General features: G+C 42.2%; 4 protein-coding genes across 5 annotated transcripts; 1 reads left to right on the forward strand and 3 right to left on the reverse strand.

Moving 5' to 3' along the window:
- The first annotated feature begins 11,429 nt into the window (after positions 1-11,429).
- On the forward strand, positions 11,430-23,047 carry LOC311485663 (troponin T, fast skeletal muscle isoforms-like). 2 transcript variants are annotated; one of them, XM_084541225.1, is made up of 12 exons: positions 11,430-11,781; positions 15,711-15,728; positions 15,959-15,979; positions 18,837-18,855; positions 18,953-18,998; positions 20,010-20,126; positions 20,263-20,340; positions 21,064-21,177; positions 21,276-21,385; positions 21,606-21,696; positions 22,393-22,433; positions 22,815-23,047. In XM_084541225.1, exons 1-12 carry the CDS (start codon positions 11,574-11,576, stop codon positions 22,849-22,851), a joined length of 900 nt encoding a protein of 299 aa, XP_084397351.1. In that variant the 5' UTR covers positions 11,430-11,573; the 3' UTR covers positions 22,852-23,047. The 2 variants fall into 2 exon arrangements, with proteins under 2 accessions (XP_084397351.1, XP_084397350.1); XM_084541224.1 differs by lacking the exon at positions 15,711-15,728.
- A 1,167-nt stretch (positions 23,048-24,214) lies between these two features.
- LOC311509622 (myoblast determination protein 1 homolog) lies at positions 24,215-26,368 on the reverse strand (the record flags this gene model as incomplete). The annotated part of the gene is made up of 3 exons (XM_084574859.1): positions 25,658-26,368; positions 25,077-25,149; positions 24,215-24,411 (listed from the first exon to the last, which is right to left on the reverse strand). The coding sequence occupies exons 1-3, from the start codon at positions 26,186-26,188 to the stop codon at positions 24,215-24,217; spliced, it is 801 nt and encodes a 266-aa protein (XP_084430985.1). The 5' UTR covers positions 26,189-26,368.
- A 14,789-nt stretch (positions 26,369-41,157) lies between these two features.
- Positions 41,158-101,066, reverse strand: otog (otogelin; the record flags this gene model as incomplete). Its single annotated transcript, XM_084541873.1, has 58 exons — positions 41,158-42,361; positions 42,496-42,575; positions 45,099-45,144; positions 45,999-46,118; positions 46,785-46,889; positions 47,461-47,639; positions 47,840-47,915; positions 48,436-48,476; positions 48,552-48,650; positions 49,020-49,121; positions 49,199-49,303; positions 50,096-50,200; positions 50,291-50,500; positions 51,183-51,371; positions 51,599-51,737; positions 51,819-52,039; positions 52,600-52,786; positions 52,879-52,968; positions 53,045-53,196; positions 53,293-53,470; positions 54,061-56,777; positions 57,332-57,411; positions 57,600-57,717; positions 58,172-58,450; positions 62,436-62,603; positions 63,035-63,061; positions 63,801-63,957; positions 64,134-64,250; positions 64,446-64,565; positions 64,962-65,108; positions 65,193-65,327; positions 66,271-66,409; positions 67,011-67,118; positions 76,928-77,093; positions 77,222-77,265; positions 79,070-79,144; positions 80,111-80,276; positions 81,652-81,864; positions 82,249-82,373; positions 84,287-84,464; positions 85,685-85,817; positions 87,859-88,004; positions 89,497-89,543; positions 89,892-90,000; positions 90,122-90,247; positions 91,456-91,565; positions 92,519-92,625; positions 92,709-92,839; positions 92,934-93,142; positions 93,230-93,351; positions 94,905-95,062; positions 95,366-95,467; positions 96,390-96,522; positions 97,118-97,734; positions 97,791-97,983; positions 100,017-100,074; positions 100,697-100,754; positions 100,991-101,066. The coding sequence occupies 58 exons, from the start codon at positions 101,064-101,066 to the stop codon at positions 42,161-42,163; spliced, it is 10,539 nt and encodes a 3,512-aa protein (XP_084397999.1). The 3' UTR covers positions 41,158-42,160.
- A 5,121-nt stretch (positions 101,067-106,187) lies between these two features.
- Positions 106,188-112,567, reverse strand: aph1b (APH1B gamma secretase subunit). The gene is made up of 6 exons (XM_084541696.1): positions 112,298-112,567; positions 110,768-110,938; positions 110,095-110,168; positions 108,914-109,036; positions 108,572-108,699; positions 106,188-107,802 (listed from the first exon to the last, which is right to left on the reverse strand). Exons 1-6 carry the CDS (start codon positions 112,408-112,410, stop codon positions 107,635-107,637), a joined length of 777 nt encoding a protein of 258 aa, XP_084397822.1. The 5' UTR covers positions 112,411-112,567; the 3' UTR covers positions 106,188-107,634.
- Positions 112,568-113,099: the final 532 nt, after the last annotated feature.

A 113,099-nucleotide genomic window follows, 5' to 3' on the forward strand; every position in this document is an offset into this window, starting at 1 on the left:
AGTATTTTTATGAGATATTAAGCTTAGATTAGACTAGACCAGAGTATACTGTGGTTTATTTGGGCTGGTGTGCACAAAGCAATCACATTCTACTCCAGAACAAATTACCCGAACCAACCTGAGGGATAAGTGCTACCGCTTTCAGAACAACGACCTCGTTGTGAAAGTAAACTAAGTGGTTCTGTGTCCTGCAGTATGTGCACGGTTAAAGAAGTATGCACAGAATTTACAGTGTTGACAAGATGTTTACAGGATATTTACACAGTATGTACATTGTACTGGTAGTAGAGAGTAGTGTACACAGATCACATTTAGTGTTTTTATTTCATCGATTAATCTTGAAGTTATTACAAATAATAAACGGTTTACTAAGAGCTTGTGTTAAAAAAGTGGAACTAACCCTTTCTGCCACTGTGTGTGTGTGTGTGTGTGTGTGAGTGTGTGTGTGTGTGTGTGTGGTTGTCATTGTAATGTGACTACAGATATACTGTGGCTCCTGTCAACATGTGTTTCCGTGCATGGCTCGCTCTGCCTCATAAAACTTTATTTCCTCCTGCAGGATTTATTTTTGTGGAGACAGTTTGAGGAAGCGAGTCAGGGACTGGATGAGGATCTGAAACGCTGGTGGGCAGTCTGCTGAGGAGAGTCACCTGGTGCAACACCAGCTCAGTGCCTTATAGCTGGAGGATGTGGAGGATGTGGTTGCACTGTTTAGCTCTCAGGAGTTGTAGGAAGGCAGTAAACTCACTTGTGGAAAACCTGGGAGAGGAAATAGCACGGAAAAGGTTCTGAATATAGACTGTGGAATATGAAGTATTAACGTACGTATTGTGTTATTTTGCATGCAGTGAATTCCACCACCTAAAACTGACTTACACTAAAAGACCTTGTGATTTCATGACTACACGTATAGTAAATACTGTGCACAAAAAAGGTGTTGGATCAGATTTAATCTGGAAGTGCTTAAATATGACCACCAGGGGCGGTATTATGTAGCATTTTTAAACAGTCTTGATGTAATGAAACACTATTTATATGATGTGTGGAGTGGAGCTTCCAGATTAAATCTGACCCAACTCCTTTTCTGTGCACAGAGCTTAGTCTTGCTATGAAATCACAAGGTCTTTTAGTGTAAAGTCAGTTTTAGGTGGTGGATCTCACCTTTAATTCACTGCATGCAAAATAACATGCAGTGAATTAAAGGAGTTTATCCCAGCTGTCATCGGGGCGAGAGGCGGGGTACACCCTGGACAGGTCTCCAGTCTATCACAGGGCTAACACAGAGAGACAGGCAACCATTCACACTCACACCTACGGCCAATTCAGAATTACCAATGAACCTGACCAGCATGTCTTTGGACGGTGGGAGGAAGCCAGAGTACCCAGACACAGGGAGAACATGTTGACTCCACACAGAAAGGAACCAGTCTACCACCAGAATATGTTTTATATTTTATATATTAAAGAAAGAAAGAAAGAAAGAAAGAAGTTGGGTCAAACTTGGTCTCTGGATCCCTAAAGATTCTTAGTTTTAGTCAGATGTCTCTAATGCTTCAACTCAGTGTTGCCCTTTTCAGTATTAAGCTGCATTCAATTCTAAAAAAAAATCATATTATACTGCGATACTTTGTTAAAGTGTGATATTTGGGGCTCTGTATTAACACTGCACTGCCTCCTCATTTGCTTTTAATAGACACATTAGTTTTACTCCCTACGACCACTAGAGGGCGTCATCCCTTGAAAGTAAACATTAGTTCTTTTTGGCCATTTGCTGAAATGACTGATGTGCTTGTTTTTGTTTTTGGGGGTGGGCGGGGGGTGAAGACGTGAGGACAGCCACATGCATCATCGAGGCAAACAGCTGCTTGACACGTGTTTGTGTTTTCAACAGTGACTTGAAGAAACTAGGGAAGGAGGCAGGGAAGACCGACTGTTGCCTACAATTGAAAATATACACTGATCAGGCATATCATTATGACCACCTTCCTAATACTGTGTAGGTCTCCCTTGTGGTGACTCATCAGAGAATGGACATGTTCCTTCTGAGGGTGTCCTGTGGTGTCTGGCAACACAATGTTGTCCTCTGTGGATCATCCCACAGATACTTGTTCAGTTTGGGATAGTGAATTTGGAGGTTGTTCAAATTCACTACAACAATTTTTAGTTGTTCATCAAGGAGTGTCGTTGCATTGGCTTGCATGTAGTAAATGGAAAACGGATAATTATAAGAATGTGTTTTAGATTTTAGGTTTATTTTGCTTTGATGAAAGCTTGGCACACTCTTCTGTTTTTCCATAAACAAGAGTCAAAAGTGAATTTGCTGAATTCCTTTCCTTTTTAATGTGTTTGACAGCATCAGTTGTGCAGAGTTAAGCTTGGTCCACTGTTCTGTAATCGACTTCTTAAGGCAAAAACTACTCAACTATGTCAATAAGACGTTAATGTCAGTAGTGAAGGGGTTTCCAGAAGTGTTTAACACTTGTTGGCTGGTTTGCTTTCACTCTGTCATCCAACTCATCCCAAACCATCTCAATTGCGTTTAGGTTTGGTGATTGTTGAGGCCAGGTGATCTGCTGCTGCAGAATACTGTGGTAGCCATGCTGGTTAAGAGCGCCTTGAATTTTGAATAAATCGCCAGCAAAGCAACCCCACACCATCACACCTCCTCCTCCATTGGTTCACGGTTGGAACCACACATGTTGAAACCATCCGATCAACTTTTCTGCATCTCTTCTCTCTTCTTCTTCTTCTTTTTTTCCTTGTTGTTCTTCTTCTTCTTCTTGTTCTTCTTCTTCTTCAATGATTTCTTCTTCAGTGGCTTCTTCTTCTTCAGTGGCTTCTTCTTCTTCTTCATTGATTTCGTCTTCTTCAATGATTTCTTCTTCAGTGGCTTCTTCTTCTTCAGTGGCTTCTTCTTCTTCTTCTTCATTGATTTCGTCTTCTTCAATGATTTCTTCTTCTTCAGTGGCTTCTTCTTCTTCTTCTTCAGTGGCTTCTTCTTCTTCTTCTTCAGTGGCTTGTTCTCAACAGTTCCATCACGAAGGCCTGATTTACTCAGTCTCCAGCTAATATTGAGATGTTCTGGCCATCTGAGGTTTCTGAGGCTAGTGACTTCAATAAATGTTTCCTCTGCAGCAGAAGTAAGTCTTGGTCTTCATTTCCTCAATGGAGACACTTTCATCAGAGCGTTTGTCGGTTTTCATAACTGCACTTGAGGAAACATTCAAAATTGTAAATTTACAGATTGACTGATGTTCATGTCTTAAGTGATGATGGCATACTGTTTCTCTTTACTAAGTAGAGTGGTTTTTGAGATAATTTAGATTAGAACAGCAGGAAGTGATGGTGTCAAACAAATTAAGAATGAAAAAAAAATTCACTCTGGACTAGACGCACCTGTTAACTAAAGACCATTCCAGGTGACTACCTGATGATGATGCTGATTAGGAAGAAGAGCAAAGCTGTCATCAAAGCAAAAGAAATCTAAAATAGAAAGCATGTTCTGGTTTATTTAATATTTTTTTCGTTTACTACATAATTCCAAATGTGTTTCTTCATAGTTTCGATGTCTACATAAAGAAAAATCAGATAGATTTGAGTAGGTGTGTCCAAACTTTTGACTGCTTACCTTATAAATACCAAGGCTTGTCATCTACAAAGCCACAACCTGCAAGATCTTGTTAACGTGTTATTGTAAAGTATATTGCTCCGTAAATCAGATAGAAATTGTCCGACTAGTCGTGGGTGTTCTGTTTGTAGCTCACTTCTATTATTACTCCATTATGCTGACTGACCGGTTGATGAAGTGGTTGGCACACACACATAAACACTCACACTCACACTCGCACACATACACACAGTTTCCCTCCATTGTCTGGATGCCAAGCTGATGTGTAACCCCCCCTCTCAGCCTTCTATCACTGTAAATTTAGCAACAGAAGCTACTCAGCTGCTCCTTTCCAAAACCTGAGCCCTCCTCTTCCATCCACAGCATTTCACCCATCTCCTTCTCCAGGGTCACGGCCCACCCTCCCCACCTTTTCCACACATAAACATATATGCTACACACACACGGGGACACACACACACCTCGCTCTCATCCCGTAGCCAATAAGGACTTGATGAGCTCAAGTATCACTAGAACACAGGGACTTATTCTGTGAGAGGAGGCTGCAGATTCTTACAGACTCCATCTTCATCGTCTGAGGAGCTTCTCTTCCTCTCTGAGGTGAGTCAGCCACAGACAGACAACACTTTGACAATAAACCTCATAACTTGTGATTCTTATTTTGAGACATTTTATTTCTAGAATAAGTTTTTTGTAGCATTCGCTTCAGGGTATTTAAGCTCATCGTCCATCGTCCAGCTCTGAAGGCTGTAACCTCAGGAGGGACGTTTGAACCCAGGCATGTTCTGCTGCGTGTCAGACATGTGTAGTTTACGTTTGAGATGGTTTCACAGCCCGAGTCCCATTTCCTCTGCCCCGGTTTGTGAAAAAGGAGAAACTTAATGTAAACCCAGAATCTGAGACAACTGGGGATCATTGTTTGACGTGATGCAGTAAATCTGGAGGGATGAATGTGTCTTTATTAAAAGTCAAACACCTATATTCTACTAACTAAAATACGATAATAACCAGATAGATAGATAGATAGACTTTATTGATCCCATGATGGAAATTGTTGCGTTAAAGCATGAATATATACAAATCAATGAAGTTAAAAGTAAAAATCAGTCTTAAATATAATATAAAAATATAATAAACAAGATAAGATATGTACCATTATACAGTCAGACTTAATATATGATTCCAAAACTTGAGAAAGCTGTGAGTTGCAACTATAAATATATACATTTAAATTTAAAATTTCATTTTGTTTGTGACTTTCTCTGTCTGTACACACCATGATTAACTTAGTGGCTCTGGATGCAATCCGCTGCAGCTTGATCACAGATGCGAACGTTTATCTGCAGCGTTATAGCCTGAAATAAAATATCAGAAATCACTCATTTGTTTTATTTTCAATTTTACTTTTTATGTTTATTAATTAGTTTCGCTCAAAAATGAGTGAATCATCCTCAGCTCCTTCGTGCATATTCTGATTTTGATGTTTTTTCCGTCCCTATCATTTTCACATGCTTGCTCACAGATTTAGCATCCCAACTCAGGTTTTTTTTTTTTTGTGTGAGCATACAGTCAGGCCTGTCCCTCAACTCTTTTGTCTCTTAAAATTTTCATTGCTGCTTTATAATACAGCCTCCTCTTCCAACTGCGTGCCAGTATGTTGAACTTTAAACTGATACACTCACATAGCCGCTGTCGGCCTACGAGGTTCTGAGATGGTGGGATAGATTCCCTTCCTCCAGCTCCCTCTCTTTCTCTCGGACTGATGCCTTTATATTTATCTCATATTAACATTTCTAAATCTAAATCTGCTCTCGATCGGATCAGGATGTGATTTCCCTCCACGGCCTCACCTGTTTTCATAACTCTTTCAGTCTCGGCTCCGAGTTTTAGTTTCAGAAAGACTCAGGAAAACCTCTTAGCATTCAGTGCTGTCATATCCAAGAAATGAAGAAATGACCATCCACTAAATATACAGAGCGATGAAATGTCGGTATGCAGCAAGCGAGCACTGGACACACAGAGGTGAGGCCGCTGTCAGCTGTAAGTCGATCAAAGAGCTCTTTCGTTGTGAGGCCGGCGGGGATTGGCGGTCCGGCTGCAGAGGATCCTCCCTCCGGACCAAGCCGAGGGATTAAAGCGGCTATTTGGACACCGTTCCTCAGCTGATGGGTAGAAATATGATCCAGAACTAATCCTCCCAGTCCTCTGCAGCTGTGCCCACCACCAAGTGCGAAGGACTCATCCAAAGACACTTTATATATATATATATCTAATATGATATAGTCAGGTACAGAATAGACAGAGAGATAAAGCAGAGCTCCCTTATAAGGCTTAATACGAATGATGACGGGATTTTGGCTCCAAGTTAAGGCCTGGAGGAACATCTTTACACCCATACGAGTGTTTGAAGGTTTTTTCCCAAGTTTAGGATTCTTTGTAATCTCTGAATCCTCATTTCAGCTCAAATCAAGCTGCATTCAGTAGTATTTAAAAATCCTCTGAGGTAAACCCGGCTCGCGTGACACAAGCGTCAATGATGCGCAATGTCGGACCGGGATTTTCACATGTCAAAACAAACCTGAAAAGACGATAACACCTCGAGACCAGCTGGGACAATTGTTCTGGACGAGGTGTGAGAATGTTTCAGTGGGTACCGACACACACTGTGACTCTGTGACCTTATGAGAGGATGAAGTCAAATCCCGGAGGAGTATTACCTCATTTAAGGACATGCTTTACAGATTTCTGCCAAATAGCAGCTCCAGTTATTTACAACCAGCATGTCATTCATAGTCGCTGAACTCTACATCTAGTAGACTGAGAATATACATCAACATGCACTCTTAAGCTTGCTCTAAGCAGAACAAACAACAGGATTTTTAGTGTTTCTTACCGGAGACGGCTCCCGACAGATCTCTCAGGGATGATGGCTAAGATGACCCTTATGGTAAATGGTAAATTAACGAGCCAGTTAACCACCAGTAGGGCTAGACGGCAACGCTACTGGCAAAAAAGCTGAAAGGCACTGGCCAGCCTGATGGTTAACCACCAACCACAACAAGAGGTCAACTCCTTCATTTACCTGGGAAGTGAGGTAGCGAGTGATGGCAAATCAGAGGGGGATGTGAAGAGGAGAATAGGCAAGACAAGAGCTGCATTTGGTATGATGGGAAGGGGGGCATTTGGACATCACGTAACAGCACACTCAAGACCAAAATACTTGAGTATATAAAAACCATACTCCTCTACGGATCTGAGACATGGGAATCAACAAAGAGCCTCCTGAACAAGCTACAAGTCTTCACCAACCACCGCCTCAGACGCGTTCTTAACATCAGCTAGACCTGACAAAATAAAGAACGAAGCAACTTGCGATAGAAGTGGACGTAAAGAAACGAAAACAGGGATGGATTGGGCACACATTGCGAAGAATTCCATCACACGCCAAGCCCTGCAGTGGAACCCACAGGGTAAACGCAGTGGAGCGAGACCTGGAGAAGCTGAGACAGAACATGACGAGGTGGAGAAATATGCTCCTTCAAGGAGTAACGGGAGTAAAGAAAAGAAGAAACAAATAAGCTGAAAGTAACTTTCAATGGAAGCCAAAGATATGGTGACATATAGTGATAATGTGAGCTGGCTTCAGCTTTCAAACGATCATATATGTTCATTTCTCCAAACGTTTGTGTAGTTGCCGAACGTCACATCTCTTCCACGCACAAAATCAACCTAAAAGTGGAAGGAGACCATAAATTCTCGATTTTATTCTCAGGTTTCCACCTTCAACTTTAACACTTTAAAGCATTTGTTCCTTCATGTGTGGATTTCTTCACCAAAGAGGAATGAGTGAATTATAAACTACAGAAGTGGCAGTCTGCTAAGTGTTCAATTACAGCAGGAGACGTCTCCAAGGGGCCACCTACCTACCTTAACATTACTGAAGAGTGAACTTTTTGTTTTAATAAGAAACAAACACTTTAACATCTTTAACATTTACTTTCTGTGTGCCACTATAGCAAATACTATAATAACTTTAATAATGTGGCTAATGCTTTTTTTAATCCGCAGATTATTTTTAAATTCACAGCAACATTAGTATTTTAATTGATCTTACTTAGTCATTGAGGCCTGTGGCTGGTGGGTCATCTGTCATAATTAGCGTTTTTATTCTGGGAGTTAATTCCTGACACTGAAATGTAATTCCTTCCCCCCCGTTGGCAGTGTGTCGTGCAGTCGATGGAACGAACAAACCTCCTGTTTTTAAACCAAAATGGTGCTTGACCCTTTAAAGGAAACTCATTGGACTACTTGGAAATTCAAAAATTCAACCCCAGAATGTTATTGTAGGCCATAAGAAGACTTTAAACATGTATTTTATACCTTTAGAATACAAGTGATGATTCAGGCACTTGTCAACAGACACATTATCACATTAGACAACATAAGGACACTTCTTCTTCATCGTACCTAATAAAGCAGTTATGCTCAGCGTTCATGTAGAGGTGGACCTTGCAGACCACATTTGACCTGAGAACGTTGCCTTGATCTTCTCTGATTAGTTTCTTAACAATAATATCTGAGTTTGTGCCAAATATGAAGCAACAACCACGGGGTAGTTAAGCTTAGAAACAAGGAAATCATCTAGTCTGGCTCCATTACAGCTCACTAATAAAGTCTTTATATTCTTTAATTATTGACTATTTTTGCCGGGAGTCTTGTCACATGGATGTTAGCAAGGAAACCAAAAGAGAGAACTTTTTTGCTTTTGTTACTATGCTATGCTAGCCTCTTCCTGTCTTAATGCTAAACTGGTGGGGTTTTTTTTCCCAAAATGTCTATTACCATCCATGTATTCATCAAAGAGACAACCCTCCCCTGTCTCTATAAAACCCTGGAGCGGGAGACATTTGGTATTTCTGCAGCTGCACAGATGTCTCTGTGGGGATCAGACCTTTAATCTTTTCATATCAGCACAGTCTCCCCGTTGCTATTTCAAATCACCAGGCCCTTTGTCTCTCCCCTCAGGTGTGAATTCTGCTGTCAACATGTCTGACACCGAGGAAGTGTAAGTGAATCCCACAATGCCAATAGCGGCTCACACTGCCGCCCGATGTCATTCAATCAGACTTGACTTTATTAGAAAAGCCAGCAGGGATTTCCCGGTTGATTGATTTCTGAATCTCTCTCTCACATTTCAGGGATCAGGTCGAGGGTAAGTGACAAGCACACAGTGTGATTAGTTTCCTGTATATGTTTTTAACTTGAAAGTAAACCCATGTGCTGTTTTTTCTCCTTTATTATAACATATGTCTCAAATGCACTGTTAGCCTACAGTATAAAGACATGTTTTACCATTTTGTATGCATTTAAATTTGCAGTGCCACCCCAGAGTTATTGCGCCCTGCAGAATTTTTCCACATTTCTGCATAAAAATTACTCAAAGCATCAACAGATCTTCACAAAAGACTTGAAAGTTGATAAAGATGAGATATATTATACTTGTGTATTTGTTTTTTAAAGATCTGGTGATACCCCCTTGTGCAGCAATAACAGCAACTAAATGTTTCCAGAAAGCTCCTTTGTCCGTGCCATCGTATACTTCCATAAACACTGAACGACACCTGAGTCTCATTACACTGATAAGAAACACTTCTGAACACGTGGACTCTAATTTGACCTTTAAATTAACTTGCAATTCTAAGCGTGCACTTGCTTTTGCAACTCACAGATATGTAATATTGTAATTCATTTTCCTGAATCAGCAAATACACAAGTATATACAGTCACGTTTCTAAAGATCACACCCCTCTTGGATATAGACTGTTCACCACACTGCCTTCTGGGACAGAGTCATCAAATCTAGAACGAATAGATTAAAAAACAGCTTCTACGCTATAGTTGCTATAGTTTCTATTTTATTCCTCTGAAAAGGACTGTTTGATTTTTGATTGATTTTTGTTCTCTTTATCTACTTTAAGGACTTGTGTGAAAATCTGCTGAGGCTTTGAATAATTTTTATGCAGAAATGTAGAAACTTCTCAAGGGCACAAAAAATTTTAAGAGGCACTTTTACTTATGAAACTGTTTTTTGTTTAGTTTTTTTTTACAAATAACCACTTATAAATGTATATGTGGTTCATATTTAACTTTAATTATGAAATGATGGTGATGTTATATTTTGTTTCTGCTGTCCCACTATATTTGTTTTTTTCCATAACTGAAGACGAGGAAGGTAAAGACGACTGAACCGACTCGACATTGTCGACATGTCTACAGTGCACTAATTGCAGCTGCCTGGTTTCACCCTTAATTGAAAGTGTTTGGTGCCGACAACTGCTGTATAAACGGACCGTATACTAACATGTGCACAGGCTAAATTAGGACACCACCCAGCTTTTAAAAAATCTAAAAAAGGACCTGTAGTGGATTTAGATTAACATTTAATAGATGTTGAATAGCCTTGTAGTTTTAATACCATTAGCAGTTTTTTATTTATCATGAAAAGTGTGTTTGTAGGGATGCAGCATTATTTTATTTTTTGTACGGTACAGTTTAAACTTGCTGTCAGCTGACCATATTCACTTCCAGTTGCTGCAGTGTAACTAACATCCAGTTGTCAACCAAATGCTTCCAAATTAATGGTGACTTTTCTCCGACAGAGTGATGTTTCGAATCACATGGTTAAGAAAAAAATGTGATTGAGTCTCAATTTACATTTATTTTCTTGGCATGTGACATGTTTAGGTCATCTGTTAATGTCAGTGCCACTGTTGTTGACCTGATTCACACATGGGCCATGTTTTAAACAGCAGATGTGGAAAACTACCTGAACGATTATCAGAAAATTACAGTTACTAATGCAAAAAAAAGGGAAGATGTATTTTACTGAAGATCGATCTGCAAACGCAGAGGAAAAAGTGAATTATCACTATCATTATATTATCTACAAAGATGTTAGCTATAAGCCTGTGGTTCAGTAGTACTGTTCATCCCAAAAGCACTTCTTACATATCAAATATCATATAGATGAGTGTAAAATATACAGGAAGCTAAATCAGAGCTCCCCTGTTAAAATGAAATTAAGATTTCAGTTGCGCTTTAAGACCTGTCTTTGAGCTAGCTATCTAGCTAGCTTACATTCTGCTACCAGTTTTATACAACTAGCTTAAATGCCCTATAGTTAGCAACTTAGCCACTGCTCCATTAGCTCAAACAAGTTAGCAGTTTAGCCATTGTTACACTAGCTTAAATACCTCACTACTAGCAACTCAAACACTATGGTAGTTAGCAACTTAGCCACTGCTCCATTAGCTCAAACACTATGCTAGTGAGCACTTTAGCTACTGCTACACTAGTTTAAACACTGTACTAGCTAGCAGTTTAGTGGCTGTTCCACTAGCTTAAACGCTCTGCTGGTTAGCAGTTTAGCCATCGTCCCACTAGCTTAAATAGTGCACTACTAGTAGCAACTTAACCTATTTTCCACTAGCTTATATTCTGCTAGATAGCAGTTTTATACCACTAGCTTAATTTAAATGCCCTCTAGTTAGCAACTTAGCCACTGCTCCATTAGCTCAAACACTATGCTAGTTAGCAGTTTAGCCACTGCTACACTAAACACTGCACTAGCAACTTAACCTATTGCTAGGTTAAGTTGCTAACCAAGCAACAGGTTCCATTAGCTTAAATGCTTTGCTAGTTAGCAAGTTTAGCATTGTTCCACCAGCTTCAACAATCTGTTAACTAGCAGTTAACATTATTTTTGTTTTTTGGTAGTCTTACATACCTGCGGTTCAATATGGCCTCTGTGTGAAAGGTCATCTGACATTTTTTCATCATCACCTGTTTCTTTCTTTCTGTTCTCTAGCAGTGCTGTCCCTCGTCACCCATCCATCCTCTCTGTAACTAAAGTAATGTCTCACTTTTGGTTTCTAATGGCTCTGTCATGTCTATGGTCTCCATTAACGGCCTTCTCCGACACCCTCCCTCTCCCCGGCGGTTTGGTGCATGCTGCGTGCCCCTAGCCCAGGAGGAGGTAGTAGAAGTAGAAGTAGCCCCTGAGGCGGAGGCCCAGGTAGAAGCAGAGCCAGAGGTAGAGCCTGAACCAGAACCAGAGCCAGAGGAGGTGCAGCAGGTGGTTCATGAGGAGGAAGGTACGTGGCATGGGCAGTCCCTTCATACCCTTCTCCCGCAGGACATCCAGCACTACTCTGCCCCGTAGGATAGTCAACACGCTGCAAAACATGTCCTGCCTGACAGGTCACAAAACTGAGTCTTAAATTAACATAATTTAATTTTTACATTTTCAAAAAGTCACTGCAATGTCAAAATGCCAACTAGCAAAATGCCAACTAGCATTTTTATTTATCTTAATAGTGGATTTGTCTGTAATGTGGTATCTCTGGCTGGTGAGCCATCCTGTCATAATTAGCTTATCTTTTCAGTATTAATTCCTAACTAATTTTATCAGCATTTTTTATACATTTCTATATGAATATAATATATATAAATTCACATTTGCAGAATAAATGTGGTGTTGTTTAATTAAAACTGTGAGGGAATTGAGCACAAACCCGAAATTTGTATTTTCCTGGTCACAGTGACAAAAATCTGCCAGAAGGTGGTGATAAATCTCCAGATTTTGTTTCCCTATTCCATGACAAGTCTCTAAAACATCACTCTCTCCTGGCAGATATATATATATTTTGCGCTGTTTCTATAAAGTATCAAGACTCTGCTGTCTTGTTGGGTTTGATATTTTTGCAGCTCACTAATCTAGCTCCATTATAGCTTCTCTTTAGCCCTTTCCACTGGAGTTACCTCCTCTTCATAACTGCCCAGTTTGACAAAAGTGGGTCTGCAGAGTGAATCAAGTTTCTGTGCACATTTAGAGCAGAGCGGCAGGTTTTGACTCTGAGCCCACATGTTATCCAGCCAAACTGGGCCACGACACACAAGCTAGCAGCTGCACATCTCCTCTAAATGTCATTTTAACATAAGCATACAGTACAGCTACATTTAATAGCCATAAGTTAAACAAGGAGACACCTGTGTTCACCCTGTTGTACAAAAATAAAATAAGTTTTCTCCCCTTTATTATGGGGCCAGGGGCCAAAAAAAAAAAGAAGAAAAAAAGGGGGCAATTTCTTTTAAAATGAGTAGAGCATTGCAGCAACTTTGCAGCAATAGTTGTCAAAATAATCTAACATTTTCAACAGAAATGCTGCAACACATTGACGGCAATGAAGTCCAGTCTTTGCTAAGCATTTACTCACAGGTCGTCAGATTGTAGACGATCATCGTCCTTTTATACTGCGCTCAAACCTGATGTAAAGCAGAGGCTGGTTTTAGAAACATTGACAGACCAGTTTACCTTAGAGTCCTGATGGGTTTTCAGACTTTTTAGGTGTTCTGAAATGTCCCAAACATTAGTCTCTGGTAGAAATGTGGCTTTTTCCAACACCTTTCCTCTAAGATTGTAGCCCCACTGCCTAAATATCTAAAAACAAAATTGTCAGTTTGTGGATACTTCCTTCGTCTCTGAGATTAAAAATGCACCAGTCTCCATTACAAAAATTGCAGTTTAGTCACGGGTCACTGTACCACTTTAACTTTGTTCCACTGATGAATCCTAATGGCCCCTGTTGTGTTTTGTATTAGAGTGCACTCCAACAAACATTCGGCCATTGCTTCATCAAACGTCCACAGTTACCACATCATTTACCACCGTCAGTGTTAGCTCAAACACAGTCCCAACAAAACATTTTGTCCTGTTACCGCTCAGTGTCAGATGTGTGTTCTGAATATGAGCAAGTGCATTTAAATGTTGAAAGGGAGAAGAAGAAAAAACTCTGAAGCCTTTTACATGAACCAGTTGCCCTCTCTCATCCGTGGCCTTCTGTCCATTTTAATATCCCATTTTGTTGTTAATGCTGATCTCCATTGTTTGCATTTTTTGGCAAACGCACGTGTTTCTCTTCAAGGCCTGGCGCAAAGGATGATGGGAAATGTCAGTCATGTAAAAGTCATTTCTTCACCTCCCTTCTGTCTATGTTTAGCACTTTTTTTTCTGTGTGTAGATGAAGAGTGAGTCGTTGTTGTTGCTCCAAAGCATTTACGTTGGGGTGTTGTGAACAATCATCCTCACGAATCTCCTCAGAAACGTTTTGTTTGGTTTAAGATCCATTTATGATTGAGTTTATTTACAGGTGGAGTCACTGCAGATGTCCCAGGTTTTGGTGTGCACCTTAAAGCATTCATGTCATTGTGTCAGTTTTGCTCTTTAACACTGGCCGGTTGACTAAGAATAGATCTACGTTAGGCAGATGCTGATCCAAAAAAGGCTGAAAGTGTGCAAAATAAACTTCAAACTTATCAAAAACAAGCCAGAACCAGTTCTTGATGTTGCTTATCAATCAATAAAACCCTCCCTAATACAAATCTCTAAACTTGGACGAGGTTAGAGATGATTCACCTCCCTACTGGAACATTTACTCATCTGCCCCGAGCTCCTCCCTGAGAGGTTTTATTTATAAGTTGACATAAAGGACCAAACATAACGTTGACTTTTGTTGGTATTACATTTGAAACCAATCAAAGACTGAACATCTAAAAGGCCTAAAACGTTTGCAGAGAACTAAAATAGAACACCATTTACTTCCACTACTCTGGATTTTAAGCATTTAAACTGTGCATTTATAAACACTGACATGTTTCTGGTAATGAGAGGGACTGTTTAATCCTGAAGTTTGGGCATAAACAGAATACCATCAAGGAAAGATTGCTTACCAGGGCAACCAGGCCAGAGCCCGAAATTAAACAACAGTTAGCAACGTTCATTGACTAATAGATTCTACAAAGTGACGCAAGAAACTACAGAGAGATCCAAAACCACAAAGTCTTGAAAATGGCCACACAACAATGTGAAGACCACAAGAGGGCGCAAAACAACTGAAGATGAATGCAAACTTGGCAAAAGAGGACAAGAAGAAGAAAAGGATGCAAAACAAATTGACTGTTAAGATATAAATCAACCAACAAGACACAAAACAACTCCATAAAGAAGCCAAAAAATCACGGCGATAATTACATAGACATCAAAAAAGGCAACACAAAATGTGAAATGAGACAACACAACCACAAGTGGGGACTATAAAAAGGCTTAAAGCAACTCAGTAGAGATGGTAAAAGATCATAGACCTCAAAGAATGCAATCACACAAAAATGACAAAAAAATATATGTGAGACGAACAAAAAACAAGACAAAATAACCACAAGTGAAACAAAGCAACTGAAGAGGGATATAAAGCTGCCAAAAAAGGGAAAACAGGATAAAAATACAGAAAGCAAACTGAAAAAGGTCCATATCAACCAAAAAGAGACAAAACAACAACAAACATGCGACTACAAGAACACTAAAATTAACTCAATAGAAACCCTAAAAGATCACAGAGATGTGTAAAGAATTACATATTAATGACCTTAAAGAATGCAAAACTAAGGTTGAGAAGCCAAATCACATATAAGAGACAAAAAACAATGTGAAACAAACAAAAAGAGACTCAATAACCACAAAGAGGGCTAGAAAAGCTAGGCAAATAGAACAAAAAGGCACAAAACTAATTGAACAATAAGATGCACATCAATGAAAAAGAGACAAAACAACCACAAAGATGCAGTCTGACTACAAAAAGACTCAAAATAACTGCACAGAGATGCCAAAGATCACAGAGATGTGCAAGGAATTACATATTTATATGTATATGTCACTGAAAAGAGACACAAAAATTGACTGATAAGAGACGAAATGACTAATTTCTCTATAAATACCTGGTCAACATGAGTCAGAAACATACAGTTAAACTAAAAAAAGAAAGAGCTGATACAGGATCAGTGCATGGCACGTCCTGGGACATCGTGCAGTGGCCGCCGCTGTTTGTCCAATCTGAAAACGAACAGCCCCCAATCACGTAAATGTGCTTCATAAGCTGTGCATCATCGTGTAGAGGACAGGAACAGGCTGCCCAGCCCGACCACTAATGATCTCTGTTCTGCTCTTGCTTTGGACGCTTGCTGCATGCAGAGGCCTATGAAGAGGAAGGTATGTTGATCTGAATTCTACTCTGCCTTTCACACATGAATAAAAAATTGTTTGAGTCGATGAACCTCCCTCCTGGAGAGTCTGTGCGTCAGGCGACGGAGGTGGCGAGGAGGAACAGGGTGGAGGATTCATAAATACTGAGTCATCATGGTTATGAGCCCCACTCCTCATCTCTGCTTCTTCTTCTTCTTCTTCTTCTTCTTTTTTTTTGCATGAATGTGTCCTGCCAGTGGACGAGGGAGATCAAGATGGTAGTTTGTATTTCCTGCTGGGTCGCTGTTGCTTTTGCCTGCTTTTTATTTTTTCTTCCTCCCCCTCGTCTTTGTCTGTTTCTTGTATTTTAGAGTGAGGGTTCCTAAAAAAACAAACAAACCAAAGAAATAATATAAATCTAATCACACTCTTCCCAATCCTAGTTCTGTATTCACCACGAAAACAATTAACATAAATTCTAAATTTAAAGTTGTGAAATGTGTGCTCTGACGTAAAAAACCTTAACTGTTAAGGATTTTTATGACTGATCCTGATTAGCACTTTAAATGTCTCTGATTACACTGGTTTGATTTACACACTAATTCATAAGAGATTAACATTGTGAGATCTTTTATAATATTACAGTGGCCTCTTTCCTGTGTACAAACCTTTGACTGAGAGTAAATGCACAGTGATACGGCGACAGCTTAGATTAAAGACTGAAAAGAGCATGGCGAGCGAGGTATTGAAGCTCAGTGTGGCGTCTCTGGGGTGACACCATCTTGGCAGTGCCTGACTCCGCCTAACTCCCAGCAATTTCTAAAATAGCCAAAGAGGTGGGGGCTGCCAGATGACACCTTGGCAGACAACAGGCAATGAGAAACAGCCATGCCCTTAAGGTAACCATACAGCGATCTACTTTCATCCACTTATCAAAGGATGGGGTCGCGGTGACAACACGCTTTCAATGGTATTCTGGACGTCCCTGTCCCTGGCAACATATTCTAGTTCCTAAAGGGGAATCACAAAGCGTCCTCCAGGCAGTCGACATATACACTGTGTAATCCCTGTAAGGAAATCTGGGTCTACCTCGGGCTGTCCTGTCAGCTGGGCATGCCCGGTAAAACCCAGAAAGGAAGGAAGGTGGATCCAGAGACAACTGGTCTTGACCAAGCTCCATCTGGATGTCCAAACTCCTCATCCTATCTCTTAAGCTTGGTCTGTACTCCCATAACTGGTCTACGTGGAGCCTTGAAAGCATTTATACGAGTCATCTGTGTTGAGTTTCGCTTTGTTGAGTGGAATTGAGCCACTCATGCTGGAGTAGAATATAATAAATGCCGTGAAGTGACTTTAATTGAAATCTCTGCAGCTCAGAGCCTAGAGAAGACATCTGAGGTGATGGTTTGTTGGAGGCTGAACAATTGAGAGCTTTCTATGAATGTCCAGCAGCCGAGACACGTGTATAAGGAAGTGCATTTCGGACCAATCCCAGACAGCTATGGTCTATATCGCGTATCTAACACGTAGTTAGATTTCTGGGGAAGTGCACGTCAGGTTATGATGAAGGGTCTGGAGCTACGCCAAAAGGACTATAAATTAAGCTAAAGGCTGAGTCCAGGCATCCTGCAGAGGAACCTCGTTTCAGCTGCTTGCATTCACAATGTCAATCATTTAGTCAGGGTGAGGGTTAGAACATAGTTTGAGTGGTAAATGGAAAGCCTTGTTTTAAGGTCAAGCTCCATCTCCCTCTTCGTGATGGTTCAATACACTGCACAGCGAACTGTTCATTAGCCACTGAGACCAAAATCTTTTGTTGTACCAGGCTGTAGATATTTTTATTTTGGCTGTAAAGTGCAGTGTTAACCAAACGAGTCAAATGCAAACGCAACTCTGGCTCCAAACTTGCAAGATGTTCCATAGACTTCCATAAGAATAAGAATAAGAATAAGAAAAACCTTTATTAGTCCCGCAATGGGGAAATTGCAGTTCACAACAGCTTACAGAAAGATGCAGAATAAAAAAATAGCAAGAGCAAAAAGGGTAGCTATAAAAGAAAAATAGTGGAACAGAATCAGGTAGAAATATTGCACAGATTGAGTTGTAGTATTGCACGGGTTGAGTTGTAAAATGTTTTTACACTTATGGTGTAATACTATTGCACATATTAAGATTGTACATTGTGGAGCCTAACAGCAGCAGGATGAAAGACCTTCTGTATCTTTCCTTCACACATCGAGGGTGAAGCAGTCTGTCACTAAAGCTGCTCCTCAGTCCTGTCATGTCACCGTGCAGGGGGTGGGACTCATTGTTCAGCATGGATGACAGTTTAGCCAGAACTCTCCTGTCACCCACCTCCCCCACTGAGTCCAGAGGGCAGCCCAGGACAGAGCTGGATTTCCTGATGATCTTATCCAGCTTCTTCCTGTCCCTCTCATGTTAAATGTTAAATTGTCCAACTTTACAGCCAAAATAAACATATCTACAGCCTGCTACAACAGAAGTTCGTCATTTTCATGGAAGTCTATGGGGATTGACTCACTTTTGGAGTTAGCCTCTAGTTGACATTTGGGGAAATGCAGATTGTTTTGCATGGGCTTCATATTTCAGCGTTTGATTCTTAATTTTCCAGCAGATCTAAATTATTTCAACTTGAGCTTTCTTCACATTGTGAGATAAATAGCTGCCTGTGAAGTAAGTTTACAGTTGGAAGAGCTCACGTGCACTTTAGTTTCGTACAGGCCGATGTTTGGTATTCTCTTATCTGATAGAAGCTGTAGTTTCCCAACACTAGTTCCAGTCTTCTAATTTCTCCTTCCTCTGCAATAAACGAAATCATCATGCAGCCTGCTCTGCTGTCAACCTGTATTCCTGTGTATTTATGATCCTTAAAGCTGAGGTTAACACACAGTAATTGGGTCACTGTTGATGGAAAGTATTGCTAAAGAATTTAAACTCACATTACAACGATGTATTGGAGGCGTGAAACAACCTGCAGCCCCTCAGTAGTAACTCAGCTTGTCCACATGGATCTATTCCCTGATTAACCAGCAGCTCTTTACACTCTCTCCACGTTTGAGCCTCTAATGTTCTCTCTTTTATACCTCACGTTGGTATGATGCTGAAAACGACCAGAGGAGAAGCCAAAATTTAAGTGAGTACATTTACTCTCAGTCATCTGCAACTACAACGTCATATTTTTTCACATTGTTGGCACTTATGTTCACTTCTTTTTTTTTTCCCTTCAATAGGCCGAGTGCTCCGAAGATCCCAGATGGCGAGAAAGTGGACTTTGATGTAAGCTGATATGTGGATGGATTAAAGAGATTAGATTAGATTCTGGTGCAATAGACAGAAAAATATATATTTGGAGACAAGCTTTTTGGGTTGTAGTATTTTTATATTTCCATTGTCTCTTTGAGGGACCAAGTATAGTTGTAGTTCATGCAATTTCACGTAACTCCCTCACCTATACACTGTTCTCCATTTTTCCTGCATCTGTACAATTTTTTAATGCAGCTGATCCATAGACTGTATAAAAAATGGACCTCATGACAGCTCCTTTTTAAAGTGAAGCCAAAGCAAGTAGAGCTCCCCCTAGTGGCTGGCTGCAGTATAGGTCATAAGCTCCACCTCCTCCATGTTAGTGGGCGGGACATGGGCCGAACTAAAACACTAAAATACACGCAATATAATTGTTTAAGTGAAATTGTTTTCAGGTACTATTTGACGCTATGAAAGCAGGATGCTAGAGGATGCAACTCTGGCTCCGAACTTTCAAGATGGCGCCTCCTGCATCCCCTAGCTTCCTAGATCCTAGCTTCAATTTGGCCAATGGGAGGAAGCGTAGACGCGTCATCCATCTATTCTATTCTATTCTATTCTATTCTATGAGCTGAACTTTGATCTCGAGTGCCTTCATTGGGAACTGTTTATACCGCTGGTATCTGCTGAGCCAATCGAATTATTTGGGCGGGGCTTTATGTGGTGATGGACAGAAGAGTAACAGTGGCCGTAGACGTCATCTGATGGACACTTCCTGGTGTTGTTTATTTAAATCTTCGTAGTGCAACCCATTTACGAAGTAAGTGTTAACCCTAACCCTAACCCATGTCTGAAACTAGCTTGTAGTTACAAAGCACTAAGGAAGGACTCAAAATTAATAACTGATTGAGGATCAGGTGGTGCATCCTGTTTATCTAACTCAATTTGAAATTATGAATCAGTTTGCAGTCAGTCTGGGTTTGGAATCAACAGCCTCTTTCAGATGCACTGCTATAGCTGCCTGTCTGTGTCCATCTCTTGCAGGACATCCAGAAGAAACGCCAAAACAAAGATCTGGTTGAGCTGCAGTCGCTGATCGACGCTCACTTTGAGTGCAGGAAGAAGGAGGAGGAGGAACTCATCGCTCTCAAAGAAAGAATTGTGAGATTAATGTCTGAATAACATTTCACAGTGTTTCTACGTGGACGTTTTTATGATGAAGATCAGAGCTGTAAGCTTAATGCCCTGTGCATGGGAGAGAGCAAATGAAGGACTGTGCTTTGATTTGTGTCTGCAGGAGAAGCGTCGTGCTGAGCGAGCCGAGCAGCAGAGGATTCGTGCTGAGAAGGATAAAGAGCGACAGGCCAGACGGGAGGTACGCAGCTCCTGACGGGTTTTTTTTACATGGTGTGAAAAGTTCTGGAGCTGTTTTAAATATTTCAAAATACAAGCTGAAAGGAGAGCAACTGGACTTGTGGAGTTTCTTGAAAAGACTGGCGGGGAGTTCAAGTTTAAGTAGGAACATCTGTGGGTGTCACCCAACTGAAACATACTGTCTGGAAATGACCATGAAATTGCCTCTAGTTGGAGGAATCTGTTTGGATCTTATTTTCTTTCCTTAATCAATGCTACCCATTAATGTCCAGAGACTCACATCTTCAAGAAACGCTACAAGTCCAGTTTTTTCAGCGTATTATTTGGATATGCCATGACCTTCACAAACATATCTCTATGACAAAAAGACTAATTGAATGGATTATTGTGCTTCTCCATCAGCAGTGGGAATTTTCAGAGTCATTCAGAGTCACAGCTTGTCAAATGCTGTAGACATATAACTGTTTGGGGGCCCCAGACCAGTAGGGGGCCCCCGAGGGCTGGAAAACTTTATTACAGCAGTGGGAATGTGCTAAATTTTCAATGACAGTATGGGATCTCCCTAAGGGCCTCCCACCTGACACAACTCTGCAAACTCAGTCCTGTTAGATGCTACCCGTGCGTTACTCTTTAAAGGAGTCCGTATGAAAGTATGAAGACTCCGTAAACTGTTTAAACTGGACAATAAACCTTTTAACCATTGACATCATCTCTCGTTTTACAGGCCGAGCGGCAGAGGAAGGAGGAGGCCGACGCCCACAGGAAGGCTGAGGATGAGGCCAAGAAGAAGATAGCGCTGACCAACATGGGATCTGGCTACAGCAGCCACCTGCAGAGGGTATTTTATTCCTCCTTCATTTTTCGCTCCTTTAAGACGCTGCAGGTTGTTATTCTTTTATCCAGCTGCAGGAGCTCTAACCAGTCTGACTCGTCTAGGTTGATCAGAGGAGAGGAAAGAAGCAGACCGAAAGGGAAAAGAAGAAGAAGGTTCTGGCAGAGAGGTGCAAACCTCTGAGCTTTGACAATCTGAGCGAGGACAACCTGAGGTGAGCTGCAGGAGGAAACATGAACACAGCTCGCAGTTTGTTGTTTTGGCTTTGGGTGAAGTCATCAAATCTCACACACTGTTTATATGAAGTATTAACTTTGCAAATATGATGAATCTCTGTCCAAAGGAGATGTAATTTGATTATTTTTCTGGAAAAAAAACTAACTCTGTAAGATTGTTGACTGAACTCTTCCTGGTTCCTGGTTTGTGTTCATCAGGGAAAAGGCCAACGAGCTGTGGGAGTGGCTGCACAGGCTGGAGGCGATTAAATACGACCACTGCGAGAAGCTCAAGAGACAGAGATACGAGGTCAGTGAGGAGATGTTGCATGATGTTATTCAGATTAAAACCTCTTCTTTACATTTTCCCTCTGTGTCATTGAGTTGGAACACTTTCATTCGTTCATTCATCTTCTGTAACCGCTTGTCCTCTGGAGGGTCGCGGGGGGGCTGGAGCCTATCCCAGCCGTCATAGGGCGAGAGGTGGGGTACACCCAGGACAGGTCTCCAGTCTATCACAGGGCTAACACAGAGAGACAGACAACCATTCACACTCACACCTACAGCCAATTTAGAATCACCAATGAACCTAACCAGCATGTCTTTGGATGGTGGGAGGAAGCTGGAGAACCTGGAGAGAACCCACGCAGACACAGGGAGAACATGCAAACTCAACACAGAAAGGAACCAGTTGGCCATGATGGATTAGAACCCAGAACCTTCTTGCTGTGAGGGCATCAGTGCTAACTCGTCTGCTGTAAAAGACACTGAGAGAGAAATAACTTCAAAGGATAAAAAATTAACAGCAATTAAGGCCCTTGTCGAGAACGCCTTAATGTCACATACTATGTTGGATGTAGGACAATCCAGTTATTTTATCTTGGTTGAAACGCTCCATAATGAAATCCAGATGTCACCAGGCAAGCAGCATGGTGCGGCTTTAAAGTGAGGCTCTGAACAGGTGAGACGTACCTGCCTGCTTTAATCACAGCTGTTTGTCTTTCAGGTTGTCTCTCTCAGAAACCGCATTGACGAGCTGCAGAAACAGTAAGTGACAAACACACGCCTTAAATCTCCATGGCTTTATGTTAAATACTCTTAGTTCAAACTAAAATCACACCACATGCTGTAAGGGCGTGACGGTACTATCATTAAAGGGGACATGCATTTGTTCACACGGTCACACTGTGGTGACTCGACTTTGTCAGTGATTTTGTTTTTAGTTTATACAGATACAGAAAGCTTTATTAATCCCCAAAGGGCAATTCAGCTTCTACTGTCCACCATCTAGACATACAACCATTCACACAACAATAGACTTACTTAAACCAACAGAGAAGGCTTTGCTGGCCCTGACCACCACTGGTGTGCACACAGTGACTTTCACAAAAGATCTGACTCTGTTTTTGTTGTTTTTGCGCCTTGCAGTAGCAAGAAGGGAGCCGCCTCACGCCGCAGGAAGTGAGCGGCCCCTCGGCGCCGGTGAGCCCCGGGCAGGAGCCCTCGGAGACACCTGCAGCGTCCCGTAGCAGCAACAACCAGACGACGTAGCGCCTGTGTCAGCCTGAGAGAAACTGTTTTAGCTCCAATAAAAAAACTAAAAAATACATCAGTGTGTTTGTGTAAAGAAGACGTGACGATTGAGACAATAAACTGCTAAAAGTGATCTGTATGTGCCCTTTAGTTTCTATAAATATTAGGTGACGTGCCAGCAGTTTGTGCTGCCGACCCGTCTTGTCCGTACTCGGCCCGGGACTGCTAGCCCAACAGCTCCGGCTGTTTCTGTGCTCACTGCAACATGCTTTGTATTTAGATGGGACCGTAGGGTTGAAGTGCTTCGGTGGTATGCAAACTTTTTTTGCACAATTTGCACATAACCCCACTTTTATCAAGGTTTCCATCAGGTAGTTTTGTTTTTAAAGTAAAATTTGCCTTCCATCAGTCCTAGCAACGTGCTTTCATCCGATTCCTCCATTTTGGTAGCCGTTAGCTGAGCTCTGACGTGTGCATCAGTGTAATCGATGTACCAGGAAATCATGCACTGACAAAAGTTTCACGTTGTTTGGAATGCAAACTGCGATTAAATGCGTTAATTTTTTTAAGGTGTTAATTTTTTTGGAATTAATTAATTATCCCACCCTTAATAAATATACATCTGTGGTCAGTTTGATTGATTAGTTTTAGTTTTGTGAACAACAGCAAAGGACAATGCAATAAAACACAAGAGGATCATCACTGTAATTAAACCTCAGCCCGTGATTTTATATTATTATTGTGTTATTGTTATGTAACTACGTAAACTAGCTGTCAGCTTCTTACTTCTGACAAAACTTTACTGGAAATGGATGTTGCTCAACTCCAGGGTGTGTAAATAAGACGTTGTTTTAAAGACAGTGATTTGTCAGAGCTGTGTCACCAAACATTCATGCGGTGTAGGTTTCGGTTTAAAGGGACAGCGAATAAATCAGTGGGAGAGGTCTACTGAAGAGAAGAAATCTTAATATAAATATATTTATTAAAATTCATAAGCTCATAAATAATGTAGAAACATTTTACGTACAATCTCAGCATCTCTTTGAATGTGTTGTTACACGAACGGTCGTCTCTTTATCACAGACATGGTCCTCAGTTACTATCAGCAGGAATTCATATAGAAAAGGTCCTTTCTTTTATAGCTCTGCTGGGATTCATCCAGCATCTTCAGTTCATCCATGATGCTGAAAACTGAAGAAAGTGGACTCAAACTTCAGGAGAAAAGTTACTTGAGCAACTAGAAACTGTCCTCCTTAAAACTGGAGGAAAAAAAATTGTCCTTGTCTCCGTCTGCTTCACAGCGGCTCATAGATGCTGTTGGGTTCAGCTGGTGAGGTGGAGGCAGTGGCGCTGTTGTTGTGAGGCGATCCGGGGCCCCGGGGGACCACGCTGTCTCCTGGGGGGGCCACGGCCGGGTCTGTGCTGATCCTCTCTACGATGCTGGACAAACAGTCCAAACTGGAAATAAGGGATTTCTTACTGCTGCTGTGATCTGTAGAGAAAAAAAAGAAAAATATTTTTATTGGTTAGACAAGTGAGACAAGAAGAAAACAACTTGAAAGCAATGAACTCATGCACACTCTGCAGAGACTCTAACTGCACCATGAGTTTATAGAAAATCTCAGACGGCTCAAATATTCTACAAAGGTTTTATTAAAACATGGTCATTTGGGTAAAACCAAAGTAACCAGTGTTTGCCAGACTGCGTTTTCACCTCTTGAAAGGTGATCTGGTGACAAAATACTCACTACAGGAGGCAATGTGCACACAATTCAACCTCTGGACATTTTATTTAGCCTGTACATCATCAAATTCAACCATTGTGCACATTATAGAATCCATAAAAATATTGATATTTCTTCCATATGGGTGTGTTGCATGCATGTAACTCCAAAAGGCATATTGCACTTTGTTGTGAAGATCTCAGTGCCATAAAATGTTTGTTATGTGTAATACAATCATTAGATGCAAAAGACCATGTATGACATTGGGTCAGATTCTGTCAGGCAAGTCACCATGTGGTGCATTGCTGGCGAATCGTGTGGATAGTTGTGTGTACTGTTAAACTGAGCTTAAAATGAGTTTAATGAATGTAAAAACCTAGTCACGTTTAAGAGGATAAACATGTTGTGTTCAAGGGAGGACTGGAACTCTCACCGTCTGCTGTTTGGCTGCAGTAAGACGCGTTGCTGTTTTCACTTTTGGTTGAACATGGAGAGATGAAATCCATCTGGAAATACAGATTAATCAAGTTATAAACCAATGAATCAAACATACAAGGAAAAAAAACATAAATCCTGAGTCTATTAACTCGTATAATATTATTTTTTTTATATCTTTTAATTATAGTAAATATAAGAATCATTTATCGTCCTGTAGAGTTTGTTCCTTGTGGTTGTTATTTTATATTTAAACATGTATTGTCTACACATGTTTAGTCATACAATCTAAAGCCAATCTGAGTTTTAGATGTTGAGCTGCTCGAATCTTCTCATAATTTTTGAAAACCAAGTGCACGCAGGTGAAACACTGAAATTTCAAATTTTGATATGTAAATCAACGAGCCATAAAAATGCATGTGTGCACTTTGAGCAATGAATTTCAAACAGTTTTCATATCTTTTTTTAAATAAATTAACATACTACATTGGATTGTAAGTTCAAAAGATTGCATTCATGAAAATATAATCACTGCAGCCCAGAACAACACATTCTTTACGTTTCCTAAACTGGACTCACCATGCCGTCAGAGCAGTTGGAGCCGGGGCTGGAGGCGTCCAAGTCCCCGCTGTAGTGTTCGAGCGGCGGGTAGAAGCTGTCGTCCTGGCCGCCCCTCAGCAGCTCCTGCAGGGACTCGATGTAGCTGATTGCGTTTCGCAGGATGTCCACTTTGGGCAGCCGCTGGTTCGGATTGGAGGCCGTGCAGCGCTTCAGCGTCTCGAAGGCGTCGTTGACTTTGCTGAGCCGTCGCCTCTCCCGCATGGTCGCCGCTTTCCTCCTGTCTGAATGAGTCGTCTTTCTCTTGCAGGCCTTGCAGGCCCACAGCAGGCAGTGGCCCGCCTGGTGGAGGCCCCCGGGGGCCCTCACATGCTGGTCCTCCTCCTCGTCTTGTGCGTTGGGGACGTGGTGGTGGAGATGGTCCTCTGACTTGAGCAGGCCGGCCTGAGTCAGCCGAGCGTCCAGGTCGTCGAAAAAGTTCAGGTCGCTGCTGCTGAAGTCATAAAGGTCATCAGCCGAAGAGAGAGGGAAGGAGAAGTCTGAGAGATCCATCAGCTCTGCATACACAAAAATAAGGTGAAGACGAGGAAACAGTCTCTTTAAAGTCCCTCTGATGACAGAGAGCTCAGTAGGAAAAGCTCAGTCTCAGGCGTCTACTAGAGCTGACTGAAGAGCTGACAGTGTGTTTAAAGGGCCAGTCTGTGTAACTTCAGCTGTCTTACCTCAGCTGGTCTTTTTAAAGGAGTCAGAGTGGAGGAGTGGCCAGGGTACGAGTGACCAATGGTTGGAGGGGTGTGTGTGTGTGTGTGTGTGTGTGCATGTGTGTATTATGAGGTCACTGAGGTGACACTGAGTGACAGAAAGGAAGCAATAAAAAAGCAATCAAGTCCATCTTTACAAATCATTCTCTTCTCAGTGCGCCGAGACTCATGTTAGAAATAAATTTCGTTCCTCGCAAAGTGATTTAACACACGTGTTAATGAACGAGCTTCATGTCACTTTGTAATGAGGCCGAGGAGAAACATGTTCGTCTGCACGGCGAGCTTCTGCAAATCAGAGGTTAAAATATCATCATTACGCCACAAAAGACACTTTTTCCAAGTTTTGCATTTGAACTCATTATCATAATTATCACCTGTCGGCCATAGCCTGCGCCAACACAGTCAAGATCCTCTGTCTCAAAACTCTCACCTGGTGCATTCACTGTCATCAGGAACATTGAAACCCACTCGCCAACTGCAGCAACAGAACTGAACATAAAAGCAATATGAGCACATGATCATCACTCAGACAGTTCCAATACTAATAGGATGGAAACGTTGAAAGAATCCGGAAAAAATAAGAAGCTAAAGCCAAAAAAATATACTTATTTTATTTCTGAAGGTTTGGTTTATTTTTATTTTAACATCTACATAAGCATGTCTGATTTTTTATGGATAATGTTGTGACTTTATGAGGTTTTAGTGTCTTTACCTGAGACCTTATATGTAATTAAATGATACATTTTTTATTTTTTTTATTTAAATAATAATAACAATAAAAAAATAGTATAATAATAGACATAAAAAATGAATTTTAGCAAAAGGATCTTAAAATAAAATAAAATAAAATAAAATAAAGTAGCAACACACACACACACACACAAAAAAAATAATAATAATTCAAACTGAGCTTATTCCAAATTCAAATTGAAAACTCAATGAAAAGCTGGAAACCCACGAAATGCTCTCTGAGAAAATTATGGTTTAGGGAGAGATTTAACACCAATAGTTGACGAAATAGTTGAACAACTATCTTTCATGCTCGGTGCATAAATAAAAGATTTTACTACAGTAAATCTGCAGAGAAGAAGGTGAAGTTTAATATATGACACAGAGAGGTTTACAGCTCGGTGCTTCAGCCCGGCGTCCTGCTGAGGAGGAGGTCGTAGTGTCGCACAGTCGTCAGGGCTCTGATCTGAGGAGTGTGTATGCATGTGTGTTTTTGTGTCTGGGTGTGTGTGTGTGTGTGTGTGAATGGGTTGTCACTGGACAACAGTTTAAGGCAATTTGTCCAAACAGGTGAACAGGTGGTCATCTGTTTTTGTCCTGTGATCAAATCTGAGCTGCTTTCCCATTGTGTGAATGTTACGTATATTACATGTGTTAACTTCATACGTATTAATAAGGACACGTAGATTAATGGTACCTTTGAGTCACTAGAGACAAATTCTGAAATGCATGAAGTCAACAAGGGAGATGTTTTGCAGTTATTTTAGTTTTATGTTCCGTCCAACAATTTTTATTCTAACCTTAGCTGCAGAAACAGAAGGAAAACATACGTTATGAGGTTCAATGTGCATTAGTGCGTCCAAAAATAAAACAATTGGTTCCAACAGAATGTGATATATTGGTGTTGAGTAGTAAAAGAAAACATGTGGAAGAGAATATGTGAAAATGAGTGATTGTCACGATGTCCCAGCATCTTTTGTATTTATCTGCGGTGCTAAAAGCATTCGTGTTGTGTTTCATTTTGTTGTCCTGTAAACGTGGGACCTTTGGTGGACTCACAGTTAAAGTCTTTCTGCTGCTGTGGGACAGAGGAGCTCACGTCGCAGACTCCTTGCAGGTTTATGGGAAATCAGAGCGTTAAATTTAGCAGCTTGTGAAATCCAAGACGAGTGGCCTTCTAGTTGACGCGAGCACCGGTGTCATTTTTGGAAGTCCCTCCCCACCACCACCACCACCACCGTCCCAACCCCCACTATCACAGCTCGTCAGTTCTCTGAAATACCGTATGTACAGAGGAACCTGAAGGTAACACGACATAAGGATAGATACATGTCTAGTTTGATTTCGTAAGACATGTTTTGATGTTTTTCTACTCATTTGTGGAGAATGTGTCACATTTTCAGTCCCTCTCCTCCCTAATTCCTCCAAATTGTCATCACGCTTGTGTGCGTGTGAAAAATCCTCCTCCTCGCTGCTTCCTCCCGTCTTGCTTCATCCATTGTGCTGCTTATTTTAGCGCTGGCTGTGTGGGAGGTATGCCAGTTAACTAAGTATCTTTAGATGCGAAAATGTTGTTTCCCAACTTCTAAATGATCATTAGTGCACAAGTCAAACTGAGAGTCACCATCCACGGCCTGATAGTGAAACAAGTGAAGCACCTTTAAGAGCAGAACTGAAGCTGCTGCCTCCATAAACACTCGGGCTTCACTTCAGAAAGCATCAACGTTCATCAGATATTTTCTAGAGGATTTCCAGTGAGTCCATGTCCATGTTTTATGGGCTGTATATGTAGTTTTAATATTAACCCTCTGAGGTTGGTTTTACCTTTTTATTTCATCTTAAAAACAGTTTACCTTGCCTTGTTTGGTGTCATTCTTTTCAGCACAACCTCACGTGTGTGACTTTACAGTTATTTTTTCATTTTGACATACTGTATTAACACAGTGGACCTAAAACCACACTAAAAACATAAAATCCGAGTAGGAAAAACTTTCAATTTTTTTTGTTTTCACTGTGAAGACCACAAACATGTTTAACGAACTGAAATTGCAAGTCTAAACTGTAAATTTCAAAAGCTTATGTAAAGATTTAGCCAATTTATTTACAACTGTTTACATTAATATGTAGGAAATGCATCAGGCATTTTTTGTACAATTATTTACAACTGTTTGCAAAACTATCAGGCACCACAATGTCTAAGGTGTCACAAATCTCTCAAATGTCACCCCATTGACTTTGTATAGCTTCACTCTTCACCCCCACAACTTTTCCCTCTTCCTTAGCAACCTTTTTTTTCTGATTGGTTGATGTGATGCATTTTTCCACCAATAGGAAAGAGGGTGTCATTTTTTTTATTTTTTATTTTTGCTTTCAAGCACTTGAAGCCAGCTAGCACTCTCCGCTTGTTAGCGTTTTCCTTTTCGCCGTTTCTTCCTGCACCAAACGCACACCAAACATGACAACAATATTCAGGAAAAAGCATGGCGTAAATTATTTTTAATCAGTCTAGTTTTACTTGGCCTGTCAACACAATTTAAAAACTGGTATATAGTTTGAAGTTAGCACTTTCTACACGAGTTGAAACGGAGACTCTGTGAGACTGTGTCTTGATGCTACTTCGTCTTAAACTGGTGTGATTCTCGTGTGATTTGGTTAAATTAAATGTGACGTTGTCTGTGTTAGCTATGTGCATTAATCAGGTTCCAAGTGTTGCTCTACACCCACGTGTTTCCTGAAAAGCCGAGTGTGGTGTCTCCGGGCATCGCCATCTTGCCTTTGACTGACTCCGTCTATCTCTCGGCTAATTCAAGAATAGCTGAAGACATGGGTGCGTGCTGCTCAGACGGCAAGCAATAAGAGAAGAGAGCCAGCTGTTGCTCAAAACAGCAATGTCTTAGCCTGGAAACCAAACGAACGTCCACATACGAACATTATTTGTAGCTGAAAGCTGGTCTGAAATACAGTCTACTCCGTAGTGTTGGGAGTAGATTGTTTTCTGGCAAAGATCTGCAGGGCCAATCTGTTATCATTTGTGCAAGCTTTATGTTGGTGATGGACAGAAGAAATAGTTCTGATTGTTTGTAGGACTATCTTCTTGCGTGCATGAGGTATTTTTTGTCTCTGTATTGGTTGACTCTGATATTCTGATATGAATTGAATATGCTCACGCCAGGCTAGTAACGCCTGCCCTCATTATACTGCCCACATTTTGTACTGAGCTAAAGCACATGTCTGTAAACACAAGGAAACAGAAGATATTCTGAATTAATGTGTTTGTTATTCTGGTTATACCTTCTTATAAGTGTAAGGATGCATAACACTGAGCCTTGATGTAATTTACCTCATTAATTTTTCATGAAATGTCATGAGTTGTCAAGAAATTAGCGATGGAGGCCAAATCTGTTTTTGTTCCAGTCAATAAACGCGTTAATTTCCATCTTTAAAGTTTTAAATTTGAATGGAGGTCTATGGGGATTGACTCACTTTTGGATCCGGTGGCTCTAGTGGTCATTAGAGGAACTGCTGTTTCTGGTACTTAATGATTTTTCAACCCCAGAGGTTCCACCCTCCTTCCCATATTTTGCTCCATCTCAGGCCTCATGCACACCTTCAAGTGAAGGTTTGCCTGAAAGGAAACAGGTAGGAGACTTTGGGATAAAGTCGGAAAATGCTGAACAGTTTATATCTCATACAGCCTGGGAGTAATCCAGGATCACCCGAGATTTAATTCAGCCTGGTTTAACAGCACCACAGACTCCATCCTCCAAAATGATCATCTAGTTGATCCAGTTACCACCTTTTTGAAGCTGTTTCATCATAAACTCAACATTGGAACAGTCTTGAAGCTAATATTTAGTGCGGTACTGTTATATTAGATTGTATTTGTATTTACTAGTGTACCTAATGAAGTGGCAAGTGAGCCCATATTCGTTTTCAAGCTTCTTCCATTCATCTGAACTTCTCATTTCAGTCCTGATTCTCTCTTAACGTCTGTAAAAGCAAAGCAAACAAACTGTAAATCTTCATCTCCGTCAGCTGTCGTCGGCATCGTCATCAAAGCTCCGACCAAACGAGGAAACCATGAAGCCTCGATCTGATGGGACACGTTGGGACAAGCAGAGAAGGACGGACTGGGCGACGGCCTGCTGGACCTGGATGGGGATACCAGATGGATCCATGGAGCTCAGAGGGACTCTCCAAACACCCACACCCACCACCGTACCCCCCTCCTAGGTTTTACGACTCCTGTTAACAGTAAAAGCAAACTGACGGTCGTCTGGCTTATGAGGTGTTTCACTCCTCTTGATTCTCGCTGGAGTTTTTCCTTCAACCGTTATTTTCAATGGGAGGAAGACTCGATGCTGCGAGCTAATTAAACTTTCCTTTAAACAAACTCTGCCGCAGCAAACAGCTTCTGAAAACATCTCAACAGCAGAATCACTGGAGCTTATATATACTTTATGACTCGGGTCCTGTTCTGACTTAGTATTAACATGCGTATCCAGCTTAAAGTGCAAGTTCTCACACAATAAAATGTTTCTCCTCGTGCGTCTCGAGCCGCCGCTTGAGATCCGATCACCAGTTTCGCACTCTGTCGGCAAAAAGACACCAACATCATCTAATGGATCTCTACCTACCGCTGTTTCAGAACCATGAACGCTGATGTTTGTCGTGTGTGCGTCATGACATGGGGACGTGATACAAATTTTGGATCACAATGAGCTGTTCAAATTATTATTAGGGTGGTTAGTAGATTAATATATTTAATCACGATTAATCACATGATTTTTATAGTTAATGTATAAATTGATCACACTCTGTGTCACGCTGTATTTTTTTTAGAAAATCTGTTCCAAGTGTACCTGAAAGGATATTTTTTAAGTTTTTATTACGTTCCCTGCTCTCAGCTGTGTGCTTGATGTAATGGAAACTCAGTTCACAGTAAACTGTTGAGAGAAGCATCTGGGAGAGTTTAGACGTTTAAAATATGTGTTTCTTTATCCTTTTTTGCTCGTTTGAGTCCACTTATTTTCTTTATCTACTTTTTTTTTCTTTTAAGCAGTATGCGCTGCCCTCTGCAGGTTAAAAATATTTACTATGACCGCACTTCAGACCCTGCTTGCTTTCCACTATGCTTTTCTGCTGCTTTGATCACTTCCTATACATATACTGCACTCTTCACTTTTTCAGTTTCTGTTTTACATTTCAGTTCATTGTTTATATTCTCATTAGCACATGTGTATTTACACTACTTGTTTTAGATTTTAGATATCTTTTAATATTCTGCTTTTAATGTTTTATATTATTGTACGGGAAAACAATTTTCTATGCTGTGCATGTGACAATAAACTCTTTAAAAATTTTAAGTTTTATGTTTCTGATTTTCCAAATTACTGGACAGGTCAAACGTGCATTAATTGTTTGTTTTTTGGAATTGGAATTGGAATTTGCAGCACTACTTATGATGTATTTATATATTTATATATCCGACATTAGATATTTCAGAAAACTTGGATTCTCACAGTTAACACACAGTAATCGCTGTCAATGTTGATAATTTTATCATTTGTAATAATAAATAATAGACTTAGACTTATTCTTGTTCAGTTATTTCCTTTTGCCAGATGAGAATTGACATGATCGGATCAATCAAATGAGTCCTCAGTGTGTACTTTTATGCTGGCCAATCCCTCGGGACACATGTTAATACCTGGTCTTTCTCAAGCTCTTCTTTTTCAATGTTCTGGTTGTCACTATTCTTTCTTATCTGTAAAAGTACTAAAACATTTTATGAACACATTGCACAGCTAATGCAAATCACAATGGACATTCGTCTTAATTTTGAGGGCAACCTTTGTGAGACAGAGGCCTTAGTCTTGATAAATTACAAACATGGTTCATGTGTAAATACACTGCAGACCCTGGTTTCCACATACACCTGTAGACACAGTCGAATGAAGGTTATCTTCCTTCTTGTAACATGCTAAATACTGTACATGCCTTAAAATTCTAGTTACAGTGTTTTAAATGCACAATTTAAATCGTGACACTTTCACAAGATGTTTAATTCTGTTCCCTTTAGGGGCAGGTAGAAATCACTTTTGGACGAACATGCAGTCTTTAAAATGTCTTTTCACCTGTGGAAAGGAGCACATGTGTGTAAATACAGAGAAGGCAAAGCAGTGACCATCTGAACCCTGGCCCAGGAGGTCAGAGCAGTGCTTCAATGTGCAGATGCTGTGTGTCTGGACTTAAACAGGTGTACAGCTCCTCTCTGAGTGACGCAGGCACTGGCCGACGGTGAGTTACCACTTCCTGTTTCGTGCCGAGGTGACCGACCTCTGGACACGCTGGGACGGCCGTGACTAACTGTTCAGATAGGCTGCGACTGTCCTGCTGGGCCGCACCGCTGATTGGATAACCATGCCCTCTCCTTTCAGTCCTTATGTGGTCAGTTCACCTGAAGATTTCATCACATCAGTCTCCAGCAGGGACAGATTAATACAATATCAGCATTTTTTTTTTTTAACATTTTCATTTCTATATTTCTGTGTTTTCTGTCTGTACGAACACATCAATTAAATGACAATAAGAAGGACTTTTGTTTCCACCCTTAACATCCAGTCATTTCCTCTATAGCAGCTTTAAAATGATCAGTATCAGTGTGTCCTGGCTCTTTATTAAACCCAAATTACACAAGACATATTTAGGATCTTTGGGCTCTGACCTCGACTATGAAATTATTTTTCGTTCTGTGAACAATTCCTGGATGTACAGTCTGTCTAAATTAATAATGGCCCAAGAACCGTTCATAAGCAGCTTTTAGATCAAACTGGAAAACATAATAAGAAGAGGAAATCTGAAAGCTTTATGCATTTTACTCTGCACTTAAAAGTACAGAAGTGCAGCAGAAGCAAGTGAACATGGATTGGATATCTCACAAAAGCCAAAGTTAGTTGTTCAAAGTAAGTGTCGCAAAGTCAGAAAATCTGTTTGACGAGACATGCACTGCAACACTAGGGAATACAGCAAGAAGCACAAATGACAACAGAAACGTTTCCAGGAGATTAAAGGTCCATTCTCTTTGAGCATGTCTGCTCCACGTGGGGTAAACATCAGATGAGGAGTTTCCAGGAGGGACAGAAACATGGAGGTAGAAAAACAAGATGAACTAAGATGGAATCAATGTGGACAGAGACGATGGAGACGTGGAGACGTCTTGGTTCATCTTCTACTGAATCATTTCAGGGTTGGAGATGAATGAGATGAACGAGGAATGTCAACTTCTTCTTCTGTCCCATTTTGAGCGGATTTGATGCTCCACAGCAGCAGAGACACTTTCTCATTAAAGTTCTACAGTCAAGTCAAAGTTTATTTCTAAAGCACATTTAAAAACAACCTCAGTTGAACCAAAGTGTTGTACAAGCAGAACAATATAAATAAATCAACAAAAGACTGTGTTAGAAAAATAAAATCCAAGATATCCTGCTCAACTTGGACTGAAGCAAAAAGAAATGGGTTTTCAACAATGATTTAAAATGCTCCAAACTCTGGGCAGCTTTGGTATAAAAGGGTCGGCTGTTCCAGAGTATGTCCCTGGATCTAGGGAGGTCTAGTAGCAGCTGGTCCGTTGATCTCAGAGCTCTGGGTGGAGTGTGACGATGGAGTAATTCAGACAGGTAAGATGGTGCCCGGCCGTTAAGACTCAAAAATGAATCCTAAAATAGACTGGAAGCCAGCATGTAATGTGATCTCCTCGTTATGTGTTTTGATGTAAACACTTCTATCTGCTGATCAGATCATTTTATTTATTGTCCGCGTAAACGGATCATTTGAAATCTTTGATCAGAACAATTGATCAGGTTAAAGACTTTCTGCAGCAGTTTTCATGCTGCATGGTGTTGGAACAAGTTTGATGTTCCGATGGCAGCATCAACTAACACCTCACAGGGATTGATGGATCTTCTGCAAACATCTTGGTGTTATCTCAGACACGTTGAGGTGTTGAAGACTTTCTGCAGCAAATTTTTATGAGCGCATCCCTTAAAAATATCTTTGTAAGAGTCAAGTAGTAATTTTAGGTCGTTTGTTTTCTCTTGCTGGCATATCCGTGTGTCACAGCTCGTAATCTCAGCCCTCATAAACATCGAATTACTCATAAATAACTCTCAAGTTATCCGAGCGGACTCTTCTTGTGAAAGCAGCCCCTCCTGCTGCAGCCTCTGCACTAACGCTGTAGCTGTTGTGTAACAGTGACCGCCAGCCGCTCCCATGTTCTCAGTATTAGCAGAACAGAGCAGACGGTCAGAGATCGTTGCTGCAGGCCGACGTGCTGCAGCAGCTGCCACCGCTCGCTCTGATCCGAGCTCTGATTACTCATGTGTAACTCCTCTCTGAATCTGTAAGAGAAAAAAAAATAAGTAAATAAAAAACAAAGAAAGGGAAGTGGCTTCTCGTAGTTCCTGAAATTTCTCACGGTTTTCCCCTCGGTTGTGAAACACAAACTCGTAACATGTTTGAATCACAGCTAAGAGGAAACAACGTGGAATTCTTTACTCTATAGTCAGGCTTCACATGCAGAGTGAGGAGCTTTTTATTTATTATTTAAAGTAGTAATTTAAGCACAAAATAAGCACTGGCAAGCACAGTTAACCCTGTGTACTGTTTAAAACACTACCCTTTCATTCTATGAAAAAAAAATGCCTAAAAATGCCTAAAAAAAAATAAAAAATAAAAAAATATGTAAAAATTCATATACGCCGCAGGATTCGGCGTTGAAACAAGCTCCAACACGAGCACCCATTACCCGCGCTCTCCATTGTAACTCGTCAGTCATTGTTTACCGGTACTATTTTTTTCTTTTAATATGTGTTTTAATTGATTTTTTTTTTTTTTTTTTTTTTTTTAATTTTTTAATTTTTTAGGATAGAAAATGCTTATTTTACTGCAGAAATAATTAAAATAATAAACATATTAAAATATATTTATACAAAAATTGGCTGCGATATAAAATTAGATATGTATGAATTAAAAACCCGCGTAGTAGCGAGTCTGCGAGAACCGTGAAGTGGCGAGTGACGACTATACATACGCCTGTTGTATAAAAAGCTTAGTTTTTGTATTTGATATATGGAGTTTATGAGAATATTAGTGGGTGGGTGTGTGTGTTTTAAATATATAAATATATAAAATATAAAGAGCTTTTAATTGAGTTTTGGATTACTTTATTATATATTATTATATATCTCTTCGTCCAGCACTATAAACTAGAGTGACTCTGAAGGTCTGAGTTCCAGTTCCAATGAGCCGCTCCACTCTTTATGAGTCTTGAGAACAGATCAGGTCTTTCTCTGTCTTCACTCCTCTCTGGGGTCAGAGGTTAAATCACTTCAACCTGCTCTCTCTATCTGCTCCTGCTGAGACAAAGCCGTCAGGTCACTTCCTGTAGAGGGGACAAATGTCCAGCCCAGCTCTCTCTCTCTCTCTCTCTCTCTCTCTCTGTCCCCAGACGTCACCTGATAAAACCGAGGTCTGGCCTTGTCATCATCAGCAGCACTGACGTCGGGATGTTCCTCCTCCTCCTCCTCCTCCTCCTCCTCCTCCTCCTCCTCCTCCTCCTCCTCCTCTTGTTGCTGGATGTAAATCAGAGTGTCGCTGCTCTCCTCTTCAAAGACGCAGCGACAAAAGGAGCTCTGATTGAAGTGGTGGCGGCGCTGACATGTTTTATGAGCTTCTGAGCTGAAGCAGGAAGGAAGAAACTGACCCAAAAACTCAGCTTAACAAAACAAGCAAACAATGTTTTAAATTAGTGATTTATTGCTATGATAAATATGAAAAAATGATCTGTGTTTCTAGACTAAAACCAAGTAGATTTATATGAATACAAGTGAAATACTGTATGAACAGAATAGTTTAGTCAATAGCAGTAGTTGAGACTTTACAGTCAATGCTGTCATTAATCTGACAACAGATCATTAAAGTATATTTGCTCATTGTCTGTTTTTAATACGTTGAAAAGGATCAGGTGATTGAAATAAGAAATTCAGAGACTTTGACAGAGTAGTTGTTGGACTGTGTTCATCTAAAACCTTCAGATTTGTTGTAGTTCTCATTTTAAGCATCAACTAAAAACTAAGAACCAGGAAGTAACTTGTTATAAAGGAGATAATTAAGATAATTTGGGAACACACAACAATTAAATTAAGTCCAACGCTCATAAACACAAAAATTGCCTAGTTGGTCGTTAATAAATTATATATAAAAATATATATAATTTTCCTCAATTAAAGCTATTTCTACTGCATTAGAGTTCAGATTTCAACAAAGAACTAGATAGATAGATAGATAGATAGATAGATAGATAGCCATTAAAGATTATTGTATTTTAAACTGAACAGATAACACAGCGCTCTATTCCAAATTTCCCAATCTGATCAAATAAAATCACCCAACTTTTATGATATATACATGTACATATCATTTGTGTTTTGTAATTAAAAGTTATTTATAAAAGCTTTTATATTACTGTTATTATACACCCTTGTCTTTAATCACTCCTATACCTGCAGAAGACAATGGACTGTGAACCTAGGGGGCGTCCCTCAGGTATAAATGTGTATGTCGTCCCATGCTCAGGGTCTTTCCTTTACCATCACTGCTCGGATGAGGACTGACCTTTTCTTGCAAGGAAATAAAACCAGCAGCAAACAACAGGTCTTTGTCCTGAACCTTTGTCCTGTTATAAGAGCTTCATATATATATTTGTTCATATGCTAATTCTGTACATTTTTGCTTATACTATTTTTATTTTATTTTACTAGATTTTACTTATATCATATTTAATTTTTCTTTTACTTGTGGTTCTTTTTTATGTGCAACTGAGCTACTGTGACCAAGCAATTTCCCTTGTGGATCAATAAATTTTATCTGAGTCTATTCCACTAATATTCAGATTAAAAACCATTAAAAATGTGATCATTCACGTGAAAAGTCTCTCAGTCCATTCAGTCTGGTCTCTTCTTTGCCATTTGTTAACATTCGTGTTGTTTTCTTAACCGTATAATATTCTGTTTTTCTGTTTTCGGTCTGTGGGCTGGTATCTGAGCAGCATCCTCACGTGTCAGGACGCTCAGAGCAGGACACGTGAAACCGTGAGCTCGACGCTACCGTAGCACTCCTCGGATTCATTTTCAGGGACTGAGGACGATCCACTGTATCACATAACTGTACTGTATGTGCTCAGCATTCAGAGGCAGCGCAGCCGGCAGCAGACCGGAGGAACAGCAGAGCTCCAGGGTTTCACAAATACGGACGCACTGCAAAATTTAAAATATAAAGCACGACAAATAAAATGAAAACGGATTATGTTCTAATGCAAAAAGAATAAAGAAAAACTGACTGGAAACTATCAGAGAATTACAGGCAATGAATGTCTCTGGATCAAAACGTTGCACTTGAACACACCACAAAGGCTACAACCAAAGACAAGCTGGCACATATGTTCCCTTCATAGACTGTTGAAAAATGTTTGACGTTTTAGTTTGGCGCAAGTCCCATCCACCAACATGGGGGGGGGGGGGGGGGGGGGGGGGGCTTATGAGCTATACGGCAGGAGCTGTCATGGCGTCCACTTGTTTTACAGTCTGATGATTTTGCAGCTGAGAGGAAACAATTCTTCCTTCATTCATCATCACCATCCAAAAGGGGAAACAGGAAGAGCTACTATTAGCTGGGAGGCTAGGAAGCTAGCTACAAACAGTCGTAAAGAGCCGGTCTCGTCTGAATCAGACGTGTAATTAAAGTACAGTACTGTGTTTTTAAGTTTTAAGGCATTCTAGACATTTGGATCCGTCACACAGTATCATCAGGGAGGCATCTGATCGTCATCTACACTTTATTCATTCTAGATGATCATTTCGTTTACATTAACTTAATTTACTTCCTGGTTCTCTAAGAAGAACAGCAAATCAGAGTGATCTCTCTGACGAAAAAAAGACGCCAACAAGGGTCCAACAAGGGTCTAACAGGGGTCCAGCAGATGCCAACGGCAAGAAGGCTAACCACAAAAAAATTATTTACTCAGCAAATTAGCAAATGTACTCTGAACATAAAATCTCACATTACAGAGATACAAATAAAAACCAGCGAACGCCTGTAAACTCCTCAGCCTCAGTGCTTAAACATGAGATTGAAGAATGAATGAAATGGAACTGGGGTGGTCCTCCAGTAATGATAACACAACACAACACTAATCCTGGACAATGAGTGAGTCTGGATGGACGTCAGTGGTATCTGAAGGCACTGAGTGTGAAGTTGAATGTGTGAAAATGTCGTTATTGTTGTCATAAAGTTTAACTGCAGATCAGACGAGTGTTTCCCTTTAATTAACATACTGACAGTTGAGCTGCTGTGTTGTGTTGCTGAGAATAAAAAGATGAACATGACTTCATCCAGAAATCCTCCAGAAACTGAACACACGAGCGTCCGCCAGCTTCCTCTGCTGCTGCAGATGCCAGCTCGACCCCGCTCAGCTGTTACATGCTCGGTGACGTCGGCGTCGGAGTGCTTTGAGCCTCATTCCAGCCGGCTGGGTGTCAGCCTTCGTTCCAGCAATGTCGTCACTGCGAGCTTCACAAAATCCAGCCTGATCAGATGATCACTATGTGCCCTTCTCTGGAGGTTTACGCGAGAGAGTTCACACGGGAGGTGTTCAGAAACTTGTTCAGCTTTTATCCCTTCTGCAGCTTTGCTCATGTAGATTTACTGTAAGTGTGGTAAAAAGGGGTCAGACTAGTGGTCCCCACTACATCCATAAGAGAGAAAGAGTTTCACCATGAGGGATTTGAAAAAGTATAGGACTGTAGTTTGAGAAATCAGGGAGCAGCCGTTACACTGTGGAAAGCAAGCAGCGTCTCAAGTGGTAGTAGTAAATAATTTTACCCTGCAGAGGGCAGTAATACGCCTTGTACAGTCAACACTACCAACATTCCTGAAGAAGAAGAAGAAGAAGCAACAAACAACAGAAATGGAAAAAGAACAAGTTCAGCTTCAGCGTCCAGATGGCTCTAGGAATCTAGGAAGAGCTACAAACCATCGTACAGAGCTAGCCTCTCCTATAATGCTTGTGAATTTGAATGTTCAGATGAGATCAATATGGAAAATGAGAAGAGGTTTCTTTGGTTAACCAATCAGAGTGATCTCTCTGAGCAACTCATTCCACCTCTGATTCAACATGTAGAATCGGCCACATGTGGTGACTAGTGTGGGACTCAGTGTAAGAACGAGGACCACAGACGCTCACCAATGACCCTGACCTGAAATTTGAGGGAACTGTGCAGAAAGTTTTAATAATCAGAGCAAACAGCGTTTCAGTTTTTCCAAAAGAAATATTTATTGAAAATGCAAATGTACATTTGTATGATACAAATCGTCTTGAACTCGACTATCCAGGAGGGTTTTGTTGGTAACACACAGAGAAACGAGCAACTATCGTACACCACCACGCTCTCCTGATCTTTTCTTTCAGACTTCCTGGTTGAGTTTCTTTGTTCTGGGCCCAACGCCTCTCGTTTTCTTTTTTTTTGTTTGTTTTTGTGTTTATGAGAACGGCTGTGCTCTATCAAACTCCATAAATAAATAAAGTGCTGCACGTACAGCCGGATTTAAATCAGTCAGTAAACCTCACTAGCGTTGATTATAGGAAGTATATTTCACATCGCTGAACATACACGTTATTGTCGTCTCTCTAACAGTGACTCATCTAAAAAAAAAAAAAATCTGATATTGCAAATTATTTTAAGAAGGTAGAAATTATTTACAAAAACAAGGCACAGCATGAGGAATTCTGGGTAAATTATGGATCTTAAAACAGGACGATGATGATGATGATGATGATGATGGTCTGAACTGAAGTGAGTAGACTCATTTTAAAGAACTGTTTTTAAATGTATTTTTGAGAAAACAACAGACCTCAGTGAATATTTCCTTTCCTCTGCAGGCCCCGGTGGGGGGAGGTGGGGGGTGGCAGTAACGCAGAGAGTTTAACCCCATCGGATCTGGATTTGGGATAAGAAATAAATCTGCTGGAGCTGCAGCTAAGTGCTACCAATAAACCCCTATTAACATGTTCTGTTTTGGTAAATATGAACCGAATGCAGAAGAGTTTCTCTAGCGTTTAGATCTTAAGCCTTTAGAGGAGCACGGTTTGCAGGAATATAGCAATGCAAGACATTTGTTTGATGCTTTTTCACATTTCACGATGAAGTGATGCAATTTTGGACTTTTTAACAAAAACTATTTGTGGTGGAAAGTTGGTCTGGAGTCTCTCTGTTGGGTGATGATATTGCCGGGCCAATCAAATCGTTCAGGGCGGGGCTTTATGTGGTGATGGACAGAAGAGTAACAGTAGTCATGTGAGCGCCATGGAGTTGAACTGGTTTACAACTAAAAGGCTCTGATTGGCTGGAAGATTATTCAGTTTATAGTCATTAGTTTTGTCCTTAGTGCTCTTTTTGTAGAAGAGGACTTTTGCATAAAAATAAAGGATAAAGATTGTATTGCTTTATCATTACTTAAACTGTTAAGGACGGATGTTTAATGGCCTCTATGAACATCATATATTCTTTCAGGGAACAACCACAGAAATCTGAAATATTGATAGATTAATTAAAGAATTAACTTTTCATAAATAACAAAAGATGTCTCTAGTCTGTTTGTTACCTCTATGTTTCTCTGGGAAAGTAAATATCAAAGGTCAAATGTCATCTTAATGGTCCTGCAGATTTGCGGCTCTGCCCGAGGGGAAAAAAAAAAAATCTGCTCGTCTGCTCTGCAGTACCACCTCCCTGCCAGCAGAGGCACCAGAACATCTCACTGAGAGATAATTCACTGCCAGCCTTAAACATTCTGCATCAGTCCTGTCAATCACAGCTCAGCATCCCTCCATTTATCCCTCTGCTATCATTCTAAATCATTCTGTGTCTGTCTCTGTGTGTGGGTGTGTGGTGTGTGGGTGTAGTTTGTGTGTGTGTGCTGGTTAGGACCACTGGCAGGAGCAGTCGGTGGGCTCCTGGATGGTGTAGCTGACCCAGGTTGCGTTGCCGCTGCAGTAGAGCTGCACCGAGCGCCGCTGCAGCCCCGTCTCCCTGCAGCACTTGCAGAAGCGAGCGTACGTGTTGATGTTGTAGTTGTAGATGCTGGCAGACGGACACTTCCCGTCACACGACACGATGTTCACCTGCAGGACAAAGGCGGTCAGTACGGAAGCTGACGGGGCAGTAAAACAAACCAAGGCTCCCTTCAGAGTCTGGGAAACAGAAGTTAAAGGTGGAGATGTCCACACAGATCCCAGGAAGAACCACTAACACTCACCGGCCTGTTGCTGCGGCAGTCGCTTTTCCTGATCGTCATCCTCACCGTCACCTTCTGACACGACTTTCCGTCTTCCTTACCTGTTAGCACGACAACAAACACAGAAAAACACTGGAGCAAAGGTAACACGAAACACCCTGGAACACAACGTCAGAACGTGTGGAGCAAACACCACAGAAGAAGGTGATGGCAGAAGGAAGTAAAGGACTGAGGCTGTCAATCACGTGGAAGCAGTTTTAGAGTTAAGAAAATGGAAGAGATAAACTCAGTGAAAAACTTGGAAAGGACAAATGAGACAGAGCAAAATAATTCTAAAAAGAGGAAAAGAAAAAAAAAGTGCCATCATGCATTTATCCTGCAACATGAAATACCTCCAAACAAAACTGATTCAACATTTGCAAAATAAAACCAGAAACACACACAGAGCGTGAACTTATAAGATGCTATGTGTGGCATTTCCTCATTTTAACAGAAGCACGTCATTGATTTCACTCATGAGCACTTTCTTCTTCTTTTGGTGCCGTGAGAGAATACCTCTGAAACTGACATCAGACGCTTTGACGACACAAGTAAATATGAAATGAAATATAAAATATGAGCCCTCCAGCAGCTTGTGTCATTGACCTTGCGTTTTAAAAATGCAGCTCTGCAAAGTTTTCTTCTTCTATTCACCTAACCTTTATTAAAACTCTAAACGGCGGCACGACATGTTGCACCAGCTGCTGGTTAGTGCCAGGTAGATGCCCTCACAAGTTGCGCGCTTCGCCCTTTTGACTATTGTTGAATTAGCTGGGAGTTAGGCGGAGTCAGGCAAGATGGAGGCGACCGGAGACGCCACACTGAGCTTCAAAACTGCTCTGTGACGTTTGTCTATCTTTTTGTAAAGTAAATGAACAGGTCCAGTTCAGGTTTAGACTCTGTGACTGCATTCGTGGGTCATAGTTGAGCTTTTTCCTTCTTCAATCCACGGGTTTATTCTGAATCTTTTTATTGTTTCTTTTACTTCATGCCCATAGCTCTACCCCGCAGGTATGGTGGGAGATGCAAAACACACGGCAGAAGCTACAACCCTGAGAGCGTCGTCTGATCTGAAAACTGGCTGGATTTTAAAAACCACAGAGGAGAGCTGCACACAAAAGCAAAGATGTGAATAAATATTAAAATACGGTGGAAATATAACAGATCTCTGGATCTCTGAATCGAATTAGGAAATCAGTAGCGACTCTTAGTCTAAGAGGCTAAAAAGGCTGGGACTAGGAGGCTGCAGAAACAGATAACAAGCGGCGTCATTCATGTTAGAACAAAGTAAAATCTATTAAAAAATTCAAGGTTCTCCATGCACGCCTAATTATTGATGCATAGCAGGATAAATCACCTGCACTGAATGAATTAGCTGCTGCTTTATTGATGCATTGTGTTAGTTTAAAGCTGCTGTCTGCACATTCTCTCTTTTCTCTCAATAAATCCTGACACCAGGTCCGAAACGCGCGACGACTTTCATTGTTTTCTCATATAAACGCCACACGTAGCATCTCCAGTTTGCCAAACAGCTCCCCCTGCAGGGCTGCAGCCGTAGCGCAGCGGCGTGCAGGTCGTCTACGGCGGCTACGTCCCCGACACCAGCCCACATCTGTTATCTACTGACGCATGCAGACGTCTAAGAGCCCGACTACTGGGCCACTACCAACAGTACATTGTTGGCAATCAACAATGCACTGCCCAGACAGTGCTAAATGGGGAAAGAGTTGTGTACATGTACGTGGTCCACAGGGAGGGGGACGGGTAAAATTTTCTGTCCACTCAAGTGTCGCATCATTTATTTATTTCTTTTTTTTTAAGCCAAGATAATACTTTTGTGTCCCTGCCTCCTCGCTAATTACAATGCTTCTCCATGCAACATCTGCAAAATGATGTTTCAGTTGCATGTGTTTTCCTGAAATGAGGCAGCAGCTGAGTGGACTTTTCTACACATGGTTTGTAGCCAGACTTTGGGGCTTCCTGTGTGTTTTATCTTTTTTTTTTATGGTTATTTGGAGGGAGTACATTGTTGAATATCAACAATGGCACTGACAAGCCTTGTTGTTGTTATTGCTGTTGTTGTGGTACCTCTTTCACAGTTTGTGTTAACTGTGGGAGTCAATGGGCTAACGGGGAAGGGGAACAGAGGGAATCCAGTACCTGGTGGGATTGGTACATGATGGTAAGCTGCAGCACATAAAACCACAAACCCGCTTGCACATCATCAGATGCTTTTCAGTGACTGTTACTTCATTTCATATCATTTTGACAAAAAGGTTTTCTGTCTCGGTTTCTTAACAGACAACACTGGAGATTCACTGAAAAGCACACTGACAGATTTCTCTAATCTCAATAAACAGCAGACAAATGTAAAAGGGAAAAAATAAAATAAAAACAGCAGCTGGGATCCAGACACGGGCCAATTCAGACAATTTTTCTTTTTTTGACTGAAACAAACAAACTGAAGGGCAAACATGTCGGAGGACATGTTGAGCGGCAGGTGAGGGGCGCTCTTCAGTGTCAGCTGCAGCCTACGGCTCTACGCTAACTACGGGACTGCTGCTACGATCAGAGCAGATACTCACATGTCTTGCAGCATCCGTCCATGTAACTTACGACTGTTCCACCGATCTGAGAGCAGACGAGAGTAGAAGGGTTACAACAGAAATGAAGAAAAGTTGGTTCAGTGTGTGGGCTTCATGGTGGGTAGTTAAATCTAGTTGCCAGATTGGAAAAGACAGCGTTTAGGTTTTCTGCTTCTGCTGCACGGAACAATGTCAAACTTTAAAGCTCCCTGAAGGTTTGTCTGTGTGCAAATGTTGCACCCGAGGCATTTCTGTGTCGTAAAAGAGATCTAAACCTGGTTAAATAAAGGACAAATTAAATTAAATTAAAAAAATATATAATTTATATTTAAGTCTCTTTGCATCTTTTCTGTCCTTTTCCAAAGTCAGCTCATGCCTCGTGCTGTTCTCTAAGAATAAACCTTTCAAACATGAATCGTACTTTTAATCTGTTTGTTTCAGCTTTGCAATGGCTCAAAAATAACGAGCTGAAACAAAAGGAAACTGGACGTGTAGAGTTTCATGAAGATGTTTCATCCAAGTCTTCGGTTTTAAAGGACTGGTGGAGGAGTCGGGGTTTAAATCGGAACATCTTTGGGTGTTGTCCATCAGAAACTCACATGTTTTTTTCTATACCATGACCTGGATGACTGAGAACCTTCACAGACTCCTTCGTAATGACTAGGAATCAACCATGAGGCCAAACTCTCAGGTTAAGAAACAAGGCTGTGCAGCATTGACAGAAAATCTCTTTTCCCTGTGAGAAGTCATTTCTATATAAAACACACAGATAAAGGTTAAATGTGTTCATATCTCTATCATATAATGGTACTACTGAGACACACAGTGAGAGAGAACGTCATTAGGAAACACAAACGCTCAAAGTGAAGCTCGGTTTGTGACACGGTTCTCATTTCTGACCTTCGTACACTCCGTCTCGTTGAAGGGGGGGCAGCTGAAGGAGTAGGAGATGAGCGTGGGTCCGGACAGAGTGTCTGCGCAGTCGAACTTCATGCAGTCAGACACCCAGGACCTCCCTGGCTGAAAACATCCACAACGTGAACTCTTACACTCAGGAGGACGAATAAAAACAGACAAGTTTATGGTTCAGTAAATGTAACTGATGCTTAATCCTAGCCACAAGAGATATATTTTACATTTCCACTCAGGTTCCCCACCTGAGATTATTTCTTAAATCCTATTCGTACAGGCTAGTTTTACCTGGGGACCTCTAGTAACTTGTGATAATTGCTGAGGTCATCAGTGATCTCGATCCTTTGCAAATTGGCCTCTTTTCACATAATTATAAAGGCTGTGTTATGAATCAGAGTTTGGACATTTGTTTGGGTGGTCCGCTGGTAAAGCAACTGTAGAGACTACCCTCTGTAAGGGCTCAGGTCGGTCCGTTTGTTCCAGGACGGAGTGTGAAATGATCTGAGGGATGAACACTCCTGGTTTAGGTGTGAAAGTCACCCTACAGTGCAAAAACTGAACTCTAACTAAGATGAAATATCTTAAATCAAGGCCAGATATGTTCGATTTTGTTTCCCAACATAATTCTTCCTACAAGTAAATCTTTGTGTTTTTTCATGTGAGCATTACAGAATTAGGATTATCTGATTGAAACAACAGCTTGTATGAGACACATTAATATCCCGTATAAATTCGTTTTATTTGTTATTCAGATACATTTACATCTTTTCCTACCTTATAGAGACCAACCGTCCCGTTCTCGTGCTCGTAGAGGCAGGAAATGTTCCTACAGACGCCGCAGCACGTCGACTGGTCTTTGGGAGGCACGTAGATCTGGTTCTGAAACACACACCAAACAGTCAACATTACTTCTGTTAATATTCATTCATTTTCTGAAACCACTTGTCCTGTGAAGGGTCGAGGGGGGGTGAGAGGCGGAAGTACACCCTGGACAGGTCTCCAGTCTATCCCAGGGCTAACACAGAGAGACAGACAACCATTCACACTCACACCTACGGTCAATTTAGAATCACATATGAACCTAACCAGCATGTCTTTGGACGGTGGGAGGAAGCTGGAGAACCTGGAGAGAACCCACGCAGACACAGGGAGAACATGCAAACTCCACACAGAAAGGAACCAGTCGGCCATGATGGATTAGAACCCAGAACCTTCTTAGGAATGTTTTGATTCTGATTCTAGACAGACTTAATGCCTCCAACTGCTCCTGGAGGCCATGGCTCCTCTTTTGTTCTCTGCAGATTTTACTGATAGAAACTCTTCTAAGGACACGTGTGTGTTTATAGCAGTGAGGGAACTATAAGAGATTCCCTCCTGTGATGCATGCCCAAAATATCATCACTGTTACGGTGTGTGTGTGTGTGTGTGGGGGGGGGGGGGGGGGTCTCACCGGCTGGCAGTGGGCGGAGCAGTTGATGCTGGAGGTGCGCAGCAGGTGGAAGCCGCTCGCCGGGTCGAGGCTGCGGCTGCACTGCCTGCTGTGACACAAGCCGTCGTCTCCGTGCTCCACCAGAGTCTGTCCCGGCCGCAGCACGCCCCGATCTCCAAACACACACACCGCCTCGCGCACTGAACACACACACACACAAGGTGAAAAGGTCAGAGGTCACGGGAGTAAAGCTTGCAGCTTGGATCTTTCTGATTAATTTAGTAGCTATAAACTGACAGCTAGGAGCTTTGAATTTTCAGAGCATCTTGTTACTCTTCTAATATAAGTATGCTAGAGTTTGTTGTCTTGTGCTAGCTTGAGGTTCCCCAGCAGAACCCACCACACTTGTATCTCTTGCAGGCGCACTGGTTCTGTGGGTCGGACAGAAAGGCCCGGTCCAGCTGGGCGGCCTCTCCCTGCAGAAAACACAGAGAACCAGAGTCACGTGAACACAGAAATAAGGAGGAGACATGAAGGCTACCACGGACACATACACCAATCAGCCAGAACATTATGACCACTGACAGCAGAAGTAAATAACATTGACCATCTTGTGACAGTTCAGTGTTCTGCTGGGAAACTTCTGGACCTGGCATTCATCGGTGTGGATATTACTTAGACATGTAGCACCCACCTAGACCAGACCAGGCACCCCCACCTCATAGCAATGGCACTCCCCTCACCCTCAGAAGGCCCATGTCCATTCTCTGATGAGTCACCACAAGGGAGACCTGCACAATATTAGGAAGGTGGTCATAATGTTATGCCTGATCAGTGTATGCACAGAGAGTCCCATGAGTTACACAGGGAACAAGGGACACAAATGCACACAGAACCCACAGACACTCAGCTACACTCTGTCTGTTCAGGTGGTGTAGTCAGGATGCAGTTTGTTTTTAACGAAACAGAGACTGATCATTAAACCTGAGGACGTACCAGGCCACATTTCGGGGAAGCGATCTTTTCACAGGAACACTCTGAAAACAGAAAAACACCGTTCATGTCACTGTGTGTGAGGATTTAAATGTGTTCCTGTGTTTTGTGAGTCGTACCGCATGTTTTGTTTGGACAGCAGCGGCTCGGAGTGGACACGGAAACCACCGACATCCCGACAGGACAGCTGAGCTGAGGACACCTGTAGGGCTCACACACTGCACACACACACACACAGTAACACACACAATTAATTATGCATTAATATCTCAAGTATCCAGCAAATTTAAATTTTCACAAACTGAAAATCTAGTTCTTTCTGTCTTTACTGGACTGATTACTGTATTTATTTGCTGCATATACAGTAGTTCTTATTCCTAGCATGTGTTTATGTGTGTTATAAATCTAATTAAGACTGTTTTAACATTAATAAAGTGGTAGAATTTGAGCCATACAATATCACTAAAAGCATTGATAGTAGAAATAATACGTGAATTTAAGAGAGCAAGAGGGATAACTGGTGTTAACAAGACAGAGGAGTTCATCTAACTCTAAACTAAGTGTGGCTGTCTGTGTGCTCCTCTGACCACACTGGTAGGCCGGGCAGCAGCGGTCCGTGGTGTTGCTGTCGACGGTCAGAATCTCGCCGTCCTGGCAGACGGGAGGCGTCTCCGGACAGGAGGAGCAAACTGCAGGAAACGACACACTCCCTGTTAACCACAACTTTACATTCACTTAAATGACTTAAATCAGTTTTCAAACTCACTGCAGATGTGGGCCAGGCAGCAGCTGCCGTCGGCTCTGGTGGCAATCAGAGTCTGGTCGTCTCTGCAGGTGGGAACGTCCGACTCGCAGAGCTCGGGGTCACACTCTGTGACACGGAAACAAGAAAAGATTTAAGACCAAGTATGAAGTTATAGCAATGTTCAGTTAGCTTAGCTTAGAGGGACAGATCCAGCCCTGTCTGTATAGAATATACAAAAAATACACCAATCAGTGTCATGAGATTGACTTTTGAACATTTTGTATAATCCTGTTTAGGTTTTTTGTGTGTGTTTCCTGTTGTGTTTTTTGAAAGTTTCTTCCTTCATGTTTTGCTTTACTTCCTGTCCATGTTTTCCCTCCTTTTAAACTTTTGACTTTTAAAGCTAAGCTTTTGAGCACTTTTGAAAACTTAGAGAAGGTTTTAGACACCGCATTAATCTGCGTAAAGTCTTGCAGGCTGATCAGTATTTTCTGCTTGCTTGTTTACCTTGCACAGAGTGTGTATTTGGCCTCCTATGTGTTAGAAAATGTTATGTATGTTCAAGTACTTTTGTAGAAATACAGGTTAATGTTACAAGCTGCACTCGTTTCACTATTATTGTAATTCGAGCGTTAGGTGAAATGTTTATAGTGTGAACTGTTCTGGTTTTGATGCATTTGATGTATTTTTTCCTGAAGTCTACAAAGAGACATAAATTGACTTTGTGTTTCAGTGATGTCCATGAAATTATTCCCAATGTCAAAATAAATACAACTTGTTGATCGATGCTTGCGTTATTTCCTGTAGAGTTTAGTTATCACTCTGCACAGTCATTTAAAAACCATGCATCTGCACCAAAGCCTGGATGTTATGGTATTAATACATGTGATGGTAATGCCCAATGAGTGCAAACCTCACCACAAACATAGTCCGGACAGCAGGAGTCCAGTCTGTAGTACGAAACTAGCTTCTCCCCATATCTACACTCAGGCGGCAGATGGTCACACAGACTCTGGTTACACACTGTGGAGTCAGAAATCACATCATTTCATTACCAGTTTATGGTTGGACATATTTTGGTTGGACATATTTCGGGAACCCTCGATGCCTCACCGCAGACTTTGTGCGGGCAGCAGCTGGTGTCGTCTGCGAGGCTGATGATCATCTCTCCGACTCGTCGGCACACGGGCGACGCCACGCTGGAGCAGTTGTACTCCACGGGGACGATGGTGTCGTTGTCGCAGCGGTACATGCAGCAGGCGTCCTTCGAGCCCTTCCAGACCTCACCGTGTGCACGGGGAACGCCGCCGCTGTCGGTGCAGGCTACAATAACACACGCAATTTATTATTTTACAACGACACAGAAATGCTGATATATCAAACTAGAACTCAGCACATGTGTTAATAAAAGCCACAAAAACAATTTACTTGAACAACGTTTCTAAAGTGAGGAGTCCAGAAGTCCAACTTGTGGAGAACACACCACAGAAACTAGGGCCACAGACGGTGCAACATAGGAGAACGGTTGACTTTATGTGTATGAGCCCATAAAGAACTTTCTTCAGAACTCAAAGACTTAGGAGTCCTGCAACAGATGATCTTAACATCATGGGGTGTGTCTGAAGAGATGTCCAAGATGTTTGGAAAAGCATACCTGCTACGTAGCCTGTACACCAAGGAGAACCCTAACCCTAAATTTGGAGTCAACTAACTTTATTTTTAAATGCACTGTGCCGAATCATTTGCACAGTATTGTACAAATCATTTCAGGCTGTCTAAGCAATCTAATGTCTTCATACTTAAATTCACAACGCTGATTTTGAGATCTGGCTGGAAAGACGCCATTTGGATTTCATTGTGTGAAAAAAATAACCTTTGCAAGCAACTAGATAGTGCTACAACCAATCTTCTCCCAAATGATTTGATTGGCCCGGCAGATCTTTGCTGGAGCACAATCAGTTCCCAACAGAGAGACTCCAGACCAACAGGTAAACTGAGCTCTTACCGCATTTGTCAGGTGGGATGCAGAGAGCAGAGTATGGCCGATGCAGGAGTGTTCCCTCGGGGCACACGCAGCCTTCGGTCAGGCCTGAACACTGGTCCGGGTCTGAATCAAAGTCGTGGTTGGGGCAGGACTGAGACGTGCAGGCCGGCAGACAGGCCTGATACCTCAGAGCGTCGGGACACGCAAAAGCTGCAGGAGGAGATAAAGACGTCACTGAATAGAATGAAACTTTCCTTCAAAAAGAAAACGGCTGGATTAATCGTGACTTGATGTATTTTAATCAGTGTTTGGTTTGTTCGTTCCCTTCTCTCGGGTAACTTCTGCTTTACACCAAGATGTTTATTCTGAAGTGTTTGCCTCCAAAAGCAGCTATCGGTGTCTGTGAGTGTCATATTAACGGCTGGCGAAAATCTTACGGCAGTAATCTGGACTCCTCCACTCAATGCAGATATTGAATTTGTGGCAAGAAGCCACATAAGCAGCCAGAGCCACACACTGGTTGTTGACGTACTCTGCATCTCGGACCCAAACCTCACAAAACGTGCTGGGTGGGACCTGAAAACCAAGACAAAAACTACTCATTATATATGTTTGACTACATGCATGCACAAGAAAACTGGAGATGGGTGAACTCACAAAGGCGTGGCAAGGCATGAACTCGTGTTTCTCCAGCATGGCCAGGCAGCTGGAGCAGTCGCTGGTGGAGCAGTTCAGCTCGCGGCGGCGGCTGTGGCTGACGTAGCTGGTGGTGTTGGGAACCTGCCAGCTGTCGATGAACACAACCGGGTCCTCACGCACGCCCACTATGGTGCCGTTCGCCAAGGTCAGGTCATTGGTTGGGTCTCCATCACAGAAGCCTGGGGGAGGGGTTCACAACAACAAGACTCATTGGGGACCACATCACAATGAGCCTTCCTCCCACCTTCAATCCTCATCAGTTTGCTCATAGAGCAAACAGATCTATATATGACGCCATCCTCCTTTGCCCTCCCTTCAGCTCTGAGCCAATTAGAACTACCAGGCAACTATGTTACAGTGCTTTTTGTCGAATACCAGACGCATATGAAACTGGACTTTCCCGCCAAGCATTTTCTTTCAAACTGCCCTAAAACTACTTCCCTGTTACTATTTTGTCCATCACCACATTAAGCCCCACCCAAACAATTTGACTGGCCCAACAGATCTTTGCAGGAGCATAATCAGTTCCCAAAGGAGAGACTCCAGACCAACTTTCTGCCAACAAACAAATTGTAGGCGGGGAAAGTCTTTCTAGATGCTCCACCCTTTATCATTGAAAAACAAAAGCAGATAATCACTTTGGAAAATGGTGATTAGTGACTCATCTCTATGCAGTCAACCAGTTAAACGTTCATTGTTATGAAGGAGAGAGAAGAATGCATTAAAGTCTAGCTCTTACCACAGAGGCCCATGGTGGGAAGCTTGTTGCTGGAGCTGTCGGTGTCGATCACCATCATGCCGGTGCTGTGGTACCACTGCAGTTTGAGGCCGGCGGGGCTCCGGATCAGGTACATGTTGCCTGTGTCGTAGATCTCAAAGCCATACTTTTTGAATCGAGGTCTAGCGTACCGAGAGTTCACATAGAGCTGAAAGGAAAGAGTCATGCCATCAGACCTCCTGTTCTCAAGCTTTGATCAGACTAAAGTATGAAGAAGCATCAGACGAGAGCTTGTCTTACCCTCCTCTGCAGCCTGTTGATGATGATGTGGTTGGAGTTGTGGGTGATGTTGAGTGCAACCAGACACAGGTTGGTGAAATTCCAGATGAGCTGCAGAAAGAAAAACTGACAAATCAGCGACTTTTGCACAAAACATTTTAAATGAATCTGATGATGAGAGACTCACTGGGGACTCAGAGTCAGCGGGACACTCCTGAACCAGGACACTGACGGTCTCATTAGGTAGCTGGGTCACTATGTACGAGGCTGCCTTGTAGATGGCAACGCTGTTCCCATCAAATGTAATCACATTCAGATCAGGAAACACAGAGCACCGACCTGGATCATAAAGAAAAGAAAACATACACCTAAAGACAATAATCTGACAAATAAATTCAAATTTAATGAATCAACATTGAATCACATTTTGCTCACATGGACAGTCCCACTGAGGGCAGCACTTGTCTCCGTTGACCAGTACAGCAAAACCAAGCAGACCACAGTTCGGCGGCTCGGCGGTGAAGGGGCAGCTTTGGGATTTGTTGAACATGATTAGCTGGTTGTTGACGCAGATGTACTTTGTGCATTCGTCGACAATCTCTGCGTAAGGAGGCTGGGTGATAAAAAAATAAAAACACAAGAGTCACAAAGATGTTTACAAGCAGATTATTTTGGTTATCACTATAATTGTTAACTGTGAAATGTACAAAAAGTCTATATCAAGTGAGTCGAATACCTCTTGACGGTGGGAATGCACATCAAGGTTTCAAAAACTTTAAAGTTTACAGTGGCTGCTGCGCATTTGCTTGTTTTTTTTTTATTTGGAATTTTGGGTTTGAAAAGTTTTCTCCAAAGCTGTTTTTGTCAGCATATGTATGTAAATCAGTCAGAAACAACTTCAGACAATGAGAAAACATAGACTACAAATAAAGTCAAGAATGGACTTGTGTCAACCCCTTCTCATCCCATTCCCTCAACCTTTTTCATCCCATCCTCTCCGACCCTTTTCATCCCATCCTCTCGACCCTTTTTATCCTGTCCCCTCCAACACTTTTCATCCCATACCCTCGACCCCTTTCATCCCATCCCCTCAACCCTTTTCCCTTCAACCCATCTCAGCTCTCCATCTATTTCTCTCACATCCTGTCTACCAATGAAATTCTTTCAATTAAGGCGTGGTCTTTGTAAGTGAAATTAACCCACAGTGCACATTCTTGCTGGTGATACAGCCATAGTTGTCGTTTCCTCTGCTGTGTGTCGGGTTGTTTCCACTGTTGTGTAAGGAGATGGTGGTCCTGGAGGCGTTGTTGTTGCACCTGGACTGGTGTGATCGACTCTGATGGTTGTTTGCGTTGTGGAGGCTGGTGGGGGCAAAGTCGTAGCGGGGGTAGGGATATAGGGCTTCTGGGTGGTGATCGTCACACCAGGTATAGGTGTCACTGGTTGGGATGGTGACACATCAGGCTCTTTGGTGGTCCTCCCAGATGTGGTTAACTCTGTGGTGGTTGGTGTGGGGACTGCTGTAGATGCAGTGACTGTTGTCAGGGTAGGAACGGGCACCGAGGCGGTTGTGGTGGTCGGCAGGGGACTTGCAGTAGTTGTGGCGGTATGTTCGGTTGTGGTCGCTGTATCAACAGTGTCGGCAGATGTTGAGATGGTTGTGGAAGTCACTCCTGCCACAGTTGTTGTACCAGGACTTGGGGTGACAGTCGGTGGACCGATAGTGGTTGATCTGGTGGTTACTTCTGGAGGCCTTGTGGTTACGGTAACCCTGGCAGTGACTGGCCTGATGGGTAACCTCTCCGTGGACGTTATTCTGGGAGTAACTCTTGTTGTCACAGGAACTCTGGGTGTCGTCCTGAGAGTGGTCGTCTGTGTGAAAGCAGTAGTTGTTGTTGAAGGTGTAGCTCTAGAAGTGGACACCAGCCGGGTGGTGACTTTGTCCAGGATAGTCGTTGGCCTTGGAGGTGCTGCAGATGTAGTCATGTTGGACGGAGACCAAGATGGAGGAGACAAGGTTGTAGCCGTCGTTGACACCTGCACTCGGGCCGTCGGCGGATGTGTTGTCTCTGCGATCGGCTGAATGACGACAGGTCTGAGTGTGGTGGTAACAGCAGAGGGTGGCGCTCTTGTAGGTGATGTGGTGAGAAGCGTTTCGGGAGTACCAGGCACAGGCGGAGGTGGGGGTGTAACCAGTTTTCTGGTTGTAGTGGCTACAATTTCTGCAGTTGAGATTTCAGAAGGCGTTGTGGTTTGGGTAGTGGTGGTTGTGGCTGCAGCTGACGTTGCAGAGGTAACCGTCGGCTTTGGTGTGACCGGGAGTCGAGGTGCTTCAGTAGTTGTAGTGGAAGTGGCCACATGGATGACAGATTCAGAAGTGACCCCTGGTGTTGTCTTCATTGTGGGTTTGTAGATTTGTGTGGAGGTAGTCTCCCAATGGGGTGGACGCCATGGCTCAGAGGTCCGCTCTGTAGATGTGGAGCTCTCTGTTGTTGGTAGTGTCGCAGTAGTGGTTTCTGTAAGAGACACCGACGGTACAGTTGTTTTTGTTGTGACTAAAGGACCCGTAAACTCTGCTGATGTCTCTGGGACCTCTGGAGGTCTTGAAGTTGCAGTTGTAGGTGTGGTTCTCTCTGTTACAGGGATGGCTGCAGACCAGGAGGTTCTCTCAGTAGAAGTTGTGGAAATAGGAGATGTTGTGGTGTCTAAAATCTCTGGAGGTGGAGGTGCTGCTGTTGTTGGTGGTGGTGGTGGTATTTTAGACGTTGCAGATGTGGTCACTTTCTTTGTTGTGGTTCCCCAGTCTGTAGCAGCTGAGGTGGAGGTAGGTGGCGTGGATGAGGTTGGTGTAGAAGGGACGTGGGTTGTAGTGGTTAACTCGGGAACAGTCGTTGTAGAAGTTTTCAAGTCAGTAGAGACTGTGTGTAAAATGCTTTCTGTGGAAACAGCTGGTGTCTCTGGGCGCATGTGAGGTGTTGTTTTACTGGTAGTAAAAGGTGATACTGGTGTGACTGATTCTGTAGTCTTTACCAAAGTGACTTTTGGCAGAGGTACGGTTATTGTTTCCACAGAAGGAGATTTTGGGAAGGGTGAAGCTGTTGTGGAGGCTGTGCTTGGTAAAGCAGGAGGCATGGGTGTTGTTGTAGTTGTTCTGTACACTGTTACTGCCTTTGTGCTGGTGCCTGTGTATGCAGTGGTAGCTGTACTGGAAATTGTAGTCCTGTCTGTAAGAGCAGAAGTCTCTGAAACCAGAGAAGGACTCGGACTGGAAGTTGTCACAACTGGAGTAACCGCTGCTGAATGTGTTGTAGCCTCTGTGGTTTCTTTGGTGGGAAGCACCACAGTCGGAGTTCTGATTGTGGTTGGCCCCTCGACAGTGGTTGTGGTCGGTGTTGTAGTGGTCGGTGTTGTAGTGGTGGTGAATGGTGCGCGCGGAGTGCCAGTGGAGGCGGTGAGCCAGAACAGAGTCGTGAGGGCATAGGGTGCGACGCTCGTTTTGGTCGTGCTGCGACCAAATTGGCTGATAGTGAAGCTCAGCGGGCCGGTTGTTGTTGTATCTTCTACAGTGGTGGGTGGAGCTTCTGTCACTTTGACAGTAGTCGGTGGCTCCACCACCTCTGGCCTCACAACAGAGGGCACAGTTGGAGGAGGCGAGGGTTCTGCTGTTGTCACTGGTCGAGTCGTCTCATCTGGGGCAGGTGGCGCCATGGATGGGGTGGTGTGTACGTCCACAGCAGGAACAGTGGTGGTGACTTTAGGTGTAGGAGGAGTGTGTGGCGCTGCAGAGGACATGGAGGTGGTGGAGATGGTGGTGTGGAGTGGAGTGGTGGAGGCGGCGGTGCTCGTGGTGGTTGCAGACGTGACAGCTGCAGAGGTTAGCTGAGTTGTTACGGGCACCACACCAGCTGGAACTTTAATACCTGAAGACAGCAAATGACAAATGTGTCTGAGAAGCACTGAGCTCAACAGAGAAACAGTTCCCGGGTTTGTATCGCCTTGACAAGGAAAGAAATCAGTCTGAACTAAATCAAACATGTGTGAAGTTCCTGAACTTGCAGTCTTTGTCAAGGAAGGTGCGTCTTATAATATCTTATATTTATTGTTAAATGTTAAATCTTGTTTTGCCACTGAAATACACTCACTCGTCAAAATATTAGGTACACCAGTGAGAGAAACAGCATCATAACGGTTGTAATTCAACTGGATGATAATTTTGTAGGAAGTAGCTTGTGGTGCCTTTAAACTGGATTGAATTAAAAAGTTTTTTGCTATTTTGGCCTAAAAGAGGGTTGTCAAAATAACAGGAACACGTGTCGACACAAACACATCACAATTCAATGGTGCTACAAACCAGAGATTCCAAAATGAAACGACAGTTGAATGAAAACACTTCTCTGTGTTAATTTAAACTAATGCTGAATACCAGAACCTTCACGAAGAGAAGATTTAGTGCAGGGCTGGAGGAGATACTCACAATCTTCAACGTAGACACATCGACGAGTGACTTCATCCAGGACCATGTGAGGGGGGCAGACAGGAAGGCAGCCCTCCACCCTGTACACGGGACAACACACAAACTGTTCATCTACGAGACCAAATCAGAAAGATCAACTTGTATTCTGTTTTTAGATGAATACAGATGAAGAGAGACTAATTAAACTAATAAATCCATCTCAACAATTAACAAATTAAATAATAATAATAATTTAAAAAAAAAAAGGTCTGTGTTTAAAAGGTCTCACTGTGGGATGGTGACGCAGGCTTCAGCCGTCGGGTCGCTGCAGGTCTTGAAGCAGGGGCTGACGCAGGCGTCGTACCTCCACTGACATCGAGGACCCGGCGGGGTGTCTGGGCCGGGGCCTGGACAAAAACATTGAACTGATTTACTTAAAAACACTGGACAGTCTGTCACAATTAAAGTTTGAGATTGTTCTCTCGGAGGAACAAATTTGCAGCTATTAGACTATTATTAGACTCCTAAATTTAAATTGCAATGGTTTTAAAGATAGAAAACGAAATTAACCAGACAGGATCATTGACTGAAATAGTTTAAGTGGTACAGTTTTACTCGACCCAACTGAAAATAACTATTCATACAGTATTTATGTGTAATAAAAACTTGTCCAATGTGGCTTAAATTAAGAGAAAAAATATATATATAAATGTGCAGAATATCACATAACCAATCCAGGCTGTTTAAAAACAGTTTTTGTATGCATAGAGACGTCTATTAGCTGGAATTCCCCTTTTGTTTTTTAAAAATGAGACTGCAGCCTCAGTATCGATTGTTTTTTATGTGTCGTGTGCTGCTGACCTGTAAGTCTGAACAGCGTGGCCTTGCGGAAACTGTCGGTGTGTCTGTATTTGAGCAGGTGGAGACGGGACAGCGTGGCGTGCAGGAAGAAGCCGGGCTTCAGCTGGGACTCCAGCGAGTCGTAGCCCGGGGTCCAGGTGTTCCTGTGGAGGACGAAGGTGGCTCCGTCCAAGAACGCTTCGCTCTCCTCCCACTTGGCCATCCTCACCTGGCCGCTGGGGCTCACGTACAGGAAGTGGTTCGGTCTGTGGGCCGCCTCGAAGGAAACCCGCGACGTGTCTGTTGCAGAAGAGAATTACAAGATTAGTCAAGGAGAAGCTGAAGAGGCCGGAAGGCACTGTCTATTAGAGCTTGTCCATCAATGCCATAGTTAATTTATTTGAACATTTAACACCAGCCTGTTTCTTAGCACCAACTACATTCAGGTAGAGCTGCATTAACTGTATTATTATTTTAATGGCCAATGAAATTAAAGCAAAAAATTTAGTTTTGTTTAGGCGCTAATGTTACTTAAGGATTAATGTGTTTAACTCTGCAGGCACTGACGACTAAAACACCTCAGGAAACTCTTTCAACACATCAGTCTGAGTAATTAATGGTGCAGAATGTGTCTGAATTACTCCTGAAAGCGGTCCAGGTTGCAGCGGTATCTCAGCGCTCATACAGTCAGATCAGCTTGTTCCAGTCTTGGCTTGCTGACCGGCCTGCAGCTCAAGTTCCTATATTAGCATTTAGCAACCTGATCTCTGGGCCCTTCTGCTGCTGAAAGTCAAGGGAAAGTCCATCTCCTCCATCAGTGTTTTCACTGGCGCGCTCAAATCATTCCAAACAGTGTCAAAAGCAAAGGAAACAGTGGAAAGGGAGAGCGCCGGCTGGCTGCCTTTCACTGGAAGGTTCTCTTTAAAACTCTCTGATTAGCAGGAGGTGAAGTGAATGAGTCCGTTGAATGAAGCAGTGGTAAGTGGGAAATTTGCAGCTTGGGAATTCTTCAGACTCTTCACTACAAGAAGGCATTGGTTAATGTTTCTTTATTAACAGTAATTTAAATTATTTATTTTTCCTAGCAAACTATATTAAGGACTTTTCTTGGCTACATGCTGCATTTTAGCATCTTTCAGCTCATGGTTTTTGGTTTTCTGACCCAGCCATGGTCCATCCATCCATCTTCATCCATCATCCATCCATTTTCATCCATCTACCTACCCATCCATCCATTCATTTTCATCCATCCATCCATTTATATCCATCCATATACATATCCATCTTCATCTATCCATTTACATATCATCCATCCATCAACCATGCAAACAACCATCCATCCATCCATCCATCCATCCATCCATCCATCCATGGATCAGTCTATCAACTAGTGTTGCTTTCGTCAACGAAAACTATGACTAAATATTGTCGTCAACGAACCTTTATCACGTGACTAAAACGAGACGAGACGTAACGTAAATGCTGGTCATGCGACGATGACTATAATTAAATGTATAATGCAATATTGTTGACGAATAAAAACGAGACTAAATGTGGTTTACAAAATAAAAACTATGCTAAAATGTCTCTCCATTTTCGTTGACCAAAACGAGACGACACGAAATGTTACAACGTCATTTTGTCTTGTTTAGTCGCGTTATTATTATTATTTTGTAGTTTTTCTGTTTCCTGTGTCCAGAGAGCCCGTTTCTCTCGCAGGCGACGTCACTTCCTCAAGCTCCACTCGCGGCATTATTTAGAAGATGTAGCTGCTCCAGTGAGTCTGCGACTCTGCGTGAGTACTGAGTAGCGAGAGAACTGTGAGTAGGCTACTGAGTAGCGTGACAGAGAAAGGGAACGATGGCCGGCCAGCCGGGGGTCTTTGGTAGAAGAAGAAGAGAAGACATTTGGAAAAACTTTAAATACACCGAAGTGGAAAATAAAACCGAATGTCTTGTGGTGAAAGATAGGGAGAAGTGCGGCAAATAGTAAATAAATAGTAAAATAAATATGTTGTAAATTCAAATCAGCGTCTTCCGTGTCTGGAATGGATGTATTCTTGAGTCTATAAGGTAACAATAATATAATAAGAACCTTGTTTGAAATAGGTTTGGCTAAAAGAAAATTTTGGTTTTGTCTATACTACAAGGTAGGCTACTTATACTGTATTGACTGGGTTAAATAGAATTGCATTACTAAAAAGAGACTAAAATACAATTTTCATTGACTAAAACTAGACTAAATGTCATCAGTTTTCGTTGACTAAGACTAGACTAAATGTCATCAGTTTTCGTTGACTAAGACTAGACGAAAATGTCATCAGTTTTCGTCGACTAAAACTAGACGAAAATAGTCATGGATAATTCTGACTAAAATAAGACTAAAATGCTCAGACTTTTAGTTGACTGAAACTTGACTAGACTAAAAAGAGTATGAACATGACTAAAACTAATAAAAACTAAAATGACAGCTTGACACAAAGACTAGACTAAAACTAAAATTAAAACAGGCCGCCAAAAACAACACTACTATCAACCCATTCATCCATCCATCCATTTTCAACCATCCATCCATCCATTTCCATCCATCCATCAACCCATTCATCCATCCCTCCATCCATTTTCATTCATCCATGGATCAGTCTATCAACCCATTCATCCATCCATCCATTTTCAACCATCCATCCATCCATTTCCATCCATCCATCAACCCATTCATCCATCCCTCCATCCATTTTCATTCATCCATGGATCAGTCTATCAACCCATTCATCATCCATCCATCCATCCATCTTCATCAATCCATCCATTTTCAACCATCCATCCATCAATCCATGAACCATCCATGATTTTCTCAGTTCCATGGGGCATTTTAGTGTCTTGCCGTTTCTGTTTTTTCATTTTGGCGACACATTCATCCATCTACCCATCTATCCACTTTCATCCATCCATTTATCCATGATGTTTACCTCCACATGGCGCAAACATGTCTTCTGACTTCCATGGTGCATTTTAGCATCTTTCAGCTCATGGTTTTCAGATTTCTAACCCTTCTAGCCATTTTAATCCACTTCTGGTCACATGGGCAACAGGCCAAGCATTCCAGGTGTCCCTCTCCCTAGCAACACATCCTAGTGTCTCAAGAGGAATCCCAACGTGTTCCCAGGCCAGTCAAGTTATGCAATCCCTTAAGTGAATTCTGGGTCTACCCCAAGGTCTCCTCCCAGCTGGCCGTGCCCAGTAAATCTCCAGAGGGAGGAGCCTTTAGTTTTCTGACCCACAACTTGACTGTTCAGCTCTAGTTCACACTCATTGCTCTCGTTAAGGCCTTTCTACCTCCAGTCCAGGAAAAACAAAGGTCTCAGAGAGAAAAAAAGAACTTCTCAGCATTAAGACACTCTTTTTGAGACCAAATAATTTTTGTGGAGTAACCGAACTTTAACCAAAGAAGTGCCACATCAGAAAACAGTCACATTATTGTAAGTCAACAGCCTGGGTAAGAAGACTTGTAGTTAAACAGCTTCCTACTGGTACATATCGCCGACATTCAAGTTGCAGAGAGACCAGAATCTTAGTTTCCCTCTCATTCTGTTGACAGGAGAACATATCTCTGTCGTATATCTAATCTACACAACGATCAAACTTTCCCAAACCCCACTACAGAAGTTCCCTTTCATGCTCTGATACTACTGTACCCGGCATTAGTAAAGCAGAGGTGTCCTTTTTCCTACAGAGAAACTAAAGCGTAAATAAAAGTGTAAAATAAACCTATGAAGTCTCTCAGCTGACCACAGCGTTCCCACACACTCTCTATGACGCCGGATTAAAGGACATTTCTGCACACGGCACTGATTTCTTTATCACCTGTCATCCACAGACTTAGAAAACAAAGAAATATAAATCAAAACTTTACAAGAATCCAACTTTGTCAAATCAACAAATAGAAAAGAAATACTGTCTGCAAGTTATTACTACTTATGGATGCATATGAAGAAGAAATATCTGCAGAATATAATAGAACAAATAGGTTTTTAGGGCACTACCTTATATATACAGCAGATCCCTACTGCACGATTTTCCCTGTTTGTGTTCTCTGGGAGAAACTAAGACACATCGCTAAGCCAACCTTTGAGGACTATCAGTTTAAAACATTAAGGAACATGTCCCCCACTTTTTTACATTACCTCATTGTCCGATTCAAATATAATCTTTGTCAAAGCAAAACTGAAGGACAAGATTCCGGAAACAGGAGGTCCACCTAATTCAGAAAAGCCGAATTAACTCACCGTGCGGTCGAGCTCTGCTGAGGCCCGGCGTCATCATGAACTGCGAGAGGATGCCAGGCGAGCTGCCGTTGACCCTCTGCAGAAACACAGAGCCGCTGGACATGCTGGCTGCCAACGCTGCCGTCCGATCCCTGAAGGAAAAGAGCCTGAAGGGACCTTTACCCAGAACTGAAGACAGACGGTCAAGTTAGCGTAGCACAACGAATATCACAACAAATCACATTTATGATTGCATTGTTCCCGCATGCACTTCTTTACCATATGGAAATTAATTATCATTCTAAAATATGCTTAATAATGTAGTCCATCATACATTAAAATGTGCATTACAGAGATACATCATTGTCAGGGAGCAATGTTTCCACACCTAGATTTTGGTCAGATTCAAATGCCATTTGGCCATTTGGATAACCAAAGTACCCAAAAGATGTTTTAAACCCTTGAATCTGGCAACATAATACTACTGGTTCCCACTACAGGGGGCAATGTGCACAAAGCTCAACCTTCCACCATTTTATTTAACCTGTACATCATCAAATTCGACCGTTGTGCACATCGTAGAATCCATAAAAATACTGATATTTGAGAGATTGTCATACCTTTGTTGTAAAATTCGCAATCATACGCTGCAAAGAAAAAGAAGAGACTGATATAAGTACTGGGAATAGGAATAATAATAATAACGTTAAAGAAATATAAGTAAGATTATAAAGTGCTAATTAGTCTCACTTTGTAATGAATCTCATAATTTTTCAAAGCATCTTAACATAATTATAATAGATTTTCATTGGTGTACTTTATGTAATAATGTATAATCACGTGTGCAAATCCTAATAAATATGAACTTATATTGTCTTTTAATTGTCAGAAAAGTACAAGCATGTTTAAGATTAACTGGTAAAATGATATACACCATTAGTAAAAAGAAGCTACTGTTAGTTAGCTGTTGCAGAAAAGAACATGCGCAATAAAAGCAGGTGTAGGTACAGCAGGTGGGTCCATGCATTCCATGGCATTCAAAGTGTGCTTTTAAACTAAGAAACAAAAAATGAAAAAAACAACTTATATCAACAATAAAAAAATAAAAAATAAAAAAAATAAAAAATACAGATTGTGGTCAAAAATACGGCGAGGTGGCCGAGTGGTTAAGGCGATGGACTGCTAATCCATTGTGCTCTGCACGCATGGGTTCAAATCCCATCCTCGTCGAAAATGTTTAAGCAATTTCCGTGAAGGATTAATAAAGTATTCTGAAAAAACTGCCGTATTTTGTTTAATGAAACAGGAAGTAGCCTACATGTGGAATATACAGCGCTGAGTAGGAAGCAAGAATTTTGTTTTTTTGGTCTCTGCGTTTTGACTTACCACACAGAGATGGAGAGCGCCAGTCGACTGGGACGCCCTGATGGCAGCAGCGCTGGGAGTACGCCGCCACGCTGGTGCAGAAACACTCACAGTCGCCTCCACGGTTGCAGGCGCACGTGTCTGCCAGACAGTTCATGTAGAACCAGGTGACGTCCACCTGAACACAAAGAAAACAAACGCTTTTAAGGGATTTTGTGGTATTTTATCAATTTTAAAAAAATCACCAATAAAACACAGAAAAAGGGTCATAACAGGAAAAACCAAGTAAGTCTGTAGTGTTGAAAGGATTCTTCTAAACCGTTGAGGACAGAGTGTGGTTGTATGGGTACTCACCACTGGGTGGCAGGCCTGGAAGACCTCGCTGAGCAACACGGCACACTGGCGCTTTGCAAAAGGCTCTCTGAGAGGACTGAGACTGCAGGGGTGTCTGATGTCTGGACTATTCACACACTGAGGACGCAAACAAATAAAACATTTTCGTCTTCAGTTAGTGGTCAATGAAGTTTAGCAAATGAGGAATTATTAAATTAAGCAGATATATAAAGGCATTTTAGTCACAGCTTTTTATGATTTACATGAACAGATTTGTGAATGAAAACCTGTTGTTGATGATGATGATGATGATTTTGGTGACGCTTCACTCACCTCTGTTGCCGTCCAGCTGTTTCCAAACTCCTGTGGTGTGGAGGAGTCGATGTTGTCGGGCGTCCGCATCTCGTTCACTGTCTTCAGGTCGAAGTTTCCACACAGCCCACTCAACTTCCCCTGAACACATCACCAACTCGTCTTTTTATGCAGATAGTTCCTCAGATAATATCGTCTCCATATCATATTTCGACATGAACCTCAGATTCTGCTCTGAGACTTAAGAGAACAGCTAAGGCTGCAATTCATCATCCGACCACCAGGGGCAACACAAAGCACTCTGGTGCTCCTTTATTTGGTGAGCAAGGAAACGATTGTTCATTCAATATTTAGTTAAATGTTTTACAGAAAACTCTGACCTGCAAAGGGAAGGTTGGTATTAGCTCTTCTTTATTAATTTCTGTTAGCAACAAGGGTTTAAAAAAAGTGAGTTTCATAGGTTTCATTGTGTTTGTAACACCAGCTAAAACCACAACACTACTGGGCTCAGATAAAGGCCCTGAACCAGCGTCCTACCTGCCAGCGAGGACCAGCCTGGATGTGGATGGTGGTCTTACGGTCCCAGAGGACAGTGATGTCCTGTTCTGGGAAATGAATGACCGTGAAGTATCCAGCAGGCCAGATGAACATCCTCTGCTTCCTGTCGATCACACTGGAGGGATTCTGCAAAGAGATGAGCAAGATTGGCTGAGCCAAACGGTCTTAAAATGCACAGATTCTTTAAAAAGCCTTAAAAGTGACTCTTACCGGCTTCCCCGTGTCGTCGTCAAACGCTACGAAGGATCTCCCGACGTTGATCAGCAGAGATTTCCTGCAGATCACTCCACTGTCGAAGCAGTCGACATTCTCCGCTGTAACGCTGAGCATCACATCGGTGCTGCTCTGTGGAGAAGAGAAAACTGTCACGAATATCACAAATGTCTTAACGGCTAAAACGTGGATTTTTCTTGTCTGTTGCTTTTAAAATGCTTAAAGGGGAACTACTGTTTTTTACAACCTGGACCTTATTTCTGGCATAAAATACGATCGTTTACTCACCCATATAACTTTTGTGTAATTTGTAGTCGTTCCGGAGATATTTAAAACTGCATATATCCATATAATGGGAGTGACTGGGGCACCGAAATGCAGCCTCTGAATAACGCATTATCTGCCGCGAAACTAGTTCATTTCACCAATATTTTGTTATTGTACGCTAGTGCTAGTTTTTTGCAACATGGCTGAATATTTTTCCGATTCAGAGGTTGTGGACAAACTATAGCAGTAGCAAACTACAGGTAAACAAGCCGACCGTCGCGGATGCATGTGGCGCTCAGAGATGACATCCATCATCTGGGGTCTGTAGATTGACCTACAGACCCCATATGATGATAACAGGTAACTCCGGACTCAATGGGGAATAGCACTAGCGTATCATAACAAAATATTGAACAGGTTTCGCGGCAGATAATGCGTTATTTAGAGGCTGCGTTTTGGTGCCCCAGTCACTCCCACTATATGGATATACGCTGATCTAAATATCTCCTGAACGACTACAAATTACACAAAAGTTATATGGGTGAGTAAATCATATTTTATGACAGAAATAAGGTCCAGGTTGTAAAAAAACAGTAGTTCCCCTTTAACTTTCTAAACTTTGGTAGTTTTAGTGATGTTTTAACCATTTATTTTAAGGGATTATTTAATTTTCCCCATTTCCCCTGAGAATAATTTCCTGAAAACTGCTTTTTCTGCATAGTGACATAAAATCTGAGTGAAAATCTGATGCTCCAAAAACAGTGAACAGACAACAAGTTAATGGGTTCAAATAATCTAAAACAAATACCTTCACAAGATAGACTTTGCATGCACCGACGTAGTCAAACAGCAGTCCGTCAAACGTCCTGTAGTGGCGGTCACCGTAAGCCGTGCACATGGATGGACACGGACGGAACACGCACTGAAACGTCCCGTGCTGGCAAACACTACAAAGACAGCAAAGCTTCAGTGATTCGGCATCAACTTGTTCCCACTTAGAGCGAGGACATTTTTCTCCGCGTCTAATGGCCTCCCTTTGTCGAGAGAGGGCAGAAAAGTGGCCGGTGAATTGTCAAAGGCTGAATCGCCGCTTATTGAGCTATTAGGCTGTCATCTACATCTTCTTCCCTGGCTACGGCTTGAAGGAGAAATGGAAGGATGGGAGAATGACTGAGATCACTGGGAGAGTGTTTCCTTTCACCGGCGATGAACGGTCTGAAGCTCAGGGAATCAAAGACTTGTACAAGAGCCTGCTCTGTTTCCAAGGCCGTTTTTTTTTTCTGTCCTGTGATAACTGAGAATTATGGATATCAGGTGGCCACTTTCGATGCTCTGACAACCTTGTGATTCTTTCAGAAAAAATTATGTTGGAGATTTGTCTGAATTCTGACAGATATTGTTAGTGAGGGCAGCGCAAATTTGTATGTCACAAGAAAAAACTGGATGAAGAAAGAAGGAAAGTTGATATGTAAAGATCTTTTGGAAACACCAGGCGTTCCAGTTCAGTGAAGAAGGTTTTCTATAAACGCTGGATGTGTGTGAACGTACCACTGGTGGCACGGGGAGGAGACTCTGTCGCCAGGGAAATACTCCTTTCCTTTCCACAGACAGGGGCAGGCTGCAGGCTCGAAGCACTCGTCTCCATGTTTCAGCAGACTGGAGGTGAAGAGAAAAACTGTTTAAAGCTCGGTATTTATCAGTAGCTGAGCTCAGATGTTAAGATTTAAGGTCGACAGATTCTGATGAAGCACTAAAAATTTATCTTTAAATCCTGCAACTGTTGCTCCCTCGTCTTCCAACAAGATGAGCTGTATCCCACTCAAACATGGAACAAGAAAGATGGTAAAGTCAGTCAGCTCACTGCTGTAACAAGAGAATTGCAATTTGCACTCCTCAGAATTTTCTACATTTCTGCATAAAAATGACTCAAAATATGAGCGGATATTCACACAAGTCCTAAATATAGACAAAGAGAATCCAATCAAACAAATTAAACAGAAATATTATACTTGTGTGTTTGTTTATTCAAGATAATTAATCGTTTGTTCATATCTGTGCGGTGCAAAAGTCAGTGAACCCCTGTTTCCAGTATCTACTGTGACCTCTTTGTGCAGCAGTTACCAGCAACTAAATGTTTCTGGTAACTGCTGATCAGTGGTCTACAGCGGCTTGGAGGAATTTTAGCCCATTCCTCAGAACAGAACCACTTCAGTTCTGAGATGTTGGTGGGTTTCCTCACATCAACTGCTTGCTTCAGGTCCTTCCACAACATTTCTATTGGATTAAGGTCAGGACTTTGACTTGGCCGTTCCTAAACATTCATCTTGTTCTTCTTTAACCGTTCTTTTGTAGAACCACTTGTGTTCTTGGTTCTCGTTGTCTTGCTGCATGACCCAGTTTCTCTTCACATTCAGATCATGGACAGATGTCCTGACATTTTCTTTTAGAGTTCACTGGTAGAATTCAGAATTCATTGGTCCATCAATGAGGACAAGCCGTCCTGGTCCAGATGCAGCAAAACAGGCCCAGACAAGGACATTAGCACCCCATGTTTCCTGGACGGGATGAGGTTCTGATGCCGGGATGCAGTGTTGTTTCATTTCCAAACATGACACCTCTCATTTAAACCAAACTGAGTCTCATTACAATGATTGGAAACACTTCTGAACAGATGGACTCTAATTTGACCTTGAAATTAACCTCAAAATGTGCACTTACTTTTGCATCTCAGAGATATGTAACATGCTTTTTCTGCATAGGGATTTTATCACAGAATCGTCAGATCAATGGGTCATTTTTTGGCTCAATAGTAAGGAAGTTCTTGGACCAGCAGGTGTGGTCCCATCTCACGATATGAATGAAAACCCTCCTCAATGAGCTGATGGTCCAATGATAGCACCAAAGAACTCACTGCCCCATAATGGCTGTTATTATCCAGAGCTATGAGCTAACAACATGCTATCAAGTTATAACATAATCATCATTTGGAGCTCCTGTGTTCATGTCTAACCCAGATAAGAGGACTGTCTCCTGTCAGGAGAACGACAGAGGACGAGCCAAAGCAGGTTGGCGTCCCGACCAGGAAATCAGAGCGAGTTTCAGGGGTGGGCGACCACGGATGAAAAGCGGTAACACTCGTTGGCTACATGAGAAAACCAGACAATTAGGATTCTCAGAGATAGACAGAGAAACAGCCTTTGTCTGGATCCCTCCATTTGCTTTCCACTCTGCGAGGCGAAGTTGATAAGTATCTTGTAATATCCAGAGTTGAGCTATATCCACTGGCGAGGCCACAGACAATGAAGTGACATACTGAATGGTCCCGCCACAGACCTCAGGTTCATCTGAGTAGAGTTACACGACAGATAAAACTGTGTTAACAGCTTCCTTTATCCGCCCGCCAAGCTGCCGTATCAATTACTTTGATCAAAGATTCAAAAATCATCCATTCTCCAGACCTACGTGCACATTATGAATAAATCCTCATAAACACAAGCTTCGTTTTGAATTTAATTCTGTCAGACAATGTCAAAGTGACCGACGAAGATGTAGTTGGCGGGGAAGACTTTAAAACGTTTTCACTGCAGACTGATGCATCTGGTGTCATGTCAGGTTTTGCACACACCACAGGTTTGCACATTTCAGGTTTAATTATGTCAGATAATGAAACTGAAAATTGTCACACATGCTTTTTTATAATCTTCGTTTATAGTATGCAGGCTTTGTATACATTATATATTATATTAAGCTGTAAAAAGTGTTTTGAAATTAGTTTGATATCTAATGAAGTCTTGAAGTCTGAAACTAAGTTTGGATGGCTTGCATAATTTTTTTTTGAAAGTCTGAAAAATGTTAATTACTATAAACCTCCGCAAATATTATTTTATATCTGAGTTTTCTGAAGCTCTTTTTTTTTTTTTTTTTTTTTTTTTTTTTTACAGTATCTCTGTTCTCTTAGTGCATTCAAGTTTAAAATCCTCCGGAAAAAAATATGTTTGCAAAAAAGCTTGGAAATCTTACTTTGAAATAGTGAATCTGTATCTTGAAATGAATTGGTAAATGGCCTTTCCTTTATATAACGCTTTTCTACCTATTGGTACTCAGAGCGCTTTACAGTCACAGACACATCCACCCATTTGCTCACACAAGCACAGACACTCACACACTTCAGCATGTGGCACATTCCGGGGATTGAACCGCTAACCCTCTGGTTTGTGGACAACCTGCTCAACCTACTGAGCCACAGCCGCCGCAACTTGTGGGTGAATATTTGGTGTGTTCTTTTAAAGGTGACAGAGATTTGACCAAATAGATCAGAGCTTTAGAGGCAGGTGATTTTTTTGGCAGCGTTCTCTGACTGTTCTGGTTTGAAACTCTGTCCTCGTCCACACGTACTAAAACGGTCTTTTCCCTCTCCGTTTTCGAGGGCATCGTTTCAAGAAATATCCGCGTCCACACAGATCCGTTTCAGCTCGACCAAAAACGCTACTTCATATTCCAGGCCTATAGAAATTCACCAAAAACGGAGAGGAAGAGGCGGAGCATGCGCACAAATCTTGAGCGCTGTTTACAAATCGCCTTTTTTGCTCAGCGTGGTGGCACAGGAGCATGATATTTTGCCCTAGTAACCCTAATAGGCTCAATATCTTCTCCAGCAGGAAAACTAGCATGTAGTCTGCCATTGTTGTTGATGTTGTTACAAGACGTCTCGCGGGAGGTGGAAGGCTGCTCGGGAGTGTGGCGATGACGTCATCGTTTTCTCCGTTTGTGTCCGTCCACAAAGAAACGCAAGAGCTGCGTTTGCGAATTTCTCCACCCTGGGACCCGTTTTCAGAAAAGTGCGTTTTAGGGCCATGCGTTTACAGGATACGTGTGGACGATCGGCCAAAACGATGAAAAACTTATGCGTTTCAGCGTTTTTTGCGTTTCCGTGTGGACGGCCCCTCTGAATCAGGGGAAAAAAACAACAACAAGCTTTGATCTTTGAGACAGGACCAGGTTTGGTGGGACCGTTTGCAGACATACAGTCCCACCAAATTGTCCAGACTGCTCTGCCAGTGATTGACACACAATGGATGCGCGAACAGCAAAGACGACCTGGGCTCAGTTTCAAAAAACATAGTTTCAGTCTTGCAAAACACTTTTTGGTTAGAGTTCAAGCGTTCAAAACATTCTAACACTATCAACTGATCCCATATCTTTGACCTATGTTATGAAGTCGCACATAATTTTCCCGTGCTTAGCTGCTTTGGGCTGAGGGACACAATACAGTACAAGATGTAGACGTCATATCAATCTTCTTTCATTTTTCTATTTAAGCATAAGGCAGAAGTTAATGTGCAGACAGAAAATCAAGGACACTGCTTGACTACATCTGGAACATTTCTGAAGCACAGAACACAGGTTCTCTGGAGCCAAGGTACCAGCTACCCTCTCCACACTACATTAACTTGGACAGAAATATTTATTGGACTGAATCCAGTCGACTCTAGGAGAAGACAAGGAAGAGAAGGAAGGATTTTAGGAATCTACAGGGGAGGAAATCTGGCTTATTTAAGATCTGATCGGGACTCAGATCAGCCGGTAATCAAGATCAAAAGATCGGTATTGGATTTGGCATCAAGAAACAACAAGGACGTCTCTAATGGACATTAAAATCCCTAAATGAATGAATGAATAGCGGCTTTAAATCTTTATATGAAATTCTGATTGTATATTTTCCCGAATGTTTCGCTTTTAAAGTTTGTCGTGATATGATAAAAGATATGATCCATGGTTGTGATGCAGTGCCACAGATCCCTCAAAACGTTCTTCCAGCTGTTGGTGTTTTAGAGGTCAACACGGTCGACAGATAAGCGTCGTCGTCGCCTTCACCAACATTCGTCTTCACTGTATTTGCTTAAAACACAACTAAACTCCGGAGTAACCTGAAACCGAGCAAACAGATTTCCACCACCGTATGGACGCCCTGTAACCAGATTCCAGCACGCCGCATGCTTCTGTTTTGCACCTGAAAATCCAGGTTCACATGAGTTCAGCTGGGTTAATTGACGCAGAAGGAATGAATGAATGAATGAATGGTCTACATTTTGATCATAAACAAAGTGTGCCATTGTGAATGAAAACACAATGGATTCATCTGTCGGCACCTCAGCTGATTATTTCCCATTAGAGGTTTTTAAAGTCCTGCTGCAGACGAATACCACGCATTTGACTTTGAGTCTGGATTTTTTTTTTTTCTGTTTGCATGATTATTATCTAAATGTAGTATTACTATAACAGCGGAGGCAGCTGGTCATCGTCTGCAGCTGAGGTTGTTGCAGTTGTACAAATACAAGGGATCATGAGTAAAAGCCAGAGATGCTGCAAGCTTTGTCATATCAGTCTGCAACATTTACACTGATTACATTTTATGTATTCAACTACAACCACACATAAATGACCTGAGCAGGCTCCACCCATTCAAGGCAGAGCTGATAGCCGAAGCCAGCTACATTAAAAATTCCAGAAAGCATTTCATTGGATACTAAATGAGTACACGCCTGCAAGTGCCAGATGAGTCATCAGCACTTTTGAATCATTTTCCAGTAAACCTTCCTTCTTAACATTGATAGCATTCACTTTATTTAACGTGGGATTTCTGTTATTACGACTACGGCCCACCCTGTAGTTTGGTAGAAACACTGTGGATAGCAAGCAGAATCTGAAGTGTGGTCGTAGTAAATAAGCTTACCCTGCAGATGGCAGTAATGCGCCATGTAGCGTCAAAACCGACTGAAACGAAGAAGAAACAAAAGAGCAGAAACAGATGAAGAAACGGGTCTTTTGAACGACAGATTCAGCTTCAGGGACCTCCCAGATGTTTCTCTCGACAAAAACAAAGTTTTCTACACTTACTGTCGACGTAAGTCGGGGAGCTGTAGGTGTAATAGAGATTTTAAAAATATCCCTTACAGGTACATTTACAATAGATGTATATTAAAAAAAAAATAAAAAACTCACATTAACTATGGAAATCTTGCTATTTTTTTGCCATTACCAAAACATTTAGATATTATATCTGATTTTAAACTAACTTTAAATTAGATTAGAGTGAACTGATGATGTTTCTGTACAGTACAATCTTAAAACCTAAAATTATTTTGATCCATTTGTTTACACGACGAGCCTTTGGCTTTCTATTCATCCAGGTATCGCCACTTCTTGCCAAGTCTAAGACCACATGATCACCAACAAATAAACTGTCTTCCAATCCAGACTTACTAAACATACATCCTATCTGGAAAGAAGCTACAAAACTCGCTGATTTCAGAGCAAACTCCATCTTCTGACTATCCTCTGTCGTTCAGGTCTTTAGCTTGAGGAACTAAACATGGAGAAGGAATGTAAACAACACAACTGGAATAATACTGCAGAAGATATTTTATTTACAATACCTTCACCTAAAGTACCTGTTTTTCTTTCCTTTATGAGCGTTTTAATGCGTTATGTTAAGCAGGAGAAGTGCTATATATAAATAAACTCTTTAATGATGTCAGGTTTTTAGAATGTGAATAAAGTTTTCAAATGTTTGTGCAAGTTTTCAGTCATCCAGTTGATGGTTTATCCAAAAAACAAAGCTGAAAAGTTTCATCCAAGTACCTTCTTCTGTTCTAAATGACTAGAGGAGAGTTTGGGTTTTTAATCAGTAATGATCTGTGGGAGGTACACACCTGAAACTTTTTTGGAGATAGCCTAACTTGGGATTGAATGCAGTGACCGTGGAAGGATGAATGAGATCTCTTTGTGTTCGTGTTTACCGCAAAATTAGTTCACAAACTATCAGGTTTCAGGGAGTTATTAAACACCTGACGTCTCATTCGGAGGTGGTGGGCTTGTTGCTCCCATAAAGGTCGTCTTGTTTTTATGTGGTAAACTGTGATATATGAATCACAGCCATGAAACAGGACGTCTCTGTGCCTCAGTGAACTTTTCGTCACGTCATTGTATTTCCGGAAGTGAGATGAAATACTCTCTGAGTCAGAAAAGCCAAACTGGTGCCATTTAAAAACCAGGACTGACATTAAGAAGGAAGGTTTTAATCAGGGGGTAACTTCCTCACTTGAATGTTGTTTTATATCAAAAAATAAAGCTGAAAACAAGGGAAACAGGACTCGTAGAGTTTCTTGAAGACGTTTCGCCTCTCATCCAAGTAGCTTGGAAATTGGAACATCCTTCTCTGAACGAAGGAGGTGGACTGAGGTACAATCTACCATCAATTTACAATACAGCCTTAACATCTGCCCCCAAGATAGATGCTGTCACCCCCGTTCACATGTTGGACATTAATGAGTTGTTAGAGTAGCATTTATTGGTGAAAGAAGACAAACATTTCCTCGATCTACAGGTCAGTATCTAGTTGTTAACAGACACTAGTCACGTGAGTTTCTGATGGGTAACAGCCACAGATGTTATATGCAAAAATGCTAAAGAAAGGCAAGTGGACTTGTAGAGTTTCTTGAAGACGTTTCATCCAAGTCTTCAGTTCTAAATGACGGGTGGAGGAGTTGTCCCTGTCCCCCTTCCCTGATGAATAGTACTCAAACAACCTATTGGAAGTCAGAAGCTCCAGTCTCAACGTTTGAACGGGGTGAAACATGTTGGGGACAGAAGTTAAGCCTGTGTTTTACATTGATGGCAGATTATATCTCAGTCCACCTCCTTGGTTCAGTGTTTTTCCATATTTACCACCTACACCAGAATGACAAAGGACACTCCTCTGAAGACAACAATGTCCACATTTTAGCCACATTAGAACTGAAGAAGCTACTTGGGTGAGTGATGAAACGTCTTCAAGAAACTCTACAAGTCCAGCTGCCTTTCTTTGATGTTTTTGGATATACCATGAGCTGGATGATGGAGAACCTTCACAGACACCCACAAATGTTACTATTTAAACCCCAACTCCCCACCAGTATTTTAAAATGGAAGAAGCTACTTGGATGAAACGTCTTCAAGAAACTCTACGAGTTATTGTCCTCCCTTTAGATCCAGAATTGTGTAATCTTCAGAAAACCAATCAATCTTTGACGAAATCCCAAACCAAATTCATAGACACTGCTCTATGTGTGGTCCCAGTACTCCTCTCCTCAGTACTAGATGGACCTCCAAAATGTTCTTAGGACAAGAAATAAAGTACCAACAGTTGTGTATGTCTTAAAAGAATCACTTACAACAACCTTTTTGAATATTTGGCAGCCATATTTAGATCATATAGGCGCATCGTTGCCAACTTATGAGCTCTTTTCTGTGCATCCCAGTTTGCATTAGGGCCCCGAAACAGCATAATACAATAGTCCTGTTTTTCAGGTGCAGAGCTGCCATCAATCAGTTATGTAATCTGTGCAAATGTGTCATAAGATAGGCCGTGTTTAAACTGAACTCTGCCTGTACATATTGTAATCAGGATGACTCCTGGTTGATGTCACAGAATGAAACCACTTAACCCTCCATTCAGGCCGACAGCCAGAGAGGATTAGGGGGATCAGATGACCGTAATCTACTCCGTTATGTCTGCCAGCCTCATCTGACGGCTTTAAGGACGTTTGTCTCCCACAGATGATCTGGAGAGAGGGGTCCATCGCAAAATATGAACAATCTTTTAATCTTCAGGGTCTCTGACCAACTTGATCCAGTTTATTAAATCTCTCTTAACAGCAAAGAAAGTTTTCATGCAAGAAAGTTTTGCTCGATAAACAGAAAAGGCAATAAAACTGGTCGTTCTCATGCACCATGTATAGTCATCCACAATCGTTCTTCATGAAACATCAGTTATATCAATAAAAATGATAGTATCTCAAAGATTGGTATGTGTGAGTGTAGCCTCCAGAAACAACCAGAAAAAGAGTCTAGTGTAAAAGCCTGAAGAAAAAAAGTCACAAAGTGCCAAATGCATCTGTAACTTAGTACTTCATGGTGGGCAGGCAGAGGTTTCAACCAAACACTGACTGCATGTATTGTGCAGACGTAAATCGTGATTAATGTTGTGACCAGCGTCCTCCTGCAGCAGAGGGAGGAGATTAACAAATCTGAACCCCTAACTCCTGGTGACGTCAACTTCAGGCTACTACACTCTCACAGCTTTGAATTTCACCGGACAACACACTCATTTCTTAACCTTTGCCTGGCAATGGAAATGTCACTCTCATTCACCTTCATACCAAACAGCTGAGCTACAGTCTGTTATTCATACGTTTGGGACCATTTGAGATTCATCTTATCTGCTCTGGTCACAAACAAGTCAACAGTAAAAAAGAAGAAATACCGACTATGTATGGACCAAAAGCTTGAGCTTAAACAAACCACAAAATCTACAGCTAACAAATAACTGGTGGCTGGTTTAAAGTCTATATGTCTGTTGTTGTCTGTATTCATCATTCAAAAGGGGAAACAGGAAGAGCTACTATTTGCTATAAGGCTAGGAAGCCAGGAAGAGCTACTATTAGCTGGAAGGTTAGCAGGTTAGGAAGAGCTATTATTAGCTGGGTGGCTAGACCTACTGTGAGCTGGGAGGCTAGGAATCTAGGAAAGGCTACCATTAGCTGGGAGGCTAGCAGGCTAGGGAGAGCTACTAACAGCTGGAATGCTAGGAATCTAGGAAGAGCGACTAATAGCTGGAAGGTTTGAATGCTAGGAAGAGCTACTGTTAGCTGGGAAGGTATGGAGCTGGGAATCTTCCTAGCTGTCCTCTCCAGGATCATGCTGTTCAGTTGGTCTACAGTACACTTTATTCATCCAAGGTGATCGTGTTGTTAAGAATATATTTGTGGATTTTAATTTTCAGATGAAGTTGGAGATTAACAAAAAAAAAAAAGAAGAGTAAAAGTGTCCTTTTTGTCATTTTTTTCAATTTTGTCACTTCTGGTTTTCTTCTCATGCTTTGCCAATCAGAGTGATCTCTCTGGGCGACTCCACTCAACATGTTGAAAAGCCGCAGAGAGAGATCTGACTCGTGCCAACAGTAAAACTAGAGCTGCAGACGTGACCGACGGCCCAGAGCTGGAAAACAACCGACTGACTGTTGGCTTGGTGACTCACAGACCAAACACATCGACCTTAGCCTGGAAACCAAATCAGCTTCTCCGCCTACAAGTGTTTTGTGGTGGAAAGTTAGTCTGGAGTCTCTCTGTTGGAAAGTGATTATGCTCCAGCAAAGATCTGCCAAGCCAAACAAATCCTTTGCAGACAATAGACTACAGCAGGCTACATCGATTCCTTAAAAAAAGTCAACCGCAAGGTAAATCAGCATCAGGGCAAGCTGTACTATGTGTGAGGTGGTTTTTGAAGGATAATGCAAAAGCAGTATTCCCAAATGTTTGCTCAAATGAAAGTTTTCCAGGGATTACATTTTAAATAAACTATATACAATCTCAACCAGAACAAACATCTAGTAGCATTTCACATTAACTCTTGCTGTAATGACTCACCCTGGAGGGCAGGTACATCCGGCCACACAGGGCTCGTGTGTCGAGCAGGTGAGGTTGAGCAGGAAGGACTCACAGGTGTGCTCACAGGCCACGCCCCTTCCTGGCAGGAGGCCGTCCTCCCCCTCTGAGCAGTTCTGGTACAGCTGACCCGGTGGACACAGTCTGTCTGCAGGGATCGAAGCAGAAATTTGGGATGCTGTGGATAAACTGTAAAAATCTTGAATATCATTGAATACAAATTTAATAAATGAAAAGAGGAAATTAATAAAAAATGTTCTTTAATGAGTGACCTACCAGTTTCTGTGGTTTGGGACACCAGTTTACCATTCAGACAGAGCCTGCAGGGGAACACAGGGAGGTTTTACATGACGAACAGCAGATATATGTACAGGAAATTAAATAAAACAATGCTTTAAGGTACGAACACACCAAAGTAACATATATGGGCAACAATGGCCAAGTGTGTTTGGAACAGAAAGTTGCACTAAAACCAACGACCAGCTGGTACACATGTTCTACACCTGAGCAGGTGGCAGTAGTCTGGATTCGTTGCTCAAAAGAGGAAACTGGAAGAGCTACTGTTAGCTTAGAGGCTAGGAAGGTGTCCTCTCCTGAATCATAACAGTCACCTGGTCTATAGTTTATTCATTCTAGATGATCATCATATTTGTAGATGTTTGGGGGACTGAAGGTTTGGTTGAACTTTGCCAAAACGCCACAGAGAGGGGTCCAACTAGTACCAATGGTGCACTTCAGAAAAACTAAGGCCACAGGCGTTGACCGAAAGGCTGACATTGGAAATCAACCGACCATTGGCTTGGTGTGTCACAGCTCAAACACATCGACCCTAGCCTAGAAGGCAGACCAACTTCCTACACCCACAAAATGCTTCTGGTGGAAAGTTGGCCTGGAGTCTCTCCCCACTGGGAACTGATTATGCTCCTGCAAATATCTGTGGGGCCAATCGAATCATTTGGGGCTTCATGTGGTTCTGCATAGAAGAGTAACAGCGACGTAGACTTCGTGTTTTTGGGGAAATATTTTTTGATTTTAATGTTTAGATAAAATGAAGATGGAGTAAAGTTGTTGAATTTTGCTGTTTCCTTTATTTTCAGCACTTCCGGTTGTCTTTTCATGCTCTGGTTCTTTAAGATCACCAGCCAATCAGAGTGGTCTCTCTGAACCATTCAGATTTTCTATTTCTGCTATGGCTTGAATCGGGACCAGAGAAACTAATTTCGTTCCATCCCATGTACCAACATGTGTTGAAATGACAATAAAGAATCCTTGAATCCTTGAATCCTTGAATATTGTAAAAAGCCACCAAAAAGTGGACCAGACACACCAGAAAACCCTGTCCCGCAGAAGTTGACTGATGGCCCAACACAAGAAAACAATTGACAATTGGCTCAGTGTGTCCCAACCAATGCATCAACCCTTGCCTGGAAAAACTTCCCAGTATGCAATTTTTTTGTAGTTGAAAGTTGGTCTGGTGTGGCTCCTTTGAGAACTGATTATGCTCCTGCAAATATCAGCAAAAAAATAAAAAATAGGCAGTGACAGGGGTCTGACTAGTGGCTAAGGTGCAGGACACATCATCGAAACTTTGGCCACAGATCCTTACTGACGGGCCAGCACCAAAAAATTGGCCCTTAGAGGTGATATGACTAAATTTTAAATCCTTTCATTGTCTGCATTTAGTGTTTTCTCCCAATGACTTTTTATCTGACATTAGCACAACATCATTGAGTGGCGGCCTTTACACTTGGGAAATTTGGAAAATACAAAGTATATGCAGACTTCCAAAGGGATGAGCCTTGATGATTTTGATGCCTCCATGACATTTACTCTGCAGGACTAAACACAAACGTGTGAATAAAGCAAAATTGCATTTGTCAATTTTCATCTTGTAGTGGCAAATAGTGAAATACTTTACACCTTCACGATGTCCCTGCAGCTGTAGCTAAAATCTGCTTTCATTTCATTATTTAATCTCGTTAACAACTGTTTTCACTTTGTCAGAATGTCTGGGTGCAACAGACAGGAGGTGGATTCACAGAAACGGGTTTGTCTTCTAACACGTGGAAGGTCGTTTTTGAGGATTCAGACGTGAAGGACAGAGACAAGGGAGGAGGATCTTACTGAACACCTGCTGACGTCATGATCACATCTCCTGGTTCGTAATCCGCTCCCAGGAAACTGCAGGGACACTCGCTCCTGAAAACGCACACAAAATAAAACCAAAAAAATAAGAATAAAGATTGTTAGTTAAAAACACAAATAAGGAGGTGAAACGTGCAGAGTTTGGGTGAGATTCTTCTTAAGAGCAGCGCGGGACAACTTCAGATGCAGCATTATGTGACTATTTCAAATGCAAACATCTGCAGAAACATCCTGCGTCCAACTTTACACACCAGGTTTTGGTTGACGTGAAACCAGACAGTGCTCAGTTTGTTCCTCACTGTTAAGAATTATGTTAAAGAGGGGATTGTGTTACCTCAAACAGAGTATTAGTGGAAAGGTAAGGATCTGATATGAGGCTTTAAATCAGTGCTGAAGGTGTTGAATCGATTTAGATTAGACACTTTTATCATGAAGAAAATAAATAAATATTACATTGGCCCTACATGTGTGTTTGTCTGCAGCTAAAAGCCTTTGTAACATATAGGCCAACGCCACACATCAGCCTCTGTACTACAAATTCTTTCTCACTGGTTATCAGATATCTGTGTCGTCCAGAGTCCGAGTGGGAATGAAAGGGGGGTTTCACGGTGGATTCCTCGATTGTAACCCTATCACATGGTAAGTAAAGCGCCGCGCCGCACTAGGATGTAAAAACCTGGGACATTTAAGCGGAATTAAGCTGCATGTCTTCCAGGGCAGAGCCAGGCTGAAAGGGAGAGCACAATCGCAGAGGTCTTCTGGCTCTGTAACGACTGCGGGAGAGAGAGATACAAGGCTTTCCACTTAAAGGCTGACCCAAGCTGCAGAGCAGATACAAATATCACTTTGAGAGGATTTGTTTGGTGGAGTGACTCCAGCCGGTTGGCCTGTCAACGGGCTTCAGCTGATTCCCATCTGCCTCCTGAACTCAATGCCGAAGTCTGCAACGTGCTATAAGAGAAGAAACTGCTGCAATATGTTTGATTTATTGTTCTGGAAGCCCCGCCCACTCTGCCTTACCTGTGCACGCAGGTGTGCGTTCGCTGGTTGTAAAAGGACCCCGGAGGGCAGACGCAGCCCTCCTCACACTCGTCCCCACATTGCTGCGGGACGGACAGGGAGGAGCAGCGGCGCTGGCAGGAGGACACACAGGTGCCGTACTGCATGGTGGCAGGACAGGGGACGGCTGCAGGGACAGGATGGTGTGGAATAAAGAGTCAAAAATTTCTGATTACGTCATAAATCCACAGAGATAGATTCGTTATTCTGCGTAAATCTGAGCTGAGACAAAGGAAACTCCACCAGTTTAGGTGTTTAAGCCAGAAACGAAAAATCCTGTAGTCTAAAACAAAAGAGACAAATATTGGATTAAATTTTCTTGAAAAGTGCAATAAGTTAAAAAACAAACAAAGAAAAAAATAGTATTCTTCTTCAGTGAAAACAGGAAGTAGTCTGCAACATCTGGAGTTTCCAGGTCTCTCTGGTCCAGACATGGATCATTGTGTTCAGCACTAAATAAACCTGGTGCTTCTACAGATTCACAAGACAAATACTCAGAGAGAAATTCAGACGACCAAGAAGTCTAATTACATCTGAAAGTTGTTCCAGAGTCCAACAGAACTTCTTCTTCTTCTTCACCTACAGACGCTTCTGCTTTTATATGAATCAAATAACAACCGTTTTCACATTTTTTCTTTCATATATTAAAGGACAAAAAGCGAGTTTAGCATTCTTGATTTTCTTGAGTCTAAAATCAAACTCGAAATATCAAAATGTACATGAGTTGAGTTCAGTGTCTTGCTAAAGGACACGTTGGCATGTGGTCGATGCACCAAAGACTGAACCGCCAACCCTCTGGTTTGTGGACGACCTGCTCTACCTACTGAGCCACTTAAAAGTGTCTTTATCAGGTTTAAATTGAAGATTTGTAATAGCGGAACTTTAAAACAAGGTTAGTCCATGAATCCACGGAGTCCACTCAGTCAAATCTGCACCTAACAAACACTGAACGTTTAAAAGAAGAGAAAAGTTTCCTGGAGACAGCGTCAAGGAGAAAAATCTTCCAGAGAGGGTTAGGGAGTTTATGGCAGCGTTGGATGACCAGAACATTTCTGGAGTAGAGAACACAAGGTACCAGCTACCCTCTCCACACTACATTAACACAGACAGAAAAATGTATTGGACTGAATCCAGTCGACTCTAGGAGAAGACAAGGAAAGACTTTAGGAAGCTACAGGGGAGGAACTTTAGGAATCTATTTAAGATCGGATCCGGACCCAGATTGGCCGATACTCAATATTAAAAGATCGGCATTGGATCGGGTCATCTCTAAAATGTGGTCATTTCTGTGTTAATTAACTCCTGTCACATTGTCTCCACATAAAACCACTGGAAGTCGACAGATCCTTCACATTAGTTTGTCACATCTTGTCTTAACTCATCACCCTGAAACCAGAAATGTTCCTAAAGCTCTAAAGTTATTAAAACCAAGTGTTAACATGAAGAATGAGTTTGGATTCAGCAAGTCATCCTCTGCAGACCAAACATGTCTGAGCACTCACCGCAGTCGGGCACATGCGATCTGAAGTCGATGATGATGGAGAATCGGCGGCAGTGGCGGGCGTAGTGGGCGAGCGCCGAGCAGAGGCAGGGCGTCCCGCACCTACAGGTGTCCGAGCGGCACTGCTGATGGAAGGGCGTCGGACTGAGGTACTCGTGACAGGGGGCGAACAGATCCTGGTTCAGGACGTCACACATCTCTGAGGCGTAGGTCACTGAGAGAGGAGGGGGAGGGGAAGGAGCGGATTTTAAAACATACATTCACAGGCATGTGTGTGCAGCCACACCCTCCAGGAGTCTGGTAATGAGAAGCTCAATTACATATAAATAATGTTTTAATTCTTCGTTTACTTAAAATAAATGCTGAAAATAAAGTCTGCTGAAGCTTTGAAATAAGTTTAGAAGAGTCTGTGGCTACATGAGCTTCTGACTTGTCACCATATTTGTTTTGAACACTAAATAAATCTGGATTTTCTGTTAAATGTGTGAAACCGACCGAAGGGGAAACTAGTTTCATTAAATAATGCACCTTATTTATAAGATACATCCTTATTTAGATGGCTTTTATATTTTTTTTGATGAGGGAGGAGGGAACTGACCGGCCTGCTGGTGCGCATCACACGGGTCGAGCTGAGCCGTACTCAGGCCGGCCGAACATGCCGACGAGACCCTCCAGGCATTTCCAAAAAGCTGAGGAGTGCTTTCTATCATACCTGATGGAGATCTGCAGGAAAAAAGAAAAAACAACAGAGCACAGATTCATTATGACGACTTACTTTCCACACGTCTGCATAAAAATAACCAACAAATAAGGGGCAACAAATAAATGCACCTCTGGGATTACGAGTTCATTTTAAGGCCACATTAGGGTCTTTATTGACAAGCCTGAATGTCTGGAGTAGAAGAAGATGAACCAAGATGTGTCCACGTCTGGACTCCACAAAGAGGAGAAGAAGGAGGATGAGAAGAAGAAAAAAAAAGGAGGTAGAGGACAAGGAAGAAAAGGAAGAAACGGAGAGGGAGGAGGAGTAGGAACGAGAGAAGAAGGAGTAGAAAGAGAAAGAGGAGAAGGAGTTGAAGAGGAAAGAGAAGAAGCAGAAGAAAAAAGAAAGAGGAGGAGGAGGAGGAGAAGAAGATGCTGAAAAAGAAGGGGAAGGATTAGAAGGTCGAGACGAAGGAGGAGAAGAAGTCCTGAATAGATTCAGTAGAAGAAGATGAGCCAAGAGGTCTCCACGTCTCCAACGTTGCCGTCCACGTGGATTCCAGAAGGAGGAGAAGAAGGAGGTGGAGAAGAAGGAAGAAGAGGAAGAAATGGAGAGGGGGAGGAGTAGGAAAGAGAGAAGGAGTAGAAAGAGGGAGAGGAGGAAGAGGATAAGGAAAAGGTGGGGGAGGATGAGGAGAAGAAGAAAAAGGAGGAGAAAGAGGAAGAGGAGAGGAGGGGAGAAGGAGAGGTAGGAAGATTAAGACAAAAAAGAGAGATAGTGATAGAGAAAGAGGAAGACGTGAAGAAGAAACAGAAGGAATAGAAAAGGGGAGGAGAAGGAGAAGGAGTTGAAGAGGAAAGAGAAGAAGCAGTAGAAAAAAAGAAAGAGGAGGAGGGGAAGATGTTGAAAAAGAAGAGGAAGGATTGGAAGGTTGAGACAAAGGAGGTGAATAAGGAGAGGGAAGAAGATAAGAAGAAGAAAAAAAGGAGGACAAGAGAACAAGGAAGAAGAGGAAGAAACAGAGAGGGAGGAGGAGTAGGAACTAGAGAGTAGTAGTAAGTAGTAAGCAGTGGAAAGAGGAACAAGAGGAAGAGGATGAGGAGAAGTAAAAGGAGGAGGAAGGATTAGAAGGTCGAGACGAAGGAGGAGAAGAAGTCCTGAATAGATTCAGTAGAAGAAGATGAACCGGGATGTCTCTCACGGGTTAACTCCCATTTGTCAACATGGGAATCGATGCAATAGCTGCCCAAATGACCATAACACCTCCAAGTGTTGGATTTGGACATCCAAATTTTGGTTGTACCATCCCTCTCTACAGTCTGCTGCATCTGATACTGATACAGGGATTGGCACCTTAGAGTCCACCCAAGGCACCATTGATCAATTTTCAATTTCTTTTTGAAATAAGATTAGCAGAGTCCATAGCTACCTGAGTTCCTGACTAAATGCACTTATTTACATTCAGTTAATTCCTCAAACTAAACTCTTGTGTCCTAAAGTCTTTTTCTCAGAGCTTTGAGCCAGGTGAGCTCCAGTTTTCCCTCCAGCAGCATACGACCACTTCAGCCACCAACTGTGATGTATATCCATTTACAGCTGTTAGACAACATCCGCCCTTCATGGTCGGCCATTACGGTAGGGTACAGTGGAGCCCCTATTCCAGTAAACAGTAAATTCCTTGTTGAAGTGGCGTGTCCAGTTGGGCGCTCATCTGGCCGGACTAAAAGAGCTGATCAGAGAGCGAGGCTTTTGATGCCAGTGTGCATTACAGAGAGAGAGTGTGAGAGAGGGAGAGCACTTCGCCGTCACCTCCCTCCTTGCCTCTGAAACAGGAGCACAATCCCTATTTTCTTTTTTTTTTATTATTATTATTGGAGGGAGGGGGTTAAGAGAGGGCGCGGGAGGGGTCAGAGGTCAGCCGGCGCACACTTACAGGAAGTCATCTTGGATGTTGCCGTTGAAGGTGCCGCACAGCCCCACGGTGTCGTCCTTCCACAGCTCGTCGGCCTGCAGGTAGAGGCGGAACTCGGTCCAGCTGTACTGGAGACGCAGGCCGAACGCCGTCCTCACCTGGAGGAACATGGACGACAGCGCCTGGATGTGGAAGAGGTCTGCGGGGGGAGAGAGGACATTAATGGTAGTTTTTTTTTTTAAAGTCACAAACTGATAAGACTGTACAGAAAGTGGAGGTCATGACAGCTAATTAAAAGTGAAGCTAAATCATGTGAAGCTCCCCCTGGTGGCTGGCTGCAGTATAGGTCATATAAGCCCCACCTCCTCCATGTTAGTGGGCGGGGCTTGGGCCAAACTAAAACACTAAAATACACGTCAAATAATTTTTTTTTTCAAGGATGGTTTCTGTCATTTTACGTAGTTAATATAATGTTGATGCATGTGTCAATTTGTTTTGGATAAGTTTCATTTTAGTTGGTTATTTGACGCTACAGAAACAGGATGAGACATAATGGCAACCGCCAGTTGCCATGTCAACCGCTCTGTAAAGCAGTCCCGCGGGACTGTGAAAGTTGTAAACAAAAATTTTAAAAAATAAAGTGTAGCCAACATTTCCTTGTAACTAGTGGAGGTAGAGCAGAGCGCAGAATTAATTACACGAAAACGGAGGAAATGTGGGCGGGGCATCGATATCGCGGCGCCACAGCATCAAATACATTTTATGGTAGTTAATATTGGTTATTTGACGCTATAAAAGCAGGATGTGACAGTTTCACTGTTACAGACAACCTGACCTTCCTTCTAAATCATATTTTATTATATAAATTACTTGGTCAATTAATAGATCAATCGTTCAATCTGTAAAATAAGAGGAACATTTGAAAAGTGCAGATAACAAAGTGACGTCAAAGATTTTTTAATTCACTTTTATCTGAAACAAGAAACGATATAATGTTCTGCAGAAAAGACTTATTAGAATTTTAATTACATTGATAAATCGACTAGTAGAGTTTTATTTATGCACGAAATTTCATGTACTGCAAGCGAGGATGTTTAATTTATTGGCTAATTATTTCTAATACATCGCTGAGCTGGATGAGTGTTGGTGTCATCGAGGTAAACATCAGATCCTTCTCACGTAGTTTCACACACAACAAACAAAGGGCTGTTGACTTCTTCATGAAAACAGTGGTGTGTAAATAGAGCAATACTCCGAGGGGTAAGGCGTTTTGTGCAAAACAATGTGAGCGTATTGGGAAAAAATTCATCTCAATAGCACAACTGTCATTCAAGCCACCTCCGCCATTGCCCGAAGAAAGATGTCAGGCCCTGGGTGTAGAACAATGTCGGAGGGGGATATAAAAGACGAAGAGGTTACCGTCAGAATAGGGCAGTGAGATGCGGTACTGTCCAGCCATGAAGACCTCTCCCACGTGACTCATTGTGATCTCTGTTCTTGGATCCTCGTCAATAACCAGGTTAACTGATTGGATGCAGGCCCCGTCCAAATTCTGTAATTGAGACAAGACGGCGCGATAAAGCACGGCTGGCAGTTTTCCCAAACCGCAACAATTCAGATACATAATGAAAGAGAAATAATAGGAAGAAATTGAGTGGAATGACAAGAAAGAGAGTGAAAGAACAGAAAAACAGAAAAAGTCTGCAGGGAGGGAATATAATACACTTAAAAGATAAAATGTAAAATCATGAAAAGACTAAAATCCAGCTAGTCATCTCTGGAGTCTGCTACCATTGACCTCCATGGTAAAAATGTCGAACTTTACAGCAGAAATAAACGTGTTTTAAGCTTGTTACATACTCAATGAGAAGCAAGAAATTTGTTCTCAAGGTGAGCAAGAAAAAGAACAGTTCGTTCTGGCCATACATAGACTTCCTGAGAAACTCTAGAGCCGAACTCCGGGGAAGTCATCATAGGCCCCTCCCACTGCAGCATACAGCATTGTGGGAGATGCAGGAGACGGACGACGAGATGGATGCCGTTCATTCAGCACGCACCCAAACACAGTATACCGATCTCTACCCAGAAGAGATAAGTGGTCACACTGCGAATATTAGCGACTGGGAGCTAACAGAGTGTCCGCTAGCATTTCCACTTTTCCACATTAACCACGCCCACTTCCAATTTCTGACCAATCACAGAATAGTTGCCGGACACCACACGAGAAAAAAGTTCTGCTGCGAGAACAAATTGAGGATAAATTTCTCACTTCTTGCAGTGTATGTAGCAAGCTCAAGTTTCTGAAGCTAATTTCTCCATTCCTGAAAACTGTACGAGGGAGCATTTATATTTAAATCAAAGTAATATTTAATTAAAAGGGCATAGCCGCACTGAGTGACAGTTGGGTGCCATCGCAGGCCGTCTCTTTAATTTTTAATTAGCTGGAATTGAGGTGGAGGCAGGCGCTGCCAAGATGGCGGCCGCTGGACACGCTACACTGAGCTTCAAAACCGCTCGACAGTAAACCATAAGGGAGACGTTAAGGAGGTTTCATCCATATTTATATACAGTCAGTGGCTTCAGTATATGTTTCAGCTGCTCACTAACTTTGTCTGCGTATTGTTCGATGCTAGGAAAGTACGTATAGTGGGATTCAACCAGATGACTGATGATGCTTTAAGAATTGCTGGTGCTAAATATCTGCTAAATTTAGCCAGATCTGAACTATATGACAAGAAAAATCTGAGACTATTTTAGACTATACTAGACAGTCGTTGGGCCCAAACTGCAGACAATAAAGTTGCAAAGCCTCCTCCATGATCTGACTTGACAGTGCATCACGTTGCTCATGAATAAATTGTAAATTTTAAGCTGCTGCTGCCCGTTACTGTGGCACTGCGATATTTTCAAAGGAGGAAAGTCTGCGCGTCGCTGACAGTGAACGATCTGCATCCATGAATCGCCTCTTTCATAAGTGGCAGAGCCTCATAGTGGAAAGGTTTTTAGCACCCACCTCCACCCTCCTCCTCCTCCTCCTTCTTCCCACTCTTCCCATCGTTCACCTCCTGTTTTCGCATAACCTCCTCTCTGTCCAAGCCCCCCCCCCCCCAGCGCCTCTCTTCACCTCACGCTTCACTACAAAGCCGTCCACAGCTCTGTCAGTCTGGCCTGATAAGGTAATCCTGTTCACTTGGCTGTTAGAGGTCTCGGGCCTCTGCTCTGATGAGTGGGACATCTTATATCCCGCCTCGTCCCCTCCATCTCCCCCCCAAAACTCTGTTTGCTCAGCAGCTCAAAGTCTGCTGGGAAACTGGAGGCTTGGAGAAGAAGCCCTCCATCTTTTCATGTCCACTATCTGCCTGAAGCAGTTGCAGCGTGGCTATTGAAGACAAATGACCCGGACTCAGCGGGGATTATTGAGCACTAAAGTCATGATATGATCTACACGACAGACAAACCGCATGCACCTGTAAGCCGAGCCAACAGAACAGTCGGACTGCAATGGGTCAAGTGGAAGATTTCCAGGACGTAGAGACACTTTTTTTCAACAAAGCAGAACTGAAAAAGCAGAAATAACTGAGACGGTAACTCACAGCTCCACAGGGAGTGTTCTGGATGGTGACCGTGAACCTCCCAGAGTTGCGACTTTTGGCCAAGACATACTGACAGGTTGCAGGGAAGGTGTAGACCCGCCCGTCAAAGGACTGGAAATACATATCGCCTGTCACGGAGCACTCGCCTGTAGAGACAGTAACACATTTTTCACTTTTTGGCTTAATTCAGAGCTTGGTGTATTCAAGAGAACTGCTATCTAACCAGGTTTAGTGAGTGGATAATAATAAAAATAATAAGTAATAACTGAAACAGAAGCAAGAGAATGAACAAAGCTGGAGTAGTGGCTCCATTTTTGGAGAAGAATTCTTCTTCTGCTCTATTTCCAGCAGACTGTCAATAAAGACGCTGTCAAAACAGTTCTATTGTGATGAATGTTTTGGAGTATTTAAACACATATACCTGCTCAGATCATTTTAACAGGTAAATCAGAATGATCTGAATTAAACCAGGGGTGTCAAACTCATTTTAGTTCAGGGGGCCACATACAGCTCAAGTTGATCTCAAGTGGGCCAGACCAGTGCGAACAAACTGGCATAATAACCTATAAATAACGACAACTCAAAAATTTTTCCCCTTTGTTTTGGTGCAAAGAAGAACATTATGAAAATATTTTATGAACAACCTGAAATTTTGGTGCAATTAAGTGCAAATCTGGTGCATTGCTGCCATCTACAGTTTAGTTCTAGGTCTCAGCTACTCTTACTAAAACAGTGTGGTCCCTAGTGGACAAATTATAAATTGCAGTCAATATCTTCTGTGTCGTTTTCGCATTTTGCAAATTCATCCCGCGGATCAGATTGGACCTTCTCGGGGGTTTTGCACCAAGGGCTGTATGTTTGACAACACTGATGTAAACGTAATCAGTATGAAGGTTTTGTTTATTTCCTGGCATCCTAACTGGGAAGCATCCTTGCTTCTTGGCTAGATATCTATCTTTTTATTAGCCTTACATTTTGCTGAATACTAAACAAAATCTTTCCTTGTTCCTCACCTATGGAGCTGTCTCCTACTTGCCAACATTGCTCCTTATCTAGGATACTTCCCTTTTTCTTTGGTCCGTCTTGGTATCAAGAAGGACCTATCAAAAGACTTCTTCCTCTTCTAGAGATCTTTCTTCTTCCAGGTTCAATCTGTCTATGACATTTTCTGCAGTATTTCTTGAAAACAATCCACAATCATTGACTTCTCCTTTTGTTTGAAGCATCCTGTGTCTTTGCATCAAGTCCCAAACACATTGGTTGATTCAATTGACGCTTTCTGCTTCCACGTTTCTGGCTTCCTACGTAGGAAAATTCCACTTTCACTGCTTTCAATCATGCTATGTTTCAAGAATATCCCAAAACCAAGCTGAAACAAAGGCAACCCTACAAAACAAACCTTCGATTTTGGATATACCTTGACCTAAATGACTGGCATATGTTTCTAGAAAGTATTTCCTTGCATCCTATTCAGAGAATTTCTTCTCGCTGGTTAGCAGGAACTTTTTTCATGTTTGTTCTTCCTTTCTAGTTCCCTTCCCCTTTCCTTAACAGACCAGTTAACACATGATTGAGTGTGTCCTGCAGAGAGTTTGGAGTAAAACCCAAATCAACCACCCGCACAGGGAAGGCACAAACCTGGGCAGTTGTAGTCGGTGCAGTTCCACACTCCACCCACGCATGTGCTGAAACAGAAAGCAGAGACGTCCACAGGTGGCTGTTGGCAACATGAAAGGCTGAACTAATCAACAGGATCACTGACAGAAACTGAACACACCGAGCCCAGGTGGTCAGATCTGAATGGATAAAAAGGACTGCAACAGAGTCCGCAGGAAAATATCTGTGTTTTATTGTAGCGTGGTCGCACATGTGTCCATCTATTTCAAGGAAAGTGAGATACTGAAAGAAAATCACAAAGCCCTGGTGTTGCCTATTTGTTATTGGATGAAAGAACAGTATTTGAACATGTAAATCAGAGCAGTTTCAAAGGTTATTCAACCGGAGTATTTAGGAGAGGTAGAAACACTGCTCACCAGTTATTGCATTCCTCCTGTAGCATCTGTCCAGATGGATAAAACATGCCGTGGTACTCACAGGGACAGTCGGAGGGCGTCACGCAACCTCCATCCTCATAGATCAGACCTGGAGAGACAGAAGATGTCAGATTCAAAAAGATGCAAAAGAAAGACAAGACAGACACTGTAATGAATAAAGGGTGTGCAGTATTTGCAGGAAGCCATAGGTCTCAACGGAGTAAACTCACCTTCGGGACAGTAGCATCCATCCAGGCAGGCCAGCTTGCTGTCGATGCACGTTCGCTCCAGGTTGCAGGACGCCGGGCAGCAGCTGATGCATTCCCTGTACTGCAGTCCAAGAGGACACTGCTTCGCTGGTCGCATAAAGAAAACACAACATACTCAAATCTTCTAATGCAAAGTCTGCAAATAGGGCTTGAAAATACTGCACACAGATCAAAGACTGAAATTATAAAAGAACAATAAAAACAGAGAAAACTGATGAATTATTGCCACACAATTTACTCGTGTGCACAAAATAGGATTACCAATAAAAAAAACCTTGTGTTCCAGTAGCTACCTCCAGTAAATTAACTCTGCCGCAGCTAACTTCAGCTGCAACAACAGTTCTTTCGTTACCATAAAATAGACATCAACAAACATTCGAATTAAAGTACTGCAATAAAAGGCTATTATTACATTACACCATATATCAACATGTTATCTATACAACAATGAATGCTATATCATCATGTGTCCGGTAGACCGCCTCTCCATGTGCTATTGTAAATTAGCTCTTCTGACATGGATGGCTAACGGCGCTGAAGCTAGTTATGCTACACTTTTAGCGTGTTTTCACCCCACTGAAAAAATTTCGATATTTCTTTTATATTTCATAGCATAAAATGAAGTCCAATGTCCTCTAACCAGTCTCTGCTCCACCATAACGACAGTTAGCTAATGTTGCTTTAGCTAACATACGGCTAACATACAGTACATACGTTCTGTGAGCTACGCCAGTATCTGATTGCTGTAAATTAGCTGTGTGTTAGGTAGGCTGCAGTAGCAACTGATCTGTGTGTAATGGGATAATAATAATATTAACAAAATGTACATTGAAATGAAGAAATATATATTATTTCACTGTAATTTTAAGTCTTGTGTCTTCTAGCTTATGTCAATGTCACCCTGTAGTAAACCTCCATAGTTAGCGTTAAGAGTTCTATGTGCTGTACATTAGGTAGAATCTGATATAAGTTACTTAATGGGTAACGTGGTTATTGATAAAATGTACATTAAACAGACAGAAACTATAAGAATTTGTACCTTCTGGCTTAAGTCTGTTCCACTGCATTACCCTGTGACCTTCACAGTTAGCTAATGGCTCTTAGCTAGCATAAATTAGGTAGGCTACAGCTCACATATATCGACAATATAAACATTATTAATGGGTAACGTGGTTACACTATTAGGAATTTGTTATTTATCAAACAAAAATGTGTGTTTCTTTTTTTGTGATGATTAGCATATGGGACTAAACTTCATTTGGTGCCGATGGTTTAAAACTCCTGGAATAACGTACCACACTGAGGAATGTGCTGCCTCCAGTCGTGCAGTGGGTGGTCAGCATGGGCACAGGCCCGGGCGTACTCGCTGAACACCTGGCATACCACATCGCCGTTGGGACCCGACCTTCAACAGAGTGAAAAACAGAGAAGGACTCTTTGACCAGAGCCAGAATAGGTGTGGCTACAGAGCCAGGTACTCTGCAGCTCGGATAAATAACTACCAGCAGCAGCTGTTGCCTTGATTGTTGCGGAAGGTCTGTATCGGTGATCTTCTCAGTTGAAGTGAATCATCTGATAAAGTAGTTTTGTTCCTGAAGACAGTGAATGGTTTTGCCTTTAGCTGTAGGTCCAGATTGCCAGGGCTAATGTTACTCAGAGAGTGAGGACGCATTCAGGACGATGGACCCGAGCCACCGAAAGACACATGACTGTCCTCTGGTTGTCTGGCTGGGATCTTTTTAAACCAGGAAGTAACACAAGGGCTTGCAAACATCCTAGAGATCTCAAAACTTCAAGTCTGTGTACACTGATCAGGCATAACATTATGACCACCTTCCCAATATTGTGTAGGTCTCCCTTGTGGTGACTCATCAGAGAATGGACATGGGCCTTCTGAGGGTGTCCTGTGGTGTCTGGTAACATTATGTTGTTGGTGGGGGCCCCTGTGGATCATCCCACAGACACTTGATCAGTTTGGGATCTAGTGAATTTGGAGGCCAGGTCAACACCTTGTGCTGTTCTTCATGTTTTTTTTTTTTTTAGTTGTTCCTAAAGTGTTTTTGTGTGTGTGTCTGTGTCAGGCTGCATCCTGCTGGGGATGGCTGCTGCCATCAAGGAGTGTCATTGCTATGGGGTGGGGGTGCCTGGTCTGGTCTAGGTGGGTGCTACATGTTTAAGTAACATCCACACCAATGAATGCCATTTCCAGAAGTTTCCCAGCAGAACATTTTATTGTCTCAAGATGGTCAGTCATATTCACTTCTCCTGTCAGTGGTTGTAATGTTGTGGCTGATCAGTGTACAATAGCCTGACTTTCCATCAGGCCTTGACAATCAAATTTTAGCCTGTTGTTCTTACATGCAGAGGTCGTTGGAGCAGCTGGCCATGTACGACAACGGGCTGACAAAGTCGTGGCAGCTCTGAAAAGGTGGATCCAGCAGCATCGAACACACCTCCTCCACTTTCTGCAGACACAAAACACACAAAGACAGTGTTTTCAGTTTCAGGTGTTTTTCTTGAATATGTAGTTTTTAATCTGACACCTTACCAGCAGGACATGAGCGTCGACTGCAGCACAAGGTGAAGGGAAGCCAGAAGGAACCATGGGACATCTTTCCCTGTGCGGATCCATCTCCATCCAGCTATTCACAAACATTTCTAAATCGTGGGTCAGCACACCTGCAAGAAAAAATTAATTCAGCAAAGTTTTAACCCTGATGTTTAGTCTGTAAATCCCTCCTTTTATAACAAGCCAAAGACAGAAACGTCTCACCGTAGCTTGTCTTCAGGTCGTCCTGGACATCGGCGTTGAAGTTACCACACAGGCCACAGGTTCTACCCACAAACTCTGGGCTGAGTTTGATGTAGACGGAGCCGCTGCCTCCGTCCCAGGCCAGCGTGAAGCCGTGCTGCTGCGTTACCAGCACATACTGAGAGATCTGCTCCAGCTGCAGGTCGTGGATGTGATGAGGCAGCTGCAAACTAAATACAGAGACAAAGAATCCTCTACAATATCTGTATAGGTGTAAAAGACAACGTATAGATAGCAAGCAGGGTGTTACTGCTGACCTTTGGCCTTTGAAGGTGACGTTGGTGGCGTGAAGTCGGACCTCGCCTTCCCATGGCAGGAAGAGACTGACGGATCGTTGGCAGGTGTAGGGGGCGGAGCTACAGTTGGGGTCATTGTGGACCTGAAACATGAAATGAAAGCACAAGTCCATTCATTTAAATGAACACCTTGTTGTGAAGCACGAAGGCTGAACTGCAACGTAATCACTCTTTTCTTGGAAAACCTCAATAGGATGACATTTCAAAAGTCACACTACATAAGTGTTGGTTTCAGGTGATCCTGCTGGGGACGGCTGCTGCCATCAAGGAGTGTCATTGCTATGGGGTGGGGGTGCCTGGTCTGGTCTCGGTGGGTGCTACATGTCTAAGTAACATCCACACCAATGAATGCCAGGTCCAAAAGTTTCCCAGCAGAATATTGTATTGTCTGATGATCAATGTTACGTACTTCTCCTGTCATAATGTTGTGGCTGATCTGTACATATCCTGACATATCTCATTCCTCTATACCATGGAGCTGCATTCTTGTCCAAAAACTATTAGAAACATGTCACTGAGCCTCATATCTCAATGAGTGACCTATTTTCTCGTTTGGATGAACACGCAGATATTCACCCAAGAGCAATTCTAGAGTATTAACATTTCCGCCAAACTATAAATTATTTAGCCCTTTTAAAGAATGAAACTGAAGAAAAATAGACTGAAGCTTTGAGAGGCACAAATATTCAAGTCAAAACGTATGAACCATAGACTGTATATAAATATGGACAATGCGTTCCCACTCCCTCGCACTCCCTTGACCAAAATTACGTTATTTTCACGGGGATACAGGCAGCACCATCGTGCAAGTTTGGATCGGAGATGGACACTTGAACGTATATCAGCATTATATTAACTTAAACGATCTTTGAAAAAAATATTTTAAGTGAATTTTATTTTTTTAGTTTGGCCTAAGTCCCGCCCACGAACATGGAGGGGGAGGAGCTTATGACCTATACTGCAGCCTGCAGCCAGCCACCAGGGGGAGCTTTACTTACTTTGGATTCACTTTTGAGGAACTATTCCATCCTCCATCTTAGACTAACATTAAAAAAAAATAATAATACGTTCTCCTAGCTTCCTGAAACCAAAAACATCAACTTTAACCAGCTCCCCCTAAAATAACTGTTTAAAATCCGGAAACTAGATCTTCTAGGAACAAACTGATTCTTCAGCAAAGTGTTTTACCCACTACACATGTTTCTGGCTATGCACTATGGTGACATTATATTCTCTTGTTCTTTTGCTGTTCAATCAATAATCATAAAGCATTTGAATCTTTTCATGTTCCCTGTTTGGTTTGGTTTTCCCATCCACGGATACGGTATCTGCAGCCTTTTCAAGGGAAACAAAGTCCTGGTCTGTTGCAGATGCTTTCAAGGCATAGTGGGTAATTGCAGTATTTAATGGTAATTGACTCTAATAACCAGATAGCTTTCACTAATCTTTAGAGCAAATCTTATCCCCAGGCTGAGACTGAACCTAAAGTCAGAAAGGAGAGAGTGTTTTGTAGCAGGAGGCTCTCTGAGTCCAAGTCTTTACTCGACTGGAAGCAGGCGTCAAACCGAAAAAACTTCTGGGCAGCTTCTAGTCGAGAGGATTTATTTGGTCCCAGTGCAGGTGAGTCTGAACTAACCTGGACGACGATGCTGGCCTGAGTGGTTTCCTCACAGTCCCGCAGTAAAGTGTACGTACATCGTCCGGGGAAGTAGTAGTAAAGGCCGTCGAACGTCTCCAAGTTGTACTGACCCCACGTCCGACACGTCATCTCCCTCTCAAAGCCAGGGTTTGGAACTGGACATACGACAATGAAAAGACATTTCACTAATTTTAAGATGAACATCACAACTTAACTAATTATTTAGCTCAATATTCACCCTTCGCAACGTATTGTATTAATGTTTAATTAGCCATTAGCTGTCACGTTCCCGTTAACTTTTATTGAACTGTTTTTCAGATTTAACTTAATGTTGTTACAGGATATGCATTATAATAACTGAAATGTAACAGGAATGAACAAATTGGTTTATTTAAATGGACAGGCTCTTATGAATGGGTTGTAGAGGTAAGGCTGTCAGGTGTACTGTCAGGGTTTACCTGTCTGACATCTGTGTCCAGTGGCCCGATACAAGCTGCAGTCACACGACTCCGACTGGACGCAGTGTCCCCCGTTCAGACAGGGCGACAAACAAGGCTGCCCTGAGAGAAAACAAGTAAAAACCAACAAACTGTTACACTGCTGCTCATCAGGCTGCACATGTGTTTCATGACCAGCTACAAAATGGTCTCTGTCAGCTCCGTAACAGATGACTGATCCTGAGCATCTGCAGGCCTCGACTTTAAGGAAGAGGCCCCCACCTGTTGCCATTCATATGGAGGCCTCAACAACAAATGTCCCAGTCACTGAACGCACCACTAGGCACCAAACGATGGCTCCTCATCCTGCAGTAACACCATCTGCTCGGTGGACTTACATCTTGTCTGCCCAGTCAGCCACGTCCCCCCAAGAGCACATAAAGGGGTTCGTTGGGGGGGCGGTGAATCCGATAAAAGCTATTTTCCTTCAGTTTTAATGTAAGTGCAACAGAAGGCTCACTTGTTGCTCTGTGAAGTAAAGTCAACTTAAAAAAATTGTGGCAATGCAAAAGTGGAATCAGTTGAGTGTCATGGCCTGTAAGGTTTCACATTACAGGAATTAAACAAAAACATAAAGATGTTTCTAGGACAAAGGAGTCTTGGATCTGTTATTGACCAGTCTATGTCGGCTTGTTTGTAGCCAGCTGGCAGCGCAGGACAAACATATCTGCCTGCTAGTCCTAGAGCAAGAAACATGATGCTAAGCTAAGCAATTACACACAAAAAATATATATAGTTCTATCAGTCTGTTATTAGAAAATTAGTAGTCGGTGCATCAGACGGAACAAGATGGAACAAAAGGATGATGCAAATCATAAAGTACACTATTATAATGCAGAATCCATGAGACAATGTTGAATTTTAGTTTGATTAATACATTCGTTTAAGGAAAGTTGTTCTTAGCCAAGTGTTAAAAAATAGAAGAAGAACTTGAGCTGCTGAAATTTGCTTTGCACACATTCATTCAACACTTTTCTTAACCTACCTGCTATCCTACGACTCGAGGACCTCAGGGCTTCCTTCGCCTGCCTGGTGAGCAGTGAGATATTAAGTGGACGCTCGTCTCGTGGCAAGGCTTCGCTGGCAGCATTTCCTTGTGATGTTGAACCAGATGACGACTGGGATTGGTCAGAAGTTGCTAAATCTGACAGTGGTTGGTTATTAGATGTTAAGCTGTAGGATTTGTGGTGTGACACGCTGGCAATAGAGTGATTAACTGGTATTAAAGTGGCTGGTGATTGATTAGATGATGCTGAGGTGGGTGAGGATTGATTTGATGCTTTGGAGACTGTTGTTGATTGACTCAGGGATGAATGGCTTGGTGATGATTGGCTTGAATTTGTAGAACTGCCTGTTGAATGGTCAGATAAGACCTTAGTTGGTGCTTTGCTGACTAGTGATGGACTGGCTGGCACTGTGCTTCTTGGTAATTGGCTTGGCAGGGCGTTATTTGTTGGTGTTTGGCTGACTACTGTGGTGCTGCCTGATGATTTTTTGACTGATGCTGTACTCGTTGCTGATTGGCTTGCTGGAGTTGGGTTGGCTGAAGATTGGCTAGCTTGTATTGTTGTCGGTGATGGGCTGGATGGTGCCGTGGTTGTCACTGCAGATGGGCTGGTTTGTGTTCTGCTGTCTGGTGATTGGTTGGATAATCTTGTGGTGGTTGTTGATTGGCCTGTTTGTACTGTAGAAGTTGGTGATTGATTAGTTGACATTGTAGTAGTTGGTGTTTGGCTGGTTGATGCTGTAGTTGCTGGTGATTGGCTGGTTGATGCTGTAGTAGTTGGTGATTGGCTGGTTGATGTTGTAGTTGCTGGTGATTGGCTGGTTGATGCTGTAGTAGTTGGTGATTGGCTGATTGATGTTGTAGTTGCTGGTGATTGGCTGGTTGATGCTGTAGTAGTTGGTGATTGGCGGGTTGTTGATGTAGTAGTTGGTGATTGGCTGGTTTGTGTTGTAGTAGTTGGTGATTGACTGGTTTGTGTTGTAGTAGTTGGTGATTGGCTGGTTGATGTTGTAGTAGTTGGTGATTGGCTGGTTGATGTTGTAGTAGTTGGTGATTGACTGGTTTGTTCTGTAGTAGTTGGTGATTGGCTGGTTGATGCTGTAGTAGTTAGTGATTGGCTGGTTGCTACTGTAGTAGTTGCTGATTGGCGGGTTGTTGATGCAGTAGTTGGTGATTGGCTGGTTGATGCTGTAGTAGTTAGTGATTGGCTGCTTGCTACTGTAGTAGTTGATGATTGGTGGGTTGTTGATGCAGTAGTTGGTGATTGGCTGGTTTGTGTTGTAGTAGTTGGCGATTGGCTGGTTGCTACAGTAGTAGTTGATGACTGAATGGTTTGTAATGGTGAGTGACTGGAGGACATTGTCCTTGACGGTGTATGACTAGATGGTGCTATGATTGCAGATGATTGGTCAGAACTGAGGGTCCATGAGGCATTTGGTGTCCTCTCTGTCCTGAAGGACGTCAGGTTGGACGTCAGGTTGGACGTCAGGTTGGACACAGCAGTCCGGCTGACCAGTGAATGACTGGAGGCAGATGTGTTGGCTTCTAACGCAGCAGCTGCTGCCTGGAGGTCCTTCAAGGAGAGACATTGTATGAGCAGGTATTTCATGCAACAGTTACAACCACTGAGTCATAAAGCTACAGCCTAATCTGACCTATCCGTGTTTCAAAGCCTCTTAAAACCAAACATATTAAATCTGATCGTTTTCATATCGGACTCTGGCACGGTTTGGATAAGAAACCAAGGAACCAATTTGAGCAAACATAAGTCTTTGTAACGCATCATGATTCGTTTAATTAATCCTGTGAGTTCAATATTATATTGAGCAAATCAGGAAAACCAGCTCAGCTCTCAGGTGACGGATTAATAAAGATTTGATTAAAATGCGAGACACCCAAAACGACGATTCGTTGTTTCGTTGAGGCAAAAAAAAAAATCATCCCAGAATTACGCTTGACTGTTGCCAAACCAGATTCCCGACTGGTGGGGATGGAATCGAGGCGACGCTGGGAAAAGAAGAGGCCAGAGAGAAAAGACCTGTCATCCAACCTTCATTAATGACTCCTCTGTGACTTCCAGCACAGCTTTCCCATCCAGGTCGACAACCCAACCTTCCCCTCCACCTCTTCCCCCTGTGTTTTCGCATTTTTTTGGACAAAAACTCTTGTATAAGATCTGCAACAAGGACACGTTTATCAATTTGAGATTTTTAAACGCTCTTCCAGGTAAGAGGGGGAAACACTGATTATCTGGAAGGTATGAAACCAGTCGGATGAAACCAGTTGGTTTAAAAAGCATTCCCATCAGCGTTGGCATTCAGAAAACCGTCAGCCCAACCTTGTTTCTAGTCTTTGAGCCTCCCTGGATACCTGAGCTCTAAAACCCAGGCTTTCATCTCAAAGAGCAGGAACAAAGCAGATGGCAAGGGTGAAGAGTAGGGAGGGCGTGAGGGCTCGTGACAATGAATTATTAATCAGCGTTCAGCATCAGGGACACGAAGACAGAGCAGGTCAAGCACAGCAGAGCCGGTCGTCACCACTGATGCACAGATTTTGGTCGAAGCCGCCGTGCGCTCAGAGATCGGAGGTGCGATAGATCAGCTCTCTTTATGCCGGCGACCTGCAACCGGCGACCTGCAACCTGCGCTGCCTAATCGCTTTGTTTTCGCTTACGACCTCCTATAGCTTGGACAGGATTCTCACGCCTCCCTGAGCCAAAGGGGAAGCCGGGACAAAAGGGCGACCGCATTCATGCTGATAGCGGCTCTGATAGAGGAAGAGCGAGACAACAGAGCAGCTACTGTATATTCCTGCTGGGACTCCGCGAAGTTGGGGAAGAAGTTTCACTTTTAGATATCATCTGGGTCGTGTCTAAGCATAACCTGATGGGTTGGTTGTAACTTATGTGCAGAAATATGAGTTTTAACGTGTAGTTTTTAAAAAAAATCAAGGATAAAACATATAAAACAGAGGTAACTATCTTGGTGGGAAGTTCGGGTTCTCATTAGGGACATCTATGGAGGTTTCTTAACTTCCTCTTATTGCTGTTGAGTATTAAATTGCTAACATACCCTAGTCATGTAAGATTCAAGCGCGCACCACACCCCCAGATGTTCCAAATAAAAACCTAAACTCCTCCACCAATCATTTAAAACCAAAGAAGCTGCTTGGATGGCTGAAACGTCTTCAAGAAAACTCAAACAACTCTGGTCGCCTTTGTTTTCAGACATACCCTGACCTGGATGATTGAGAAATCTCCATTTTTAATGCTTTCACCACTTGAGCTCATTTCTTACAATGAAAACAAAAACATCACTCTAAACTCTGAATCCAAAAATCACCTTAAAGTGTTAAACAAAGGCCGAAAACACGCTGAGAATCTACATCTGCCGCCACAAATGGTTCTTTGCATCCCTGTGTGTGCTTTTACTACAAATACTAGATAACAATGACGACTTTTTTGGGGAGGTTTCTACGGGACATAGTGGAAGGGTGGGGTGTAAATCTCTGCAGCGAGCGGTGTGAGCGATTTCTTGGTGATCCCTGGTTGTGTGTTTGCCGCCCGAAGCAGCTCCATCAGCATCAATGATCAATGCGGCTGCCTACCTGCCCTCCCTGGGAAGCGGTGTCCCATTTCTGCTGCTTTATCCTGCTGCTCCCGCTGCTGGGACAGAGAGAACAAGGAGAGGTTTGTTCCCCTCTGTGGCTTTTTTTTTTTTTTACCCCCCCCTCCCACCATCGCCTCCCGACACCACAAAACCCACCACCACCCAGGACCCGACCACGTAACAAACACAACAAATAACAACTGTCTGCTCTTCTTAGGATCCGACTGATCATCAGTTTAGATGTAGTTTCTTAATTAATCAATTAAATCATCAGGAAAACAGTGACATTCAGCTCTAAAGCAGACATATTTAACATTTATATTCCTTTTTTTATTTATTTGTGCAAATGTCAATTATAAAATACCTTACTTTTTAATTTTACTTATCAAAACGTTTTAGATAAATATCCTGATTGACTCAATGATTAATCCACCAGCCATTTAAGAACTCGCTACAATAATAGGTTAAGATTTAATGAAAGTTATTTAAAATTATTATCATACAAGAGGAAATAAAACATATAAAAATGAAAAATTTGTGAGAAATTTGTGAGTATTAATCAAGATTATTATAAATTATAATTACAAAAATAGAATAATTTTAAATAATAAAACCAATACATCCTTATTAAAATGGTAAATGTATAAATATACTGAAATATATGAATAATTTACTCACTTATTAAATTCATCCCAGTTAGAAACGTTCACTCTCTCAACACTCCGGGAAAGATGCGCTGAAAACAAAGAAAATAAAAAATATATATAATAAATAAAGAGAGAAATTAAATAGAAATGGAGTTTAAAAGAAGATCGATTAAATTAAATAGAAATAATAATAATTAAGAAAAGTGAGAGCCGTTTAAACAGCAGGAAAGACTAGATGTGGAATTTATTCTAATCAGTTTAACTTTCTGTATTTCCCATCCCTTCATCTTCACCATCATCATCATCATCAGCGTGCGTGCCTCACCTTGATAAATTAGGATAAAATAGACAGGTAATAAGTGAAACAGCCTTCTCCAGCTCCGTCCTAAATAGGGATCCATTCGTGATTCGAGGATCCGCAGTCAGTCGGGTTTGGACAGCATCACCTGGTGAAAACCCTCCGGCTGGACTCCCGCTGCTCCCTGCGCTGCTCCATCCGGCTCATCCCCGAGCGGCCCGCCGCGCGCCTCAAGAACCGCTGCACCTGCTCATTAGCATAAAATATGCACAGGTGGCTACGCGGGAGGGCGGGGCTTAGGCCGGCCCCCCCCCCCCCCCCCCCCCCATCCCCCTCTGCATGATCTGTAGCCTGCAGCCACCATGAGAAAAGAGTAAAAGAGCCTCCAGCTGATGATGGAATATTAGTTTTAGGATTTTTATTTTATTAAAACGTGGGAGAACTATTTAAGACACCTGAGTTTGTTCTGAATCAACAGGAAGACACGAGAACAGCGCCACCTTCTGGTCAACAGTCCATGGAACTCAGAGGAGGAGACGGATGGAGATGTGCAAAAAGCCTGAAGGCGACGGTGGTAAGGAAGAAACTTTGAGCAGAACCTTAAGCTCATATAGAGAGACCCATCTGCCTAAGGCCAACTGGGTAGAGACAGAAAAGAGAGACACATAGAATCTGATCATGATACAAATACACGGTATAGATAGACCATGACAGCAGGTGTATTGTGAAGCTCCACAGGTCAGAAAGACACAACTCCTGGCCAGAAACACTCACAAGAAGATGTGAGATATTTGAGTCCCAGTGGTCATTTTTTATTTAGATAGATAGACCCCCAAATACCCAACAGCCCCCTTTCTTTTTGTCCTCCTCCCCCCAAGCGAGTGCTTGAACAGTTTCATAGCACCGGGGACAAAGGAGTTCTTCGGTCTGTTGGTCCTGCACTTTGGGAGGAGCAGCCTCTCGCTGAAGATGCTGCTCTGGCTGCTGATGGCAGTGTGCAGAGGGTGGCTGCTGTCCAGGATACCCAGAAGTTTGTTCAGTGTTCTCCTCTCTGCTACGGTCGCCAGCGGGTCCAGCCTCGTGCCAACCACCGAGCCGGCCCGCCTGATCAGCTTCTCCAACCTGGAGAGGTCTGCTTTTGAGGTGTTCCCAGCCCCAGCACACCACAGCATAGGACAGAACGCTGGCGACCACAGACTGATAGAAAATCCCTACTATAAAGAGTTTACATCTTATCTTGTCTTATCTTATTTATTTGATAGGGACAGTGCACATTAATGAACATCTATTCAGACAGCAATAGACGTAAATATGCCAGATTATAGCAACAATGCTAATTAGCATCCTCAGTCCCTAGACAGGTAACACAAAAACATGATGAGACATAGGAGAGGACAATAGATCACAATAAGAGAACATCACAAGACAGTACATTACTAAGAAGATAAAAGTCAATGGCTACTAGACTGGTTTGCTTTCAACCACTGCTTGAGGTGAGTTTTGAAGGTTTGTAATGTGGGACACTCCCTTATGGGGACGACTGTTCCAGATCTTACTTGTCTTTACAGAAAGAGGATTTTGTCCAAAGGCTAATTTTCTGTGTGGGACCTCACAGTCCCTTCTAGAGAAGGCCCTGGTCCTGAGACCGCTGTGAGCCCTTTTTTTTACCTAAGTCAGACATGGGAGGTGGAGTAAGTCCATGTAACACCTTGTACATCAAACAAGCAAATTTAAAATGTTTAAAATTCTCGAAGTGCAATATCTTATCTCGTCTAATCTCGCCTTTGTCTTGTCTTGTCCTTTCTTTTCTTTTCTTGTCTTAAAATTCTGATCTGTGGCTCCGGCCCCACCGGCCCGCCCCGCGTCCGTTGCTTTGTGCTCCGTTCTCACAACAGCACCTTTAACTTTTATTTAATAAATGAGGTTAGCTGCTCTGCTATGCACGCTGAAGTCACAAGGTAAGCTAGGAAGTCACTGGGACAAGCCTAAAACTGTAGAAAAGTTCCCGTTCTGTGAAAATTACCCAAAATGCACCACAAACTATGTCACCGTAATGAAGCTGTAGTTTTTTTTTACAGTACTGTTCAACTGACAGCAACTTTTAGCACAAAACAAGTCTAGTCCGCAGCACTTCAACTAGTTAGCTTAGCTGGGATGCTAAAAGAACATGAATAAATTATTAGTTAAAGTATTAGCACTTGATAACGAGTCAACTTAGGTACTGTCAACGAAATGCACATGGTGTCTGACATTTTTAGCAGCTTTAGCTGTCGTTCTATAAGCTAATTTGTTAAGCTTAGCTAAGATTAATAAGCTAACATTTTTTTCTGTAATGTTGGTTAATTCTAAATCCACGTCTGCACCAGAGCTGTTTAACTCTTCTCACCCCTCAGGAAATAATACATGTGAGCAGCCTGGCTACACATTTCTTCTACTCATATTATTTTTTTAATTTACTCAGATCAGATTTGAGACTAAAGCTGAATAAATGCAGGATATAAGCTGGAAAAGTCAGTTTTTTGGAGAAATAAAACGAGTGTGAAAGTTGTGATTATGGACTTTTTCCTCTTCTGCCACCTGCAGGCCGTGACATCAGCTTTTTTCAGTTAAGACTAACAATTGCTCTGGCCTGTTAAGTCATGATTTTAAATATTTAACCGAGCCGTATCTTCCTGAAAATGCAGTTTTTAAGTGACTTTCCCGTTTTTGTTGGATTCAGAGGCTTCTCCTCCTCTGGTTGCTGTTCAGACCGTGGCGTCCTGACCTGAACCCGTGAACACATGACAGGAAACACAAACCTTCACAAAACAGTGAAGCCTCTAATACTGTTGTGGTGACCCCGGTGTCGCGGACTTGTATTTGCATTTGAAAGTCCTGTTCTTCTGCAGAGGAAACGCTTCCTGTGTCTGTCTGTCTGTCTGGGTGAAAAGGCCTTTGAGGGGCCGGAGCCCTCAGAGACCACCAGGCTTTATGTGGCCCAGCCAGGAGGTGTCTGCTTTCATAAATGGAAACAGGAGCTGGAGAGGAGTCCAGAGGACAGAATGGAGGGACGCTTTAACATGAAAAATGGATTTCTGATTGTGTGTGTGTGATTAACCTCATATACTCCCTGTCTTTGCAAACACTGAAGCATCCTCCTAAAGATTCATCTCATGTACAAACAGGTATAGTGACGCTTTAAAGTGTTTGCATCCCTCAGATTTTTTTACATTTCTGCATGAAGATGACTCAAAACATCAACTGATTTATACACAAGTCCTCAGAGTAGACAAAGAGAACCCTAGCAAACAGATTCAATATTATGCATTTACACCACAACATTAAAACCACTGGCAGGAGAAGTCAATAACCATCGACCATCTTGGGACAATTCAGTGTTCTGCTGGGAAACTTTTGGACCTGGCATTCATTGGTGTGGATGTTACTTAGACATGTAGCACCCACCTAGACCACACCAGGCACCCCCACCCCCACCCCATATTGGGGACACAATGGGGGCACACACACACAAACACTTTAGGAACAACTCAAAAAAACATGAAGAACAGCACAAGGTGTTGACCTGGCCTCCAAATTCACTAGATCCCAAACTGATCAAGTATCTATGGGATGATCCACAGAGGCCCCTCCCCTCAAAGGCCCCCCACTAACAGTCTATTACCAGACACCACAGGACACCCTCAGAAGGCTGTTTATTCAGAAAAACGAGCCAATATTACATGTCTCTGAGGTGCAAAAAGTTAATTTCAAGGCCAAATTAGAGTCCACCTGTCCAGAAGGGATTCCAATCATTGTCCTCATTGATGGACCAATGAATTCTGAATTCTACCAGTGAACTCTAGAAGAAAATGTCAGGACATCTGTCCATGAGCTGAATGTGAAGAGAAACTGGGTCATGCAGCAAGACAACGAGAACCAAGAACACAAGTGGTTCTACAAAAGAATGGTTCAAGAAGAACAAGGTGAATGTTTAGGAACGACCAAGTCAAAGTCCTGACCTTAATCCAATAGAAATGTTGTGGAAGGACCTGAAGCAAGCAGTTGATGTGAGGAAACCCACCAACATTTAAGAACTGAAGTGGTTCTGTTCTGAGGAATGGGCTAAAATTCCTCCAAGCTCAGGAATATTATATATTATTATAATATAATACAGGAATATTATCCTCCAAGTATAATATTCCTGTTTCACTGGGTTCTCTTTGGCTACTTTGACTGTTTTGAGTAATTTTTATGCAGAAAATGTAGAAAATTCAAAAGAGCGCAAAAGCTTTTAAGCAGCGCTGAACATGCACCATGCAGCGTACTGGAGACCTGGCGTCTGCTTCGAGCGCTGCAGACCTGTTCATTAAAGTCCCATGAAATGACCGATTGTTTCTGCCCGAAATCAGACGTCGTATTAATAAGTCTGGTCACGCTTTCTGACTTCTACTTCCAAGACAAACGCGGCCAGATTAAGCCGCCGCCGCTGTAAGTGTCCATTTCAATCTTTCTTCTCAGAAACACAGAGACTTGTGTTCTAGAGGAGGAAGCGTTGCCAGATAAATTGTCATGTGTGTTTTTAATTAAAGAAATATAGATATATTACGGTAGCAGGTTCTCAGATGTGAATATTTGCATGTAGTTTTCTAATGAAGGCAACATTTAACAAGCATTTATCACGACTTTTAACATTTAATAGGCTGACAAACCAATCACCAACAGCTGTTAGAGGCATTGATGATGGATATATCTGTTGGCTGTAGCCTGTAGTGTCAGATTATATGCGAGTTAGAATGAGGTAGCTCCCTGACTAATAATAATAAGATTTATTTATTAGTTTATTAACCAAAACAAGCACAAAAGATGTTAAAAGGCAGTCTTGACTAATGAACAGACATCACTCAACAGTTCTTTTTTCTTCTCTGGAAATTATTCATAATAGCAACTGTTTTTTTCTGAATGAGACAAAAACGTGCTTATGCAACTTTAGGACAGGTGAGTGGGTGGTCCATCAATGTGGCCAGGACAGATTAAAATACTGTGGTCACAAGGGGCCTAGACCACCAGATGATCTAAATCTTTCCTCAACCTGAACTTTAACCTGACCACTTGTGATCAGATCCCTCAGGAGGACGTATGTTAGCACCAGGTCTGAATGGATCCACAGACTCTACAACTGTACGCGTTAAAACATGCTAGCATGCTAACATTGACTTAGCAGTAAAAAAACACAAATTGCAGCCGATTCTGATGGGAATGTCGTTGGTTTATTAGTCATAGTCATAAACTTAATTGCTGTACAAATTGAAATTGTGACCTCATGAAAAAAAAAAAACAATAAAGTTTTCAAACTTTATCACAAGTGGATGTTTGTGATGCTGCAGAATTGTATAAAAGTTTAACTTTAAAACAGTTAGTTTTAGATGAAATTGAGCTCATGGAGAGGTATGCCTTCCTCGGTGTGCAACAGTTTTTGCTATCCGATATTTTACACCAAATAAAAGGCCGTCTGATTCTATCATGTGTACACCGACATGTATTTCTACTGTTTTGTTCTCTGCTCTCTTCATACTGCAGCACAGTTCACCAGCACCACAAACGACATCCTCAAAAACGATCACAAATTCCTCCGTAAAACATTTTTAACCAGAAACTGAACATAATAGTCATACAGGCGAGGATTTAATGCAGAGCTGGTTCACTTAAAGCGTCCCGATGAACCGACACCGGAGCGCCAGGCTCTTCTCCACCGGTGTGAACGGGCCGAATCGCGTTTGCGGAATAAAGTACCAGCACGAAGCAGGACTAGCTAACATCCATCCCCATCCCCGACAAGCAGCACGGGCCTGTCATCTATACAAACTGTACAAGAATTAGGTGCAAAAAAGGGGAAACATTCGTCGCGAGGACGCGTCCGACTCCTGCGCTCGCACACGTAAAACTAAAACACAATAAAGGCAACAAGATCACTGACCATAAAACATCAGCTAATCCGTGAGGAAGCAGAGAGTCTGGATTACCCTTCACAGCTTATTATGTTTGTGTTGTCAATCAGTTACTGTGATTTCTCTACAGTTTGGTTTTACTGTGAGTACCTCGGTAAAGAGCACAAGCATAAAAAGGCCGTTGACTCACACGTCCAAGATAAGTGGGCTAAAATAAATAAACACCAGCCGCCTCCTCTCTCTGCTTCTGTAAATCTGCGTTCATCGTGAGTCTTACTCACACTAAAGATGGTGACTCTTAAGGTGATTTAAAAAAGAAAATAATAATCATAATTATATACACTGTTCATTAACCATAAATCAACAGTTGAAAGGATTTTACACGTTTGTCAGAAAAGCTAAAAACATTTCAATATGTAAAGGAGTGCTGCCGCTTGAAATATCTTCTGTACGTTTGTTCACGTGTCTTTAAGAGCATCAGGAAAAAACACTATGAGCCAAACAGATATGTTGTTGTTTTTTGTTTTTCAACAGAAACCTATTTCTGAGCTGAGATGAATCTAAATCTAAATCGTTCCTTCAAAAAACTTCTTTTTTTTTTCCCTAAGATGGTGGGACAGCAGACTGACAAAAGGTAACGCTCCGTCTTCAGTGTGTGAACTCTCGTGATCTTTGGATAGAGTCCCGCAACGCTGCCGGGAGGGTGGTGGGGGGGGGGGGGGTGGTGGGGTGTTGGGACGTGCAGCGTTATCTGGGCCGGTGGTTGGCGAGCAGGAAGTCCTTGTCTTTGCAGGTGAGGCAGAGTTTGAGGTTCCTGAGCGAGCCGCCGGCGGAGTAGAACGCCCAGACGCCCATCAAGAACAGGATGACGTAGGTGGGGACCAGGCTGGCGACGTACTCCGGGTTCTGGAACGTCTGCAGGAGAAGACGAGACGCAGACGTCGAGACAAAACGTTAAAGTCTTGACGCTCTCCTCAGTAGTTTCTGCGTCTGATTGTTAGTTTATTAAATATAGGAATGTCCAGATCAAGTTATTTTGATTTTTGATCCGAGACCGATCTTTTAAATAATTAGTATTGGCTGATCCGATCTTAAATAAACTAAAGTTCCTCCCCTGGAGATTCCTAAAGTCCTTTCTTGTATTCTCCTACATGTGACTGGATTCAGTTCAGTAAATCTTTCTGTCAATGCTAACATAGTGTGGAGAGGGTAGCTCGTACCTTGTGTTCTCTACTCCAGAAACGTTCTGGTCATCCAAAGCCTCATTGCCATGTCAGATGTACGCAGTAGCTATACATCCTACACTGTACCGTACATCTTAGCTGACGTACGTACACCTTCCTAGATAACTAAAACTTTTATAATCCCGCAACTGGTCTACACACAGCATAAAAGCATTTCTACCTTTGTGCTAAGGCTCCGTTTTAGATTCTAATCAATCAAATCAGATTCAAAAGATCTGACAACATACTCAGATTGATTTTTTTGAATATATGTAATATCCTGAATCCTCTCGTTAGAAATTTTGCAAGACTGGGTTGGCCCAGATGCCATGACAGAGGCTCCAACAAGTCATCACGGTGAACTAAGTTTTGGATTTTACTTGTAAACCCAACTTACAGCACTTCTGCCCTTGGTAACTGACTGAGAGCTTTATCGGCGTTGATGTAACCAAAACACTCACCAGGCAGGACACTAAGAGGTGAGAGGCGACGACGGAAGCCACCGCCCACCAGCGCTTCTTCTCGCAGGCGTCAAAGAAGACGACGCCCCAGAACATGTGGAGCAGGATGATGGCCATCGTCATGAAGGCTGAAAGAAAGAGGGAGGCAGCGTTCGTCAGTTAATCGCTCGCTGCGTTTCCCAGAATGCCTTTGGGCAAAACACCTGTGCAGGAAGTCAGTCAGTTTAGCTAATAAATAAATAAATAAAAAAGGAGGAAGACGATCAAGAGTAAAACCTCCACAAAATGAAGGTCTCAGCGGTTTGCCTGCTATAAAACAAATAGACATGAACCCATGCGTACCTGAAGACAGGAAGTAGTGCTGTGAATCTCCACGGATCCCCACGGTCCCCGGCCCCACAGAGTCAGCCAAGATGTTGACCACGGAGAACGCCCCGCTCATGAAGCCGAAGCCGAGGCCGGACACTGAGACGAGACGAGAGAAGAACGGAGTGAGTGTGAGTACGAGTGAGAGAGTGTCGTGGTGTTACAAAGACGTGTTCGAGGAGATCTGGACGCAGACAGTTTCTAGTACGTTGATTCTCTACCAGGAATTTCACGACTGTAGGAGGAGGAGTTTACTCATCACAGACTCATCAAGGCCGACGCAGTTAATATCAAACATCAGGGATCCAGACTGTGACCAAATACTAATTTTACAGCAGTAGATACAGCAGTAAGAACTAAGTGTAGGTGGAAAACCCGTCGGATAAACAAAACAGAAAAGGTTAAAAATTAAAAAAAAAAGTTTCGATCAACACTGAAGTGAGCCAATCCGGTAGCTTCCTCTGGTTCAGAGCAGCCAATCAGATGAGACCTCTGTGAGATCTCGCAGTTGCAGTAAGAATAAGCTTAACTTGTCATAAATGTACTTTGTAGAGCTGGGTTTTAAAAATAGGTTCTTGATTAGAAAATTCTAATTCAATCGATTTATGAAATTCTCAGATCCCTTTTTAAAAGAACCCACCACATCCTGCATCCTCTCATTAGAAATCTCTCTGTGGCCTGGAGACTGGCTTCGCACCAAACAAATCTTGCAAGATCACGCAACGAAATTAGTCCACGTGTGAGGGGGAATACTAAACGCGAAAGAAGCTACAACTCTGTGAAGTATGACCACAGAGAAGAGCTGGACAAAAGCAAAGACATATGCAAGAAGTTGCTGTAGACGACAGATCAGCAGTTACCGGAAATGTTTAGTTCCTTTTGCTGCTGCAGGGATTCACATACTTTTGCAACTCACAAAAATAAGCCCTAAACTATTTATATTTATTATTTTATTACTTCTTTCGGGACATCCACTGAAATGCGGAAAATTCTGAACGGCGCAAAAAACTTTTATGCGACCCTCTATATGTTACTCTTCAGAGACCAAACAAAAAGCTGACATCAGCCGACAGCTGCCCGTATCAAAGATGTGAAGAGAAAGTCGGTTATTAAGGATCAGTGATTTAATCTTGGGTGAACAACGTGACCAACCGTACCGTAGGCCAGCTGCCGTATGGAGATCGGCATGGTTTCCTCCTGACTGAGAGCGAGGAGGCCTTCATTGGCTTTCCTGCAGGAAAAAAAAATAAATAACACACACACACACACGTGACAGATTTAGTTCACGGTTTAGTTCACCGTGTGCCGAAAACAAGAACATCAACAGGAAATATGTGTGTCATTCGGTGGAAGACGATCCGAGCGGCAACAAAAGAAGAAAACTGGGACAGACTGAGGCGCCACGGCGACATGGCCTAAACCTGATGAGAGACTAGAAAAGATTAGAGCTTGTGATATTCCTTACAAGCTGTTTTGATGAAGGTGAGGAGTCGACAGTGAAACCAGTGAAAGGACACCTGTGATCTGTTTCTACTCTGGTGTGTCCAAAGTAGTAACTCCACTCACGTGATTTGACTGCTGACAGTTTAGGGCTGTATACACTGAAATACAGGAGGATCTCAGGCTCTCTCTAAAGCCACTAAAAAAAATGTGGTTCCTAGAATAATCCACTAGTGATTAGTGGATTGATATCCTGAAAAGTAAAACGTTAGCGGCCTCTACTGGCTGGTGATGCTCAGTGACATTAGCGACGATTGCGGCTTACATTCCGCACAGAGAGTTCACACTGACTTTGGTTTAAACCGTCAAACCCATGCGTCACACACTCACTTCAGAAGCTTGTAGTAAGCGAAGCGGAAGGTTTCCTGCAGCAGGACGCACAGCACCACGCCGAAGATGAGCAGACCTTTCTGCTGCGCCTCGCTGTCCTTGTTACTGATCTGCACCGAGATGAACCACACCAGGGAGGACAGCAGCAGAGACACCAGCCAGAAGAACGCCCTGAAAGGATTTAAAAACATAAAACCAACATCTAATTATCAAACCACTTGAACCGGCTGGTACGTACGGTCTGAGTCTATGTCTGAGAGGAAATAATTCTTCATATCAGCAGGTGGTAGGGGAAACAGAAGGAGCTACTATTAGCTGGAAGGCTAAGAAGTTAGGAAGAGCTGCAAATCATCACATAGAGCTGACCTCCTCTGAATCAGTCGGTCTACAGTTTATTAATTCTAGATGATCGTGTTATTGTGAAAATATTTGCAGATGAGGTGAAGGTGTAAAATGAGGGGATCCTTCCATGTGTGCTTTGAATTTCATTGTTTTGTTCCCTTTTAACAGGAAGACTGCAACTAATGATAAATTACATTTTGTTTAACCTGTAGATTATTTGCTATTAAGACAGGATTTCCCCTGTCTATAAAATGTATAAATAGATATTTACCAGAATCCAAGGTGACAGTTTTATTAGATCAGTAGCCTAAAAGTCAGTATACTGACTAAAAAAATTAATATTTGAGACGCTGAAACAACTGAGATTCTGTTTAAAATTTAGGCTTTATTGATAATTAATTCAATAAACCAGCGAGGACATGACCGCAAGCTCACTGTCCACGCTGAATATTTATTTAGATGCCATTAATCCCAGTGTATAACAGTAGCCGGCTGGTGAGTAATGATAAACTCAACACTTGTAGCTTTTTGTCTGTGATTGTAAGTGATTATTTTTTTGTCTTTAAAATGACAAATTAGCTCTAAAGGTACAATATATGTTTCGGTTGCCTGGAGGAACCAAATCTGTGCAACCCTTTGAGCTCTTCCGTGTCAGACATGCCCTGTTCCATTATCGGACACAATAATAACTCGCCAGCTGTTATTGTTAATGTTGGGGGTTTTTTGTCCTTACATCGCTTTTTATATGCCTCTAGAATAAAGTTTTAATCATAATCATGAGGAAAAAACTGCAAACGAAACTACTGGAAAACTCAGTTTCACGCCCAACAGTAAGTTAGCACTGCTAAGAGCTAGCTTGGGCTTGAACCAACTGAGCAGGGTGTCAAGTTAACCTATATGTGTCTGAGGTTAGATTACACACCAGAGTCTAAACACCACATACTGCGCTGCTGAGTTAAAATAAAGAAAGAACAGATCGGAGCAGGAAGATGTGCGAAAATGGAAGCTAATAGTAGCCTAGCTAGCTAGCTAGCTAGCTAATGAGTCGGTTAGCTAGCAAGTAAGCTAGCTCTAGTAAATATTGTGTTTTATGGAATTAAACGCGAAAGTGCCGGTAATATACCACGGTTATTATAAAGATAAGCCACTTGCCACCTGATATGACGAGGAATAGTTTTGTTTTCTCACCCTGCGATGAGGAATATGACCCTCAACGGCTCCCGAGCGATGGTAAACAGGAACAGTGAGATGGCCGGGCCGAAGGCGATGAAGGTGCAGCCGAAAAACACAGCCGTCGTCATTGTGTCTCTTCAGGGGGGGAATATGTGGCCGAAAGCGCCTTGTTACGATCCGCTAAAAGCTGATTTACTGATGTTTTTATTCAGTTTTCACTAACAGCAGCCTTATGTTGTTCCTGCTCTTCCACTTCCACCAGCAGTGAGTGTATCACAGACGTCACATGGCCTCACGTGACCAGAAAAAACTTTATTGCAAAATAAAACAATGACATTAACGGACATAAAATTGACTTTAATTGTAAAACTTTTTATTAACAGTATATTATAAAACATTCATATGGTAAAATAGTACATAAATATACTTTATAAATATACTTTATTTACGTGCGGTAGTGGTAGCTAAAAGTAGCTTAGCCCTTAGCTAGCTAAAGGTCCTCCATTGTAGATAAAATTATATCTACCAAATATTTTTATGTACTGTGGAGGACCTTTGACGAACAACAGGCTTCATGGAAATAATAATAAATAGTTTAATTAATTGATAATTAATTCTACAATAAAACAGATTATAATAGAATTGTTTTTGCAGTTTTTGCATTTTTAAAAATATTTCTAATTTAATTTTTATATTGATTACATTTACTCATTGACAGTCTTACATTGTTTTTGTAATTCTCCTTTATCATTTTGAACCATGTGGGAAAAATTAAAGGATTACCTTATGTGTATCTTATCTTATTTCGTTTGTAATT

The sequence above is a fragment of the Chelon labrosus genome, assembly GCF_963514085.1.
Source record: "Chelon labrosus genome assembly, chromosome: 3".
In the NCBI taxonomy this organism is placed as follows: Eukaryota; Metazoa; Chordata; class Actinopteri; order Mugiliformes; family Mugilidae; genus Chelon; species Chelon labrosus.

Coding starts and splice junctions, on each gene's coding strand:
- LOC311485663 (XM_084541225.1), top strand. CDS start 11,574: ATGTCTATGGTCTCCATTAACGGCCTTCTCCGACACCCTCCCTCTCCC. Junction 18,999..20,009: donor GCGAGAAAGTGGACTTTGAT/GTAAGCTGATAT, acceptor CATCTCTTGCAG/GACATCCAGAAGAAACGCCA. Junction 20,341..21,063: donor AGCGACAGGCCAGACGGGAG/GTACGCAGCTCC, acceptor CTCGTTTTACAG/GCCGAGCGGCAGAGGAAGGA.
- aph1b (XM_084541696.1), bottom strand. CDS start 112,410: ATGACGACGGCTGTGTTTTTCGGCTGCACCTTCATCGCCTTCGGCCCG. Junction 110,939..112,297: donor GTCATATTCCTCATCGCAGG/GTGAGAAAACAA, acceptor AAATCCTTTCAG/GGCGTTCTTCTGGCTGGTGT. Junction 110,169..110,767: donor GCTTACTACAAGCTTCTGAA/GTGAGTGTGTGA, acceptor TTTTTCCTGCAG/GAAAGCCAATGAAGGCCTCC.